Genomic DNA, 144,179 nt, shown 5'->3' on the forward strand with positions numbered 1-144,179 from the left:
TTTTATGACAATGGCATGGAGCATTGTGATGAAAATGGCATGGGGCATTGTTATGAAAAAGGCATGGAGCCTTTTTGTGACAGGGTTCAAGGAGCATTCTGATGACAAGTGTCAGGGAGCATTGTGATGACAAGTGTATTGAGAATTGTGGTGACAAAGGTCATGGAGCATTGTGATGAAAAGTGCATGGAGTATTGTGATGACAGGCATCATGGAGCGTTGTGATGACAAGTGTTATGGAACATTGTGATCACAAGGGTTTGGAGCATTGTGATGACAGAGGTCATGGATCATTTTGATTTCAAGGAGCATGGAGCATTGTGATGACATGCGCATGAAGCAATGTGATCCTAAGGTACATGGAGGATTGTGATGACAATGGAAATGGAGTATTGTGATGACAAGTGCATAGAGCATTGTAATGAAAAGGTCATGTAGCATTTTGCTGACAAAGGCATGGAGCATTGTGATGACATGTGTCATGGAGCACTGTGATGACAAGCGTCAAGGAGCATTGTGAATACAGGGGTCATGGAGCATTGGGATGGCAAGGGCATGGATCACTGTGATGACAAGGGTCATGGAGCACTGGGCTGAAAATGTTCATGGAGAGTTTTGATGACAGGTGTCATGTAGCAATGTGACGACAAGGGAATGGAGCAATGTGATGACCAGAGTCCTGGATCATTGTGTGGTCAGGTGTCATGGAGTGTTGTGATGACAGTGGTCATGGGGCATTGTGATGATATTGGCAATGGAGCATTGTGAGGAGAAGGTCGTGGAGCATTGGGCTGAAAATGTTCATGGATTATTGTGATGACAGGGGTCATGGAGCATTGTGATGACAAGGGAATGGATCATGGTGATGTCAAGGTCCTGGAACATTGTGATGAGAAGACCATGGAGACTTGTGATGGCAAGTCTCATGGAGCATTGTGATGAATAGGAGCATGGAGCATTGTGATTACAGGGGTCTTGGAGCATTGTGATGAAATGGTCATGGATCATTGTGATGAAAAATGCATGGAAACTTGTTATGACAGTGTTGAAGGAGCATACTGATGACAAGGGTCAGGGAGCATTGTGATGACAAGTTTATTGAGCATTGTGATGACAAATGTCATGGAGCTGTGTGATGACAAGGGCATGGAGCAATGTGATGAGAGGGTACATGGAGCATTGTGATGACAATGACATGGAGCATTGTGATGCCAAGAGACTTCGGGCTTTGTGATGACAAGTCATGGAGCATTTTGATGAGAAGGGCAGGGAGCATTTTGATAACCGGGTCCTGCAGCAATTTGATAAAAAGTGTAATGGAACATTTAGATGGCAGGGGTTATAGAACATTGTGATGGCAGGGGACTTGGATCTTTGGGATGGAAAGGGTCATGGAGCATTTTGATGACAGGGCTTATGGAACATTGTGATGGAAGGGGTCATGGAACATTGTGATGACAAGTGGATGTAGCATTGTGATGACAGGGTCATGGATCACTGTGATTCCAGGGGTGAGGGAGTATTGTGATGACTAGTGATGGAACATTGTGATATCTCTGGTGAGAGAGCATTTTGATGAGAAGTGCATGGACCATTGTGATTACAAGGATTATGGAGCATTGCAATGACAAGCTTGTGGACAGTTGTGATTAAATGCACGTGGCACACTGTGATGACAATGGTCATGGAGCATTGTTCAGACAAAGACATGGAGCATTGTGATGACAAGGGTCACAGAGAATTGTGATGAAAAATACATGGAGCATTGTGGATACAAAGGTCACAGAGCCTTGTGATGACGCGGGCATGGACCATAGTGATGACAATCTTTATGAAGCATTGTGATGACTGGAGGCACAGAGCCTTGTGATGACAGGGGTCATGGAGCACTGTGATGACAAGGGCATGGTGCATTGTGATGACAGGGGCTTGGTGCATTGGTCTGACAAGTTTCATAGATTATTGTGATGAGAGTGGGCATGGTGCATTGTGATGACAAGGGCATGGAGCATTGTGATGATAAGGTCATGGAGTATTGTGAAGACAGGTGTCAGGGAGCATTGTGATGACATATGTCATGGTCCATTGCGATGACAATGGCATGGAGCATTGTGATGCCAAAGATAATGGAGGTTTCTGATGACAAATATAATGGAGCATTGTGATGATTAGGGCTTGGAGCATTATGATGACAAGGGCCATTGAAAATTTTCATGACAAGGTCATGAAGCATTGTGATGACAAGGTCCTGGAGCATTGTGATGACAAAACCATGGAGCCTTTTGATGACAAGTCTCATGGAGCATACTGATGAAAAGGGGCATGGAGCATTGTGATTACAGGGGTCTTGGAACATTTTGATGACAAGGGCATGGAGCATGGTGAGGAGAAGACCAAGGAGCATTCTGATGGCATGCGTCATTGAGCTTTGTGATGACAATGGCATGGAGCATTGTGATAACATTTGTCTTGGAGCACCGTGATGAAAAGTGCATGGATCATTTTGATGAAAAAGGCATGGAGACTTGTCTTGACAGAGTTCAAGGAGCATACAGACAACAAGTGTCAGGGAGCATTTTGATGACAAGTGTATTGAGCATTGTGATGATGAAGGTCATGGAGCATTGTGATGAGAAGACCATGGATAATTGTGATGAAGAGCGTCATGGGGCTTTGTGATGACAAGTGTTATGGAATATTGTGATCACAAGGGTTTGGAGCATTTTTATGACAGAGGTCATGGAGCATTTTTATTTCTTTGTGATGACAATAGCATGAATCATTATGATGATGGGCATGGTGCATTGTGATGACAGGGTTCATGGATCATTGAGATGAAAAGGGGCATAGAGCATTGTGATTACAGTGTTCTTGGAGCATTGTGATGAGAAGGGTCATGGAGCCTTGTGATGACAAGGCCATGGAACATCGTGATGGCAGGGGTTATGGAGCATTGTTATGACAGGGGTAATGCAGCATTGTGATGACAAGGGCATGGAGCTTTTTGTGGAGAAGGCCATGGAACATTCTGATGACATGCGTCATGGAGCTTTGTAATGACAAGTGCATGGACCATTGTGATTACATGGGTCTTGGATCATTGTGATGACAAGGGTCATGGGGCCTTGTGATGACAAGGCCATGGATCATTGTGATGGCAGGGGTCATGGAGCATTGTTATGACAGAGGTAATGGAGCATTGTGATGAGAAGGGCATTGAGCATTGGTCGGATATATTTCATGGATTATTGTGATGAGAGTGGGCGTGGCGCTTTGTGATGTCAAGGGCACGGTACACTGTGATACATGGGTCATGGAGGATTGTAATGACAAGGGCATGGAGCATTCTGATGAGAAGGGCATCGAGCATTGTGATGACAAGTGTCATGGAGCTTTGTGATGACAAGGGCATGGAGCAATGTGATGAGAGGGTTCATGGAGCATTGTGATGACAATGAAATGGAGCATTGTAATGCCAAGGGTCATGGATCTTAGTGATGACAATGGTCATGGAGCATTTTGATGACAAGTGTGTGGTACATTGTGATGAGAAGGGCAGGGAGCATTTTGATGACTGGGTCATGCAGCAATTTGAAGAAAAGTGTAATGGAACATTTTGATGACAGGGTTATGGAATATTTTGATGTCAGGGGTCATGGAACATTGTGATAACAGGGGTGAGGGAGGATTGTGATGACTAGTGATGGAACATTGTGATATCTAATGTGAGAGAGCATTTGGATGAGAAGTGAATGGAGCATTGTGATTACAAGGTTTATGGAGCATAGTGATGACAATGTTGTGGATCATTGTGATGAAAAGCGCATGGCACATTGTGATGACAAGTGTCATGGAGCATTGTTCTTACAAAGACATGGAGTATTGTGAGGACAAGGGTCACTGAGGATTGTGAGGAAAAGTTTATGGAGCATTGTGTTTACAAACGTCACAGAGCCTTGTGATGACGTGGGCATGGACCGTTGTGATGACAAACTTTATGAAGCATTGTGATGACTGGAGTCACGGAGCACTCTGATGACAGGGGACATGGAGCATTGTGATGACAAAGGCATGGAGCATTGTGATGACAGGTTCATGGAGATTTGGTCTGACAATTTCATAGATTATTGTGATGACACTGGACATGGTGCATTGTGATGACAAGGGCATGGAACATTGTGATGACAAGGACATGGAGTATTGTGAAGAGAGGTGTCAGGTCATTGTGATGACATATGTCATGGTCCATTGCGATGACAATGGCATGGAGCATTGTGATGCCAAATGTAAGGGAGGATTGTGATGACAAATATAATGGAGCATTGTGATGAATAGGGCATGGAGCATTATGATGACAAGGGCCATTGAAAATTTTCATGACAATGTCGTGAAGCATTGTGATGACAAGGTCCTGGAGCATTGTGATGAGAAAACCATGGAGACTTGTGATGACAAGTCTCATGGAGCACCCTGATTAAAAGGGGCATGGAGGATTCTGATTACAGGGGTCTTGGAACATTGTGATAACAAGGGCATGGAGAAATGTGACGACAAAGGCATGGAGCATTGGTCTAATAAGTTTCATGGATTATTGTGATGACAGTTGGAATGGCTCATTGTGATGACAAGGGCATGGAGGATTGTGATGACCAGGTCATGCAGTATTGTCAAGAGAGGTGTCAGGGAGCATTGTGATGACATATGTAATGGCCCATTGTGATGAAAATGGTATGGAGTATTGTGATGCCAAGTGTCAAGGAGGATTCTGATGCCAAAGGTAATGGAGCATTTTGGTGACAATGGCTTGGAGCATTGTGATGACAAGGGTCAGGGAGCATTGTGCTGACAAGTGCATGGAGAATTGTGATGACAAGTGTCATGGAGCATTCTGATGACAAGCTTGTGGAGTATTTTTATGACAGTGGCATGGAGCATTAGGAGGAAAACGGCATGGGGCAATGTGATGAAAAAGGCATGGAGACTTTTCGTGACAGGGTTCAAGGAGCATTATGTTGACAAGTGTCAGGGAGCATTGTGATGACAAGTGTATTGAGAATTGTGATGACAAATTTCATGGAGCACTGTGATGAAAAGGGCATGGAGTATTGTGATGACAGACATCATGGATCATAGTGATGACAAGTGTTATGGAACATTGTGATCACAAGGGTTTGGAGCATTGTGATGACAGAGGTCATGGATCATTTTCATTTCAAGGAGCATGGAGCATTGTGATGACAAGGGCATGAAGCAATGTGATCCCAAGGTTCATTGAGGATTGTGATGACAATGGTAATGGAGTATTGTGATGATAAGCACATAGAGCATTGTAATGACAAGGTCATGTAGCATTTTGCTGACAAAGGCATGGAGCATTGTGATGACAGGTGTCATGGAGCACTGTGATGACAAGCGTCATGGAGCATTGTGAATACAGGGGTCATGGAGCATTGGGATGAGAAGGGCATATATCATTGTGATGACAAGGGTCATGGAGCATTGGGCTGAAAATGTTCATGAAGTGTTGTGATGACAGGGGTCATGGAGCATTGTCATTAGAGCGGTCTTGGAGCATTGTGATGACAAGAGTCCCGGATCATTGTGTTGTCTGGTGTGATGGAGTGTTGTGATGACAGTGGTCTTGGAGCATTGTGATGATATTGGTCATGGAGCATTGTGATGAGAATGTCATGGAGCATTGGGCTGAAAATTTTCATGGAGTATTGTGATGACAGGGGTCATGGAGCATTGTGATGACAAGGGAATGGAGCATGGTGATGACAAGGTCCTGGAGCATTGTTATGAGATGACCAAGGAGACTTGTGATGACAAGTCTCATGGAGCATTCTGATGAAAAGGGGCATGGAGCATTGTGATTACTGGGGTCTTCGAGCATTGTGATGACAAGGGCATGGAGCATTTTGAGGAGAAGGCCATGGAACTTTCTGATGACATGCGTCATCGAGCTTTGTTATGACTAGGGCATTGAGCATTGTGATTACAGGGGTCTTGGGCTATTTTGATGACAAGGGTCATGGAGCCTTGTGATAACAAGGCCGTGGAACATTGTGATGGCAGGGGTATTGGAGCATTGTTATGACAGAAGTAATGGAGCATTGTGATGAGAAGGGCATTGAGCATTGGTCTGAAATGTTTCATGGATTATTTTGATGAGAGTGGGCATGGAGCATTGTGATGACAAGGGCACGGAACACTGTGATACATGGGTCATGGAGGATTGTAATGACAAGGGCATGGAGCATTGTGATGAGAAAGGCATCGAGCATTGTGATGACAAGTGTTATTGAGCTTTGTGATGACAAGGGCATGGAGCAATGTGATGACTGGGTTCATGGAGCATTGTGATGACAATGACATGGAGCATTGTGATGCCAAGTGTCATGGAGCTTTGGGATGACAAAGGTCATGCAGCATTTTGATGACAAGGGTGTGGTGCATTGTGATGAGAAAGGCAGGCAGCATTTTGATGACAGGGTCATGCAGCAATTTGATGAAAAGTGTAATGGAATATTTTGATGACAGGGGTTATTGAACATTGTGTGGCCAGGGATCATGGAGCTTTGGGATGAAAAGGGTCATGGAGCATTTTGATGACAGTGGTTATGGAACATTGTGATGTCAGGTGTCATGGAATATTGTGTTGATAAGGGGATGTAGCATTGTGATGACAGGGGTCATGGTACATTGTGATAACTGGGGTGAGGGAGGATTGTGATGACTAGTGATGGAACATTGTGATATCTCATGTGAGAGAGCATTTGGAGGAAAAGTGCATGGAGCATTGTGATTACAAGGTTTATTGAGCATAGTGGTGACAAGGTTGTGGATCATTGTGATGAAAAGCGCATGGCACATTGTGATGACAAGGGTCATGGAGAATTGTTCTGACAAAGGCATGGAGCATTGTGAGGACAAGGGTCATGGAGCATTGTGATGAAAAGTTCATGGAGCATTGTGGTTACAAAGGTCACAGAGCCTTGTGATGACGTGGGCATGGACCGCTGTGATGACAAACTTTATGAAGCATTGTGATGACTGGAGTCACCGAGCATTGTGATGACAGGGGACATGGAGCATTGTGATGACAAGGGCATGGAGAATTGTGATGACAGGGTCATGGAGCTTTGGTCTGACAATTTTCATAGATTATTGTGATGACAGTGGACATGGTGCATTGTGAAGACAAGGGCATGGAGCTTTGTGATGATAAGGGCATGGAGTATTGTGAAGAGAGGTATCAGGGTATTGTGATGACATATATCCTGGTCCATTGCGATGACAATGGCATGGAGCATTGTGATACCAAATGTAAGGGAGGATTGTGATGACCAATATCATGGAGCATTGTGATGACTAGGGCTTGGAGCATTATGATGACAAGTGCCATTGAGAATTTTCATGACAATGTTGTGAAGCATTGTGATGACAAGTTCCTGGAGCATTATGATGAGAAAACCATGGAACCATGTGATGAAAAGTCTCATGGAGCATACTGATGAAAAGGGGCATGGAGCATTCTGATTACAGGGGTCTTGGAACATTGTGATAACAAGGTCATGGAGCATTGTGATGACAAGGGCATGGAGCATTGGTCTAATAAGTTTCATGGATTATTGTGATGACAGTTTGAATGGCGCATTGTTAAGACAAGGGCATGAAGTATGGTGAAGAGATGTGTCAGGGAGCATTGTGATGACATATGTAATGGCCCATTTTGATGACAATGGCATGGAGCATTGTGATGCCAAGTGTCATGGAGGATTCTGATGACAAAGGTAATGGAGCATTGTGATGATAATGGCTTGGAGCATTGTGATGACAAGTGTCAGTGAGCATTCTGATGACAAGCTTGTGGAGTATTTTGATGACAATGGCTTGGAGCATTGTGATGACAAGGGTCAGGGTGCATTGTGCTGACAAGTGCATGGAGAATTGTGATGACAAGGGTCACGGAGCATTCTGATGACAAGCTTGTGGAGTATTTTGATGACAATGGCATGGAGCATTGGGATGAAAATGGCATGGGGCTTTGTGATGAAAAAGGCATGGAGCCTTTTCGTGACACGGTTCAAGTAGCATTCTGACGACAAGAGTCAGGGAGCATTGTGATGACAAGTGTATTGATAATTGTGATGACAAAGGTCATGGAGCATTGTGATGAAAAGGGCATGGAGTATTGTGATGACAGGCATCATGGAGCATTGTGAGGACAAGTGTTGTGGAACATTGTGATCACAAGGGTTTGGAGCATTGTGATGATAGAGGTTATGGATCATGTTGATTTCAAGGAGCATGGAGCATTGTGATGACAAGGGCATGAAGCAATGTGATCCCAATGTTCATGGCGGATAGTGATGACAATGGTATTGGAGTACTGTGATGACAAGCGCATAGAGCATTGTAATGAAAAGGTCATGTAGCATTTTGCTGACAAATTCATGGAGCATTGTGATGACAGGTGTCATGGAGCACTGTGATGACAAGCGTCAAGGAGCATTGTGAATACAGTGGTTATGGAACATTGGGATGACAAGGGCATGGATCAATTTGATGACAAGGGTCATGGAGCATTAGGCTGAAAATGTTCATGGAGTATTGTGATGACAGGGGTCATGGAGCATTGTGATTACAGGGGTCTTGGAGCATTGTGATGACAGGAGTCCCTGATCATTGTGTTGTCAGGTGTCATGGAGTGTTGTGATGACAGTGGTCATGGAGCATTGTGATGATATTGGTCATGGAGCATTGTGATGAGAAGTTAATGGAGCATTGGGCTGAAAATTTTCATGGAGTATTGTGATGACAGGGGTCATGAAGCATTGTGATGACAAGGGAATGGAGAATGGAGATGACAAGGTCCTGGAGCATTGTGATGAGATGACCATGGAGAATTGTGATGACAAGTCTAATGGAGCATTCTGATGAAAAGGGGCATGGAAACTTGTGATTACGAGGGTCTTGGAGCATTGTGATGACAAGGGCATGGAGCATTGTCATGTCAGGTGTCATGGAGCATTGTTATGACAGAGGTAATGGAGCATTGTGATGAGAAGGGCATTGAGCATTAGTCTGAAATGTTTCATGGATTATTGTGATGAGAGTGGGCATGGAGCATTGTGATGACAAGTGCACGGTACACTGTGATACATGGGTGATGGAGGATTGTAATGACAAGGGCATGGAGCATTGTGATGAAAAGGGCATCGAGCATTGTGATGACAAGAGTCATGGAGCTTTGTGATGACAAGGGCATGGAGCAATGTGATGAGAAGGTTCATGGAGCATTGTGATGACAATGACATGGAGCATTGTGATGCCAAGGGTCATGGAGCTTAGTGAGGGCAATGGTCATGGAGCTTTTTGGTGACAAGGGTGTGGTGCATTGTGATGAGAAGGGCAGGGAGCATTTTGATGACATGTTCATGCAGCAATTTGATGAAGAGTGTAATGGAACATTTTGATGACAGGCCTTATAGAACATTGTGATGCCAGCGGTCATGGAGCTTTGGGATGAAATGGGTCATGGAGCATTTTGATGACAGGGGATATAGAACATTGTGATGTCAGGGGTCATGGAACATTGTGCTGATAAGGGGATGTAGCATGGTGATGACAAGGGTTATTGAACATTGTGATAACAGGGGTGAGGGAGGATTTTGATGACTAGTGATGGAACATTGTGATATCTCATGTGAGAGAGCATTTGGATGAGAAGTGCATGGAGCATTGTGATTACAAGGTTTATGGAGCATAGCGATGACAAGGTTGTGGATCATTGTGATGAAAAGCGCATGGCACATTGTGATGACAAGTGTCATGGAGCATTGTTCTGACAAAGGCATGTAGCTTTGTGATGACAAGGGTCACGGAGCATTGTGATGAAAAGTTCATGGAGCGTTGGGATTAAAAATGTCACAGAGACTGTTGATGGTGAGGGCATGGACCACTGTGATGACAAAGTCATGAAGCATTGTGATGATTGGAGTAACGGAGCATTGTGATGACAGGGGTCATGGAGCATTGTGATAACAAGGGCATGGAGCATTGTGATGACAAGGGCATGGAACATTGGTCTAATAACTTTCATGGTTCGTTGCGATGACAGTTGGAATGGCCTATTGTGATGACAAGGGCATGGAGCATTGTGATGACCAGGTCATGCAGTATTGTGAAGATAAGTGTCAGGGAGCATTGTGATGACATATGTAATGGCCCATTGTGATGACAATGGCATGTAGCACTGTGATGCCAAGTGTCATGGAGGATTCTGATGAGAAAGGTAATGGAGCATTGTGATGACAAGGGTCCGGGAGCATTCTGATGACAAGCTTGTGCAGTATTTTGATGACAAAGGTATGGAACATTGTGATGAAAATGGCATGGGGCATTGTGAAGAAAAAGGCATGGAGCCTTTTCGTGACGGGTTTCAAGGAGCATTCTGATGACAAGTGTCAGGGAGCATTGTGATCACAAGTGTATTGAGAATTGTGATGACAAAGGTCATGGAGCATTGTGATGAAAAGGGCATGGAGTATTGTGATGACAGGCATCATTGAGCGTTGTGATGACAAGTGTTATGGAACAATGTGATCACAAGGGTTTGGAGCATTGTGATGACAGAGGTCATGGATCATTTTGATTTCAAGGAGCATGGAGCATTGTGATGACAAGGGCATGAAGCAATGTGATCCCAAGGTTGATGGAGGATTGTGATGACAATGGAAATGGAGTATTGTGATGACAAGCGCATAGAGGATTGTAATGACAAGGTCATTTAGCATTTTGCTGACAAAGACATGGAGCATTGTGATGACAATGGCATGGAGCATTGTGATGCCAAGTGTCATGGAGGATTCTGATGACAATGGTAATGGAGCATTGTGATGACAATGGCTTGGAGCATTGTGATGACAAGGGTCAGGGAGCATTGTGCTGACAATTGCATGGAGAATTGTGATGACAAGGGTCATGGAGCATTCTGATGACAAGCCTGTGGTGTATTTGGATGACAATGGCATGCAGCATTGGGATGAAAACGGCATGGGGCTTTTTGATGAAAACGACATGGAGCCTTTTTGTGACATGGTTCAAGGAGCATTCTGACGACAAGTGTCAGCGAGCATTGTGATGACAAGTTTATTGAGAATTTTGATGACAAAGGTCATGGAGCCTTGTGATGAGACGACCATGGATCATTGTGATGATGAGCGTCATGGGGTGTTGTGATGATAAGTGTTATTCAACATTGTGATCACCAGGATTTTGAGCATTGTGATGACAGAGGTCATGGAGCATTTTGATTTGATTGTGATGACAATTGCCTGAATCATTATGATGATGGGCATTGTTCATTGTGCTGACAGGGTTCCTAGGAGCATTGAGATGAAAAGGGGCATGGAGCATTGTGATTACAGGGGTCTTAGTGCTTTGTGATGACAAGAGCAGGGAGCATTGTGATGAGAAGTCCATGGAACATTCTGATGACATGCGTCATGGAGCTTTGGATGGCAAGGGCATGGAGCATTGTGATTACAGGGGTCTTGGAGCATTTTGATGAAAAGGGCATGGATCATTGTGATGAAAAAGGCATGGAGCCTTGTCATGATAGGTTTCATGGAGCATACTGACGACAAGTGTCAGGGAGCACTGTGATGAAAAGTGTATTGAGAATTGTGATGACAAAGGTCATGGAGAATTGTGATGAAAAGTGTATGGAGTATTGTGATGACAGGCATCTTGGAGCGTTGTGAGGACAATTGTTATGGAACATTGTGATCACAAGGGTTTGGAGCATTGTGATGACAGAGGTCATGGATCATTTTGATTTCAAGGAGTATGTAGCATTGTGATGACAAGGGCATGAAGCAATGTGATCCCAAGGTTCATGGAGGATTGTGATGACAATGGTAATCGAGTATTGTGATGACAAGCACATAGAGCATTGTAATGACAAGGCCATGTAGCATTTTGCTGACAAAGGCATGGAGCATTGTGATGACAGGTGTCATGGAGCACTGTGATGACAAGCGTCACGGAGCACTGTGAATACAGGGGTCATGGAACATTGGGATGACAAGGGCATGGATCATTGTGATGACAAGGGTCATGGAGCATTGGGCTGAAAATGTTCATGGAGTATTGTGATGACAGGGGTCATGGAGCATTGTGATTGCATGGTCTTGGAGCATTGTGATGACAAGAGTCCCGGTTCGTTGTGTTGTCAGGTGTCATGGAGTGTTGTGATGACAGTGGTCATGGAGCATTGTGATGATATTGGTCATGGAGCATTGTGATGAGAAGGTCATGGAGCATTGGGCTGAAAATGTTCATGGAGTATTGTGATGACAGGAGTCATGGAGCATTGTGATGACAAGGGAATGGAGCATGGTGATGACAAGGTCTTGGAGCATTGTGATGAGTTGACCATGGAGACTTGTGATGACAAATATCATGGAGCCTTCTGATGAAAAGGGGCATGGAGCATTGTGATTACGAGTGTCTTGGAGCATTGTGATGACAAGGGCATGGAGCATTGTGTGGAGAAGGCCATGGAACATTCTGATGACATGCGTCATAGAGCTCTGTGATGACAAGGGCATGGAGCATTGTGATTACATGGGTTTTGGAGCATTTTGATGACAATGGTCATTTAGTCTTGTGATCACAAGGCCGTGGAACATTGTGATGGCAGGGTTCATGGAGCATTGTTGACAGTGGTAATGGAGCATTGTGATGAGAAGTGCATTGAGCATTGGTCTGAAATGTTTCATGGATTATTGTGATGACAGTGGGCATGGCGCATTGTGATGACAAGGGCACGGTACACTGTGATACATGGGTGATGGAGGATTGTAATGACAAGGACATGGAGCATTGTGATGAGAAGGGCATCGAGCATTGTGATGACAAGTGTCATGGAGCTTTGTGATGACAAGTGCAGGGAGCAATGTGATGAGAGGGTTCATGGAGCATTGTGATGTCCATGGCATGGAGCATTGTGATGCCAAGGTTCATGGAGCTTAGTGATGACCATGGTCATGGAGCATTTTGATGACAAGTGTGTGGTGCATTGTGATGAGAAGGGCAGGGAGCATTTTGATGACAGGGTCATGCAGCAATTTGATGAAAAATGTAATGTAATATTTTGATGACAGGGGTTATAGAACATTGTGATGCCAGGGGTCATAGAGCTTTGGGATGAAAATGGTCATGGAGCATTTTGATGACAGGGGTTATGGAACATTGTGATGTCAGGATCATGGAAAATTGTGCTGATAAGGGGATGTAGCATTGTGATGACAGGGGTCATGGAACATTGTGATAACAGGGGTGAGGGAGGATTGTGATGACTAGTGATGGAACATTGTGATATCTCATGTGAGAAAGTATTTGGATGAGAAGTTCATGGAGCATTGTGATTACAAGGTTTATGGAGCATAGCGATGACAAGGTTGTGGATCATTGTGGTGTAAAGCACATGGCACATTGTGATGACAAGGGTCATGGAGCATTGTTCTGAAAAAGGCATGGAGCATTGTGATGACAAGGGTCACGAGAATTGTGATGAAAAGTTCATGGAGCATTGTGGTCACAAAGGTCACAGAGCCTTGCGATGACGCAGGCATGGACCGTTGTGATGACAAACGTTATGAAGCATTGTGATGACTGGAGTCACGGAGCATTGTGATGACAAGGGTCATGGAGCATTCTGATGACAAGCTTGTGGAGTATTTTTATGACAATGGCATGGAGCATTGGGATGAAAATGGCATGGGGCTTTGTGATGAAAAAGGCATGGAGCCTTTTCGTGACACGGTTCAAGGAGCATTCTGACGACAAGAGTCAGGGAGCATTGTGATGACAAGTGTATTGATAATTGTGATGACAAAGGTCATGGAGCATTGTGATGAAAAGGGCATGGAGTATTGTGATGCCAAGGGTCATGGAGCTTAGTGAGGGCAATGGTCATGGAGCTTTTTGGTGACAAGGGTGTGGTGCATTGTGATGAGAAGGGCAGGGAGCATTTTGATGACATGTTCATGCAGCAATTTGATGAAAAGTGTAATGGAACATTTTGATGACAGGCCTTATAGAACATTGTGATGCCAGCGGTCATGGAGCTTTGGGATGAAATGGGTCATGGAGCATTATGATGACAGGGGATATAGAACATTGTGATGTCGGGGGTCATGGAACATTGTGCTGATAAGGGGATGTAGCATGGTGATGACAAGGGTTATTGAACATTGTGATAACAGGGGTGAGGGAGGATTTTGATGACTAGTGATGGAACATTGTGATATCTCATGTGAGAGAGCATTTGGATGAGAAGTGCATGGAGCATTGTGATTACAAGGTTTATGGAGCATAGCGATGACAAGGTTGTGGATCATTGTGATGAAAAGCGCATGGCACATTGTGATGACAAGTGTCATGGAGCATTTTTCTGACAAAGGCATGTAGCTTTGTGATGACAAGGGTCACGGAGCATTGTGATGAAAAGTTCATGGAGCGTTGGGGTTAAAAATGTCACAGAGACTGTTGATGGTGAGGGCATGGACCACTGTGATGACAAAGTCATGAAGCATTGTGATGATTGGAGTAACGGAGCATTGTGATGACAGGGGTCATGGAGCATTGTGATAACAAGGGCATGGAGCATTGTGATGACAAGGGCATGGAACATTGGTCTAATAACTTTCATGGTTCGTTGCAATGACAGTTGGAATGGCCTATTGTGATGACAAGGGCATGGAGCATTGTGATGACCAGGTCATGCAGTATTGTGAAGATAAGTGTCAGGGAGCATTGTGATGACATATGTAATGGCCCATTGTGATGACAATGGCATGTAGCACTGTGATGCCAAGTGTCATGGAGGATTCTGATGAGAAAGGTAATGGAGCATTGTGATGACAAGGGTCCGGGAGCATTCTGATGACAAGCTTGTGCAGTATTTTGATGACAATGGTATGGAACATTGTGATGAAAATGGCATGGGGCATTGTGAAGAAAAAGGCATGGAGCCTTTTCGTGACGGGTTTCAAGGAGCATTCTGATGACAAGTGTCAGGGAGCATTGTGATCACAAGTGTATTGAGAATTGTGATGACAAAGGTCATGGAGCATTGTGATGAAAAGGGCATGGAGTATTGTGATGACAGGCATCATTGAGCGTTGTGATGACAAGTGTTATGGAACAATGTGATCACAAGGGTTTGGAGCATTGTGATGACAGAGGTCATGGATCATTTTGATTTCAAGGAGCATGGAGCATTGTGATGACAAGGGCATGAAGCAATGTGATCCCAAGGTTGATGGAGGATTGTGATGACAATGGAAATGGAGTATTGTGATGACAAGCGCATAGAGGATTGTAATGACAAGGTCATTTAGCATTTTGCTGACAAAGACATGGAGCATTGTGATGACAATGGCATGGAGCATTGTGATGCCAAGTGTCATGGAGGATTCTGATGACAATGGTAATGGAGCATTGTGATGACAATGGCTTGGAGCATTGTGATGACAAGGGTCAGGGAGCATTGTGCTGACAAGTGCATGGAGAATTGTGATGACAAGGGTCATGGAGCATTCTGATGACAAGCCTGTGGTGTATTTGGATGACAATGGCATGCAGCATTGGGATGAAAACGGCATGGGGCTTTTTGATGAAAACGACATGGAGCCTTTTTGTGACATGGTTCAAGGAGCATTCTGACGACAAGTGTCAGCGAGCATTGTGATGACAAGTTTATTGAGAATTTTGATGACAAAGGTCATGGAGCCTTGTGATGAGACGACCATGGATCATTGTGATGATGAGCGTCATGGGGTGTTGTGATGATAAGTGTTATTCAACATTGTGATCACCAGGATTTTGAGCATTGTGATGACAGAGGTCATGGAGCATTTTGATTTGATTGTGATGACAATTGCCTGAATCATTATGATGATGGGCATTGTTCATTGTGCTGACAGGGTTCCTAGGAGCATTGAGATGAAAAGGGGCATGGAGCATTGTGATTACAGGGGTCTTAGTGCTTTGTGATGACAAGAGCAGGGAGCATTGTGATGAGAAGTCCATGGAACATTCTGATGACATGCGTCATGGAGCTTTGGATGGCAAGGGCATGGAGCATTGTGATTACAGGGGTCTTGGAGCATTTTGATGAAAAGGGCATGGATCATTGTGATGAAAAAGGCATGGAGCCTTGTCATGATAGGTTTTATGGAGCATACTGACGACAAGTGTCAGGGAGCACTGTGATGAAAAGTGTATTGAGAATTGTGATGACAAAGGTCATGGAGAATTGTGATGAAAAGTGTATGGAGTATTGTGATGACAGGCATCTTGGAGCGTTGTGAGGACAATTGTTATGGAACATTGTGATCACAAGGGTTTGGAGCATTGTGATGACAGAGGTCATGGATCATTTTGATTTCAAGGAGTATGTAGCATTGTGATGACAAGGGCATGAAGCAATGTGATCCCAAGGTTCATGGAGGATTGTGATGACAATGGTAATCGAGTATTGTGATGACAAGCGCATAGAGCATTGTAATGACAAGGCCATGTAGCATTTTGCTGACAAAGGCATGGAGCATTGTGATGACAGGTGTCATGGAGCACTGTGATGACAAGCGTCACGGAGCACTGTGAATACAGGGGTCATGGAAGATTGGGATGACAAGGGCATGGATCATTGTGATGACAAGAGTCATGGAGCATTGGGCTGAAAATGTTCATGGAGTATTGTGATGACAGGGGTCATGGAGCATTGTGATTGCATGGTCTTGGAGCATTGTGATGACAAGAGTCCCGGATCGTTGTGTTGTCAGGTGTCATGGAGTGTTGTGATGACAGTGGTCATGGAGCATTGTGATGATATTGGTCATGGAGCATTGTGATGAGAAGGTCATGGAGCATTGGGCTGAAAATGTTCATGGAGTATTGTGATGACAGGAGTCATGGAGCATTGTGATGACAAGGGAATGGAGCATGGTGATGACAAGGTCTTGGAGCATTGTGATGAGTTGACCATGGAGACTTGTGATGACAAATATCATGGAGCCTTCTGATGAAAAGGGGCATGGAGCATTGTGATTACGAGTGTCTTGGAGCATTGTGATGACAAGGGCATGGAGCTTAGTGATGACCATGGTCATGGAGCATTTTGATGACAAGTGTGTGGTGCATTGTGATGAGAAGGGCAGGGAGCATTTTGATGACAGGGTCATGCAGCAATTTGATGAAAAATGTAATGTAATATTTTTATGACAGGGGTTATAGAACATTGTGATGCCAGGGGTCATAGAGCTTTGGGATGAAAATGGTCATGGAGCATTTTGATGACAGGGGTTATGGAACATTGTGATGTCAGGGGTCATGGAAAATTGTGCTGATAAGGGGATGTAGCATTGTGATGACAGGGGTCATGGAACATTGTGATAACAGGGGTGAGGGAGGATTGTGATGACTAGTGATGGAACATTGTGATATCTCATGTGAGAGAGTATTTGGATGAGAAGTTCATGGAGCATTGTGATTACAAGATTTATGGAGCATAGCGATGACAAGGTTGTGGATCATTGTGGTGTAAAGCACATGGCACATTGTGATGACAAGGGTCATGGAGCATTGTTCTGAAAAAGGCATGGAGCATTGTGATGACAAGGCTCACGAGAATTGTGACGAAAAGTTCATGGAGCATTGTGGTCACAAAGGTCACAGAGCCTTGCGATGACGCAGGCATGGACCGTTGTGATGACAAACGTTATGAAGCATTGTGATGACTGGAGTCACGGAGCATTGTGATGACAAGGGTCATGGAGCATTGTGATGACAAGGGCATGGAACATTGTGATGACAGGGGCATGGAGCATTGGTCTGACAAGTTTAATAGATTATTGTGATGACATTGGACATGGTGCATTGTGATGACAAGGGCATGGAGCATTGTGATGACAAGGGCATGGAGTATTGTGAAAACTGGTGTAAGGGGGCATTGTGATGACATATGTCATGGTCAATTTCAAAGACAATGCCATGGAGTATTGTGATGCCAAATGTCATGGTCCATTGCGATGACAGGGGCATGAAGCATTGTGATTACATGGGTCTTGGAGCATTGTGATGACAAAGGTCATGGAGCATTGTGATGAGAAATCCATGGAGCCTTCTGATGACATGTCATATGGAGCATTCTGATGAAAAGGGGCATGGAGCATTCTGATTACAGTGGACTTGGAACATTGTGATAACAAGGGCAAGGAGCATTGGTCTAATAATTTTCATGGATTATTGTGATGAGAGTTGGAATGGCACATTGTGATGACAAGGGCATGTAGCATTGTGATGACCAGGTTATGCAGTATTGTGAAGAGAGGTGTCAGGGAGCATTGTGATGACATATGTAATGGCCCATTGTGATGACAATGGCATGGAGCATTGTGATGCCAAGTGTCATGGAGGATTCTGATGACAAAGGTAATGGAGCATTGTGATGACAATGGCTTGGAGCATTGTGATGATAAGGGTCAGGGAGCATTTTGCTGACAAGTGCATGGAGAATTGTGATGACAAGCGTCATGGAGCATTCTGATGACAAACTTGTGGAGTATTTTGATGACAATGGCATGGAGCACTGGGATGAAAACGGCATGTGGATTTGTGATGAAAATGGCATGGAGCCTTTTCGTGACACGGTTCAAGGAGCATTCTGACGACAAGTGTCAGGGAGCATTGTGATGACAAGTGTATTGAGAATTGTGATGACAAATTTCATGGAGCACTGTGATGAAAAGGGCATGGAGTATTGTGATGACAGACATCATGGATCATAGTGATGACAAGTGTTATGGAACATTGTGATCACAAGGGTTTGGAGCATTGTGATGACAGAGGTCATGGATCATTTTCATTTCAAGGAGCATGGAGCATTGTGATGACAAGGGCATGAAGCAATGTGATCCCAAGGTTCATTGAGGATTGTGATGACAATGGTAATGGAGTATTGTGATGATAAGCACATAGAGCATTGTAATGACAAGGTCATGTAGCATTTTGCTGACAAAGGCATGGAGCATTGTGATGACAGGTGTCATGGAGCACTGTGATGACAAGCGTCATGGAGCATTGTGAATACAGGGGTCATGGAGCATTGGGATGAGAAGGGCATATATCATTGTGATGACAAGGGTCATGGAGCATTGGGCTGAAAATGTTCATGAAGTGTTGTGATGACAGGGGTCATGGAGCATTGTCATTAGAGCGGTCTTGGAGCATTGTGATGACAAGAGTCCCGGATCATTGTGTTGTCTGGTGTGATGGAGTGTTGTGATGACTGTGGTCTTGGAGCATTGTGATGATATTGGTCATGGAGCATTGTGATGAGAATGTCATGGAGCATTGGGCTGAAAATTTTCATGGAGTATTGTGATGACAGGGGTCATGCAGCATTGTGATGACAAGGGAATGGAGCATGGTGATGACAAGGTCCTGGAGTATTGTTATGAGATGACCAAGGAGACTTGTGATGACAAGTCTCATGGAGCATTCTGATGAAAAGGGGCATGGAGCATTGTGATTACAGGGGTCTTGGAGCATTGTGATGACAAGGGCATGGAGCATTTTTAGGAGAAGGCCATGGAACTTTCTGATGACATGCGTCATCGAGCTTTGTTATGACTAGGGCATTGAGCATTGTGATTACAGGGGTCTTGGGCTATTTTGATGACAAGGGTCATGGAGCCTTGTGATAACAAGGCCGTGGAACATTGTGATGGCAGGGGTATTGGAGCATTGTTATGACAGAAGTAATGGAGCATTGTGATGAGAAGGGCATTGAGCATTGGTCTGAAATGTTTCATGGATTATTGTGATGAGATGGGGCATGGAGCATTGTGATGACAAGGGCACGGAACACTGTGATACATGGGTCATGGAGGATTGTAATGACAAGGGCATGGAGCATTGTGATGAGAAAGGCATCGAGCATTGTGATGACAAGTGTTATTGAGCTTTGTGATGACAAGGGCATGGAGCAATGTGATGACTGGGTTCATGGAGCATTGTGATGACAATGACATGGAGCATTGTGATGCCAAGTGTCATGGAGCTTTGGGATGACAAAGGTCATGCAGCATTTTGATGACAAGGGTGTGGTGCATTGTGATGAGAAAGGCAGGCAGCATTTTGATGACAGGGTCATGCAGCAATTTGATGAAAAGTGTAATGGAATATTTTGATGACAGGCGTTATTGAACATTGTGTGGCCAGGGATCATGGAGCTTTGGGATGAAAAGGGTCATGGAGCATTTTGATGACAGTGGTTATGGAACATTGTGATGTCAGGTGTCATGGAATATTGTGTTGATAAGTGGATGTAGCATTGTGATGACAGGGGTCATGGTACATTGTGATAACTGGGGTGAGGGAGGATTGTGATGACTAGTGATGGAACATTGTGATATCTCATGTGAGAGAGCATTTGGAGGAAAAGTGCATGGAGCATTGTGATTACAAGGTTTATTGAGCATAGTGATGACAAGGTTGTGGATCATTGTGATGAAAAGCGCATGGCACATTGTGATGACAAGGGTCATGGAGAATTGTTCTGACAAAGGCATGGAGCATTGTGAGGACAAGGGTCATGGAGCATTGTGATGAAAAGTTCATGGAGCATTGTGGTTACAAAGGTCACAGAGCCTTGTGATGACGTGGGCATGGACCGCTGTGATGACAAACTTTATGAAGCATTGTGATGACTGGAGTCACCGAGCATTGTGATGACAGGGGACATGGAGCATTGTGATGACAAGGACATGGAGAATTGTGATGACAGGGTCATGGAGCTTTGGTCTGACAATTTTCATAGATTATTGTGATGACAGTGGACATGGTGCATTGTGAAGACAAGGGCATGGAGCTTTGTGATGATAAGGGCATGGAGTATTGTGAAGAGAGGTGTCAGGGTATTGTGATGACATATATCCTGGTCCATTGCGATGACAATGGCATGGAGCATTGTGATGCCAAATGTAACGGAGGATTGTGATGACCAATATCATGGAGCATTGTGATGACTAGGGCTTGGAGCATTATGATGACAAGTGCCATTGAGAATTTTCATGACAATGTTGTGAAGCATTGTGATGACAAGTTCCTGGAGCATTATGATGAGAAAACCATGGAACCATGTGATGAAAAGTCTCATGGAGCATACTGATGAAAAGGGGCATGGAGCATTCTGATTACAGGGGTCTTGGAACATTGTGATAACAAGGTCATGGAGCATTGTGATGACAAGGGCATGGAGCATTGGTCTAATAAGTTTCATGGATTATTGTGATGACAGTTTGAATGGCGCATTGTTAAGACAAGGGCATGAAGTATGGTGAAGAGATGTGTCAGGGAGCATTGTGATGACATATGTAATGGCCCATTTTGATGACAATGGCATGGAGCATTGTGATGCCAAGTGTCATGGAGGATTCTGATGACAAAGGTAATGGAGCATTGTGATGATAATGGCTTGGAGCATTGTGATGACAAGTGTCAGTGAGCATTCTGATGACAAGCTTGTGGAGTATTTTGATGACAATGGCTTGGAGCATTGTGATGACAAGGGTCAGGGTGCATTGTGCTGACAAGTGCATGGAGAATTGTGATGACAAGGGTCACGGAGCATTCTGATGACAAGCTTGTGGAGTATTTTGATGACAATGGCATGGAGCATTGGGATGAAAATGGCATGGGGCTTTGTGATGAAAAAGGCATGGAGCCTTTTCGTGACACGGTTCAAGGAGCATTCTGACGACAAGAGTCAGGGAGCATTGTGATGACAAGTGTATTGATAATTGTGATGACAAAGGTCATGGAGCATTGTGATGAAAAGGGCATGGAGTATTGTGATGACAGGCATCATGGAGCATTGTGAGGACAAGTGTTGTGGAACATTGTGATCACAAGGGTTTGGAGCATTGTGATGATAGAGGTTATGGATCATGTTGATTTCAAGGAGCATGGAGCATTGTGATGACAAGGGCATGAAGCAATGTGATCCCAATGTTCATGGCGGATAGTGATGACAATGGTAATGGAGTACTGTGATGACAAGTGCATAGAGCATTGTAATGAAAAGGTCATGTAGCATTTTGCTGACAAATTCATGGAGCATTGTGATGACAGGTGTCATGGAGCACTGTGATGACAAGCGTCAAGGAGCATTGTGAATACAGTGGTTATGGAACATTGGGATGACAAGGGCATGGATCAATTTGATGACAAGGGTCATGGAGCATTAGGCTGAAAATGTTCATGGAGTATTGTGATGACAGGGGTCATGGAGCATTGTGATTACAGGGGTCTTGGAGCATTGTGATGACAGGAGTCCCTGATCATTGTGTTGTCAGGTGTCATGGAGTGTTGTGATGACAGTGGTCATGGAGCATTGTGATGATATTGGTCATGGAGCATTGTGACGAGAAGGTAATGGAGCATTGGGCTGAAAATTTTCATGGAGTATTGTGATGACAGGGGTCATGAAGCATTGTGATGACAAGGGAATGGAGAATGGAGATGACAAGGTCCTGGAGCATTGTGATGAGATGACCATGGAGAATTGTGATGACAAGTCTAATGGAGCATTCTGATGAAAAGGGGCATGGAAACTTGTGATTACGAGGGTCTTGGAGCATTGTGATGACAAGGGCATGGAGCATTGTCATGTCAGGTGTCATGGAGCATTGTTATGACAGAGGTAATGGAGCATTGTGATGAGAAGGGCATTGAGCATTAGTCTGAAATGTTTCATGGATTATTGTGATGAGAGTGGGCATGGAGCATTGTGATGACAAGTGCACGGTACACTGTGATACATGGGTGATGGAGGATTGTAATGACAAGGGCATGGAGCATTGTGATGAAAAGGGCATCGAGCATTGTGATGACAAGAGTCATGGAGCTTTGTGATGACAAGGGCATGGAGCAATGTGATGAGAAGGTTCATGGAGCATTGTGATGACAATGACATGGAGCATTGTGATGCCAAGGGTCATGGAGCTTAGTGAGGGCAATGGTCATGGAGCTTTTTGGTGACAAGGGTGTGGTGCATTGTGATGAGAAGGGCAGGGAGCATTTTGATGACATGTTCATGCAGCAATTTGATGAAAAGTGTAATGGAACATTTTGATGACAGGCCTTATAGAACATTGTGATGCCAGCGGTCATGGAGCTTTGGGATGAAATGGGTCATGGAGCATTTTGATGACAGGGGATATAGAACATTGTGATGTCAGGGGTCATGGAACATTGTGCTGATAAGGGGATGTAGCATGGTGATGACAAGGGTTATTGAACATTGTGATAACAGGGGTGAGGGAGGATTTTGATGACTAGTGATGGAACATTGTGATATCTCATGTGAGAGAGCATTTGGATGAGAAGTGCATGGAGCATTGTGATTACAAGGTTTATGGAGCATAGCGATGACAAGGTTGTGGATCATTGTGATGAAAAGCGCATGGCACATTGTGATGACAAGTGTCATGGAGCATTGTTCTAACAAAGGCATGTAGCATTGTGATGACAAGGGTCACGGAGCATTGTGATGAAAAGTTCATGGAGCGTTGGGGTTAAAAATGTCACAGAGACTGTTGATGGTGAGGGCATGGACCACTGTGATGACAAAGTCATGAAGCATTGTGATGATTGGAGTAACGGAGCATTGTGATGACAGGGGTCATGGAGCATAGTGATAACAAGGGCATGGAGCATTGTGATGACAAGGGCATGGAACATTGGTCTAATAACTTTCATGGTTCGTTGCGATGACAGTTGGAATGGCCTATTGTGATGACAAGGGCATGGAGCATTGTGATGACCAGGTCATGCAGTATTGTGAAGATAAGTGTCAGGGAGCATTGTGATGACATATGTAATGGCCCATTGTGATGACAATGGCATGTAGCACTGTGATGCCAAGTGTCATGGAGGATTCTGATGAGAAAGGTAATGGAGCATTGTGATGACAAGGGTCCGGGAGCATTCTGATGACAAGCTTGTGCAGTATATTGATGACAATGGTATGGAACATTGTGATGAAAATGGCATGGGGCATTGTGAAGAAAAAGGCATGGAGCCTTTTCGTGACGGGTTTCAAGGAGCATTCTGATGACAAGTGTCAGGGAGCATTGTGATCACAAGTGTATTGAGAATTGTGATGACAAAGGTCATGGAGCATTGTGATGAAAAGGGCATGGAGTATTGTGATGACAGGCATCATTGAGCGTTGTGATGACAAGTGTTATGGAACAATGTGATCACAAGGGTTTGGAGCATTGTGATGACAGAGGTCATGGATCATTTTGATTTCAAGGAGCATGGAGCATTGTGATGACAAGGGCATGAAGCAATGTGATCCCAAGGTTGATGGAGGATTGTGATGACAATGGAAATGGAGTATTGTGATGACAAGCGCATAGAGGATTGTAATGACAAGGTCATTTAGCATTTTGCTGACAAAGACATGGAGCATTGTGATGACAATGGCATGGAGCATTGTGATGCCAAGTGTCATGGAGGATTCTGATGACAATGGTAATGGAGCATTGTGATGACAATGGCTTGGAGCATTGTGATGACAAGGGTCAGGGAGCATTGTGCTGACAAGTGCATGGAGAATTGTGATGACAAGGGTCATGGAGCATTCTGATGACAAGCCTGTGGTGTATTTGGATGACAATGGCATGCAGCATTGGGATGAAAACGGCATGGGGCTTTTTGATGCAAACGACATGGAGCCTTTTTGTGACATGGTTCAAGGAGCATTCTGACGACAAGTGTCAGCGAGCATTGTGATGACAAGTTTATTGAGAATTTTGATGACAAAGGTCATGGAGCCTTGTGATGAGACGACCATGGATCATTGTGATGATGAGCGTCATGGGGTGTTGTGATGATAAGTGTTATTCAACATTGTGATCACCAGGATTTTGAGCATTGTGATGACAGAGGTCATGGAGCATTTTGATTTGATTGTGATGACAATTGCCTGAATCATTATGATGATGGGCATTGTTCATTGTGCTGACAGGGTTCCTAGGAGCATTGAGATGAAAAGGGGCATGGAGCATTGTGATTACAGGGGTCTTAGTGCTTTGTGATGACAAGAGCAGGGAGCATTGTGATGAGAAGTCCATGGAACATTCTGATGACATGCGTCATGGAGCTTTGGATGGCAAGGGCATGGAGCATTGTGATTACAGGGGTCTTGGAGCATTTTGATGAAAAGGGCATGGATCATTGTGATGAAAAAGGCATGGAGCCTTGTCATGATAGGTTTCATGGAGCATACTGACGACAAGTGTCAGGGAGCACTGTGATGAAAAGTGTATTGAGAATTGTGATGACAAAGGTCATGGAGAATTGTGATGAAAAGTGTATGGAGTATTGTGATGACAGGCATCTTGGAGCGTTGTGAGGACAATTGTTATGGAACATTGTGATCACAAGGGTTTGGAGCATTGTGATGACAGAGGTCATGGATCATTTTGATTTCAAGGAGTATGTAGCATTGTGATGACAAGGGCATGAAGCAATGTGATCCCAAGGTTCATGGAGGATTGTGATGACAATGGTAATCGAGTATTGTGATGACAAGCGCATAGAGAATTGTAATGACAAGGCCATGTAGCATTTTGCTGACAAAGGCATGGAGCATTGTGATGACAGGTGTCATGGAGCACTGTGATGACAAGCGTCACGGAGCACTGTGAATACAGGGGTCATGGAACATTGGGATGACAAGGGCATGGATCATTGTGATGACAAGGGTCATGGAGCATTGGGCTGAAAATGTTCATGGAGTATTGTGATGACAGGGGTCATGGAGCATTGTGATTGCATGGTCTTGGAGCATTGTGATGACAAGAGTCCCGGATCGTTGTGTTGTCAGGTGTCATGGAGTGTTGTGATGACAGTGGTCATGGAGCATTGTGATGATATTGGTCATGGAGCATTGTGATGAGAAGGTCATGGAGCATTGGGCTGAAAATGTTCATGGAGTATTGTGATGACAGGAGTCATGGAGCATTGTGATGACAAGGGAATGGAGCATGGTGATGACAAGGTCTTGGAGCATTGTGATGAGTTGACCATGGAGACTTGTGATGACAAATATCATGGAGCCTTCTGATGAAAAGGGGCATGGAGCATTGTGATTACGAGTGTCTTGGAGCATTGTGATGACAAGGGCATGGAGCATTGTGTGGAGAAGGCCATGGAACATTCTGATGACATGCGTCATGGAGCTCTGTGATGACAAGGGCATGGAGCATTGTGATTACATGGGTTTTGGAGCATTTTGATGACAATGGTCATTTAGTCTTGTGATCACAAGGCCGTGGAACATTGTGATGGCAGGGGTCATGGAGCATTGTTGAGAGTGGTAATGGAGCATTGTGATGAGAAGTGCATTGAGCATTGGTCTGAAATGTTTCATGGATTATTGTGATGACAGTGGGCATGGCGCATTGTGATGACAAGGGCACGGTACACTGTGATACATGGGTGATGGAGGATTGTAATGACAAGGACATGGAGCATTGTGATGAGAAGGGCATCGAGCATTGTGATGACAAGTGTCATGGAGCTTTGTGATGACAAGGGCATGGAGCAATGTGATGAGAGGGTTCATGGAGCATTGTGATGTCCATGGCATGGAGCATTGTGACGCCAAGGTTCATGGAGCTTAGTGATGACCATGGTCATGGAGCATTTTGATGACAAGTGTGTGGTGCATTGTGATGAGAAGGGCAGGGAGCATTTTGATGACAGGGTCATGCAGCAATTTGATGAAAAATGTAATGTAATATTTTTATGACAGGGGTTATAGAACATTGTGATGCCAGGGGTCATAGAGCTTTGGGATGAAAATGGTCATGGAGCATTTTGATGACAGGGGTTATGGAACATTGTGATGTCAGGGGTCATGGAAAATTGTGCTGATAAGGGGATGTAGCATTGTGATGACAGGGGTCATGGAACATTGTGATAACAGGGGTGAGGGAGGATTGTGATGACTAGTGATGGAACATTGTGATATCTCATGTGAGAGAGTATTTGGATGAGAAGTTCATGGAGCATTGTGATTACAAGGTTTATGGAGCATAGCGATGACAAGGTTGTGGATCATTGTGGTGTAAAGCACATGGCACATTGTGATGACAAGGGTCATGGAGCATTGTTCTGAAAAAGGCATGGAGCATTGTGATGACAAGGGTCACGGAGAATTGTGATGAAAAGTTCATGGAGCATTGTGGTCACAAAGGTCACAGAGCCTTGCGATGATGCAGGCATGGACCGTTGTGATGACAAACGTTATGAAGCATTGTGATGACTGGAGTCACGGAGCATTGTGATGACAAGGGTCATGGAGCATTGTGATGACAAGGGCATGGAACATTGTGATGACAGGGGCATGGAGCATTGGTCTGACAAGTTTAATAGATTATTGTGATGACATTGGACATGGTGCATTGTGATGACAAGGGCATGGAGCATTGTGATGACAAGGGCATGGAGTATTGTGAAAACTGGTGTAAGGGGGCATTGTGATGACATATGTCATGGTCAATTTCAAAGACAATGCCATGGAGTATTGTGATGCCAAATGTCATGGTCCATTGCGATGACAGGGGCATGAAGCATTGTGATTACATGGGTCTTGGAGCATTGTGATGACAAAGGTCATGGAGCATTGTGATGAGAAATCCATGGAGCCTTCTGATGACATGTCATATGGAGCATTCTGATGAAAAGGGGCATGGAGCATTCTGATTACAGTGGACTAGGAACATTGTGATAACAAGGGCAAGGAGCATTGGTCTAATAAGTTTCATGGATTATTGTGATGAGAGTTGGAATGGCACATTGTGATGACAAGGGCATGGAGCATTGTGATGACCAGGTTATGCAGTATTGTGAAGAGAGGTGTCAGGGAGCATTGTGATGACATATGTAATGGCCCATTGTGATGACAATGGCATGGAGCATTGTGATGCCAAGTGTCATGGAGGATTCTGATGACAAAGGTAATGGAGCATTGTGATGACAATGGCTTGGAGCATTGTGATGATAAGGGTCAGGGAGCATTTTGCTGACAAGTGCATGGAGAATTGTGATGACAAGCGTCATGGAGCATTCTGATGACAAACTTGTGGAGTATTTTGATGACAATGGCATGGAGCACTGGGATGCAAACGGCATGTGGATTTGTGATGAAAATGGCATGGAGCCTTTTCGTGACACAGTTCAAGGAGCATTCTGACGACAAGTGTCAGGGAGCATTTTGATGACAAGTGTATGGAGAATTGTGATGACAAAGTTCATGGAGCATTGTGATGAAAAGGACATGGAGTATTGTGATGACAGGCATCATGGAGCGTTGTGAGGACAAGTGTTATTGAACATTTTGATCACAGGGGTTTGGAGCATTGTGATGACAGAGGTCATGGATCATTTTGATTTCAAGGAGCATGGAGCATTTTGATGACAAGGGCCTGAAGCAATGTGATCCCAAGGTTCCTGGAGGATTGTGATGACAATGGTAATGGAGTATTGTGATGACATGCACATAGAGCATTGTAATGACAAGGTCATATAGCATTTTGCTGACAAAGGCATGGAGCATTGTGATGACAGATGTCATGGAGCACTGTGATTACAAGCGTCATGGAACATTGGGATGACAAGTGCATGGATCATTGTGATGAAAAGGGTCATGGAGCACTGGGCTGAAAATGTTCATGGAGTATTGTGATGACAGGGGTCATGGAGCATTGTGATGACAAGGTCATGGAGCATTGTGATGACAGGGGCATGGAGCATTGGTCTGACAAGTTTCATAGATTATTGTGATGACAGTGTACATGGTGCATTGTGATGACAAGGGCATGGAGCATTGTGATGACAAGGGCATGGAGTATTGTAAAGACAGGTGTCAGGGGGCATTGTGATGAAATATGTCATTGTCCATTGCGATGACAATAGCATGGAGCATATTGATGCCAAATGCAAGGGAGGATTGTGATGACAAATATAATGGAGCACTGTGATGACTAGGGCATGGAGCATTATGAAGACAAGGGCCATTGAGAATTGTCATGACAATGTCGTGAACCTTTGTGATGACAAGGTCCTGGAGCATTGTGATGAGAAAACCATGGAGCTTTGCGATGACAAGTCTCATGGAGCATACTGATGAAAAGGGGCATGGGGCATTCTGATTACAGGGGTCTTGGAACATTGTGATAACAAGAGCATGGAGCAATGTGATGACAAGGGCATGGATCATTGGTCTAATAAGTTTCATGGATTATTGTGATGACAGTTGGAATGGCGCATTATGAAGACAAGAGCATGGAGCATTGTGATAACCAGTTCATGCAGTATTGTGAATAGAGGTGTCAGGGAGCATTGTGATTACATATGTAATGGCCCATTGTGATGACAATGGCTTGGAGCTTTGTGATTAAAAGTGTCATGGAGGATTCTAATGACAAAGGTAATGGAGCATTGTGATGACCATGGCTTGGATCATTGTGATGACAAGGGTTAGGAAGCATTGTGCTGACAAGTGCATGGAGAATTGTGATGACAAGGGTCATGGAGCATTCTGATGACAAGCTTGTGTAGTATTTTGATGACAATGGCATGGAGCTTTGGGATGAAAACAGCATGGGGCTTTGTGATGAAAATGGCATGGAGCCTTTTCGTCACAGGGTTCAAGGTGCATTCTGACGACAAGTGTCAGGGAGCATTGTGATGACAAGTGTATTGAGAATTGTGATGACAAAGGTCATGGAGCATTGTGATGAGAAGACCATGGATAATTGTGATGATGAGCGTCATGGGGTGTTGTGATGATAAGTGTTTTGCAACATTGTGATCACCAGGGTTTGGAGCATTTTGATTTCACTGTGATGACAATAGCCTGAAGCATTATGATGATGGGCATGGTGCATTGTTATGACAGTGTTCATGGAGCATTGAGATGAAAAGGGGCATGGAGCATTGTGATTACAGGGGTCTTGGAGCATTGTGATGACAAGGGCATGGAGCATTGTGATGAGAAGTGCATGGAACATTCTGATGATATGCATCATGGAGCTTTGTGATGACAAGGGCAAGGAGCATTATGATTACAGTGGTCTTAGTGCACTGTGATGAAAAGGGCATGGATCATTGTGATGAAAAAGGCATGGAGCCTTGTCATGACAGAGTTCATGGAGCATACTGACGACAAGTGTCAGGGAGCATTGTGATGAAAAGAGTATTGAGAATTGTGATGACAAAGGTCATGGAGCCTTGTGATGAGAAGACCATGGATAATAGTGATGATTAGCGTCATGGGGTTTTGTGATGATAAGTGTTATGCAACATTGTGATCACCAGGGTTTGGAGCATTGTGATGACAGAGGTCATGGAGCATTTTGATTTCATTGTGATGACAATAGCCTGAAGCATTATGATGATGGGCATGGTTCATTGTGATGACAGGGTTCATGGAGCACTGTGATGAAAAGGGGCATGGAGCATTGTGATTACAGGAGTTTGGAGCATTGTGATGAGAAGGGTCATGGAGCCTTGTGATGACAGGGGTCATGGAGCATTGTGATGACCAGGGAATGGAGCATGGTGATGACAAGGTCTTGGAGCATTGTGATGAGATGACCATGGAGACTTGTGATGACAAGTCTCATGGAGCATTCTGATGAAAAGGGGCATGGAGCATTGTGATTACGAGGGTATGGAGCATTGTGATGACAAGGGCATGGAGCATTGTGAGGAGAAGGCCATGGAACATTCTGATGACATGTGTCATGGAGCTTTGTGATGACAAGGGCATTGAGCATTGTGATTACATGGCTCTTGGAGCATTGTGATGACAATGGTCATGGAGCCTTGTGATCACAAGGCCGTGGAACATTGTGATGGCAGGGGTCATGGAGCATTGTTGATAGAGGTAATGGAGCATTGTGATGAGAAGGGCATTGAGCATTGGTCTGAAATGTTTCATGGATTATTGTGATGAGAGTGGGCATGGAGCATTGTGATGACAAGGGCACGGTACACTGTGATACATGGGTCATGGAGGATTGTAATGACAAGGACATGGAGCATTATGATGAGAAGGGCATCGAGCATTGTGATGACAAGTGTCATGGAGATTTATGATGACAAGAGCATGGAGCATTTTGATGACAAGCGTGTGGTGCATTGTTATGAGTTGGCTAGGGAGCATTTTGATGACAGGGTCATGCAGCAATTTGATGAAAAGTGCAATGGAACATTTTGATGACAGGGGTTATAGAACACTGTGATTCCAGGGGTCATGGAGCTTTGGGATGAAAAGGGTCATGGAGCATTTTGATGACAGTGGTTATGGAACATTGTGATGTCAGGGGTCATGGAACATTGTGCTGATAAGGGGATATAGCATTGTGATGACAGGGGTCATGGAACATTGTGATAACAGGGTTGAGGGAGGAATGTGATGACTAGTGATGGAACATTGTGATATCTCATGTGAGAGAGCATTTGGATGAGAAGTGAATGGAGCATTGTGATTACAGGGGTCTTGGAGCATTGCGATGAAAAGGCATGGATCATTGTGATGATAAAGGCATGGAGCCATGTCATGACAGGGTTCATGGAGCATCCTGACGACAAGTGTCAGGGAGCATTGTGAAGAAAAGTGTATTGAGCATCGTGATGACAAAGTTCATGGAGCATTGTGATGATAAGACCATGGATAATTGTGATGATGAGCGTCATGGGGTGCTGTGATGATAAGTTTTATGGAACATTGTGATCACAAGGGTTTGTAGCATTATGATGTCAGAGGTCATGGAGAATATTAATTTCATTGTGATGACAATAGACTGAAGTATTATGATGATGGGCATCGTGCACTGTGATGACAGGGTTCAGGGAGCATTGAGATGAAAAGGGGCATGGAGCATTGTGGTTACAAGGGTCTTGGAGCATTGTGATGACAAGGGCATGGAGTATTGTGATGAGATGGCCATGGAACATTCTGATGACATGCGTCATGGAGCTTTGTGATGAGAAGGGCATGGAGCATTGTGATTACAGTGGTTTTCAGCATTGTGATGACAAGTGTCATGGAACCTTGTGAAGACTAGGCCGTGGAACACTGTGATGGCAGGGGTCATGGTGCATTGTTATGACAGAGGTAATGCAGCATTGTGATGAGAAGGGCATGGAACATTGGTGTGAAATATTTCATGTATTATTTTGATGAGAGTGGTCATGGAGCATTTTGATGACAAGTGTACGGAACACTATGATACATTCATCATGCAGGATTGTAATGACAAAGGCATGGAGCATTGTGATGAGAAGGGCATCGAGCATTGTTATGACACGTGTCATGGAGCTTTGTGATGACAAGGGCATTGAGCAATGTTATGAGAGGGTTCATGGAGCATTGTGATGACAATCACATTTAGCATTGTGATGCCAGGGCTCATGTAGATATCTGCTGACCAGTCATGGAGCATTTTGATGACAAGGACATGGTGCTTTGTGATGAGAAGTGCAGGGAGCATTTTGATGACCGGGTCATGCAGCAATTTGATGAAAAGTGTAATGGAACATTTTGATGGGAGGGGTTATAGAACATTGTGAGGTCAGGGGTCTTGGAGCTTTGGGATGAAATGGGTCATGGAGCATTTTGATGACATGCGTTATGGAACATTGTGATGTCAGGTGTCTTGGAACATTGTGCTGATAAGGGGATGTAGCATTGTGATGACAGGGTCATGGATCATTGTGATTACAGGGTTGAGGGAGTATTGTGATGACTAGGGATGGAATACTGTGATATCTCTGGTAACAGCGCATTTTGATGAGAAGTGCATGGAGCATTGTGATTACAAGTTTTATGGAGCATTGCAATGACAAGGTTTGGAACGTTGTGATGAAATGCACGTGGCACCTTGTGATGACAATGGTCATGGAGCATTGTTCTGACAAAGACATGTAGCATTGTGATGACGAGGGTCACAGAGAATTGTGATGAAAAGTTCATGGAGCAGTGTGGTAACAAATGTCACAGAGCCTTGTGATGACGCGGTTGGAACATTTTGAGGAAAAACGTTATGAAGCATTGTGATGACTGGAGTCACTGAGCATTATGATGACAGGGGTCATGGAGCACTGTGATGACATGTGTCATGGAACATTGTGCTGACAAGTGCATGGAGCATTGTGATGACCAGGGTCATGGAGCATTGTGCTGAGAAAGGCATAGATCATTGTGATGACAAGGGTCAAAGAGCATTGTGATGAAAAGTTCATGGAGCATTGGGGTTAAAAACGTCACAGAGACTGTTGATGGTGAGGGCATGGACCACTGTGATGACAAAGGTCATGAAGCATTGTGATGACTGGAGTAACGGAGCATTGTGATGACAGGGGTCATGGAGCATTGTGATAACAAGGGCATGGAGCATTGTGATGACAAGGGCATGGAACATTGGTCTAATAACTTTCATGGTTTGTTGCGATGACAGTTGGAATGGCCTATTGTGATGACAAGGGCATGGAGCATTGTGATGACCAGGTCATGCAGTATTGTGAAGATAAGTGTCAGGGAGCATTGTGATGACATATGTAATGGCCCATTGTGATGACAATGGCATGTAGCACTGTGATGCCAAGTGTCATGGAGGATTCTGATGAGAAAGGTAATGGAGCATTGTGATGACAAGGGTCCGGGAGCATTCTGATGACAAGCTTGTGGAGTATTTTGATGACAATGGTATGGAACATTGTGATGAAAATGGCATGGGGCATTGTGATGAAAAAGCCATGGAGCTTTTTCGTGATGGGTTTCAAGGAGCATTCTGATGACAAGTGTCAGGGAGCATTGTGATCACAAGTGTATTGAGAATTGTGATGACAAAGGTCATGGAGCATTGTGATGAAAAGGGCATGGAGTATTGTGATGACAGGCATCATGGAGCGTTGTGATGACAAATGTTATGGCACAATGTGATCACAAGGGTTTGGAGCATTGTGATGACAGAGGTCATGGATCATTTTGATTTCAAGGAGCATGGAGCATTGTGATGACAAGGGCATGAAGCAATGTGATCCCAAGGTTGATGGAGGATTGTGATGACAATGGAAATGGAGTATTGTGATGACAAGCGCATAGAGGATTGTAATGACAAAGTCATTTAGTATTTTGCTGACAAAGACATGGAGCATTGTGATGACAATGGCATGGAGCATTGTGATGCCAAGTGTCATGGAGGATTCTGATGACAATGGTAATGGAGCATTGTGATGACAATGGCTTGGAGCATTGTGATGACAAGGGTCAGGGAGCATTGTGCTGACAAGTGCATGGAGAATTGTGATGACAAGGGTCATGGAGCATTCTGATGACAAGCCTGTGGTGTATTTTCATGACAATGACATGCAGCATTGGGATGAAAACGGCATGTGGCTTTGTGATGAAAAAGACATGGAGCCTTTTTGTGACAGGGTTCAAGGAGCATTCTGACGACAAGTTTCAGCGAGCATTGTGATGACAAGTTTATTGAGAATTTTGATGACAAAGGTCATGGAGCCTTGTGATGAGACGACCATGGATCATTGTGATGATGAGAGTCATGGGGTGTTGTGATGATAAGTGTTATTCAACATTGTTATCACCAGGATTTTGAGCATTGTGATGACAGAGGTCATGGAGCATTTTGATTTGATTGTGATGACAATTGCCTGAAGCATTATGATGATGGGCATTGTTCATTGTGCTGACAGGGTTCATAGGAGCATTGAGATGAAAAGGGGCATGGAGCATTGTGATTACAGGGGTCTTAGTGCTTTGTGATGACAAGAGCAGGGAGCATTGTGATGAGAAGTCCATGGAACATTCTGATGTCATGCGTCATGGAGCTTTGGATGGCAAGGGCATGGATCATTGTGACTACAGGGGTCTTGGAGCATTGTGATGAAAAGGGCATGGATCATTGTGATGAAAAAGGCATGGAGCCTTGTCATGACAGGGTTCATGGAGCCTACTGACGTCATGTGTCAGGGAGCACTGTGATGAAAAGTGTATTCAGAATTGTGATGACAAAGGTCATGGAGAATTGTGATGAAAAGTGTATGGAGTATTGTGATGACAGCATCATGGAGCGTTGTGAGGACAAGTGTTATGGAACATTGTGATCACATGGGTTTGGAGCATTGTGATGACAGAGGTCATGGATCATTTTGATTTCAAGGAGCATGTAGCATTGTGATGACAAGGGCATGAAGCAATGTGATCCCAAGGTTCATGGAGGATTGTGATGACAATGGTAATCGAGTATTGTGATGACAATCGCATAGAGCATTGTAATGACAAGGTCATGTAGCATTTTGCTGACAAAGGCATGGAGCATTGTGATGACAGGTGTCATGGAGCACTGTGATGACGAGCGTCATGGATCACTGTGAATACAGGGGTCATGGAACATTGGGATGACAAGGGCATGGATCATTGTGATGACAAGGGTCATGGAGGATTGGGCTGAAAATGTTCATGGAGTATTGTGATGACAGGGGTCATGGAGCATTGTGATTACCGGGGACTTGGAGCATTGTGATGACAAGAGTCCCGGATCATTGTGTTGTCAGGTGTCATGGAGTGTTGTGATGACAGTGGTCATGGAGCATTGTGATGAGAAGGTCATGGAGCATTGGGCTGAAAATGTTCATGGAGTATTGTGATGACAGGAGTCATGGAGCATTGTGATGACAAGGGAATGGAGCATGGTGATGACAAGGTCTTGGAGCATTGTGATGAGTTGACCATGGAGACTTGTGATGACAAATATCATGGAGCCTTCTGATGAAAAGGGGCATGGAGCATTGTGATTACGAGTGTCTTGGAGCATTGTGATGACAAGGGCATGGAGCATTGTGAGGAGAAGGCCATGGAACATTCTGATGACATGCGTCATGGAGCTCTGTGATGACAAGGGCATGGAGCATTGTGATTACATGGGTCTTGGAGCATTGTGATGACAATGGTCATGGAGTCTTGTGATCACAAGGCCGTGGAACATTGTGATGGCAGGGGTCATGGAGCATTGTTGACAGTGGTAATGGAGCATTGTGATGAGAAGTGCATTGAGCATTGGTCTGAAATGTTTCATGGATTATTGTGATGACAGTGGGCATGGCGCATTGTGATGACAAGGGCACGGTACACTGTGATACATGGGTGATGGAGGATTGTAATGACAAGGACATGGAGCATTGTGATGAGAAGGGCATCGAGCATTGTGATGACAAGTGTCATGGAGCTTTGTGATGACAAGTGCATGGAGCAATGTGATGAGAGGGTTCATGGAGCATTGTGATGTCCATGGCATGGAGCATTGTGATGCCAAGGGTCATGGAGCTTAGTGATGGCCATGGTCATGGAGCATTTTGATGACAAGTGTGTGGTGCATTGTGATGAGAAGGGCAGGGCGCATTTTGATGACAGGGTCATGCAGCAATTTGATGAAAAGTGTAATGTAATATTTTGATGACAGGGGTTATAGAACATTGTGATGCCAGGGGTCATAGAGCTTTGGGATGAAAATGGTCATGGAGCATTTTGTTGACAGGGGTTATGGAACATTGTGATGTCAGGGGTCATGGAAAATTGTGCTGATAAGGGGATGTAGCATTGTGATGACAGGGGTCATGGAACATTGTGATAACAGGGGTGAGGGAGGATTGTGATGACAAGTGATGGAACATTGTGATATCTCATGTGAGAGAGCATTTGGATGAGAAGTGAATGGAGCATTGTGATTACAGGGGTCTTGGAGCATTGCGATGAAAAGGCATGGATCATTGTGATGATAAAGGCATGGAGCCTTGTCATGACAGGGTTCATGGAGCATCCTGACGACAAGTGTCAGGGAGCATTGTGAAGAAAAGTGTATTGAGCATCGTGATGACAAAGATCATGGAGCATTGTGATGATAAGACCATGGATAATTGTGATGATGAGCGTCATGGGGTGCTGTGATGATAAGTTTTATGTAACATTGTGATCACAAGGGTTTGTAGCATTATGATGTCAGAGGTCATGGAGAATATTAATTTCATTGTGATGACAATAGACTGAAGTATTATGATGATGGGCATCGTGCACTGTGATGACAGGGTTCAGGGAGCATTGAGATGAAAAGGGGCATGGAGCATTGTGGTTACAAGGGTCTTGGAGCATTGTGATGACAAGGGCATGGAGTATTGTGATGAGATGGCCATGGAACATTCTGATGACATGCGTCATGGAGCTTTGTGATGAGAAGGGCATGGAGCATTGTGATTACAGTGGTTTTCAGCATTGTGATGACAAGTGTCATGGACCCTTGTGAAGACTAGGCCGTGGAACACTGTGATGGCAGGGGTCATGGTGCATTGTTATGACAGAGGTAATGGAGCATTGTGATGAGAAGGGCATGGAACATTGGTGTGAAATATTTCATGTATTATTTTGATGAGAGTGGTCATGGAGCATTTTGATGACAAGTGTACGGAACACTATGATACATTCATCATGCAGGATTGTAATGACAAAGGCATGGAGCATTGTGATGAGAAGGGCATCGAGCATTGTTATGACACGTGTCATGGAGCTTTGTGATGACAAGGGCATTGAGCAATGTTATGAGAGGGTTCATGGAGCATTGTGATGACAATCACATTTAGCATTGTGATGCCAGGGGTCATGTAGATATCTGCTGACCAGTCATGGAGCATTGTGATGACAAGGGCATGGAGCATTGTGATGACCAGGTCATGCAGTATTGTGAAGATAAGTGTCAGGGAGCATTGTGATGACATATGTAATGGCCCATTGTGATGACAATGGCATGTAGCACTGTGATGCCAAGTGTCATGGAGGATTCTGATGAGAAAGGTAATGGAGCATTGTGATGACAAGGGTCCGGGAGCATTCTGATGACAAGCTTGTGGAGTATTTTGATGACAATGGTATGGAACATTGTGATGAAAATGGCATGGGGCATTGTGATGAAAAAGCCATGGAGCCTTTTCGTGATGGGTTTCAAGGAGCATTCTGATGACAAGTGTCAGGGAGCATTGTGATCACAAGTGTATTGAGAATTGTGATGACAAAGGTCATGGAGCATTGTGATGAAAAGGGCATGGAGTATTGTGATGACAGGCATCATGGAGCGTTGTGATGACAAATGTTATGGAACAATGTGATCACAAGGGTTTGGAGCATTGTGATGACAGAGGTCATGGATCATTTTGATTTCAAGGAGCATGGAGCATTGTGATGACAAGGGCATGAAGCAATGTGATCCTAAGGTACATGGAGGATTGTGATGACAATGGAAATGGAGTATTGTGATGACAAGCGCATAGAGGATTGTAATGACAAAGTCATTTAGCATTTTGCTGACAAAGACATGGAGCATTGTGATGACAATGGCATGGAGCATTGTGATGCCAAGTGTCATGGAGGATTCTGATGACAATGGTAATGGAGCATTGTGATGACAATGGCTTGGAGCATTGTGATGACAAGGGTCAGGGAGCATTGTGCTGACAAGTGCATGGAGAATTGTGATGACAAGGGTCATGGAGCATTCTGATGAGAAGCCTGTGGTGTATTTTCATGACAATGACATGCAGCATTGGGATGAAAACGGCATGTGGCTTTGTGATGAAAAAGACATGGAGCCTTTTTGTGACAGGGTTCAAGGAGCATTCTGACGACAAGTTTCAGCGAGCATTGTGATGACAAGTTTATTGAGAATTTTGATGACAAAGGTCATGGAGCCTTGTGATGAGACGACCATGGATCATTGTGATGATGAGAGTCATGGGGTGTTGTGATGATAAGTGTTATTCAACATTGTTATCACCAGGATTTTGAGCATTGTGATGACAGAGGTCATGGAGCATTTTGATTTGATTGTGATGACAATTGCCTGAAGCATTATGATGATGGGCATTGTTCATTGTGCTGACAGGGTTCATAGGAGCATTGAGATGAAAAGGGGCATGGAGCATTGTGATTACAGGGGTCTTAGTGCTTTGTGATGACAAGAGCAGGGAGCATTGTGATGAGAAGTCCATGGAACATTCTGATGTCATGCGTCATGGAGCTTTGGATGGCAAGGGCATGGATCATTGTGACTACAGGGGTCTTGGAGCATTGTGATGAAAAGGGCATGGATCATTGTGATGAAAAAGGCATGGAGCCTTGTCATGACAGGGTTCATGGAGCCTACTGACGTCATGTGTCAGGGAGCACTGTGATGAAAAGTGTATTCAGAATTGTGATGACAAAGGTCATGGAGAATTGTGATGAAAAGTGTATGGAGTATTGTGATGACAGCATCATGGAGCGTTGTGAGGACAAGTGTTATGGAACATTGTGATCACATGGGTTTGGAGCATTGTGATGACAGAGGTCATGGATCATTTTGATTTCAAGGAGCATGTAGCATTGTGATGACAAGGGCATGAAGCAATGTGATCCCAAGGTTCATGGAGGATTGTGATGACAATGGTAATCGAGTATTGTGATGACAATCGCATAGAGCATTGTAATGACAAGGTCATGTAGCATTTTGCTGACAAAGGCATGGAGCATTGTGATGACAGGTGTCATGGAGCACTGTGATGACGAGCGTCATGGATCACTGTGAATACAGGGGTCATGGAACATTGGGATGACAAGGGCATGGATCATTGTGATGACAAGGGTCATGGAGGATTGGGCTGAAAATGTTCATGGAGTATTGTGATGACAGGGGTCATGGAGCATTGTGATTACCGGGGACTTGGAGCATTGTGATGACAAGAGTCCCGGATCATTGTGTTGTCAGGTGTCATGGAGTGTTGTGATGACAGTGGTCATGGAGCATTGTGATGATATTGGTCATGGAGCATTGTGATGAGAAGGTCATGGAGCATTGGGCTGAAAATGTTCATGGAGTATTGTGATGACAGGAGTCATGGAGCATTGTGATGACAAGGGAATGGAGCATGGTGATGACAAGGTCTTGGAGCATTGTGATGAGTTGACCATGGAGACTTGTGATGACAAATATCATGGAGCCTTCTGATGAAAAGGGGCATGGAGCATTGTGATTACGAGTGTCTTGGAGCATTGTGATGACAAGGGCATGGAGCATTGTGAGGAGAAGGCCATGTAACATACTGATGACATGTGTCATGGAGCTCTGTGATGACAAGGGCATGGAGCATTGTGATTACATGGGTCTTGGAGCATTGTGATGACAATGGTCATGGAGTCTTGTGTTCACAAGGCCGTGGAACATTGTGATGGCAGGGGTCATGGAGCATTTTTGACAGTGGTAATGGAGCATTGTGATGAGAAGTGCATTGAGCATTGGTCTGAAATGTTTCATGGATTATTGTGATGACAGTGGGCATGGCGCATTGTGATGACAAGGGCACGGTACACTGTGATACATGCGTGATGGAGGATTGTAATGACAAGGACATGGAGCATTGTGATGAGAAGGGCATCGAGCATTGTGATGACAAGTGTCATGGAGCTTTGTGATGACAAGTGCATGGAGCAATGTGATGAGAGGGTTCATGGAGCATTGTGATGTCCATGGCATGGAGCATTGTGATGCCAAGGGTCATGGAGCTTAGTGATGGCCATGGTCATGGAGCATTTTGATGACAAATGTGTGGTGCATTGTGATGAGAAGGGCAGGGCGCATTTTGATGACAGGGTCATGCAGCAATTTGATGAAAAGTGTAATGTAATATTTTGATGACAGGGGTTATAGAACATTGTGATGCCAGGGGTCATAGAGCTTTGGGATGAAAATGGTCATGGAGCATTTTGTTGACAGGGGTTATGGAACATTGTGATGTCAGGGGTCATGGAAAATTGTGCTGATAAGGGGATGTAGCATTGTGATGACAGGGGTCATGGAACATTGTGATAACAGGGGTGAGGGAGGATTGTGATGACAAGTGATGGAACATTGTGATATCTCATGTGAGAGAGCATTTGGATGAGAAGTGCATGGAGCATTGTGATTACAAGGTTTATGGAGCATAGCGATTACAATGTTGTTGATCAGTGTGATGAAAAGCACATGGCACATTTTGATGACAAGGGTCATGGAGCATTGTTCTGACAAAGGCATGGAGCATTGTGATGACAAGGGTCACGGAGAATTGTGATGAAAAGTTCATGGAGCATTGTGGTCACAAAGGTCACAGAGCCTTGCGATGACGCAGGCATGGACCGTTGTGATGACAAACGTTATGAAGCATTGTGATGACTGGAGTCACGGAGCATTGTGATGACAAGGGTCATGGAGCATTGTGATGACAAGGGCATGGAACATTGTGATGACAGGGGCATGGAGCATTGGTCTGACAAGTTTAATAGATTATTGTGATGACATTGGACCTGGTGCATTGTGATGACAAGGGCATGGAGCATTGTGATGACAAGGGCATGGAGTATTGTGAAAACAGGTGTAAGGGCGCATTGTGATGACATATGTCATGGTCAATTTCAAAGACAATGGCATGGAGCATTGTGATGCCAAATGTCATGGTCCATTGCGATGAATGGGGCATGAAGCATTGTGATTACATGGGTCTTGGAGCATTGTGATGACAAAGGTCATGGAGCATTGTGATGAGAAATCCATGGAGCCTTCTGATGACATGTCATATGGAGCATTCTGATGAAAAGGGGCATGGAGCATTCTGATTACAGGGGTCTTGGAACATTGTGATAACAAGGGCAAGGAGCATCGGTCTAATAAGTTTCATGGATTATTGTGATGAGAGTTGGAATGGCACATTGTGATGACAACGGAATGGAGCATTGTGATGACCAGGTTATGCAGTATTGTGAAGAGAGGTGTCAGGGAGCATTGTGATGACATATGTAATGGCCCATTGTGATGACAATGGCATGGAGCATTGTGATGCCAAGTGTCATGGAGGATTCTGATGACAAAGGTAATGGAGCATTGTTATGACAATGGCTTGGAGCATTGTGATGATAAGGGTCAGGGAGCATTTTGCTGACAAGTGGACGGAGAATTGTGATGACAAGCGTCATGGAGCATTCTGATGACAAGCTTGTGGAGTATTTTGATGACAATGGCATGGAGCACTGGGATGAAAATGGCATGTGGATTTGTGATGAAAATGGCATGGAGCCTTTTCGTGACACAGTTCAAGGAGCATTCTGACGACAAGTGTCAGGGAGCATTTTGATGACAAGTGTATGGAGAATTGTGATGACAAAGTTCATGGAGCATTGTGATGAAAAGGGCATGGAGTATTGTGATGACAGGCATCATGGAGTTTTGTGAGGACAAGTGTTATTGAACATTTTGATCACAAGTGTTTGGAGCATTGTGATGACAGAGGTCATGGATCATTTTGATTTCAAGGATCATGGAGCATTTTGATGACAAGGGCCTGAAGCAATGTGATCCCAAGGTTCCTGGAGGATTGTGATGACAATGGTAATGGAGTATTGTGATGACATTCGCATAGAGAATTGTAATGACAAGTTCATGTAGCATTTTGCTGACAAAGGCATGGAGCATTGTGATAACACATGTCATGGAGCACTGTGATTACAAGCGTCAGGGAACATTGGGATGACAAGTGCGTGGATCATTGTGATGACAAGGGTCATGGAGCACTGGGCTGAATATGTTCATGGAGTATTGTGATGACAGGGGTCATGGAGCATTGTGATGACAAGGTCATGGAGCATTGTTATGACAGGGGCATGGAGCATTGGTCTGACAAGTTTCATAGATTATTGTGATGACAGTGGACATGGTGCATTGTGATGACAAGGGCATGGAGCATTGTGATGACAAGGGCATGGAGTATTGTTAAAACAGGTGTAAGGGGGCATTGTGATGACATATGTCATGGTCAATTTCAAAGACAATGGCATGGAGCATTGTGATGCCAAATGTCATTGTCCATTGCGATGACAGGGGCATGAAGCATTGTGATTACATGGGTCTTGGAGCATTGTGATGACAGGTGTCATGGAGCACTGTGATGACAAGCGTCAAGGAGCATTCTGAATACAGTGGTTATGGAACATCGGGATGACAAGGGCATGGATCAATTTGATGACAAGGGTCATGGAGCATTCGGCTGAAAATGTTCATGGAGTATTGTGATGACAGGGGTCATGGAGCATTGTGATTACAGGGGTCTTGGAGCATTGTAATGACAGGAGTCCCTGATCATTGTGTTGTCAGGTGTCATGGAGCATTGTGATGATATTGGTCATGGAGCATTGTGATGAGAAGTTAATGGAGCATTGGGCTGAAAATTTTCATGGAGTATTGTGATGACAGGGGTCATGAAGCATTGTGATGACAAGGGAATGGAGAATGGAGATGACAAGGTCCTGGAGCATTGTGATGAGATGACCATGGAGAATTGTGATGACAAGTCTAATGGAGCATTCTGATGAAAAGGGGCATGGAAACTTGTGATTACGAGGGTCTTGGAGCATTGTGATGACAAGGGCATGGAGCATTGTCATGTCAGGTGTCATGGAGCATTGTTATGACAGAGGTAATGGAGCATTGTGATGAGAAGGGCATTGAGCATTAGTCTGAAATGTTTCATGGATTATTGTGATGAGAGTGGGCATGGAGCATTGTGATGACAAGTGCACGGTACACTGTGATACATGGGTGATGGAGGATTGTAATGACAAGGGCATGGAGCATTGTGATGAAAAGGGCATCGAGCATTGTGATGACAAGAGTCATGGAGCTTTGTGATGACAAGGGCATGGAGCAATGTGATGAGAAGGTTCATGGAGCATTGTGATGACAATGACATGGAGCATTGTGATGCCAAGGGTCATGGAGCTTAGTGAGGGCAATGGTCATGGAGCTTTTTGGTGACAAGGGTGTGGTGCATTGTGATGAGAAGGGCAGGGAGCATTTTGATGACATGTTCATGCAGCAATTTGATGAAAAGTGTAATGGAACATTTTGATGACAGGCCTTATAGAACATTGTGATGCCAGCGGTCATGGAGCTTTGGGATGAAATGGGTCATGGAGCATTTTGATGACAGGGGATATAGAACATTGTGATGTCAGGGGTCATGGAACATTGTGCTGATAAGGGGATGTAGCATGGTGATGACAAGGGTTATTGAACATTGTGATAACAGGGGTGAGGGAGGATTTTGATGACTAGTGATGGAACATTGTGATATCTCATGTGAGAGAGCATTTGGATGAGAAGTGCATGGAGCATTGTGATTACAAGGTTTATGGAGCATAGCGATGACAAGGTTGTGGATCATTGTGATGAAAAGCGCATGGCACATTGTGATGACAAGTGTCATGGAGCATTGTTCTGACAAAGGCATGTAGCTTTGTGATGACAAGGGTCACGGAGCATTGTGATGAAAAGTTCATGGAGCGTTGGGATTAAAAATGTCACAGAGACTGTTGATGGTGAGGGCATGGACCACTGTGATGACAAAGTCATGAAGCATTGTGATGATTGGAGTAACGGAGCATTGTGATGACAGGGGTCATGGAGCATTGTGATAACAAGGGCATGGAGCATTGTGATGACAAGGGCATGGAACATTGGTCTAATAACTTTCATGGTTCGTTGCGATAACAGTTGGAATGGCCTATTGTGATGACAAGGGCATGGAGCATTGTGATGACCAGGTCATGCAGTATTGTGAAGATAAGTGTCAGGGAGCATTGTGATGACATATGTAATGGCCCATTGTGATGACAATGGCATGTAGCACTGTGATGCCAAGTGTCATGGAGGATTCTGATGAGAAAGGTAATGGAGCATTGTGATGACAAGGGTCCGGGAGCATTCTGATGACAAGCTTGTGGAGTATTTTGATGACAATGGTATGGAACATTGTGATGAAAATGGCATGGGGCATTGTGAAGAAAAAGGCATGGAGCCTTTTCGTGACGGGTTTCAAGGAGCATTCTGATGACAAGTGTCAGGGAGCATTGTGATCACAAGTGTATTGAGAATTGTGATGACAAAGGTCATGGAGCATTGTGATGAAAAGGGCATGGAGTATTGTGATGACAGGCATCATTGAGCGTTGTGATGACAAGTGTTATGGAACAATGTGATCACAAGGGTTTGGAGCATTGTGATGACAGAGGTCATGGATCATTTTGATTTCAAGGAGCATGGAGCATTGTGATGACAAGGGCATGAAGCAATGTGATCCCAAGGTTGATGGAGGATTGTGATGACAATGGAAATGGAGTATTGTGATGACAAGCGCATAGAGGATTGTAATGACAAGGTCATTTAGCATTGTGATGACAATGGCATGGAGCATTGTGATGACAATTGTAATGGAGCATTGTGATGACAATGGCTTGGAGCATTGTGATGGCAAGGGTCAGGGAGCATTGTGCTGACAAGTGCATGGAGAATTGTGATGACAAGGGTCATGGAGCATTCTGATGACAAGCCTGTGGTGTATTTGGATGACAATGGCATGCAGCATTGGGATGAAAACGGCATGGGGCTTTTTGATGAAAACGACATGGAGCCTTTTTGTGACATGGTTCAAGGAGCATTCTGACGACAAGTGTCAGCGAGCATTGTGATGACAAGTTTATTGAGAATTTTGATGACAAAGGTCATGGAGCCTTGTGATGAGACGACCATGGATCATTGTGATGATGAGCGTCATGGGGTGTTGTGATGATAAGTGTTATTCAACATTGTGATCACCAGGATTTTGAGCATTGTGATGACAGAGGTCATGGAGCATTTTGATTTGATTGTGATGACAATTGCCTGAATCATTATGATGATGGGCATTGTTCATTGTGCTGACAGGGTTCCTAGGAGCATTGAGATGAAAAGGGGCATGGAGCATTGTGATTACAGGGGTCTTAGTGCTTTGTGATGACAAGAGCAGGGAGCATTGTGATGAGAAGTCCATGGAACATTCTGATGACATGCGTCATGGAGCTTTGGATGGCAAGGGCATGGAGCATTGTGATTACAGGGGTCTTGGAGCATTTTGATGAAAAGGGCATGGATCATTGTGATGAAAAAGGCATGGAGCCTTGTCATGATAGGTTTCATGGAGCATACTGACGACAAGTGTCAGGGAGCACTGTGATGAAAAGTGTATTGAGAATTGTGATGACAAAGGTCATGGAGAATTGTGATGAAAAGTGTATGGAGTATTGTGATGACAGGCATCTTGGAGCGTTGTGAGGACAATTGTTATGGAACATTGTGATCACAAGGGTTTGGAGCATTGTGATGACAGAGGTCATGGATCATTTTGATTTCAAGGAGTATGTAGCATTGTGATGACAAGGGCATGAAGCAATGTGATTCCAAGGTTCATGGAGGATTGTGATGACAATGGTAATCGAGTATTGTGATGACAAGCGCATAGAGCATTGTAATGACAAGGCCATGTAGCATTTTGCTGACAAAGGCATGGAGCATTGTGATGACAGGTGTCATGGAGCACTGTGATGACAAGCGTCACGGAGCACTGTGAATACAGGGGTCATGGAACATTGGGATGACAAGGGCATGGATCATTGTGATGACAAGGGTCATGGAGCATTGGGCTGAAAATGTTCATGGAGTATTGTGATGACAGGGGTCATGGAGCATTGTGATTGCATGGTCTTGGAGCATTGTGATGACAAGAGTCCCGGATCGTTGTGTTGTCAGGTGTCATGGAGTGTTGTGATGACAGTGGTCATGGAGCATTGTGATGATATTGGTCATGGAGCATTGTGATGAGAAGGTCATGGAGCATTGGGCTGAAAATGTTCATGGAGTATTGTGATGACAGGAGTCATGGAGCATTGTGATGACAAGGGAATGGAGCATGGTGATGACAAGGTCTTGGAGCATTGTGATGAGTTGACCATGGAGACTTGTGATGACAAATATCATGGAGCCTTCTGATGAAAAGGGGCATGGAGCATTGTGATTACGAGTGTCTTGGAGCATTGTGATGACAAGGGCATGGAGCATTGTGTGGAGAAGGCCATGGAACATTCTGATGACATGCGTCATAGAGCTCTGTGATGACAAGGGCATGGAGCATTGTGATTACATGGGTTTTGGAGCATTTTGATGACAATGGTCATTTAGTCTTGTGATCACAAGGCCGTGGAACATTGTGATGGCAGGGGTCATGGAGCATTGTTGACAGTGGTAATGGAGCATTGTGATGAGAAGTGCATTGAGCATTGGTCTGAAATGTTTCATGGATTATTGTGATGACAGTGGGCATGGCACATTGTGATGACAAGGGAACGGTACACTGTGATACATGGGTGATGGAGGATTGTAATGACAAGGACATGGAGCATTGTGATGAGAAGGGCATCGAGCATTGTGATGACAAGTGTCATGGAGCTTTGTGATGACAAGTGCAGGGAGCAATGTGATGAGAGGGTTCATGGAGCATTGTGATGTCCATGGCATGGAGCATTGTGATGCCAAGGTTCATGGAGCTTAGTGATGACCATGGTCATGGAGCATTTTGATGACAAGTGTGTGGTGCATTGTGATGAGAAGGGCAGGGAGCATTTTGATGACAGGGTCATGCAGCAATTTGATGAAAAATGTAATGTAATATTTTGATGACAGGGGTTATAGAACATTGTGATGCCAGGGGTCATAGAGCTTTGGGATGAAAATGGTCATGGAGCATTTTGATGACAGGGGTTATGGAACATTGTGATGTCAGGGGTCATGGAAAATTGTGCTGATAAGGGGATGTAGCATTGTGATGACAGGGGTCATGGAACATTGTGATAACAGGGGTGAGGGAGGATTGTGATGACTAGTGATGGAACATTGTGATATCTCATGTGAGAGAGTATTTGGATGAGAAGTTCATGGAGCATTGTGATTACAAGGTTTATGGAGCATAGCGATGACAAGGTTGTGGATCATTGTGGTGTAAAGCACATGGCACATTGTGATGACAAGGGTCATGGAGCATTGTTCTGAAAAAGGCATGGAGCATTGTGATGACAAGGGTCACGAGAATTGTGATGAAAAGTTCATGGAGCATTGTGGTCACAAAGGTCACAGAGCCTTGCGATGACGCAGGCATGGACCGTTGTGATGACAAACGTTATGAAGCATTGTGATGACTGGAGTCACGGAGCATTGTGATGACAAGGGTCATGGAGCATTCTGTTGACAAGGGCATGGAACAATGTGATGACAGGGGCATGGAGCATTGGTCTGACAAGTTTAATAGATTATTGTGATGACATTGGACATGGTGCATTGTGATGACAAGGGCATGGAGCATTGTGATGACAAGGGCATGGAGTATTGTGAAAACTGGTGTAAGGGGGCATTGTGATGACATATGTCATGGTCAATTTCAAAGACAATGCCATGGAGTATTGTGATGCCAAATGTCATGGTCCATTGCGATGACAGGGGCATGAAGCATTGTGATTACATGGGTCTTGGAGCATTGTGATGACAAAGGTCATGGAGCATTGTGATGAGAAATCCATGGAGCCTTCTGATGACATGTCACATGGAGCATTCTGATGAAAAGGGGCATGGAGCATTCTGATTACAGTGGACTTGGAACATTGTGATAACAAGGGAAAGGAGCATTGGTCTAATAATTTTCATGGATTATTGTGATGAGAGTTGGAATGGCACATTGTGATGACAAGGGCATGTAGCATTGTGCTGACCAGGTTATGCAGTATTGTGAAGAGAGGTGTCAGGGAGCATTGTGATGACATATGTAATGGCCCATTGTGATGACAATGGCATGGAGCATTGTGATGCCAAGTGTCATGGAGGATTCTGATGACAAAGGTAATGGAGCATTGTGATGACAATGGCTTGGAGCATTGTGATGATAAGGGTCAGGGAGCATTTTGCTGACAAGTGCATGGAGAATTGTGATGACAAGCGTCATGGAGCATTCTGATGACAAACTTGTGGAGTATTTTGATGACAATGGCATGGAGCACTGGGATGAAAACGGCATGTGGATTTGTGATGAAAACGGCATGGAGCCTTTTCGTGACACGGTTCAAGGAGCATTCTGACGACAAGTGTCAGGGAGCATTGTGATGACAAGTGTATTGAGAATTGTGATGACAAATTTCATGGAGCACTGTGATGAAAAGGGCATGGAGTATTGTGATGACAGACATCATGGATCATAGTGATGACAAGTGTTATGGAACATTGTGATCACAAGGGTTTGGAGCATTGTGATGACAGAGGTCATGGATCATTTTCATTTCAAGGAGCATGGAGCATTGTGATGACAAGGGCATGAAGCAATGTGATCCCAAGGTTCATTGAGGATTGTGATGACAATGGTAATGGAGTATTGTGATGATAAGCACATAGAGCATTGTAATGACAAGGTCATGTAGCATTTTGCTGACAAAGGCATGGAGCATTGTGATGACAGGTGTCATGGAGCACTGTGATGACAAGCGTCATGGAGCATTGTGAATACAGGGGTCATGGAGCATTGGGATGAGAAGGGCATATATCATTGTGATGACAAGGGTCATGGAGCATTGGGCTGAAAATGTTCATGAAGTGTTGTGATGACAGGGGTCATGAATCATTGTCATTAGAGCGGTCTTGGAGCATTGTGATGACAAGAGTCCCGGATCATTGTGTTGTCTGGTGTGATGGAGTGTTGTGATGACTGTGGTCTTGGAGCATTGTGATGATATTGGTCATGGAGCATTGTGATGAGAATGTCATGGAGCATTGGGCTGAAAATTTTCATGGAGTATTGTGATGACAGGGGTCATGGAGCATTGTGATGACAAGGGAATGGAGCATGGTGATGACAAGGTCCTGGAGCATTGTTATGAGATGACCAAGGAGACTTGTGATGACAAGTCTCATGGAGCATTCTGATGAAAAGGGGCATGGAGCATTGTGATTACTGGGGTCTTCGAGCATTGTGATGACAAGGGCATGGAGCATTTTTAGGAGAAGGCCATGGAACTTTCTGATGACATGCGTCATCGAGCTTTGTTATGACTAGGGCATTGAGCATTGTGATTACAGGGGTCTTGGGCTATTTTGATGACAAGGGTCATGGAGCCTTGTGATAACAAGGCCGTGGAACATTGTGATGGCAGGGGTATTGGAGCATTGTTATGACAGAAGTAATGGAGCATTGTGATGAGAAGGGCATTGAGCATTGGTCTGAAATGTTTCATGGATTATTGTGATGAGATGGGGCATGGAGCATTGTGATGACAAGGGCACGGAACACTGTGATACATGGGTCATGGAGGATTGTAATGACAAGGGCATGGAGCATTGTGATGAGAAAGGCATCGAGCATTGTGATGACAAGTGTTATTGAGCTTTGTGATGACAAGGGCATGGAGCAATGTGATGACTGGGTTCATGGAGCATTGTGATGACAATGACATGGAGCATTGTGATGCCAAGTGTCATGGAGCTTTGGGATGACAAAGGTCATGGAGCATTTTGATGACAAGGGTGTGGTGCATTGTGATGAGAAAGGCAGGCAGCATTTTGATGACAGGGTCATGCAGCAATTTGATGAAAAGTGTAATGGAATATTTTGATGACAGGGGTTATTGAACATTGTGTGGCCAGGGATCATGGAGCTTTGGGATGAAAAGGGTCATGGAGCATTTTGATGACAGTGGTTATGGAACATTGTGATGTCAGGTGTCATGGAATATTGTGTTGATAAGGGGATGTAGCATTGTGATGACAGGGGTCATGGTACATTGTGATAACTGGGGTGAGGGAGGATTGTGATGACTAGTGATGGAACATTGTGATATCTCATGTGAGAGAGCATTTGGAGGAAAAGTGCATGGAGCATTGTGATTACAAGGTTTATTGAGCATAGTGATGACAAGGTTGTGGATCATTGTGATGAAAAGCGCATGGCACATTGTGATGACAAGGGTCATGGAGAATTGTTCTGACAAAGGCATGGAGCATTGTGAGGACAAGGGTCATGGAGCATTGTGATGAAAAGTTCATGGAGCATTGTGGTTACAAAGGTCACAGAGCCTTGTGATGACGTGGGCATGGACTGCTGTGATGACAAACTTTATGAAGCATTGTTATGACTGGAGTCACCGAGCATTGTGATGACAGGGGACATGGAGCATTGTGATGACAAGGGCATGGAGAATTGTGATGACTGGGTCATGGAGCTTTGGTCTGACAATTTTCATAGATTATTGTGATGACAGTGGACATGGTGCATTGTGAAGACAAGGGCATGGAGCTTTGTGATGATAAGGGCATGGAGTATTGTGAAGAGAGGTGTCAGGGTATTGTGATGACATATATCCTGGTCCATTGCGATGACAATGGCATGGAGCATTGTGATGCCAAATGTAAGGGAGGATTGTGATGACCAATATCATGGAGCATTGTGATGACTAGGGCTTGGAGCATTATGATGACAAGTGCCATTGAGAATTTTCATGACAATGTTGTGAAGCATTGTGATGACAAGTTCCTGGAGCATTATGATGAGAAAACCATGGAACCATGTGATGAAAAGTCTCATGGAGCATAGTGATGAAAAGGGGCATGGAGCATTCTGATTACAGGGGTCTTGGAACATTGTGATAACAAGGTCATGGAGCATTGTGATGACAAGGGCATGGAGCATTGGTCTAATAAGTTTCATGGATTATTGTGATGACAGTTTGAATGGCGCATTGTTAAGACAAGGGCATGAAGTATGGTGAAGAGATGTGTCAGGGAGCATTGTGATGACATATGTAATGGCCCATTTTGATGACAATGGCATGGAGCATTGTGATGCCAAGTGTCATGGAGGATTCTGATGACAAAGGTAATGGAGCATTGTGATGATAATGGTTTGGAGCATTGTGATGACAAGTGTCAGTGAGCATTCTGATGACAAGCTTGTGGAGTATTTTGATGACAATGGCTTGGAGCATTGTGATGACAAGGGTCAGGGTGCATTGTGCTGACAAGTGCATGGAGAATTGTGATGACAAGGGTCACGGAGCATTCTGATGACAAGCTTGTGGAGTATTTTGATGACAATGGCATGGAGCATTGGGATGAAAATGGCATGGGGCTTTGTGATGAAAAAGGCATGGAGCCTTTTCGTGACACGGTTCAAGGAGCATTCTGACGACAAGAGTCAGGGAGCATTGTGATGACAAGTGTATTGATAATTGTGATGACAAAGGTCATGGAGCATTGTGATGAAAAGGGCATGGAGTATTGTGATGACAGGCATCATGGAGCATTGTGAGGACAAGTGTTGTGGAACATTGTGATCACAAGGGTTTGGAGCATTGTGATGATAGAGGTTATGGATCATGTTGATTTCAAGGAGCATGGAGCATTGTGATGACAAGGGCATGAAGCAATGTGATCCCAATGTTCATGGCGGATAGTGATGACAATGGTAATGGAGTACTGTGATGACAAGCGCATAGAGCATTGTAATGAAAAGGTCATGTAGCATTTTGCTGACAAATTCATGGAGCATTGTGATGACAGGTGTCATGGAGCACTGTGATGACAAGCGTCAAGGAGCATTGTGAATACAGTGGTTATGGAACATTGGGATGACAAGGGCATGGATCAATTTGATGACAAGTGTCATGGAGCATTAGGCTGAAAATGTTCATGGAGTATTGTGATGACAGGGGTCATGGAGCATTGTGATTACAGGGGTCTTGGAGCATTGTGATGACAGGAGTCCCTGATCATTGTGTTGTCAGGTGTCATGGAGTGTTGTGATGACAGTGGTCATGGAGCATTGTGATGATATTGGTCATGGAGCATTGTGATGAGAAGGTAATGGAGCATTGGGCTGAAAATTTTCATGGAGTATTGTGATGACAGGGGTCATGAAGCATTGTGATGACAAGGGAATGGAGAATGGAGATGACAAGGTCCTGGAGCATTGTGATGAGATGACCATGGAGAATTGTGATGACAAGTCTAATGGAGCATTCTGATGAAAAGGGGCATGGAAACTTGTGATTATGAGGGTCTTGGAGCATTGTGATGACAAGGGCATGGAGCATTGTCATGTCAGGTGTCATGGAGCATTGTTATGACAGAGGTAATGGAGCATTGTGATGAGAAGGGCATTGAGCATTAGTCTGAAATGTTTCATGGATTATTGTGATGAGAGTGGGCATGGAGCATTGTGATGACAAGTGCACGGTACACTGTGATACATGGGTGATGGAGGATTGTAATGACAAGGGCATGGAGCATTGTGATGAAAAGGGCATCGAGCATTGTGATGACAAGAGTCATGGAGCTTTGTGATGACAAGGGCATGGAGCAATGTGATGAGAAGGTTCATGGAGCATTGTGATGACAATGACATGGAGCATTGTGATGCCAAGGGTCATGGAGCTTAGTGAGGGCAATGGTCATGGAGCTTTTTGGTGACAAGGGTGTGGTGCATTGTGATGAGAAGGGCAGGGAGCATTTTGATGACATGTTCATGCAGCAATTTGATGAAAAGTGTAATGGAACATTTTGATGACAGGCCTTATAGAACATTGTGATGCCAGCGGTCATGGAGCTTTGGGATGAAATGGGTCATGGAGCATTTTGATGACAGGGGATATAGAACATTGTGATGTCAGGGGTCATGGAACATTGTGCTGATAAGGGGATGTAGCATGGTGATGACAAGGGTTATTGAACATTGTGATAACAGGGGTGAGGGAGGATTTTGATGACTAGTGATGTAACATTGTGATATCTCATGTGAGAGAGCATTTGGATGAGAAGTGCATGGAGCATTGTGATTACAAGGTTTATGGAGCATAGCGATGACAAGGTTGTGGATCATTGTGATGAAAAGCGCATGGCACATTGTGATGACAAGTGTCATGGAGCATTGTTCTAACAAAGGCATGTAGCATTGTGATGACAAGGGTCACGGAGCATTGTGATGAAAAGTTCATGGATCGTTGGGGTTAAAAATGTCACAGAGACTGTTGATGGTGAGGGCATGGACCACTGTGATGACAAAGTCATGAAGCATTGTGATGATTGGAGTAACGGAGCATTGTGATGACAGGGGTCATGGAGCATTGTGATAACAAGGGCATGGAGCATTGTGATGACAAGGGAATGGAACATTGGTCTAATAACTTTCATGGTTCATTGCGATGACAGTTGGAATGGCCTATTGTGATGACAAGGGCATGGAGCATTGTGATGACCAGGTCATGCAGTATTGTGAAGATAAGTGTCAGGGAGCATTGTGATGACATATGTAATGGCCCATTGTGATGACAATGGCATGTAGCACTGTGATGCCAAGTGTCATGGAGGATTCTGATGAGAAAGGTAATGGAGCATTGTGATGACAAGGCTCCGTGAGCATTCTGATGACAAGCTTGTGCAGTATTTTGATGACAATGGTATGGAACATTGTGATGAAAATGGCATGGGGCATTGTGAAGAAAAAGGCATGGAGCCTTTTCGTGACGGGTTTCAAGGAGCATTCTGATGACAAGTGTCAGGGAGCATTGTGATCACAAGTGTATTGAGAATTGTGATGACAAAGGTCATGGAGCATTGTGATGAAAAGGGCATGGAGTATTGTGATGACAGGCATCATTGAGCGTTGTGATGACAAGTGTTATGGAACAATGTGATCACAAGGGTTTGGAGCATTGTGATGACAGAGGTCATGGATCATTTTGATTTCAAGGAGCATGGAGCATTGTGATGACAAGGGCATGAAGCAATGTGATCCCAAGGTTGATGGAGGATTGTGATGACAATGGAAATGGAGTATTGTGATGACAAGCGCATAGAGGATTGTAATGACAAGGTCATTTAGCATTGTGATGACAATGGCATGGAGCATTGTGATGCCAAGTGTCATGGAGGATTCTGATGACAATGGTAATGGAGCATTGTGATGACAATGGCTTGGAGCATTGTGATGGCAAGGGTCAGGGAGCATTGTGCTGACAAGTGCATGGAGAATTGTGATGACAAAGGTCATGGAGCATTCTGATGACAAGCCTGTGGTGTATTTGGATGACAATGGCATGCAGCATTGGGATGAAAACGGCATGGGGCTTTTTGATGAAAACGACATGGAGCCTTTTTGTGACATGGTTCAAGGAGCATTCTGACGACAAGTGTCAGCGAGCATTGTGATGACAAGTTTATTGAGAATTTTGATGACAAAGGTCATGGAGCCTTGTGATGAGACGACCATGGATCATTGTGATGATGCTCGTCATGGGGTGTTGTGATGATAAGTGTTATTCAACATTGTGATCACCAGGATTTTGAGCATTGTGATGACAGAGGTCATGGAGCATTTTGATTTGATTGTGATGACAATTGCCTGAATCATTATGATGATGGGCATTGTTCATTGTGCTGACAGGGTTCCTAGGAGCATTGAGATGAAAAGGGGCATGGAGCATTGTGATTACAGGGGTCTTAGTGCTTTGTGATGACAAGAGCAGGGAGCATTGTGATGAGAAGTCCATGGAACATTCTGATGACATGCGTCATGGAGCTTTGGATGGCAAGGGCATGGAGCATTGTGATTACAGGGGTCTTGGAGCATTTTGATGAAAAGGGCATGGATCATTGTGATGAAAAAGGCATGGAGCCTTGTCATGATAGGTTTCATGGAGCATACTGACGACAAGTGTCAGCGAGCACTGTGATGAAAAGTGTATTGAGAATTGTGATGACAAAGGTCATGGAGAATTGTGATGAAAAGTGTATGGAGTATTGTGATGACAGGCATCTTGGAGCGTTGTGAGGACAACTGTTATGGAACATTGTGATCACAAGTGTTTGGAGCATTGTGATGACAGAGGTCATGGATCATTTTGATTTCAAGGAGTATGTAGCATTGTGATGACAAGGGCATGAAGCAATGTGATCCCAAGGTTCATGGAGGATTGTGATGACAATGGTAATCGAGTATTGTGATGACAAGCGCATAGAGCATTGTAATGACAAGGCCATGTAGCATTTTGCTGACAAAGGCATGGAGCATTGTGATGACAGGTGTCATGGAGCACTGTGATGACAAGCGTCACGGAGCACTGTGAATACAGGGGTCATGGAACATTGGGATGACAAGGGCATGGATCATTGTGATGACAAGGGTCATGGAGAATTGGGCTGAAAATGTTCATGGAGTATTGTGATGACAGGGGTCATGGAGCATTGTGATTGCATGGTCTTGGAGCATTGTGATGACAAGAGTCCCGGATCGTTGTGTTGTCAGGTGTCATGGAGTGTTGTGATGACAGTGGTCATGGAGCATTGTGATGATATTGGTCATGGAGCATTGTGATGAGAAGGTAATGGAGCATTGGGCTGAAAATGTTCATGGAGTATTGTGATGACAAGAGTCATGGAGCATTGTGATGACAAGGGAATGGAGCATGGTGATGACAAGGTCTTGGAGCATTGTGATGAGTTGACCATGGAGACTTGTGATGACAAATATCATGGAGCCTTCTGATGAAAAGGGGCATGGAGCATTGTGATTACGAGTGTCTTGGAGCATTGTGATGACAAGGGCATGGAGCATTGTGTGGAGAAGGCCATGGAACATTCTGATGACATGCGTCATGGAGCTCTGTGATGACAAGGGCATGGAGCATTGTGATTACATGGGTTTTGGAGCATTTTGATGACAATGGTCATTTAGTCTTGTGATCACAAGGCCGTGGAACATTGTGATGGCAGGGGTCATGGAGCATTGTTGAGAGTGGTAATGGAGCATTGTGATGAGAAGTGCATTGAGCATTGGTCTGAAATGTTTCATGGATTATTGTGATGACAGTGGGCATGGCGCATTGTGATGACAAGGGCACGGTACACTGTGATACATGGGTGATGGAGGATTGTAATGACAAGGACATGGAGCATTGTGATGAGAAGGGCATCGAGCACTGTGATGACAAGTGTCATGGAGCTTTGTGATGACAAGTGCAGGGAGCAATGTGATGAGAGGGTTCATGGAGCATTGTGATGTCCATGGCATGGAGCATTGTGACGCCAAGGTTCATGGAGCTTAGTGATGACCATGGTCATGGAGCATTTTGATGACAAGTGTGTGGTGCATTGTGATGAGAAGGGCAGGGAGCATTTTGATGACAGGGTCATGCAGCAATTTGATGAAAAATGTAATGTAATATTTTGATGACAGGGGTTATAGAACATTGTGATGCCAGGGGTCATAGAGCTTTGGGATGAAAATGGTCATGGAGCATTTTGATGACAGGGGTTATGGAACATTGTGATGTCAGGGGTCATGGAAAATTGTGCTGATAAGGGGATGTAGCATTGTGATGACAGGGGTCATGGAACATTGTGATAACAGGGGTGAGGGAGGATTGTGATGACTAGTGATGGAACATTGTGATATCTCATGTGAGAGAGTATTTGGATGAGAAGTTCATGGAGCATTGTGATTACAAGGTTTATGGAGCATAGCGATGACAAGGTTGTGGATCATTGTGGTGTAAAGCACATGGCACATTGTGATGACAAGGGTCATGGAGCATTGTTCTGAAAAAGGCATGGAGCATTGTGATGACAAGGGTCACGGAGAATTGTGATGAAAAGTTCATGGAGCATTGTGGTCACAAAGGTCACAGAGCCTTGCGATGACGCAGGCATGGACAGTTGTGATGACAAACGTTATGAAGCATTGTGATGACTGGAGTCACGGAGCATTGTGATGACAAGGGTCATGGAGCATTGTGATGACAAGGGCATGGAACATTGTGATGACAGGGGCATGGAGCATTGGTCTGACAAGTTTAATAGATTATTGTGATGACATTGGACATGGTGCATTGTGATGACAAGGGCATGGAGCATTGTGATGACAAGGGCATGGAGTATTGTGAAAACAGGTGTAAGGGGGCATTGTGATGACATATGTCATGGTCAATTTCAAAGACAATGCCATGGAGTATTGTGATGCCAAATGTCATGGTCCATTGCGATGACAGGGGCATGAAGCATTGTGATTACATGGGTCTTGGAGCATTGTGATGACAAAGGTTATGGAGCATTGTGATGAGAAATCCATGGAGCCTTCTGATGACATGTCATATGGAGCATTCTGATGAAAAGGGGCATGGAGCATTCTGATTACAGTGGACTTGGAACATTGTGATAACAAGGGCAAGGAGCATTGGTTTAATAAGTTTCATGGATTATTGTGATGAGAGTTGGAATGGCACATTGTGATGACAAGGGCATGGAGCATTGTGATGACCAGGTTATGCAGTATTGTGAAGAGAGGTGTCAGGGAGCATTGTGATGACATATGTAATGGCCCATTGTGATGACAATGGCATGGAGCATTGTGATGCCAAGTGTCATGGAGGATTCTGATGACAAAGGTAATGGAGCATTGTGATGACAATGGCTTGGAGCATTGTGATGATAAGGGTCAGGGAGCATTTTGCTGACAAGTGCATGGAGAATTGTGATGACAAGCGTCATGGAGCATTCTGATGACAAACTTGTGGAGTATTTTGATGACAATGGCATGGAGCACTGGGATGCAAACGGCATGTGGATTTGTGATGAAAATGGCATGGAGACTTTTCGTGACACAGTTCAAGGAGCACTCTGACGACAAGTGTCAGGGAGCATTTTGATGACAAGTGTATGGAGAATTGTGATGACAAAGTTCATGGAGCATTGTGATGAAAAGGACATGGAGTATTGTGATGACAGGCATCATGGAGCGTTGTGAGGACAAGTGTTATTGAACATTTTGATCACAGGGGTTTTGAGCATTGTGATGACAGAGGTCATGGATCATTTTGATTTCAAGGAGCATGGAGCATTTTGATGACAAGGGCCTGAAGCAATGTGATCCCAAGGTTCCTGGAGGATTGTGATGACAATGGTAATGGAGTATTGTGATGACATGCACATAGAGCATTGTAATGACAAGGTCATATAGCATTTTGCTGACAAAGGCATGGAGCATTGTGATGACAGATGTCATGGAGCACTGTGATTACAAGCGTCATGGAACATTGGGATGACAAGTGCATGGATCATTGTGATGACAAGGGTCATGGAGCACTGGGCTGAAAATGTTCATGGAGTATTGTGATGACAGGGGTCATGGAGCATTGTGATGACAAGGTCATGGAGCATTGTTATGACAGGGGCATGGAGCATTGGTCTGACAAGTTTCATAGATTATTGTGATGACAGTGGACATGGTGCATTGTGATGACAAGGGCATGGAGCATTGTGATGACAAGGGCATGGAGTATTGTAAAGACAGGTGTCAGGGGGCATTGTGATGAAATATGTCATGGTCCATTGCGATGACAATAGCATGGAGCATATTGATGCCAAATGCAAGGGAGGATTGTGATGACAAATATAATGGAGCACTGTGATGACTAGGGCATGGAGCATTATGAAGACAAGGGCCATTGAGAATTTTCATGACAATGTCGTGAACCTTTGTGATGACAAGGTCCTGGAGCATTGTGATGAGAAAACCATGGAGCCTTGCGATGACAAGTCTCATGGAGCATACTGATGAAAAGGGGCATGGGGCATTCTGATTACAGGGGTCTTGGAACATTGTGATAACAAGAGCATGGAGCAATGTGATGACAAGGGCATGGATCATTGGTCTAATAAGTTTCATGGATTATTGTGATGACAGTTGGAATGGCGCATTATGAAGACAAGAGCATGGAGCATTGTGATAACCAGTTCATGCAGTATTGTGAATAGAGGTGTCAGGGAGCATTGTGATTACATATGTAATGGCCCATTGTGATGACAATGGCTTGGAGCTTTGTGATTAAATGTGTCATGGAGGATTCTAATGACAAAGGTAATGGAGCATTGTGATGACCATGGCTTGGATCATTGTGATGACAAGGGTCAGGGAGCATTGTGCTGACAAGTGCATGGAGAATTGTGATGACAAGGGTCATGGAGCATTCTGATGACAAGCTTGTGTAGTATTTTGATGACAATGGCATGGAGCTTTGGGATGAAAACAGCATGGGGCTTTGTGATGAAAATGGCATGGAGCCTTTTCGTCACAGGGTTCAAGGTGCATTCTGATGACAAGTGTCAGGGAGCATTGTGATGACAAGTGTATTGAGAATTGTGATGACAAAGGTCATGGAGCATTGTGATGAGAAGACCATGGATAATTGTGATGATGAGCGTCATGGGGTGTTGTGATGATAAGTGTTTTGCAACATTGTGATCACCAGGGTTTGGAGCATTTTGATTTCACTGTGATGACAATAGCCTGAAGCATTATGATGATGGGCATGGTGCATTGTTATGACAGTGTTCATGGAGCATTGAGATGAAAAGGGGCATGGAGCATTGTGATTACAGGGGTCTTGGAGCATTGTGATGACAAGGGCATGGAGCATTGTGATGAGAAGTGCATGGAACATTCTGATGATATGCATCATGGAGCTTTGTGATGACAAGGGCAAGGAGCATTATGATTACAGTGGTCTTAGTGCACTGTGATGAAAAGGGCATGGATCATTGTGATGAAAAAGGCATGGAGCCTTGTCATGACAGAGTTCATGGAGCATACTGACGACAAGTGTCAGGGAGCATTGTGATGAAAAGAGTATTGAGAATTGTGATGACAAAGGTCATGGAGCCTTGTGATGAGAAGACCATGGATAATAGTGATGATTAGCGTCATGGGGTTTTGTGATGATAAGTGTTATGCAACATTGTGATCACCAGGGTTTGGAGCATTGTGATGACAGAGGTCATGGAGCATTTTGATTTCATTGTGATGACAATAGCCTGAAGCATTATGATGATGGGCATGGTTCATTGTGATGACAGGGTTCATGGAGCAATGTGATGAAAAGGGGCATGGAGCATTGTGATTACAGGAGTTTGGAGCATTGTGATGAGAAGGGTCATGGAGCCTTGTGATGACAGGGGTCATGGAGCATTGTGATGACCAGGGAATGGAGCATGGTGATGACAAGGTCTTGGAGCATTGTGATGAGATGACCATGGAGACTTGTGATGACAAGTCTCATGGAGCATTCTGATGAAAAGGGGCATGGAGCATTGTGATTACGAGGGTATGGAGCATTGTGATGACAAGGGCATGGAGCATTGTGAGGAGAAGGCCATGGAACATTCTGATGACATGTGTCATGGAGCTTTGTGATGACAAGGGCATGGAGCATTGTGATTACATGGCTCTTGGAGCATTGTGATGACAATGGTCATGGAGCCTTGTGATCACAAGGCCGTGGAACATTGTGATGGCAGGGGTCATGGAGCATTGTTGATAGAGGTAATGGAGCATTGTGATGAGAAGGGCATTGAGCATTGGTCTGAAATGTTTCATGGATTATTGTGATGAGAGTGGGCATGGAGCATTGTGATGACAAGGGCACGGTACACTGTGATACATGGGTCATGGAGGATTGTAATGACAAGGACATGGAGCATTATGATGAGAAGGGCATCGAGCATTGTGATGACAAGTGTCATGGAGATTTATGATGACAAGGGCATGGAGCATTTTGATGACAAGCGTGTGGTGCATTGTTATGAGTTGGCTAGGGAGCATTTTGATGACAGGGTCATGCAGCAATTTGATGAAAAGTGCAATGGAACATTTTGATGACAGGGGTTATAGAACACTGTGATTCCAGGGGTCATGGAGCTTTGGGATGAAAAGGGTCATGGAGCATTTTGATGACAGTGGTTATGGAACATTGTGATGTCAGGGGTCATGGAACATTGTGCTGATAAGGGGATATAGCATTGTGATGACAGGGGTCATGGAACATTGTGATAACAGGGTTGAGGGAGGAATGTGATGACTAGTGATGGAACATTGTGATATCTCATGTGAGAGAGCATTTGGATGAGAAGTGAATGGAGCATTGTGATTACAGGGGTCTTGGAGCATTGCGATGAAAAGGCATGGATCATTGTGATGATAAAGGCATGGAGCCTTGTCATGACAGGGTTCATGGAGCATCCTGACGACAAGTGTCAGGGAGCATTGTGAAGAAAAGTGTATTGAGCATCGTGATGACAAAGATCATGGAGCATTGTGATGATAAGACCATGGATAATTGTGATGATGAGCGTCATGGGGTGCTGTGATGATAAGTTTTATGTAACATTGTGATCACAAGGGTTTGTAGCATTATGATGTCAGAGGTCATGGAGAATATTAATTTCATTGTGATGACAATAGACTGAAGTATTATGATGATGGGCATCGTGCACTGTGATGACAGGGTTCAGGGAGCATTGAGATGAAAAGGGGCATGGAGCATTGTGGTTACAAGGGTCTTGGAGCATTGTGATGACAAGGGCATGGAGTATTGTGATGAGATGGCCATGGAACATTCTGATGACATGCGTCATGGAGCTTTGTGATGAGAAGGGCATGGAGCATTGTGATTACAGTGGTTTTCAGCATTGTGATGACAAGTGTCATGGACCCTTGTGAAGACTAGGCCGTGGAACACTGTGATGGCAGGGGTCATGGTGCATTGTTATGACAGAGGTAATGGAGCATTGTGATGAGAAGGGCATGGAACATTGGTGTGAAATATTTCATGTATTATTTTGATGAGAGTGGTCATGGAGCATTTTGATGACAAGTGTACGGAACACTATGATACATTCATCATGCAGGATTGTAATGACAAAGGCATGGAGCATTGTGATGAGAAGGGCATCGAGCATTGTTATGACACGTGTCATGGAGCTTTGTGATGACAAGGGCATTGAGCAATGTTATGAGAGGGTTCATGGAGCATTGTGATGACAATCACATTTAGCATTGTGATGCCAGGGGTCATGTAGATATCTGCTGACCAGTCATGGAGCATTGTGATGACAAGGGCATGGAGCATTGTGATGACCAGGTCATGCAGTATTGTGAAGATAAGTGTCAGGGAGCATTGTGATGACATATGTAATGGCCCATTGTGATGACAATGGCATGTAGCACTGTGATGCCAAGTGTCATGGAGGATTCTGATGAGAAAGGTAATGGAGCATTGTGATGACAAGGGTCCGGGAGCATTCTGATGACAAGCTTGTGGAGTATTTTGATGACAATGGTATGGAACATTGTGATGAAAATGGCATGGGGCATTGTGATGAAAAAGCCATGGAGCCTTTTCGTGATGGGTTTCAAGGAGCATTCTGATGACAAGTGTCAGGGAGCATTGTGATCACAAGTGTATTGAGAATTGTGATGACAAAGGTCATGGAGCATTGTGATGAAAAGGGCATGGAGTATTGTGATGACAGGCATCATGGAGCGTTGTGATGACAAATGTTATGGAACAATGTGATCACAAGGGTTTGGAGCATTGTGATGACAGAGGTCATGGATCATTTTGATTTCAAGGAGCATGGAGCATTGTGATGACAAGGGCATGAAGCAATGTGATCCAAGGTTGATGGAAGATTGTGATGACAATGGAAATGGAGTATTGTGATGACAAGCGCATAGAGGATTGTAATGACAAAGTCATTTAGCATTTTGCTGACAAAGACATGGAGCATTGTGATGACAATGGCATGGAGCATTGTGATGCCAAGTGTCATGGAGGATTCTGATGACAATGGTAATGGAGCATTGTGATGACAATGGCTTGGAGCATTGTGATGACAAGGGTCAGGGAGCATTGTGCTGACAAGTGCATGGAGAATTGTGATGACAAGGGTCATGGAGCATTCTGATGAGAAGCCTGTGGTGTATTTTCATGACAATGACATGCAGCATTGGGATGAAAACGGCATGTGGCTTTGTGATGAAAAAGACATGGAGCCTTTTTGTGACAGGGTTCAAGGAGCATTCTGACGACAAGTTTCAGCGAGCATTGTGATGACAAGTTTATTGAGAATTTTGATGACAAAGGTCATGGAGCCTTGTGATGAGACGACCATGGATCATTGTGATGATGAGAGTCATGGGGTGTTGTGATGATAAGTGTTATTCAACATTGTTATCACCAGGATTTTGAGCATTGTGATGACAGAGGTCATGGAGCATTTTGATTTGATTGTGATGACAATTGCCTGAAGCATTATGATGATGGGCATTGTTCATTGTGCTGACAGGGTTCATAGGAGCATTGAGATGAAAAGGGGCATGGAGCATTGTGATTACAGGGGTCTTAGTGCTTTGTGATGACAAGAGCAGGGAGCATTGTGATGAGAAGTCCATGGAACATTCTGATGTCATGCGTCATGGAGCTTTGGATGGCAAGGGCATGGATCATTGTGACTACAGGGGTCTTGGAGCATTGTGATGAAAAGGGCATGGATCATTGTGATGAAAAAGGCATGGAGCCTTGTCATGACAGGGTTCATGGAGCCTACTGACGTCATGTGTCAGGGAGCACTGTGATGAAAAGTGTATTCAGAATTGTGATGACAAAGGTCATGGAGAATTGTGATGAAAAGTGTATGGAGTATTGTGATGACAGCATCATGGAGCGTTGTGAGGACAAGTGTTATGGAACATTGTGATCACATGGGTTTGGAGCATTGTGATGACAGAGGTCATGGATCATTTTGATTTCAAGGAGCATGTAGCATTGTGATGACAAGGGCATGAAGCAATGTGATCCCAAGGTTCATGGAGGATTGTGATGACAATGGTAATCGAGTATTGTGATGACAATCGCATAGAGCATTGTAATGACAAGGTCATGTAGCATTTTGCTGACAAAGGCATGGAGCATTGTGATGACAGGTGTCATGGAGCACTGTGATGACGAGCGTCATGGATCACTGTGAATACAGGGGTCATGGAACATTGGGATGACAAGGGCATGGATCATTGTGATGACAAGGGTCATGGAGCATTGGGCTGAAAATGTTCATGGAGTATTGTGATGACAGGGGTCATGGAGCATTGTGATTACCGGGGACTTGGAGCATTGTGATGACAAGAGTCCCGGATCATTGTGTTGTCAGGTGTCATGGAGTGTTGTGATGACAGTGGTCATGGAGCATTGTGATGATATTGGTCATGGAGCATTGTGATGAGAAGGTCATGGAGCATTGGGCTGAAAATGTTCATGGAGTATTGTGATGACAGGAGTCATGGAGCATTGTGATGACAAGGGAATGGAGCATGGTGATGACAAGGTCTTGGAGCATTGTGATGAGTTGACCATGGAGACTTGTGATGACAAATATCATGGAGCCTTCTGATGAAAAGGGGCATGGAGCATTGTGATTACGAGTGTCTTGGAGCATTGTGATGACAAGGGCATGGAGCATTGTGAGGAGAAGGCCATGTAACATACTGATGACATGTGTCATGGAGCTCTGTGATGACAAGGGCATGGAGCATTGTGATTACATGGGTCTTGGAGCATTGTGATGACAATGGTCATGGAGTCTTGTGTTCACAAGGCCGTGGAACATTGTGATGGCAGGGGTCATGGAGCATTTTTGACAGTGGTAATGGAGCATTGTGATGAGAAGTGCATTGAGCATTGGTCTGAAATGTTTCGTGGATTATTGTGATGACAGTGGGCATGGCGCATTGTGATGACAAGGGCACGGTACACTGTGATACATGCGTGATGGAGGATTGTAATGACAAGGACATGGAGCATTGTGATGAGAAGGGCATCGAGCATTGTGATGACAAGTGTCATGGAGCTTTGTGATGACAAGTGCATGGAGCAATGTGATGAGAGGGTTCATGGAGCATTGTGATGTCCATGGCATGGAGCATTGTGATGCCAAGGGTCATGGAGCTTAGTGATGGCCATGGTCATGGAGCATTTTGATGACAAATGTGTGGTGCATTGTGATGAGAAGGGCAGGGCGCATTTTGATGACAGGGTCATGCAGCAATTTGATGAAAAGTGTAATGTAATATTTTGATGACAGGGGTTATAGAACATTGTGATGCCAGGGGTCATAGAGCTTTGGGATGAAAATGGTCATGGAGCATTTTGTTGACAGGGGTTATGGAACATTGTGATGTCAGGGGTCATGGAAAATTGTGCTGATAAGGGGATGTAGCATTGTGATGACAGGGGTCATGGAACATTGTGATAACAGGGGTGAGGGAGGATTGTGATGACAAGTGATGGAACATTGTGATATCTCATGTGAGAGAGCATTTGGATGAGAAGTGCATGGAGCATTGTGATTACAAGTTTTATGGAGCATAGCGATTACAATGTTGTTGATCAGTGTGATGAAAAGCACATGGCACATTTTGATGACAAGGGTCATGTAGCATTGTTCTGACAAAGGCATGGAGCATTGTGATGACAAGGGTCACGGAGAATTGTGATGAAACGTTCATGGAGCATTGTGGTCACAAAGGTCACAGAGCCTTGCGATGACGCAGGCATGGACCGTTGTGATGACAAACGTTATGAAGCATTGTGATGACTGGAGTCACGGAGCATTGTGATGACAAGGGTCATGGAGCATTGTGATGACAAGGGCATGGAACATTGTGATGACAGGGGCATGGAGCATTGGTCTGACAAGTTTAATAGATTATTGTGATGACATTGGACCTGGTGCATTGTGATGACAAGGGCATGGAGCATTGTGATGACAAGGGCATGGAGTATTGTGAAAACAGGTGTAAGGGCGCATTGTGATGACATATGTCATGGTCAATTTCAAAGACAATGGCATGGAGCATTGTGATGCCAAATGTCATGGTCCATTGCGATGAATGGGGCATGAAGCATTGTGATTACATGGGTCTTGGAGCATTGTGATGACAAAGGTCATGGAGCATTGTGATGAGAAATCCATGGAGCCTTCTGATGACATGTCATATGGAGCATTCTGATGAAAAGGGGCATGGAGCATTCTGATTACAGGGGTCTTGGAACATTGTGATAACAAGGGCAAGGAGCATCGGTCTAATAAGTTTCATGGATTATTGTGATGAGAGTTGGAATGGCACATTGTGATGACAACGGAATGGAGCATTGTGATGACCAGGTTATGCAGTATTGTGAAGAGAGGTGTCAGGGAGCATTGTGATGACATATGTAATGGCCCATTGTGATGACAATGGCATGGAGCATTGTGATGCCAAGTGTCATGGAGGATTCTGATGACAAAGGTAATGGAGCATTGTTATGACAATGGCTTGGAGCATTGTGATGATAAGGGTCAGGGAGCATTTTGCTGACAAGTGCACGGAGAATTGTGATGACAAGCGTCATGGAGCATTCTGATGACAAGCTTGTGGAGTATTTTGATGACAATGGCATGGAGCACTGGGATGAAAATGGCATGTGGATTTGTGATGAAAATGGCATGGAGCCTTTTCGTGACACAGTTCAAGGAGCATTCTGACGACAAGTGTCAGGGAGCATTTTGATGACAAGTGTATGGAGAATTGTGATGACAAAGTTCATGGAGCATTGTGATGAAAAGGGCATGGAGTATTGTGATGACAGGCATCATGGAGTTTTGTGAGGACAAGTGTTATTGAACATTTTGATCACAAGTGTTTGGAGCATTGTGATGACAGAGGTCATGGATCATTTTGATTTCAAGGATCATGGAGCATTTTGATGACAAGGGCCTGAAGCAATGTGATCCCAAGGTTCCTGGAGGATTGTGATGACAATGGTAATGGAGTATTGTGATGACATTCGCATAGAGAATTGTAATGACAAGTTCATGTAGCATTTTGCTGACAAAGGCATGGAGCATTGTGATAACACATGTCATGGAGCACTGTGATTACAAGCGTCAGGGAACATTGGGATGACAAGTGCGTGGATCATTGTGATGACAAGGGTCATGGAGCACTGGGCTGAATATGTTCATGGAGTATTGTGATGACAGGGGTCATGGAGCATTGTGATGACAAGGTCATGGAGCATTGTTATGACAGGGGCATGGAGCATTGGTCTGACAAGTTTCATAGATTATTGTGATGACAGTGGACATGGTGCATTGTGATGACAAGGGCATGGAGCATTGTGATGACAAGGGCATGGAGTATTGTGAAAACAGGTGTAAGGGGGCATTGTGATGACATATGTCATGGTCAATTTCAAAGACAATGGCATGGAGCATTGTGATGCCAAATGTCATTGTCCATTGCGATGACAGGGGCATGAAGCATTGTGATTACATGGGTCTTGGAGCATTGTGATGACAAAGGTCATGGAGCATTGTGATGAGAAATCCATGGAGCCTACTGATGACATGTCATATGGAGCATTCTGATGAAAAGGGGCATGGAGCATTCTGATTACAGGGGTCTAGGAACATTGTGATAACAAGGGCAAGGAGCATCGGTCTAATAAGTTTCATGGATTATTGTGATGAGAGTTGGAATGGCACATTGTGATGACAAGGGCATGGAGCATTGTGATGACCAGGTTATGCAGTATTGTGAAGAGAGGTGTCAGGGAGCATTGTGATGACATATGTAATGGCCCATTGTGATGACAATGGCATGGAGCATTGTGATGCCAAGTGTCTTGGAGGATTCTGATGACAAAGTTAATGGAGCATTGTGATGACAATGGCTTGGAGCATTGTGATGATAAGGGTCAGGGAGCATTTTGCTGACAAGTGCACGGAGAATTGTGATGACAAGCGTCATGGAGCATTCTGATGACAAGCTTGTGGAGTATTTTGATGACAATGGCATGGAGCACTGGGATGAAAACGGCATGTGGATTTGTGATGAAAATGGCATGGAGCCTTTTCGTGACACAGTTCAAGGAGCATTCTGACGACAAGTGTCAGGGAGCATTTTGATGACAAGTGTATGGAGAATTGTGATGACAAAGTTCATGGAGCATTGTGATGAAAAGGGCATGGAGTATTGTGATGACAGGCATCATGGAGCGTTGTGAGGACAAGTGTTATTGAACATTTTGATCACAAGGGTTTGGAGCATTGTGATGACAGAGGTCATGGATCATTTTGATTTCAAGGATCATGGAGCATTTTGATGACAAGGGCCTGAAGCAATGTGATCCCAAGGTTCCTGGAGGATTGTGATGACAATGGTAATGGAGTATTGTGATGACATGCACATAGAGCATTGTAATGACAAGGTCATGTAGCATTTTGCTGACAAAGGCATGGAGCATTGTGATGACAGATGTCATGGAGCACTGTGATTACAAGCGTCATGGAACATTGGGATGACAAGTGCATGGATCATTGTGATGACAAGGGTCATGGAGCACTGGGCTGAAAATATTCATGGAATATTGTGATGACAGGGGACATGGAGCATTGTGTTGACAAGGTCATGGAACATTGTTATGACAGGGGCATGGAGCATTGGTCTGACAAGTTTCATAGATTATTGTGATGACAGTGGACATGGTGCATTGTGAAGACAAGGGCATGGAACATTGTGATGACAAGGGTATGGAGTATTGTGAAGACAGGTGTCAGGGGGCATTGTGATGAAATATGTCATGGTCCATTGCGATGACTATAGCATGGAGCATAGTGATGCCAAATGCAAGGGAGGATTGTGATGACAAATATAATGGAGCACTGTGATGACTAGGGCTTGGAGCATTATGAAGACAAGGGCCATTGAGAATTTTCATGACAATGTCGTGAACCATTGTGATGACAAGGTCCTGGAGCATTGTGATGAGAAAACCATGGAGCCTTGCGATGACAAGTCACATGGAGCATACTGATGAAAAGGGGCATGGGGCATTCTGATTACAGGGGTCTTGGAACATTGTGAAAACAAGAGCATGGTGCAATGTGATGACAAGGGCATGGACCATTGGTCTAATAAGTTTCATGGATTATTGTGATGACAGTTGGAATGGTGCATTATGAAGACAAGAGCATGGAGCATTGTGATGACCAGGTCATGCAGTATTGTGAAGAGAGTTGTCAGGGAGCATTGTGATTACATATGTAATGGCCCATTGTGATGACAATTGCTTGGAGCATTGTGATTCCAAGTGTCATGGAGGATTCTAATGACAAAGGTAATGGAGCATTGTGATGACAATGGCTTGGATCATTGTGATGACAAGGGTCAGGGAGCATTGTGCTGACAAGTGCATGGAGAATTGTGATGACAAGGGTCATGGAGCATTCTGATGACAAGCTTGTGTAGTATTTTGATGACAATGGCATGGAGCTTTGGGATGAAAACTGCATGGGGCTTTGTGATGAAAAAGACATGGAGCCTTTTCGTCACAGGGTTCAAGGTGCATTCTGATGACAAGTGTCAGGGAGCATTGTGATGACAAGTGTATTGAGAATTGTGATGACAAAGTTTATGGAGCATTGTGATGAGAAGACAATGGATAATTGTGATGATGAGCGTCATGGGGTGTTGTGATGATAAGTGTTTTGCAACATTGTGATCACCAGGGTTTGGAGCATTGTGATGACAGAGGTCATGGAGCATTTTGATTTCACTGTGATGACAATAGCCTGAAGCATTATGATGATGGGCATGGTGCATTGTTATGACAGTGTTCATGGAGCACTGAGATGAAAAGGGGCATGGAGCATTGTGATTACAGGGGTCTTGGAGCATTGTGATGACAAGGGCATGGAGCATTGTGATGAGAAGTGCATGGAACATTCTGATGATATGCATCATGGAGCTTTGTGATGACAAGGGCAAGGAGCATTATGATTACAGTGGTCTTGGAGAACTGTGATGAAAAGGGCATGGATCATTGTGATGAAAAAGGCATGGAGCCTTGTCATGACAGAGTTCATGGAGCATACTGACGACAAGTGTCAGGGAGCATTGTGATGAAAAGAGTATTGAGAATTGTGATGACAAAGGTCATGGAGCCTTGTGATGAGAAGACCATGGATAATAGTGATGATTAGCGTCATGGGGTTTTGTGATGATAAGGGTTATGCAACATTGTGATCACCAGGGTTTGGAGCATTGTGATGACAGAGGTCATGGAGCATTTTGATTTCATTGTGATGACAATAGCCTGAAGCATTATGATGATGGTCATGGTTCAATGTGATGACAGGGTTCATGGAGCATTGTGATGAAAAGGGGCATGGAGCATTGTGATTACAGGGGTTTGGAGCATTGTGATGAGAAGGGTCATGGAGCCTTGTGATGACAGGGGTCATGGAGCATTGTGATGACCAGGGAATGGAGCATGGTGATGACAAGGTCTTGGAGCATTGTGATGAGATGACCATGGAGACTTGTGATGACAAGTCTCATGGAACATTCTGATGAAAAGGGGCATGGAGCATTGTGATTACGAGGGTATGGAGCATTGTGATGACAAGGGCATGGAGCATTGTGAGGAGAAGGCCATGGAACAATCTGATGACATGTGTCATGGAGCTTTGTGATGACAAAGGCATGGAGCATTGTGATTACATGGCTCTTGGAGCATTGTGATGACAATGGTCATGGAGCCTTGTGATCACAAGGCCGTGGAACATTGTGATGGCAGGGGTCATGGAGCATTGTTGATAGAGGTAATGGAGCATTGTGATGAGAAGGGCATTGAGCATTGGTCTGAAATGTTTCATGGATTATTGTGATGAGAGTGGGCATGGAGCATTGTGATGACAAGGGCACGGTACACTGTGATACATGGGTCATGGAGGATTGTAATGACAAGGACATGGAGCATTATGATGAGAAGGGCATCGAGCATTGTGATGAAAAGTGTCATGGAGATTTGTGATGACAAGGGCATGGAGCAATGTGAAGAGAGGTTTCATGGAGCATTGTGATGACAATGACATGGAGCATTGTGATGCCAAGGGTCATGGAGCTTTGTGATGACAAAGGTCATGGAGCATTTTGATGACCAGCGTGTGGTGCATTGTTATGAGTAGGGCAGGGAGCATTCTGATGACAGGGTCATGGAGCAATTTGATGAAAAGTGTCATGGAACATTTTGATGACAGGTGTTATGGAACATTGTGATTTCAGGGGTCATCGAACATTGTGATGATAAGTGCATGTAGCATTGTGATGACAGCTGTCATGGAACTTTGTGATGACAGGGGTGAGGGAGTATTGTGACAAATAGTGATGTAGCATTGTGATATCAGTGGTGAGAGAGCATTTTGATGAGAAGTGCATGGAGCATTGTGATGACAAATTTTATGGAGCATTGTGATGACAATGTTGTGGAGCACTGTGATGACAAGCACATGGTGCATTGTGATGACATGTGTCATGGAGCATTGGGCTGACAAGCGCATGGAGCATTGTGGTGACAAGGGTCATGGATCACTGTGCTGAGTAAGGCATAAAGCATTGTGATGACAAGGGTCAAAGAGCATTGTGATGAAAAGTTCATGGAGCATTGTGGTTAAAAACGTCACAGAGACTGTTGATGACAAGGGCATGGACCATTGGGATGACAAAGGTCATGAAGCATTGTGATGACTGGAGTCACGGAGCATTGTGATGACAGGGGTCATGGAGCATTGTGATAACAAGGGCATGGAGCATTGTGATGACAAGGGCATGGAACATTGGACTAATAACTTTCATGGAGTATTGCGATGACAGTTGGAATAGCACACTGTGATGACAAGGGCATGGAGCATTGTGATGACCAGGTCATGCCGTATTGTGAAGACAGGTGTCAGGGAGCATTGTGATCACATATGTAATGGCCCATTGTGATGAGGATGGCATGGAGCATTGTGATGCCAAGTGTCAGGGAGGATTCTGATGACAAAGGTAATGGAGCATTGTGATGACAATGGCTTGGAGCATTGTGAGAACAAGGGTCAGGGAGCATTGTGCTGACAAGTGCATGGAGAATTGTGATGACAAGGGTCATGGAGCATTCTGATGACAAGCTTGTGGAGTATTTTGATGACAATGGCATGGAGCATTGTGATGAAAATGGCATGGGACATTGTGATGAAAAAGGCATGGAGCCTTTTCGTGACAGGGTTCAAGGAGCATTCTGATGACAAGTGTCAGGGAGCATTGTGATGACAAGTGTATTGAGAATTGTGGTGACAAAGGTCATGGAGCATTGTGATGAAAAGGGCATGGAGTATTGTGATGACAGGCATCATGGAGCGTTGTGATGACAAGTGTTATGGAACATTGTGATCACAAGGGTATGGAGCATTGTGATGACAGAGGTCATGGATCATTTTGATTTCAAGGAGCATGGAGCTTTGTGATGACAAGGGCATGGAGCAATGTGATGAGAGCGTTCATGGAGCATTGTGATGACAATGACATGGAGCATTGTGATGCCAAGTGTCTTGGAGCTTTGTGATGACAAGTCACGGAGCATTTTGATGAGAAGGGCAGGGAGCATTTTGATGACCGAGTCATGCAGCAATTTGATAAAAAGTGTAATGGAACATTTAGATGGCAGGGGTTATAGAACATTGTGATGGCAGGGGTCTTGGAGTTTTGGGATGCAAAGGGTCATGGAGCATTTTGATGACAGGGCTTATGGAACATTGTTATGGCAGGGGTCATAGAACATTGTGATGATAAGTGGATGTAGCATTGTGATGACAGGGTCATGGATCATTGTGATTCCAGGGGTGAGGGAGTATTGTGAAGACTAGTGATGGAACATTGTGATATCTCTGGTGAGAGAGCATTTTGATGAGAAGTGCATGGACCATTGTGATTACAAGGTTTATGGAGCATTGCAATGACAAGGTTGTGGACAGTTGTGATGAAATGCATGTGGCATACTGTGATGACAATGGTCATGGAGCATTGTTCTGACAAAGACATGGAGAATTGTGATGACAAGGGTCACAGAGAATTGTGATGAAAAATTCATGGAGCATTGTGGTTACAAAGGTCACAGAGCCTTGTGATGACGCGGGCATTGACCATTGTGATGACAATCTTTATGAAGCATTGTGATGACTGGAGTCACAGAGCATTGTGATGACAGGGGTCATGGAGCACTGTGATGAAAAGGGCATGGTGCATTGTGATGAGAAGGGTATGGAACTTTGGTCTGAAATGTTTCATGGATTATTGTGATGAGAGTCGGCATGGAGCACTGTGATGACAAGGGCACGGTACACTGTGATACATGTGTCATGCAGGACTGTAATGACAAGGGCATGGAGCATTGTGATGAGAAGGGCATCGAGCATTGTGATGACAAGTGTCATGGAGCTGTGTGATGACAAGGGCATGGAGCAATGTGATGAGAGGGTTCATGGAGCATTGTGATGACAATGACATGGAGCATTGTGATGCCAAGGGTCTTGGAGCTTTGTGATGACAAGTCATGGAGCATGTTGATGAGAAGGGCATGGAGCATTTTGATGACCGCGTCATGCAGCAATTTGATAAAAATTGTAATGGAACATTTTGATGGCAGGGGTTATAGAACATTGTGATGTCAGGGGTCTTGGAGCTTTGGGATGGAAAGGGTCATGGAGCATTTTGATGACAGGGCTTATGGAACATTGTGCTGGCAGGGGTCATGGAACATTGTGATGATAAGGGGATGTAGCATTGTGATGACAGGGTCATGGAACATTGTGATTACAAGGATGAGGGTGTATTGTGATGACTAGTAATGGAACATTGTGACATCTCTGGTGAGAGAGCATTTTGATGAGAAGTGCATGGACCATTGTGATTACAAGGTTTATGGAGCATTGCAATGACAAGGTTTGGAACGTTGTGATGAAATGTGCGTGGCACATTGTGATGACAATGGTCATGGAGCATTGTTCTGACAAAGACATGGAGCATTGTGATGACAAGTTTCTCAGAGAATTGTGATGAAAAGTTCATGGAGCATTGTGGTTACAAAGGTCACAGAGCCTTGTGATGACGCCGGCATGGACCATTGTGATGACAAACGTTATGAAGCATTGTGATGACTGGAGTCACGGAGCATTGTGATGACAGGGTTCATGGAGCATTGTGATGACAAGGGCATGGAGCATTGTGATGTCAGTGGCATGGAGCATTGGTCTGACAAGTTTCATAGGTTATTGTGATGAGAGTGGGCATGGTGCATTGTGATGACAAGGGCATGGAGCATTGTGATCATAAGGTCATGGAGTATTGTGAAGACAGGTGTCAGGGAGCATTGTGATGACTTATGTCATGGTCCATGGCGATGACAATGGCATGGAGCTTTGTGATACCAAATGTAATGGAGGATTGTGATGACAAATATAATGGAGCATTGTGATGATTAAGGTTTCGAGCATTATGATGACAAGGGCCATTGAAAATTTTGATGACAATGTCGTGAAGCATTGTGATGACAAAGTCCTGGAGCATTGTGATGACAAAACCATGGAGCCTTGAGATGACAAGTCTCATGGAGCATACTGATTAAAAGGGGAATGGAACATTGTGATTACAGGGGTCTTGGAACATTGTGAAGACAAGGGCATGGAGCATTGTGAGGAGAAGACCAAGGAGCATTCTGATGGCATGCGTCATTGAGCTTTGTGATGACAATGGCATGGACCACTGTGATTACATGGGACTTGGAGCACTGTGATGAAAAGGGCATGGATCACTGTGATGAAAAAGGCATGCAGCCTTGTCATGACAGGGTTCAAGGAGCATACAGACAACAAATGTCAGGGAGCATGTTGATGACATGTGTATTGAGCATTGTGATGACGAAGGTCATGGAGCATTGTGATGAGAAGACCGTGGATAATTGTGGTGACGAGCCTCATGGGGCATTGTGATGACAAGTGTTATGGAATATTGTGATCACAAGGGTTTGGAGCATTGTTATGACAGAGGTCATGGAACAATTTGATTTCGTTGTTATGACAATAGCATGAAGCATTATGATGATGGGCATGGTGCATTTTGATGACAGGGTTCATGGATCATTGAGAGGAAAAGGGGCATAGAGCATTGTGATTACAGTGTTACTGGAGCATTGTGATGAGAAGGGTCATAGAGCCTTGTGATGACAAGGCCATGGAACATCGTGATGGCATGGGTCATGGTGCATTGTTATGACAGGGGTAATGGAGCATTGTGATGGCAAGGGCATGGAGCATTGTGATGAGAAGGCCATGGAGCATTCTGATGACATGTGTCATGGAGCTATGTGAAGACAAGGGCATGGAGCAATGTGATGAGAGTGTTCATGGAGCATTGTGATGACAATGACATGGAGCATTGTGATGCCAAGGGTCATGGATCTTTGTGATGACAAAGGTCATGGAGCATTTTGATGGCAAGGACGTTGTGCATTGTGATGAGAAGGGCAGGGAGCATTCTGATGACAGGGTCATGGAGCAATTTGATGAAAAGTGCCATGGAACATTTTGATGACAGGTGTTATGGAACATTGTGATTTCAGGGGTCATCGAACATTGTGATGATAAGTGCATGTAGCATTGTGATGACAGGAGCCATGGAACATTGTGATGACAGGGGTGAGGGAGTATTGTGACAAATAGTGATGTAGCATTGTGATATCAGTGGTGAGAGAGCATTTTGATGAGAAGTGCATGGAGCATTGTGATGACAAATTTTATGGAGCATTGTGATGACAATGTTGTGGAGCACTGTGATGACAAGCGCATGGTGCATTGTGATGACATGTGTCATGGAGCATTGGGCTGACAAGCGCATGGAGCATTGTGGTGACAAGCGTCATGGAGCACTGTGCTGAGTAAGGCATAAAGCATTGTGATGACAAGGGTCAAAGAGCATTGTGATGAAAAGTTCATGGAGCATTGTGGTTTAAAACGTCACAGAGACTGTTGATGACAAGGGCATGGACCATTGGGATGACAAAGGTCATGAAGCATTGTGATGACTGGAGTCACGGAGGATTGTGATGACAGGGGTCATGGAGCATTGTGATAACAAGGGCATGGAGCATTGTGATGACAAGGGCATGGAACATTGGACTAATAACTTTCATGGAGTATTGCGATGACAGTTGGAATAGCACACTGTGATGACAAGGGCATGGAGCATTGTGATGACCAGGTCATGCCATATTGTGAAGACAGGTGTCAGGGAGCATTGTGATCACATATGTAATGGCCCATTGTGATGAGGATGGCATGGAGCATTGTGATGCCAAGTGTCAGGGAGGATTCTGATGACAAATGTAATGGAGCATTGTGATGACAATGGCTTGGAGCATTGTGAGAACAAGGGTCAGGGAGCATTGTGCTGACAAGTGCATGGAGAATTGTGATGACAAGGGTCATGGAGCATTCTGATGACAAGCTTGTGGAGTATTTTGATGACAATGGCATGGAGCATTGTGATGAAAATGGCATGGGACATTGTGATGAAAAAGGCATGGAGCCTTTTCGTGACAGGGTTCAAGGAGCATTCTGATGACAAGTGTCAGGGAGCATTGTGATGACAAGTGTATTGAGAATTGTGGTGACTAAGGTCATGGAGCATTGTGATGAAAAGGGCATGGAGTATTGTGATGACAGGCATCATGGAGCGTTGTGATGACAAGTGTTATGGAACATTGTGATCACAAGGGTATGGAGCATTGTGATGACAGAGGTCATGGATCATTTTGATTTCAAGGAGCATGGAGCTTTGTGATGACAAGGGCATGGAGCAATGTGATGAGAGCGTTCATGGAGCATTGTGATGACAATGACATGGAGCATTGTGATGCCAAGTGTCTTGGAGCTTTGTGATGACAAGTCACGGAGCATTTTGATGAGAAGGGCAGGGAGCATTTTGATGACCGAGTCATGCAGCAATTTGATAAAAAGTGTAATGGAACATTTAGATGGCAGGGGTTATAGAACATTGTGATGGCAGGGGTCTTGGAGTTTTGGGATGCAAAGGGTCATGGAGCATTTTGATGACAGGGCTTATGGAACATTGTTATGGCAGGGGTCATAGAACATTGTGATGATAAGTGGATGTAGCATTGTGATGACAGGGTCATGGATCATTGTGATTCCAGGGGTGAGGGAGTATTGTGATGACTAGTGATGGAACATTGTGATATCTCTGGTGAGAGAGCATTTTGATGAGAAGTGCATGGACCATTGTGATTACAAGGTTTATGGAGCATTGCAATGACAAGGTTGTGGACAGTTGTGATGAAATGCATGTGGCATACTGTGATGACAATGGTCATGGAGCATTGTTCTGACAAAGACATGGAGCATTGTGATGATAAGGGTCACAGAGAATTGTGATGAAAAATTCATGGAGCATTGTGGTTACAAAGGTCACAGAGCCTTGTGATGACGCGGGCATTGACCATTGTGATGACAATCTTTATGAAGCATTGTGATGACTGGAGTCAGAGAGCATTGTGATGACAGGGGTCATGGAGCACTGTGATGAAAAGGGCATGGTGCATTGTGATGACAGGGGCATGGTGCATTGGTCTGACAAGTTTCATAGATTATTGTGATGAGAGTGGGCATGGTGCATTGTGATGACAAGGGCATGGAGCATTGTGATGATAAGGTCATGGAGTATTGTGAAGACAGGTGTCAGGGAGCATTGTGATGACATATGTCATGGTCCATTGCGATAACAATGGCATGGAGCATTGTGATGCCAAATTTAATGGAGGATTGTGATGACAAATATAATGGAGCATTGTGATGATTATGGCTTGGAGCATTATGATGACAAGGGCCATTGAAAATTTTCATGACAAGGTCATGAAGCATTGTGATGACAAGGTCCTGGAGCATTGTGATGACAAAACCATGGAGCCTTTTGATGACAAGTCTCATGGAGCATACTGAAGAAAAGGGGCATGGAGCATTGTGATTACAGGGGTCTTGGAACATTGTGATGACAAGGGCATGGAGCATGGTGAGGAGAAGACCAAGGAGCATTCTGATGGCATGCGTCATTGAGCTTTGTGATGACAAGTGCATGGAGCTTTGTGATTACATTGGTCTTGGAGCACTGTGATGAAAAGTGCATGGATCATTGTGATGAAAAAGGCATGGAGCCTTGTCATGACAGAGTTCAAGGAGCATACAGACAACAAGTGTCAGGGAGCAATTTGATGACAAATGTATTGAGCATTGTGATGACGAAGGTCATGGAGCATTGTGATGAGAAGACCATGGATAATTGTGATGAAGAGCGTCATGGGGCTTTGTGATGACAAGTGTTATGGAATATTGTGATCACAAGGATTTGGAGCATTTTTATGACAGAGGTCATGGAGCATTTTTATTTCTTTGTGATGACAATAGCATGAAGCATTATAATGATGGGCATGGTGCATTGTGATGACAGGGTTCATGGATCACTGAGATGAAAAGGGGCATAGAGCATTGTGATTACAGTGTTCTTGGAGCATTGTGATGATAGGGGTCATGGAGCATTGTGATAACAAGGGCATGGAGCATTGTGATGACAAGGGCATGGAACATTGGACTAATAACTTTCATGGAGTATTGCGATGACAGTTGGAATAGCACACTGTGATGACAAGGGCATGGAGCATTGTGATGACCAGGTCATGCCATATTGTGAAGACAGGTGTCAGGGAGCATTGTGATCACATATGTAATGGCCCATTGTGATGAGGATGGCATGGAGCATTGTGATGCCAAGTGTCAGGGAGGATTCTGATGACAAATGTAATGGAGCATTGTGATGACAATGGCTTGGAGCATTGTGAGAACAAGGGTCAGGGAGCATTGTGCTGACAAGTGCATGGAGAATTGTGATGACAAGGGTCATGGAGCATTCTGATGACAAGCTTGTGGAGTATTTTGATGACAATGGCATGGAGCATTGTGATGAAAATGGCATGGGACATTGTGATGAAAAAGGCATGGAGCCTTTTCGTGACAGGGTTCAAGGAGCATTCTGATGACAAGTGTCAGGGAGCATTGTGATGACAAGTGTATTGAGAATTGTGGTGACTAAGGTCATGGAGCATTGTGATGAAAAGGGCATGGAGTATTGTGATGACAGGCATCATGGAGCGTTGTGATGACAAGTGTTATGGAACATTGTGATCACAAGGGTATGGAGCATTGTGATGACAGAGGTCATGGATCATTTTGATTTCAAGGAGCATGGAGCTTTGTGATGACAAGGGCATGGAGCAATGTGATGAGAGCGTTCATGGAGCATTGTGATGACAATGACATGGAGCATTGTGATGCCAAGTGTCTTGGAGCTTTGTGATGACAAGTCACGGAGCATTTTGATGAGAAGGGCAGGGAGCATTTTGATGACCGAGTCATGCAGCAATTTGATAAAAAGTGTAATGGAACATTTAGATGGCAGGGGTTATAGAACATTGTGATGGCAGGGGTCTTGGAGTTTTGGGATGCAAAGGGTCATGGAGCATTTTGATGACAGGGCTTATGGAACATTGTTATGGCAGGGGTCATAGAACATTGTGATGATAAGTGGATGTAGCATTGTGATGACAGGGTCATGGATCATTGTGATTCCAGGGGTGAGGGAGTATTGTGATGACTAGTGATGGAACATTGTGATATCTCTGGTGAGAGAGCATTTTGATGAGAAGTGCATGGACCATTGTGATTACAAGGTTTATGGAGCATTGCAATGACAAGGTTGTGGACAGTTGTGATGAAATGCATGTGGCATACTGTGATGACAATGGTCATGGAGCATTGTTCTGACAAAGACATGGAGCATTGTGATGATAAGGGTCACAGAGAATTGTGATGAAAAATTCATGGAGCATTGTGGTTACAAAGGTCACAGAGCCTTGTGATGACGCGGGCATTGACCATTGTGATGACAATCTTTATGAAGCATTGTGATGACTGGAGTCAGAGAGCATTGTGATGACAGGGGTCATGGAGCACTGTGATGAAAAGGGCATGGTGCATTGTGATGACAGGGGCATGGTGCATTGGTCTGACAAGTTTCATAGATTATTGTGATGAGAGTGGGCATGGTGCATTGTGATGACAAGGGCATGGAGCATTGTGATGATAAGGTCATGGAGTATTGTGAAGACAGGTGTCAGGGAGCATTGTGATGACATATGTCATGGTCCATTGCGATAACAATGGCATGGAGCATTGTGATGCCAAATTTAATGGAGGATTGTGATGACAAATATAATGGAGCATTGTGATGATTATGGCTTGGAGCATTATGATGACAAGGGCCATTGAAAATTTTCATGACAAGGTCATGAAGCATTGTGATGACAAGGTCCTGGAGCATTGTGATGACAAAACCATGGAGCCTTTTGATGACAAGTCTCATGGAGCATACTGAAGAAAAGGGGCATGGAGCATTGTGATTACAGGGGTCTTGGAACATTGTGATGACAAGGGCATGGAGCATGGTGAGGAGAAGACCAAGGAGCATTCTGATGGCATGCGTCATTGAGCTTTGTGATGACAAGTGCATGGAGCTTTGTGATTACATTGGTCTTGGAGCACTGTGATGAAAAGTGCATGGATCATTGTGATGAAAAAGGCATGGAGCCTTGTCATGACAGAGTTCAAGGAGCATACAGACAACAAGTGTCAGGGAGCAATTTGATGACAAATGTATTGAGCATTGTGATGACGAAGGTCATGGAGCATTGTGATGAGAAGACCATGGATAATTGTGATGAAGAGCGTCATGGGGCTTTGTGATGACAAGTGTTATGGAATATTGTGATCACAAGGATTTGGAGCATTTTTATGACAGAGGTCATGGAGCATTTTTATTTCTTTGTGATGACAATAGCATGAAGCATTATAATGATGGGCATGGTGCATTGTGATGACAGGGTTCATGGATCACTGAGATGAAAAGGGGCATAGAGCATTGTGATTACAGTGTTCTTGGAGCATTGTGATGATAGGGGTCATGGAGCATTGTGATAACAAGGGCATGGAGCATTGTGATGACAAGGGCATGGAACATTGGTCTAATAACTTTCATGGAGTATTGCGATGAGAGTTGGAATGGCACACTGTGATGACAAGGGCATGGAGCATTGTGATGACCAGGTCATGCCGTATTGTGAAGACAGGTGTCAGGGAGCATTGTGATCACATATGTAATGGCCCATTGTGATGAGGATGGCATGGAGCATTGTGATGCCAAGTGTCAGGGAGGATTCTGATGACAAAGGTATTGGAGCATTGTGATGACAATGGCTTGCATCATTGTGATGAAAAGGGTCAGGGAGCATTGTGCTGACAAGTGCATGGAGAATTGTGATGACAAGGGTCATGGAGCATTCTGATAACAAGCTTGTGGAGTATTTTGATGACAATGGCATGGAGCATTGTGATGAAAATGGCATGGGGCATTGTGATGAAAATGGCATGGAGCCTTTTCGTGACAGGGTTCAAGGAGCATTCTGATGACAAGTGTCAGGGAGCATTGTGATGACAAGTGTATTGAGAATTGTGGTGACAAAGTTCATGGAGCATTGTGATGAAAAAGGCATGGAGTATTGTGATGACAGGCATCATGGAGCGTTGTGAGGACAAGTGTTATGGAACATTGTGATCACAAGGGTTTGGAGCACTGTGATGACAGAGGTCATGGATCATTGTGTGTTCAGGTGTCATGGATTGTTGTGATGACAGTGGTCATGGAGCATTGTGATGATATTGGCAATGGAGCATTGTGATGAGAAGGTCGTGGAGCATTGGGCTGAAAATGTTCATGGATTATTGTGATGACAATGGTCATGGAGCATTGTTCTGACAAAGACATGGAGCATTGTGATGACAAGTTTCTCAGAGAATTGTGATGAAAAGTTCATGGAGCATTGTGGTTACAAAGGTCACAGAGCCTTGTGATGACGCGGGCATGGACCATTGTGATGACAAACGTTATGAAGCATTGTGATGACTGGAGTCACGGAGCATTGTGATGACAGGGGTCATGGAGCCTTGTGATGACAAGGGCATGGAGCATTGTGATGACAGTGGCATGGAGCATTGGTCTGACAAGTTTCATAGATTATTGTGATGAGAGTGGGCATGGTGCATTGTGATGACAAGGGCATGGAGCATTGTGATGATAAGGTCATGGAGTATTGTGAAGACAGGTGTCAGGGAGCATTGTGATGATTTTTGTCATGATCCATGGCCATGACAATGGCATGGATCTTTGTGATACCAAATGTAATGGAGGATTGTGATGACAAATATAATGGAGCATTGTGATGATTAAGGTTTGGAGCATTATGATGACAAGGGCCATTGAAAATTTTGATGACAATGTCGTGAATCATTGTGATGACAAGGTCCTGGAGCATTGTGATGACAAAACCATGGAGCCTTGAGATGACAAGTCTCATGGAGCATACTGATTAAAAGGGGAATGGAGCATTGTGATTACAGGGGTCTTGGAACATTGTGAAGACAAGGGCCTGGAGCATTGTGAGGAGAAGACCAAGTAGCATTCTGATGGCATGCGTCATTGAGCTTTGTGATGACAATGGCATGGACCACTGTGATTACATGGGACTTGGAGCACTGTGATGAAAAGGGCATGGATCACTGTGATGAAAAAGGCATGCAGCCTTGTCATGACAGGGTTCAAAGAGCTTACAGACAACAAGTGTCAGGGAGCATGTTGATGACATGTGTATTGAGCATTGTGATGACGAAGGTCATGGAGTATTGTGATGAGAAGACCATGGATAATTGTGATGACGAGCCTCATGGGGCATTGTGATGACAAGTGTTATGGAATATTGTGATCACAAGGGTTTGGAGCATTGTTATGACAGAGGTCATGGAACAATTTGATTTCGTTGTTATGACAATAGCATGAAGCATTATGATGATTGGCATGGTGCATTTTGATGACAGGGTTCATGGATCATTGAGAGGAAAAGGGGCATAGAGCATTGTGATTACAGTGTTACTGGAGCATTGTGATGAGAAGGGTCATAGAGCCTTGTGATGACAAGGCCATGGAACATCGTGATGGCAGGGGTCATGGTGCATTGTTATGAAAGGGGTAATGGAGCATTGTGATGGCAAGGGCATGGAGCATTGTGATGAGAAGGCCATGGAGCATTCTGATGACATGTGTCATGGAGCTATGTGAAGACAAGGGCATGGAGCAATGTGATGAGAGCGTTCATGGAGCATTGTGATGACAATGACATGGAGCATTGTGATGCCAAGGGTCATGGATCTTTGTGATGACAAAGGTCATGGAGCATTTTGATGGCAAGGGCGTTGTGCATTGTGATGAGTAGGTCAGGGAGCATTCTGATGACAGGGTCATGGAGCAATTTGATGAAAAGTGTCATGGAATATTTTGATGACAGTTGTTATGGAACATTGTGATGTCAGGCGTCATCAAACATTGTGATGATAAGTGCATGTAGCATTGTGATGACAGGAGTCATGGAACATTGTGATGACAGGGGTGAGGGAGTATTTTGACAAATAGTGATGTAGCATTGTGATATCAGTGGTGAGAGAGCATTTTGATGAGAAGTGCATGGAGCACTGTGATGACAAATTTTATGAAGCATTGTGATGACAATGTTGTGTAGCACTGTGATGACAAGCGCATGGTGCATTGTGATGACATGTGTCATGGAGCATTGGGCTGACAAGCGCATGGAGCATTGTGGTGACAAGCGTCATGGAGCACTGTGCTGAGTAAGGCATAGAGCATTGTGATGACAAGGGTCAAAGAGCATTGTGATGAAAAGTTCATGCAGCATTGTGGTTAAAAACGTCACAGAGACTGTTGATGACAAGGGCATGGACCATTGGGATGACAAAGGTCATGAAGCATTGTGATGACTGGAGTCACGGAGCATTGTGATGACAGGGGTCATGGAGCATTGTGATAACAAGGGCATGGAGCATTGTGATGACAAGGGCATGGAACATTGGAGTAATAACTTTCATGGAGTATTGCGATGAGAGTTGGAATGGCACACTGTGATGACAAGGGCATGGAGCATTGTGATGACCATGTCATGCCCTATTGTTAAGAAAGGTGTCAGGGAGCATTGTGATCACATATGTAATGGCCCATTGTGATGAGGATGGCATGGAGCATTGTGATGCCAAGTGTCAGGGAGGATTTTGATGACGAAGGTAATGGAGCATTGTGATGACAATGGCTTGGAGTATTGTGATGACAAGGGTCAGGGAGCATTGTGCTGACAAGTGCATGGAGAATTGTGATGACAAGGGTCATGGAGCATTCTGATGACAAGCTTGTGGAGTATTTTTATGACAATGGCATGGAGCATTGTGATGAAAATGGCATGGGGCATTGTTATGAAAAAGGCATGGAGCCTTTTTGTGACAGGGTTCAAGGAGCATTCTGATGACAAGTGTCAGGGAGCATTGTGATGACAAGTGTATTGAGAATTGTGGTGACAAAGGTCATGGAGCATTGTGATGAAAAGTGCATGGAGTATTGTGATGACAGGCATCATGGAGCGTTGTGATGACAAGTGTTATGGAACATTGTGATCACAAGGGTTTGGAGCATTGTGATGACAGAGGTCATGGATCATTTTGATTTCAAGGAGCATGGAGCATTGTGATGACATGCGCATGAAGCAATGTGATCCTAAGGTACATGGAGGATTGTGATGACAATGGAAATGGAGTATTGTGATGACAAGTGCATAGAGCATTGTAATGAAAAGGTCATGTAGCATTTTGCTGACAAAGGCATGGAGCATTGTGATGACATGTGTCATGGAGCACTGTGATGACAAGCGTCAAGGAGCATTGTGAATACAGGGGTCATGGAGCATTGGGATGGCAAGGGCATGGATCACTGTGATGACAAGGGTCATGGAGCACTGCGCTGAAAATGTTCATGGAGAGTTTTGATGACAGGTGTCATGTAGCAATGTGACGACAAGGGAATGGAGCATTGTGATGACCAGAGTCCTGGATCATTGTGTGGTCAGGTGTCATGGAGTGTTGTGATGACAGTGGTCATGGGGCATTGTGATGATATTGGCAATGGAGCATTGTGAGGAGAAGGTCGTGGAGCATTGGGCTGAAAATGTTCATGGATTATTGTGATGACAGGGGTCATGGAGCATTGTGATGACAAGGGAATGGATCATGGTGATGTCAAGGTCCTGGAACATTGTGATGAGAAGACCATGGAGACTTGTGATGGCAAGTCTCATGGAGCATTGTGATGAATAGGAGCATGGAGCATTGTGATTACAGGGGTCTTGGAGCATTGTGATGAAATGGTCATGGATCATTGTGATGAAAAATGCATGGAAACTTGTTATGACAGTGTTGAAGGAGCATACTGATGACAAGGGTCAGGGAGCATTGTGATGACAAGTTTATTGAGCATTGTGATGACAAATGTCATGGAGCTGTGTGATGACAAGGGCATGGAGCAATGTGATGAGAGGGTACATGGAGCATTGTGATGACAATGACATGGAGCATTGTGATGCCAAGAGTCTACGGGCTTTGTGATGACAAGTCATGGAGCATTTTGATGAGAAGGGCAGGGAGCATTTTGCTGACAAGTGCACGGAGAATTGTGATGACAAGCGTCATGGAGCATTCTGATGACAAGCTTGTGGAGTATTTTGATGACAATGGCATGGAGCACTGGGATGAAAACGGCATGTGGATTTGTGATGAAAATGGCATGGAGCCTTTTCGTGACACAGTTCAAGGAGCATTCTGACGACAAGTGTCAGGGAGCATTTTGATGACAAGTGTATGGAGAATTGTGATGACAAAGTTCATGGAGCATTGTGATGAAAAGGGCATGGAGTATTGTGATGACAGGCATCATGGAGCGTTGTGAGGACAAGTGTTATTGAACATTTTGATCACAAGGGTTTGGAGCATTGTGATGACAGAGGTCATGGATCATTTTGATTTCAAGGATCATGGAGCATTTTGATGACAAGGGCCTGAAGCAATGTGATCCCAAGGTTCCTGGAGGATTGTGATGACAATGGTAATGGAGTATTGTGATGACATGCACATAGAGCATTGTAATGACAAGGTCATGTAGCATTTTGCTGACAAAGGCATGGAGCATTGTGATGACAGATGTCATGGAGCACTGTGATTACAAGCGTCATGGAACATTGGGATGACAAGTGCATGGATCATTGTGATGACAAGGGTCATGGAGCACTGGGCTGAAAATATTCATGGAATATTGTGATGACAGGGGACATGGAGCATTGTGTTGACAAGGTCATGGAACATTGTTATGACAGGGGCATGGAGCATTGGTCTGACAAGTTTCATAGATTATTGTGATGACAGTGGACATGGTGCATTGTGAAGACAAGGGCATGGAACATTGTGATGACAAGGGTATGGAGTATTGTGAAGACAGGTGTCAGGGGGCATTGTGATGAAATATGTCATGGTCCATTGCGATGACTATAGCATGGAGCATAGTGATGCCAAATGCAAGGGAGGATTGTGATGACAAATATAATGGAGCACTGTGATGACTAGGGCTTGGAGCATTATGAAGACAAGGGCCATTGAGAATTTTCATGACAATGTCGTGAACCATTGTGATGACAAGGTCCTGGAGCATTGTGATGAGAAAACCATGGAGCCTTGCGATGACAAGTCACATGGAGCATACTGATGAAAAGGGGCATGGGGCATTCTGATTACAGGGGTCTTGGAACATTGTGAAAACAAGAGCATGGTGCAATGTGATGACAAGGGCATGGACCATTGGTCTAATAAGTTTCATGGATTATTGTGATGACAGTTGGAATGGTGCATTATGAAGACAAGAGCATGGAGCATTGTGATGACCAGGTCATGCAGTATTGTGAAGAGAGTTGTCAGGGAGCATTGTGATTACATATGTAATGGCCCATTGTGATGACAATTGCTTGGAGCATTGTGATTCCAAGTGTCATGGAGGATTCTAATGACAAAGGTAATGGAGCATTGTGATGACAATGGCTTGGATCATTGTGATGACAAGGGTCAGGGAGCATTGTGCTGACAAGTGCATGGAGAATTGTGATGACAAGGGTCATGGAGCATTCTGATGACAAGCTTGTGTAGTATTTTGATGACAATGGCATGGAGCTTTGGGATGAAAACTGCATGGGGCTTTGTGATGAAAAAGACATGGAGCCTTTTCGTCACAGGGTTCAAGGTGCATTCTGACGACAAGTGTCAGGGAGCATTGTGATGACAAGTGTATTGAGAATTGTGATGACAAAGGTTATGGAGCATTGTGATGAGAAGACAATGGATAATTGTGATGATGAGCGTCATGGGGTGTTGTGATGATAAGTGTTTTGCAACATTGTGATCACCAGGGTTTGGAGCATTGTGATGACAGAGGTCATGGAGCATTTTGATTTCACTGTGATGACAATAGCCTGAAGCATTATGATGATGGGCATGGTGCATTGTTATGACAGTGTTCATGGAGCACTGAGATGAAAAGGGGCATGGAGCATTGTGATTACAGGGGTCTTGGAGCATTGTGATGACAAGGGCATGGAGCATTGTGATGAGAAGTGCATGGAACATTCTGATGATATGCATCATGGAGCTTTGTGATGACAAGGGCAAGGAGCATTATGATTACAGTGGTCTTGGAGAACTGTGATGAAAAGGGCATGGATCATTGTGATGAAAAAGGCATGGAGCCTTGTCATGACAGAGTTCATGGAGCATACTGACGACAAGTGTCAGGGAGCATTGTGATGAAAAGAGTATTGAGAATTGTGATGACAAAGGTCATGGAGCCTTGTGATGAGAAGACCATGGATAATAGTGATGATTAGCGTCATGGGGTTTTGTGATGATAAGTGTTATGCAACATTGTGATCACCAGGGTTTGGAGCATTGTGATGACAGAGGTCATGGAGCATTTTGATTTCATTGTGATGACAATAGCCTGAAGCATTATGATGATGGTCATGGTTCATTGTGATGACAGGGTTCATGGAGCATTGTGATGAAAAGGGGCATGGAGCATTGTGATTACAGGGGTTTGGAGCATTGTGATGAGAAGGGTCATGGAGCCTTGTGATGACAGGGGTCATGGAGCATTGTGATGACCAGGGAATGGAGCATGGTGATGACAAGGTCTTGGAGCATTGTGATGAGATGACCATGGAGACTTGTGATGACAAGTCTCATGGAACATTCTGATGAAAAGGGGCATGGAGCATTGTGATTACGAGGGTATGGAGCATTGTGATGACAAGGGCATGGAGCATTGTGAGGAGAAGGCCATGGAACAATCTGATGACATGTGTCATGGAGCTTTGTGATGACAAAGGCATTGAGCATTGTGATTACATGGCTCTTGGAGCATTGTGATGACAATGGTCATGGAGCCTTGTGATCACAAGGCCGTGGAACATTGTGATGGCAGGGGTCATGGAGCATTGTTGATAGAGGTAATGGAGCATTGTGATGAGAAGGGCATTGAGCATTGGTCTGAAATGTTTCATGGATTATTGTGATGAGAGTGGGCATGGAGCATTGTGATGACAAGGGCACGGTACACTGTGATACATGGGTCATGGAGGATTGTAATGACAAGGACATGGAGCATTATGATGAGAAGGGCATCGAGCATTGTGATGACAAGTGTCATGGAGATTTGTGATGACAAGGGCATGGAGCAATGTGAAGAGAGGTTTCATGGAGCATTGTGATGACAATGACATGGAGCATTGTGATGCCAAGGGTCATGGAGCTTTGTGATGACAAAGGTCATGGAGCATTTTGATGACCAGCGTGTGGTGCATTGTTATGAGTAGGGCAGGGAGCATTCTGATGACAGGGTCATGGAGCAATTTGATGAAAAGTGTCATGGAACATTTTGATGACAGGTGTTATGGAACATTGTGATTTCAGGGGTCATCGAACATTGTGATGATAAGTGCATGTAGCATTGTGATGACAGCTGTCATGGAACTTTGTGATGACAGGGGTGAGGGAGTATTGTGACAAATAGTGATGTAGCATTGTGATATCAGTGGTGAGAGAGCATTTTGATGAGAAGTGCATGGAGCATTGTGATGACAAATTTTATGGAGCATTGTGATGACAATGTTGTGGAGCACTGTGATGACAAGCACATGGTGCATTGTGATGACATGTGTCATGGAGCATTGGGCTGACAAGCGCATGGAGCATTGTGGTGACAAGGGTCATGGATCACTGTGCTGAGTAAGGCATAAAGCATTGTGATGACAAGGGTCAAAGAGCATTGTGATGAAAAGTTCATGGAGCATTGTGGTTAAAAACGTCACAGAGACTGTTGATGACAAGGGCATGGACCATTGGGATGACAAAGGTCATGAAGCATTGTGATGACTGGAGTCACGGAGCATTGTGATGACAGGGGTCATGGAGCATTGTGATAACAAGGGCATGGAGCATTGTGATGACAAGGGCATGGAACATTGGACTAATAACTTTCATGGAGTATTGCGATGACAGTTGGAATAGCACACTGTGATGACAAGGGCATGGAGCATTGTGATGACCAGGTCATGCCGTATTGTGAAGACAGGTGTCAGGGAGCATTGTGATCACATATGTAATGGCCCATTGTGATGAGGATGGCATGGAGCATTGTGATGCCAAGTGTCAGGGAGGATTCTGATGACAAAGGTAATGGAGCATTGTGATGACAATGGCTTGGAGCATTGTGAGAACAAGGGTCAGGGAGCATTGTGCTGACAAGTGCATGGAGAATTGTGATGACAAGGGTCATGGAGCATTCTGATGACAAGCTTGTGGAGTATTTTGATGACAATGGCATGGAGCATTGTGATGAAAATGGCATGGGACATTGTGATGAAAAAGGCATGGAGCCTTTTCGTGACAGGGTTCAAGGAGCATTCTGATGACAAGTGTCAGGGAGCATTGTGATAACAAGTGTATTGAGAATTGTGGTGACAAAGGTCATGGAGCATTGTGATGAAAAGGGCATGGAGTATTGTGATGACAGGCATCATGGAGCGTTGTGATGACAAGTGTTATGGAACATTGTGATCACAAGGGTATGGAGCATTGTGATGACAGAGGTCATGGATCATTTTGATTTCAAGGAGCATGGAGCTTTGTGATGACAAGGGCATGGAGCAATGTGATGAGAGCGTTCATGGAGCATTGTGATGACAATGACATGGAGCATTGTGATGCCAAGTGTCTTGGAGCTTTGTGATGACAAGTCACGGAGCATTTTGATGAGAAGGGCAGGGAGCATTTTGATGACCGAGTCATGCAGCAATTTGATAAAAAGTGTAATGGAACATTTAGATGGCAGGGGTTATAGAACATTGTGATGGCAGGGGTCTTGGAGTTTTGGGATGCAAAGGGTCATGGAGCATTTTGATGACAGGGCTTATGGAACATTGTTATGGCAGGGGTCATAGAACATTGTGATGATAAGTGGATGTAGCATTGTGATGACAGGGTCATGGATCATTGTGATTCCAGGGGTGAGGGAGTATTGTGAAGACTAGTGATGGAACATTGTGATATCTCTGGTGAGAGAGCATTTTGATGAGAAGTGCATGGACCATTGTGATTACAAGGTTTATGGAGCATTGCAATGACAAGGTTGTGGACAGTTGTGATGAAATGCATGTGGCATACTGTGATGACAATGGTCATGGAGCATTGTTCTGACAAAGACATGGAGAATTGTGATGACAAGGGTCACAGAGAATTGTGATGAAAAATTCATGGAGCATTGTGGTTACAAAGGTCACAGAGCCTTGTGATGACGCGGGCATTGACCATTGTGATGACAATCTTTATGAAGCATTGTGATGACTGGAGTCACAGAGCATTGTGATGACAGGGGTCATGGAGCACTGTGATGAAAAGGGCATGGTGCATTGTGATGAGAAGGGTATGGAACTTTGGTCTGAAATGTTTCATGGATTATTGTGATGAGAGTCGGCATGGAGCACTGTGATGACAAGGGCACGGTACACTGTGATACATGTGTCATGCAGGACTGTAATGACAAGGGCATGGAGCATTGTGATGAGAAGGGCATCGAGCATTGTGATGACAAGTGTCATGGAGCTGTGTGATGACAAGGGCATGGAGCAATGTGATGAGAGGGTTCATGGAGCATTGTGATGACAATGACATGGAGCATTGTGATGCCAAGGGTCTTGGAGCTTTGTGATGACAAGTCATGGAGCATGTTGATGAGAAGGGCAGGGAGCATTTTGATGACCGCGTCATGCAGCAATTTGATAAAAAGTGTAATGGAACATTTTGATGGCAGGGGTTATAGAACATTGTGATGTCAGGGGTCTTGGAGCTTTGGGATGGAAAGGGTCATGGAGCATTTTGATGACAGGGCTTATGGAACATTGTGCTGGCAGGGGTCATGGAACATTGTGATGATAAGGGGATGTAGCATTGTGATGACAGGGTCATGGAACATTGTGATTACAAGGATGAGGGTGTATTGTGATGACTAGTAATGGAACATTGTGACATCTCTGGTGAGAGAGCATTTTGATGAGAAGTGCATGGACCATTGTGATTACAAGGTTTATGGAGCATTGCAATGACAAGGTTTGGAACGTTGTGATGAAATGTGCGTGGCACATTGTGATGACAATGGTCATGGAGCATTGTTCTGACAAAGACATGGAGCATTGTGATGACAAGTTTCTCAGAGAATTGTGATGAAAAGTTCATGGAGCATTGTGGTTACAAAGGTCACAGAGCCTTGTGATGACGCCGGCATGGACCATTGTGATGACAAACGTTATGAAGCATTGTGATGACTGGAGTCACGGAGCATTGTGATGACAGGGTTCATGGAGCATTGTGATGACAAGGGCATGGAGCATTGTGATGTCAGTGGCATGGAGCATTGGTCTGACAAGTTTCATAGGTTATTGTGATGAGAGTGGGCATGGTGCATTGTGATGACAAGGGCATGGAGCATTGTGATCATAAGGTCATGGAGTATTGTGAAGACAGGTGTCAGGGAGCATTGTGATGACTTATGTCATGGTCCATGGCGATGACAATGGCATGGAGCTTTGTGATACCAAATGTAATGGAGGATTGTGATGACAAATATAATGGAGCATTGTGATGATTAAGGTTTCGAGCATTATGATGACAAGGGCCATTGAAAATTTTGATGACAATGTCGTGAAGCATTGTGATGACAAAGTCCTGGAGCATTGTGATGACAAAACCATGGAGCCTTGAGATGACAAGTCTCATGGAGCATACTGATTAAAAGGGGAATGGAACATTGTGATTACAGGGGTCTTGGAACATTGTGAAGACAAGGGCATGGAGCATTGTGAGGAGAAGACCAAGGAGCATTCTGATGGCATGCGTCATTGAGCTTTGTGATGACAATGGCATGGACCACTGTGATTACATGGGACTTGGAGCACTGTGATGAAAAGGGCATGGATCACTGTGATGAAAAAGGCATGCAGCCTTGTCATGACAGGGTTCAAGGAGCATACAGACAACAAATGTCAGGGAGCATGTTGATGACATGTGTATTGAGCATTGTGATGACGAAGGTCATGGAGCATTGTGATGAGAAGACCGTGGATAATTGTGGTGACGAGCCTCATGGGGCATTGTGATGACAAGTGTTATGGAATATTGTGATCACAAGGGTTTGGAGCATTGTTATGACAGAGGTCATGGAACAATTTGATTTCGTTGTTATGACAATAGCATGAAGCATTATGATGATGGGCATGGTGCATTTTGATGACAGGGTTCATGGATCATTGAGAGGAAAAGGGGCATAGAGCATTGTGATTACAGTGTTACTGGAGCATTGTGATGAGAAGGGTCATAGAGCCTTGTGATGACAAGGCCATGGAACATCGTGATGGCATGGGTCATGGTGCATTGTTATGACAGGGGTAATGGAGCATTGTGATGGCAAGGGCATGGAGCATTGTGATGAGAAGGCCATGGAGCATTCTGATGACATGTGTCATGGAGCTATGTGAAGACAAGGGCATGGAGCAATGTGATGAGAGTGTTCATGGAGCATTGTGATGACAATGACATGGAGCATTGTGATGCCAAGGGTCATGGATCTTTGTGATGACAAAGGTCATGGAGCATTTTGATGGCAAGGACGTTGTGCATTGTGATGAGAAGGGCAGGGAGCATTCTGATGACAGGGTCATGGAGCAATTTGATGAAAAGTGCCATGGAACATTTTGATGACAGGTGTTATGGAACATTGTGATTTCAGGGGTCATCGAACATTGTGATGATAAGTGCATGTAGCATTGTGATGACAGGAGCCATGGAACATTGTGATGACAGGGGTGAGGGAGTATTGTGACAAATAGTGATGTAGCATTGTGATATCAGTGGTGAGAGAGCATTTTGATGAGAAGTGCATGGAGCATTGTGATGACAAATTTTATGGAGCATTGTGATGACAATGTTGTGGAGCACTGTGATGACAAGCGCATGGTGCATTGTGATGACATGTGTCATGGAGCATTGGGCTGACAAGCGCATGGAGCATTGTGGTGACAAGCGTCATGGAGCACTGTGCTGAGTAAGGCATAAAGCATTGTGATGACAAGGGTCAAAGAGCATTGTGATGAAAAGTTCATGGAGCATTGTGGTTTAAAACGTCACAGAGACTGTTGATGACAAGGGCATGGACCATTGGGATGACAAAGGTCATGAAGCATTGTGATGACTGGAGTCACGGAGGATTGTGATGACAGGGGTCATGGAGCATTGTGATAACAAGGGCATGGAGCATTGTGATGACAAGGGCATGGAACATTGGACTAATAACTTTCATGGAGTATTGCGATGACAGTTGGAATAGCACACTGTGATGACAAGGGCATGGAGCATTGTGATGACCAGGTCATGCCATATTGTGAAGACAGGTGTCAGGGAGCATTGTGATCACATATGTAATGGCCCATTGTGATGAGGATGGCATGGAGCATTGTGATGCCAAGTGTCAGGGAGGATTCTGATGACAAATGTAATGGAGCATTGTGATGACAATGGCTTGGAGCATTGTGAGAACAAGGGTCAGGGAGCATTGTGCTGACAAGTGCATGGAGAATTGTGATGACAAGGGTCATGGAGCATTCTGATGACAAGCTTGTGGAGTATTTTGATGACAATGGCATGGAGCATTGTGATGAAAATGGCATGGGACATTGTGATGAAAAAGGCATGGAGCCTTTTCGTGACAGGGTTCAAGGAGCATTCTGATGACAAGTGTCAGGGAGCATTGTGATGACAAGTGTATTGAGAATTGTGGTGACAAAGGTCATGGAGCATTGTGATGAAAAGGGCATGGAGTATTGTGATGACAGGCATCATGGAGCGTTGTGATGACAAGTGTTATGGAACATTGTGATCACAAGGGTATGGAGCATTGTGATGACAGAGGTCATGGATCATTTTGATTTCAAGGAGCATGGAGCTTTGTGATGACAAGGGCATGGAGCAATGTGATGAGAGCGTTCATGGAGCATTGTGATGACAATGACATGGAGCATTGTGATGCCAAGTGTCTTGGAGCTTTGTGATGACAAGTCACGGAGCATTTTGATGAGAAGGGCAGGGAGCATTTTGATGACCGAGTCATGCAGCAATTTGATAAAAAGTGTAATGGAACATTTAGATGGCAGGGGTTATAGAACATTGTGATGGCAGGGGTCTTGGAGTTTTGGGATGCAAAGGGTCATGGAGCATTTTGATGACAGGGCTTATGGAACATTGTTATGGCAGGGGTCATAGAACATTGTGATGATAAGTGGATGTAGCATTGTGATGACAGGGTCATGGATCATTGTGATTCCAGGGGTGAGGGAGTATTGTGAAGACTAGTGATGGAACATTGTGATATCTCTGGTGAGAGAGCATTTTGATGAGAAGTGCATGGACCATTGTGATTACAAGGTTTATGGAGCATTGCAATGACAAGGTTGTGGACAGTTGTGATGAAATGCATGTGGCATACTGTGATGACAATGGTCATGGAGCATTGTTCTGACAAAGACATGGAGAATTGTGATGACAAGGGTCACAGAGAATTGTGATGAAAAATTCATGGAGCATTGTGGTTACAAAGGTCACAGAGCCTTGTGATGACGCGGGCATTGACCATTGTGATGACAATCTTTATGAAGCATTGTGATGACTGGAGTCACAGAGCATTGTGATGACAGGGGTCATGGAGCACTGTGATGAAAAGGGCATGGTGCATTGTGATGACAGGGGCATGGTGCATTGGTCTGACAAGTTTCATAGATTATTGTGATGAGAGTGGGCATGGTGCATTGTGATGACAAGGGCATGGAGCATTGTGATGATAAGGTCATGGAGTATTGTGAAGACAGGTGTCAGGGAGCATTGTGATGACATATGTCATGGTCCATTGCGATAACAATGGCATGGAGCATTGTGATGCCAAATTTAATGGAGGATTGTGATGACAAATATAATGGAGCATTGTGATGATTATGGCTTGGAGCATTATGATGACAAGGGCCATTGAAAATTTTCATGACAAGGTCATGAAGCATTGTGATGACAACGTCCTGGAGCATTGTGATGACAAAACCATGGAGCCTTTTGATGACAAGTCTCATGGAGCATACTGAAGAAAAGGGGCATGGAGCATTGTGATTACAGGGGTCTTGGAACATTGTGATGACAAGGGCATGGAGCATGGTGAGGAGAAGACCAAGGAGCATTCTGATGGCATGCGTCATTGAGCTTTGTGATGACAAGTGCATGGAGCTTTGTGATTACATTGGTCTTGGAGCACTGTGATGAAAAGTGCATGGATCATTGTGATGAAAAAGGCATGGAGCCTTGTCATGACAGAGTTCAAGGAGCATACAGACAACAAGTGTCAGGGAGCAATTTGATGACAAATGTATTGAGCATTGTGATGACGAAGGTCATGGAGCATTGTGATGAGAAGACCATGGATAATTGTGATGAAGAGCGTCATGGGGCTTTGTGATGACAAGTGTTATGGAATATTGTGATCACAAGGATTTGGAGCATTTTTATGACAGAGGTCATGGAGCATTTTTATTTCTTTGTGATGACAATAGCATGAAGCATTATAATGATGGGCATGGTGCATTGTGATGACAGGGTTCATGGATCACTGAGATGAAAAGGGGCATAGAGCATTGTGATTACAGTGTTCTTGGAGCATTGTGATGATAGGGGTCATGGAGCATTGTGATAACAAGGGCATGGAGCATTGTGATGACAAGGGCATGGAACATTGGTCTAATAACTTTCATGGAGTATTGCGATGAGAGTTGGAATGGCACACTGTGATGACAAGGGCATGGAGCATTGTGATGACCAGGTCATGCCGTATTGTGAAGACAGGTGTCAGGGAGCATTGTGATCACATATGTAATGGCCCATTGTGATGAGGATGGCATGGAGCATTGTGATGCCAAGTGTCAGGGAGGATTCTGATGACAAAGGTATTGGAGCATTGTGATGACAATGGCTTGCATCATTGTGATGAAAAGGGTCAGGGAGCATTGTGCTGACAAGTGCATGGAGAATTGTGATGACAAGGGTCATGGAGCATTCTGATAACAAGCTTGTGGAGTATTTTGATGACAATGGCATGGAGCATTGTGATGAAAATGGCATGGGGCATTGTGATGAAAATGGCATGGAGCCTTTTCGTGACAGGGTTCAAGGAGCATTCTGATGACAAGTGTCAGGGAGCATTGTGATGACAAGTGTATTGAGAATTGTGGTGACAAAGTTCATGGAGCATTGTGATGAAAAAGGCATGGAGTATTGTGATGACAGGCATCATGGAGCGTTGTGAGGACAAGTGTTATGGAACATTGTGATCACAAGGGTTTGGAGCACTGTGATGACAGAGGTCATGGATCATTGTGTGTTCAGGTGTCATGGATTGTTGTGATGACAGTGGTCATGGAGCATTGTGATGATATTGGCAATGGAGCATTGTGATGAGAAGGTCGTGGAGCATTGGGCTGAAAATGTTCATGGATTATTGTGATGACAATGGTCATGGAGCATTGTTCTGACAAAGACATGGAGCATTGTGATGACAAGTTTCTCAGAGAATTGTGATGAAAAGTTCATGGAGCATTGTGGTTACAAAGGTCACAGAGCCTTGTGATGACGCGGGCATGGACCATTGTGATGACAAACGTTATGAAGCATTGTGATGACTGGAGTCACGGAGCATTGTGATGACAGGGGTCATGGAGCCTTGTGATGACAAGGGCATGGAGCATTGTGATGACAGTGGCATGGAGCATTGGTCTGACAAGTTTCATAGATTATTGTGATGAGAGTGGGCATGGTGCATTGTGATGACAAGGGCATGGAGCATTGTGATGATAAGGTCATGGAGTATTGTGAAGACAGGTGTCAGGGAGCATTGTGATGATTTTTGTCATGATCCATGGCCATGACAATGGCATGGATCTTTGTGATACCAAATGTAATGGAGGATTGTGATGACAAATATAATGGAGCATTGTGATGATTAAGGTTTGGAGCATTATGATGACAAGGGCCATTGAAAATTTTGATGACAATGTCGTGAATCATTGTGATGACACGGTCCTGGAGCATTGTGATGAAAAAACCATGGAGCCTTGAGATGACAAGTCTCATGGAGCATACTGATTAAAAGGGGAATGGAGCATTGTGATTACAGGGGTCTTGGAACATTGTGAAGCCAAGGGCCTGGAGCATTGTGAGGAGAAGACCAAGTAGCATTCTGATGGCATGCGTCATTGAGCTTTGTGATGACAATGGCATGGACCACTGTGATTACATGGGACTTGGAGCACTGTGATGAAAAGGGCATGGATCACTGTGATGAAAAAGGAATGCAGCCTTGTCATGACAGGGTTCAAAGAGCTTACAGACAACAAGTGTCAGGGAGCATGTTGATGACATGTGTATTGAGCATTGTGATGACGAAGGTCATGGAGTATTGTGATGAGAAGACCATGGATAATTGTGATGACGAGCCTCATGGGGCATTGTGATGACAAGTGTTATGGAATATTGTGATCACAAGGGTTTGGAGCATTGTTATGACAGAGGTCATGGAACAATTTGATTTCGTTGTTATGACAATAGCATGAAGCATTATGATGATTGGCATGGTGCATTTTGATGACAGGGTTCATGGATCATTGAGAGGAAAAGGGGCATAGAGCATTGTGATTACAGTGTTACTGGAGCATTGTGATGAGAAGGGTCATAGAGCCTTGTGATGACAAGGCCATGGAACATCGTGATGGCAGGGGTCATGGTGCATTGTTATGAAAGGGGTAATGGAGCATTGTGATGGCAAGCGCATGGAGCATTGTGATGAGAAGGCCATGGAGCATTTTGATGACATGTGTCATGGAGCTATGTGAAGACAAGGGCATGGAGCAATGTGATGAGAGCGTTCATGGAGCATTGTGATGACAATGACATGGAGCATTGTGATGCCAAGGGTCATGGATCTTTGTGATGACAAAGGTCATGGAGCATTTTGATGGCAAGGGCGTTGTGCATTGTGATGAGTAGGTCAGGGAGCATTCTGATGACAGGGTCATGGAGCAATTTGATGAAAAGTGTCATGGAATATTTTGATGACAGTTGTTATGGAACATTGTGATGTCAGGCGTCATCAAACATTGTGATGATAAGTGCATGTAGCATTGTGATGACAGGAGTCATGGAACATTGTGATGACAGGGGTGAGGGAGTATTTTGACAAATAGTGATGTAGCATTGTGATATCAGTGGTGAGAGAGCATTTTGATGAGAAGTGCATGGAGCATTGTGATGACAAATTTTATTGAGCATTGTGATGACAATGTTGTGTAGCACTGTGATGACAAGCGCATGGTGCATTGTGATGACATGTGTCATGGAGCATTGGGCTGACAAGCGCATGGAGCATTGTGGTGACAAGCGTCATGGAGCACTGTGCTGAGTAAGGCATAGAGCATTGTGATGACAAGGGTCAAAGAGCATTGTGATGAAAAGTTCATGCAGCATTGTGGTTAAAAACGTCACAGAGACTGTTGATGACAAGGGCATGGACCATTGGGATGACAAAGGTCATGAAGCATTGTGATGACTGGAGTCACGGAGCATTGTGATGACAGGGGTCATGGAGCATTGTGATAACAAGGGCATGGAGCATTGTGATGACAAGGGCATGGAACATTGGAGTAATAACTTTCATGGAGTATTGCGATGAGAGTTGGAATGGCACACTGTGATGACAAGGGCATGGAGCATTGTGATGACCATGTCATGCCCTATTGTTAAGAAAGGTGTCAGGGAGCATTGTGATCACATATGTAATGGCCCATTGTGATGAGGATGGCATGGAGCATTGTGATGCCAAGTGTCAGGGAGGATTTTGATGACAAAGGTAATGGAGCATTGTGATGACAATGGCTTGGAGTATTGTGATGACAAGGGTCAGGGAGCATTGTGCTGACAAGTGCATGGAGAATTGTGATGACAAGGGTCATGGAGCATTCTGATGACAAGCTTGTGGAGTATTTTTATGACAATGGCATGGAGCATTGTGATGAAAATGGCATGGGGCATTGTTATGAAAAAGGCATGGAGCCTTTTTGTGACAGGGTTCAAGGAGCATTCTGATGACAAGTGTCAGGGAGCATTGTGATGACAAGTGTATTGAGAATTGTGGTGACAAAGGTCATGGAGCATTGTGATGAAAAGTGCATGGAGTATTGTGATGACAGGCATCATGGAGCGTTGTGATGACAAGTGTTATGGAACATTGTGATCACAAGGGTTTGGAGCATTGTGATGACAGAGGTCATGGATCATTTTGATTTCAAGGAGCATGGAGCATTGTGATGACATGCGCATGAAGCAATGTGATCCTAAGGTACATGGAGGATTGTGATGACAATGGAAATGGAGTATTGTGATGACAAGTGCATAGAGCATTGTAATGAAAAGGTCATGTAGCATTTTGCTGACAAAGGCATGGAGCATTGTGATGACATGTGTCATGGAGCACTGTGATGACAAGCGTCAAGGAGCATTGTGAATACAGGGGTCATGGAGCATTGGGATGGCAAGGGCATGGATCACTGTGATGACAAGGGTCATGGAGCACTGGGCTGAAAATGTTCATGGAGAGTTTTGATGACAGGTGTCATGTAGCAATGTGACGACAAGGGAATGGAGCAATGTGATGACCAGAGTCCTGGATCATTGTGTGGTCAGGTGTCATGGAGTGTTGTGATGACAGTGGTCATGGGGCATTGTGATGATATTGGCAATGGAGCATTGTGAGGAGAAGGTCGTGGAGCATTGGGCTGAAAATGTTCATGGATTATTGTGATGACAGGGGTCATGGAGCATTGTGATGACAAGGGAATGGATCATGGTGATGTCAAGGTCCTGGAACATTGTGATGAGAAGACCATGGAGACTTGTGATGGCAAGTCTCATGGAGCATTGTGATGAATAGGAGCATGGAGCATTGTGATTACAGGGGTCTTGGAGCATTGTGATGAAATGGTCATGGATCATTGTGATGAAAAATGCATGGAAACTTGTTATGACAGTGTTGAAGGAGCATACTGATGACAAGGGTCAGGGAGCATTGTGATGACAAGTTTATTGAGCATTGTGATGACAAATGTCATGGAGCTGTGTGATGACAAGGGCATGGAGCAATGTGATGAGAGGGTACATGGAGCATTGTGATGACAATGACATGGAGCATTGTGATGCCAAGAGACTTCGGGCTTTGTGATGACAAGTCATGGAGCATTTTGATGAGAAGGGCAGGGAGCATTTTGATAACCGGGTCCTGCAGCAATTTGATAAAAAGTGTAATGGAACATTTAGATGGCAGGGGTTATAGAACATTGTGATGGCAGGGGACTTGGATCTTTGGGATGGAAAGGGTCATGGAGCATTTTGATGACAGGGCTTATGGAACATTGTGATGGAAGGGGTCATGGAACATTGTGATGACAAGTGGATGTAGCATTGTGATGACAGGGTCATGGATCACTGTGATTCCAGGGGTGAGGGAGTATTGTGATGACTAGTGATGGAACATTGTGATATCTCTGGTGAGAGAGCATTTTGATGAGAAGTGCATGGACCATTGTGATTACAAGGATTATGGAGCATTGCAATGACAAGCTTGTGGACAGTTGTGATTAAATGCACGTGGCACACTGTGATGACAATGGTCATGGAGCATTGTTCAGACAAAGACATGGAGCATTGTGATGACAAGGGTCACAGAGAATTGTGATGAAAAATACATGGAGCATTGTGGATACAAAGGTCACAGAGCCTTGTGATGACGCGGGCATGGACCATAGTGATGACAATCTTTATGAAGCATTGTGATGACTGGAGGCACAGAGCCTTGTGATGACAGGGGTCATGGAGCACTGTGATGACAAGGGCATGGTGCATTGTGATGACAGGGGCTTGGTGCATTGGTCTGACAAGTTTCATAGATTATTGTGATGAGAGTGGGCATGGTGCATTGTGATGACAAGGGCATGGAGCATTGTGATGATAAGGTCATGGAGTATTGTGAAGACAGGTGTCAGGGAGCATTGTGATGACATATGTCATGGTCCATTGCGATGACAATGGCATGGAGCATTGTGATGCCAAAGATAATGGAGGTTTCTGATGACAAATATAATGGAGCATTGTGATGATTAGGGCTTGGAGCATTATGATGACAAGGGCCATTGAAAATTTTCATGACAAGGTCATGAAGCATTGTGATGACAAGGTCCTGGAGCATTGTGATGACAAAACCATGGAGCCTTTTGATGACAAGTCTCATGGAGCATACTGATGAAAAGGGGCATGGAGCATTGTGATTACAGGGGTCTTGGAACATTTTGATGACAAGGGCATGGAGCATGGTGAGGAGAAGACCAAGGAGCATTCTGATGGCATGCGTCATTGAGCTTTGTGATGACAATGGCATGGAGCATTGTGATAACATTTGTCTTGGAGCACCGTGATGAAAAGTGCATGGATCATTTTGATGAAAAAGGCATGGAGACTTGTCTTGACAGAGTTCAAGGAGCATACAGACAACAAGTGTCAGGGAGCATTTTGATGACAAGTGTATTGAGCATTGTGATGACGAAGGTCATGGAGCATTGTGATGAGAAGACCATGGATAATTGTGATGAAGAGCGTCATGGGGCTTTGTGATGACAAGTGTTATGGAATATTGTGATCACAAGGGTTTGGAGCATTTTTATGACAGAGGTCATGGAGCATTTTTATTTCTTTGTGATGACAATAGCATGAATCATTATGATGATGGGCATGGTGCATTGTGATGACAGGGTTCATGGATCATTGAGATGAAAAGGGGCATAGAGCATTGTGATTACAGTGTTCTTGGAGCATTGTGATGAGAAGGGTCATGGAGCCTTGTGATGACAAGGCCATGGAACATCGTGATGGCAGGGGTTATGGAGCATTGTTATGACAGGGGTAATGCAGCATTGTGATGACAAGGGCATGGAGCTTTTTGTGGAGAAGGCCATGGAACATTCTGATGACATGCGTCATGGAGCTTTGTAATGACAAGTGCATGGACCATTGTGATTACATGGGTCTTGGATCATTGTGATGACAAGGGTCATGGGGCCTTGTGATGACAAGGCCATGGATCATTGTGATGGCAGGGGTCATGGAGCATTGTTATGACAGAGGTAATGGAGCATTGTGATGAGAAGGGCATTGAGCATTGGTCGGATATATTTCATGGATTATTGTGATGAGAGTGGGCGTGGCGCTTTGTGATGTCAAGGGCACGGTACACTGTGATACATGGGTCATGGAGGATTGTAATGACAAGGGCATGGAGCATTCTGATGAGAAGGGCATCGAGCATTGTGATGACAAGTGTCATGGAGCTTTGTGATGACAAGGGCATGGAGCAATGTGATGAGAGGGTTCATGGAGCATTGTGATGACAATGAAATGGAGCATTGTAATGCCAAGGGTCATGGATCTTAGTGATGACAATGGTCATGGAGCATTTTGATGACAAGTGTGTGGTACATTGTGATGAGAAGGGCAGGGAGCATTTTGATGACTGGGTCATGCAGCAATTTGAAGAAAAGTGTAATGGAACATTTTGATGACAGGGTTATGGAATATTTTGATGTCAGGGGTCATGGAACATTGTGATAACAGGGGTGAGGGAGGATTGTGATGACTAGTGATGGAACATTGTGATATCTAATGTGAGAGAGCATTTGGATGAGAAGTGAATGGAGCATTGTGATTACAAGGTTTATGGAGCATAGTGATGACAATGTTGTGGATCATTGTGATGAAAAGCGCATGGCACATTGTGATGACAAGTGTCATGGAGCATTGTTCTTACAAAGACATGGAGTATTGTGAGGACAAGGGTCACTGAGGATTGTGAGGAAAAGTTTATGGAGCATTGTGTTTACAAACGTCACAGAGCCTTGTGATGACGTGGGCATGGACCGTTGTGATGACAAACTTTATGAAGCATTGTGATGACTGGAGTCACGGAGCACTCTGATGACAGGGGACATGGAGCATTGTGATGACAAAGGCATGGAGCATTGTGATGACAGGTTCATGGAGATTTGGTCTGACAATTTCATAGATTATTGTGATGACACTGGACATGGTGCATTGTGATGACAAGGGCATGGAACATTGTGATGACAAGGACATGGAGTATTGTGAAGAGAGGTGTCAGGTCATTGTGATGACATATGTCATGGTCCATTGCGATGACAATGGCATGGAGCATTGTGATGCCAAATGTAAGGGAGGATTGTGATGACAAATATAATGGAGCATTGTGATGAATAGGGCATGGAGCATTATGATGACAAGGGCCATTGAAAATTTTCATGACAATGTCGTGAAGCATTGTGATGACAAGGTCCTGGAGCATTGTGATGAGAAAACCATGGAGACTTGTGATGACAAGTCTCATGGAGCACCCTGATTAAAAGGGGCATGGAGGATTCTGATTACAGGGGTCTTGGAACATTGTGATAACAAGGGCATGGAGAAATGTGACGACAAAGGCATGGAGCATTGGTCTAATAAGTTTCATGGATTATTGTGATGACAGTTGGAATGGCTCATTGTGATGACAAGGGCATGGAGGATTGTGATGACCAGGTCATGCAGTATTGTCAAGAGAGGTGTCAGGGAGCATTGTGATGACATATGTAATGGCCCATTGTGATGAAAATGGTATGGAGTATTGTGATGCCAAGTGTCAAGGAGGATTCTGATGCCAAAGGTAATGGAGCATTTTGGTGACAATGGCTTGGAGCATTGTGATGACAAGGGTCAGGGAGCATTGTGCTGACAAGTGCATGGAGAATTGTGATGACAAGTGTCATGGAGCATTCTGATGACAAGCTTGTGGAGTATTTTTATGACAGTGGCATGGAGCATTAGGAGGAAAACGGCATGGGGCAATGTGATGAAAAAGGCATGGAGACTTTTCGTGACAGGGTTCAAGGAGCATTATGTTGACAAGTGTCAGGGAGCATTGTGATGACAAGTGTATTGAGAATTGTGATGACAAATTTCATGGAGCACTGTGATGAAAAGGGCATGGAGTATTGTGATGACAGACATCATGGATCATAGTGATGACAAGTGTTATGGAACATTGTGATCACAAGGGTTTGGAGCATTGTGATGACAGAGGTCATGGATCATTTTCATTTCAAGGAGCATGGAGCATTGTGATGACAAGGGCATGAAGCAATGTGATCCCAAGGTTCATTGAGGATTGTGATGACAATGGTAATGGATCATTGTGATGATAAGCACATAGAGCATTGTAATGACAAGGTCATGTAGCATTTTGCTGACAAAGGCATGGAGCATTGTGATGACAGGTGTCATGGAGCACTGTGATGACAAGCGTCATGGAGCATTGTGAATACAGGGGTCATGGAGCATTGGGATGAGAAGGGCATATATCATTGTGATGACAAGGGTCATGGAGCATTGGGCTGAAAATGTTCATGAAGTGTTGTGATGACAGGGGTCATGGAGCATTGTCATTAGAGCGGTCTTGGAGCATTGTGATGACAAGAGTCCCGGATCATTGTGTTGTCTGGTGTGATGGAGTGTTGTGATGACAGTGGTCTTGGAGCATTGTGATGATATTGGTCATGGAGCATTGTGATGAGAATGTCATGGAGCATTGGGCTGAAAATTTTCATGGAGTATTGTGATGACAGGGGTCATGGAGCATTGTGATGACAAGGGAATGGAGCATGGTGATGACAAGGTCCTGGAGCATTGTTATGAGATGACCAAGGAGACTTGTGATGACAAGTCTCATGGAGCATTCTGATGAAAAGGGGCATGGAGCATTGTGATTACTGGGGTCTTCGAGCATTGTGATGACAAGGGCATGGAGCATTTTGAGGAGAAGGCCATGGAACTTTCTGATGACATGCGTCATCGAGCTTTGTTATGACTAGGGCATTGAGCATTGTGATTACAGGGGTCTTGGGCTATTTTGATGACAAGGGTCATGGAGCCTTGTGATAACAAGGCCGTGGAACATTGTGATGGCAGGGGTATTGGAGCATTGTTATGACAGAAGTAATGGAGCATTGTGATGAGAAGGGCATTGAGCATTGGTCTGAAATGTTTCATGGATTATTTTGATGAGAGTGGGCATGGAGCATTGTGATGACAAGGGCACGGAACACTGTGATACATGGGTCATGGAGGATTGTAATGACAAGGGCATGGAGCATTGTGATGAGAAAGGCATCGAGCATTGTGATGACAAGTGTTATTGAGCTTTGTGATGACAAGGGCATGGAGCAATGTGATGACTGGGTTCATGGAGCATTGTGATGACAATGACATGGAGCATTGTGATGCCAAGTGTCATGGAGCTTTGGGATGACAAAGGTCATGCAGCATTTTGATGACAAGGGTGTGGTGCATTGTGATGAGAAAGGCAGGCAGCATTTTGATGACAGGGTCATGCAGCAATTTGATGAAAAGTGTAATGGAATATTTTGATGACAGGGGTTATTGAACATTGTGTGGCCAGGGATCATGGAGCTTTGGGATGAAAAGGGTCATGGAGCATTTTGATGACAGTGGTTATGGAACATTGTGATGTCAGGTGTCATGGAATATTGTGTTGATAAGGGGATGTAGCATTGTGATGACAGGGGTCATGGTACATTGTGATAACTGGGGTGAGGGAGGATTGTGATGACTAGTGATGGAACATTGTGATATCTCATGTGAGAGAGCATTTGGAGGAAAAGTGCATGGAGCATTGTGATTACAAGGTTTATTGAGCATAGTGGTGACAAGGTTGTGGATCATTGTGATGAAAAGCGCATGGCACATTGTGATGACAAGGGTCATGGAGAATTGTTCTGACAAAGGCATGGAGCATTGTGAGGACAAGGGTCATGGAGCATTGTGATGAAAAGTTCATGGAGCATTGTGGTTACAAAGGTCACAGAGCCTTGTGATGACGTGGGCATGGACCGCTGTGATGACAAACTTTATGAAGCATTGTGATGACTGGAGTCACCGAGCATTGTGATGACAGGGGACATGGAGCATTGTGATGACAAGGGCATGGAGAATTGTGATGACAGGGTCATGGAGCTTTGGTCTGACAATTTTCATAGATTATTGTGATGACAGTGGACATGGTGCATTGTGAAGACAAGGGCATGGAGCTTTGTGATGATAAGGGCATGGAGTATTGTGAAGAGAGGTATCAGGGTATTGTGATGACATATATCCTGGTCCATTGCGATGACAATGGCATGGAGCATTGTGATACCAAATGTAAGGGAGGATTGTGATGACCAATATCATGGAGCATTGTGATGACTAGGGCTTGGAGCATTATGATGACAAGTGCCATTGAGAATTTTCATGACAATGTTGTGAAGCATTGTGATGACAAGTTCCTGGAGCATTATGATGAGAAAACCATGGAACCATGTGATGAAAAGTCTCATGGAGCATACTGATGAAAAGGGGCATGGAGCATTCTGATTACAGGGGTCTTGGAACATTGTGATAACAAGGTCATGGAGCATTGTGATGACAAGGGCATGGAGCATTGGTCTAATAAGTTTCATGGATTATTGTGATGACAGTTTGAATGGCGCATTGTTAAGACAAGGGCATGAAGTATGGTGAAGAGATGTGTCAGGGAGCATTGTGATGACATATGTAATGGCCCATTTTGATGACAATGGCATGGAGCATTGTGATGCCAAGTGTCATGGAGGATTCTGATGACAAAGGTAATGGAGCATTGTGATGATAATGGCTTGGAGCATTGTGATGACAAGTGTCAGTGAGCATTCTGATGACAAGCTTGTGGAGTATTTTGATGACAATGGCTTGGAGCATTGTGATGACAAGGGTCAGGGTGCATTGTGCTGACAAGTGCATGGAGAATTGTGATGACAAGGGTCACGGAGCATTCTGATGACAAGCTTGTGGAGTATTTTGATGACAATGGCATGGAGCATTGGGATGAAAATGGCATGGGGCTTTGTGATGAAAAAGGCATGGAGCCTTTTCGTGACACGGTTCAAGTAGCATTCTGACGACAAGAGTCAGGGAGCATTGTGATGACAAGTGTATTGATAATTGTGATGACAAAGGTCATGGAGCATTGTGATGAAAAGGGCATGGAGTATTGTGATGACAGGCATCATGGAGCATTGTGAGGACAAGTGTTGTGGAACATTGTGATCACAAGGGTTTGGAGCATTGTGATGATAGAGGTTATGGATCATGTTGATTTCAAGGAGCATGGAGCATTGTGATGACAAGGGCATGAAGCAATGTGATTCCAATGTTCATGGCGGATAGTGATGACAATGGTATTGGAGTACTGTGATGACAAGCGCATAGAGCATTGTAATGAAAAGGTCATGTAGCATTTTGCTGACAAATTCATGGAGCATTGTGATGACAGGTGTCATGGAGCACTGTGATGACAAGCGTCAAGGAGCATTGTGAATACAGTGGTTATGGAACATTGGGATGACAAGGGCATGGATCAATTTGATGACAAGGGTCATGGAGCATTAGGCTGAAAATGTTCATGGAGTATTGTGATGACAGGGGTCATGGAGCATTGTGATTACAGGGGTCTTGGAGCATTGTGATGACAGGAGTCCCTGATCATTGTGTTGTCAGGTGTCATGGAGTGTTGTGATGACAGTGGTCATGGAGCATTGTGATGATATTGGTCATGGAGCATTGTGATGAGAAGTTAATGGAGCATTGGGCTGAAAATTTTCATGGAGTATTGTGATGACAGGGGTCATGAAGCATTGTGATGACAAGGGAATGGAGAATGGAGATGACAAGGTCCTGGAGCATTGTGATGAGATGACCATGGAGAATTGTGATGACAAGTCTAATGGAGCATTCTGATGAAAAGGGGCATGGAAACTTGTGATTACGAGGGTCTTGGAGCATTGTGATGACAAGGGCATGGAGCATTGTCATGTCAGGTGTCATGGAGCATTGTTATGACAGAGGTAATGGAGCATTGTGATGAGAAGGGCATTGAGCATTAGTCTGAAATGTTTCATGGATTATTGTGATGAGAGTGGGCATGGAGCATTGTGATGACAAGTGCACGGTACACTGTGATACATGGGTGATGGAGGATTGTCATGACAAGGGCATGGAGCATTGTGATGAAAAGGGCATCGAGCATTGTGATGACAAGAGTCATGGAGCTTTGTGATGACAAGGGCATGGAGCAATGTGATGAGAAGGTTCATGGAGCATTGTGATGACAATGACATGGAGCATTGTGATGCCAAGGGTCATGGAGCTTAGTGAGGGCAATGGTCATGGAGCTTTTTGGTGACAAGGGTGTGGTGCATTGTGATGAGAAGGGCAGGGAGCATTTTGATGACATGTTCATGCAGCAATTTGATGAAGAGTGTAATGGAACATTTTGATGACAGGCCTTATAGAACATTGTGATGCCAGCGGTCATGGAGCTTTGGGATGAAATGGGTCATGGAGCATTTTGATGACAGGGGATATAGAACATTGTGATGTCAGGGGTCATGGAACATTGTGCTGATAAGGGGATGTAGCATGGTGATGACAAGGGTTATTGAACATTGTGATAACAGGGGTGAGGGAGGATTTTGATGACTAGTGATGGAACATTGTGATATCTCATGTGAGAGAGCATTTGGATGAGAAGTGCATGGAGCATTGTGATTACAAGGTTTATGGAGCATAGCGATGACAAGGTTGTGGATCATTGTGATGAAAAGCGCATGGCACATTGTGATGACAAGTGTCATGGAGCATTGTTCTGACAAAGGCATGTAGCTTTGTGATGACAAGGGTCACGGAGCATTGTGATGAAAAGTTCATGGAGCGTTGGGATTAAAAATGTCACAGAGACTGTTGATGGTGAGGGCATGGACCACTGTGATGACAAAGTCATGAAGCATTGTGATGATTGGAGTAACGGAGCATTGTGATGACAGGGGTCATGGAGCATTGTGATAACAAGGGCATGGAGCATTGTGATGACAAGGGCATGGAACATTGGTCTAATAACTTTCATGGTTCGTTGCGATGACAGTTGGAATGGCCTATTGTGATGACAAGGGCATGGAGCATTGTGATGACCAGGTCATGCAGTATTGTGAAGATAAGTGTCAGGGAGCATTGTGATGACATATGTAATGGCCCATTGTGATGACAATGGCATGTAGCACTGTGATGCCAAGTGTCATGGAGGATTCTGATGAGAAAGGTAATGGAGCATTGTGATGACAAGGGTCCGGGAGCATTCTGATGACAAGCTTGTGCAGTATTTTGATGACAAAGGTATGGAACATTGTGATGAAAATGGCATGGGGCATTGTGAAGAAAAAGGCATGGAGCCTTTTCGTGACGGGTTTCAAGGAGCATTCTGATGACAAGTGTCAGGGAGCATTGTGATCACAAGTGTATTGAGAATTGTGATGACAAAGGTCATGGAGCATTGTGATGAAAAGGGCATGGAGTATTGTGATGACAGGCATCATTGAGCGTTGTGATGACAAGTGTTATGGAACAATGTGATCACAAGGGTTTGGAGCATTGTGATGACAGAGGTCATGGATCATTTTGATTTCAAGGAGCATGGAGCATTGTGATGACAAGGGCATGAAGCAATGTGATCCCAAGGTTGATGGAGGATTGTGATGACAATGGAAATGGAGTATTGTGATGACAAGCGCATAGAGGATTGTAATGACAAGGTCATTTAGCATTTTGCTGACAAAGACATGGAGCATTGTGATGACAATGGCATGGAGCATTGTGATGCCAAGTGTCATGGAGGATTCTGATGACAATGGTAATGGAGCATTGTGATGACAATGGCTTGGAGCATTGTGATGACAAGGGTCAGGGAGCATTGTGCTGACAATTGCATGGAGAATTGTGATGACAAGGGTCATGGAGCATTCTGATGACAAGCCTGTGGTGTATTTGGATGACAATGGCATGCAGCATTGGGATGAAAACGGCATGGGGCTTTTTGATGAAAACGACATGGAGCCTTTTTGTGACATGGTTCAAGGAGCATTCTGACGACAAGTGTCAGCGAGCATTGTGATGACAAGTTTATTGAGAATTTTGATGACAAAGGTCATGGAGCCTTGTGATGAGACGACCATGGATCATTGTGATGATGAGCGTCATGGGGTGTTGTGATGATAAGTGTTATTCAACATTGTGATCACCAGGATTTTGAGCATTGTGATGACAGAGGTCATGGAGCATTTTGATTTGATTGTGATGACAATTGCCTGAATCATTATGATGATGGGCATTGTTCATTGTGCTGACAGGGTTCCTAGGAGCATTGAGATGAAAAGGGGCATGGAGCATTGTGATTACAGGGGTCTTAGTGCTTTGTGATGACAAGAGCAGGGAGCATTGTGATGAGAAGTCCATGGAACATTCTGATGACATGCGTCATGGAGCTTTGGATGGCAAGGGCATGGAGCATTGTGATTACAGGGGTCTTGGAGCATTTTGATGAAAAGGGCATGGATCATTGTGATGAAAAAGGCATGGAGCCTTGTCATGATAGGTTTCATGGAGCATACTGACGACAAGTGTCAGGGAGCACTGTGATGAAAAGTGTATTGAGAATTGTGATGACAAAGGTCATGGAGAATTGTGATGAAAAGTGTATGGAGTATTGTGATGACAGGCATCTTGGAGCGTTGTGAGGACAATTGTTATGGAACATTGTGATCACAAGGGTTTGGAGCATTGTGATGACAGAGGTCATGGATCATTTTGATTTCAAGGAGTATGTAGCATTGTGATGACAAGGGCATGAAGCAATGTGATCCCAAGGTTCATGGAGGATTGTGATGACAATGGTAATCGAGTATTGTGATGACAAGCACATAGAGCATTGTAATGACAAGGCCATGTAGCATTTTGCTGACAAAGGCATGGAGCATTGTGATGACAGGTGTCATGGAGCACTGTGATGACAAGCGTCACGGAGCACTGTGAATACAGGGGTCATGGAACATTGGGATGACAAGGGCATGGATCATTGTGATGACAAGGGTCATGGAGCATTGGGCTGAAAATGTTCATGGAGTATTGTGATGACAGGGGTCATGGAGCATTGTGATTGCATGGTCTTGGAGCATTGTGATGACAAGAGTCCCGGTTCGTTGTGTTGTCAGGTGTCATGGAGTGTTGTGATGACAGTGGTTATGGAGCATTGTGATGATATTGGTCATGGAGCATTGTGATGAGAAGGTCATGGAGCATTGGGCTGAAAATGTTCATGGAGTATTGTGATGACAGGAGTCATGGAGCATTGTGATGACAAGGGAATGGAGCATGGTGATGACAAGGTCTTGGAGCATTGTGATGAGTTGACCATGGAGACTTGTGATGACAAATATCATGGAGCCTTCTGATGAAAAGGGGCATGGAGCATTGTGATTACGAGTGTCTTGGAGCATTGTGATGACAAGGGCATGGAGCATTGTGTGGAGAAGGCCATGGAACATTCTGATGACATGCGTCATAGAGCTCTGTGATGACAAGGGCATGGAGCATTGTGATTACATGGGTTTTGGAGCATTTTGATGACAATGGTCATTTAGTCTTGTGATCACAAGGCCGTGGAACATTGTGATGGCAGGGTTCATGGAGCATTGTTGACAGTGGTAATGGAGCATTGTGATGAGAAGTGCATTGAGCATTGGTCTGAAATGTTTCATGGATTATTGTGATGACAGTGGGCATGGCGCATTGTGATGACAAGGGCACGGTACACTGTGATACATGGGTGATGGAGGATTGTAATGACAAGGACATGGAGCATTGTGATGAGAAGGGCATCGAGCATTGTGATGACAAGTGTCATGGAGCTTTGTGATGACAAGTGCAGGGAGCAATGTGATGAGAGGGTTCATGGAGCATTGTGATGTCCATGGCATGGAGCATTGTGATGCCAAGGTTCATGGAGCTTAGTGATGACCATGGTCATGGAGCATTTTGATGACAAGTGTGTGGTGCATTGTGATGAGAAGGGCAGGGAGCATTTTGATGACAGGGTCATGCAGCAATTTGATGAAAAATGTAATGTAATATTTTGATGACAGGGGTTATAGAACATTGTGATGCCAGGGGTCATAGAGCTTTGGGATGAAAATGGTCATGGAGCATTTTGATGACAGGGGTTATGGAACATTGTGATGTCAGGATCATGGAAAATTGTGCTGATAAGGGGATGTAGCATTGTGATGACAGGGGTCATGGAACATTGTGATAACAGGGGTGAGGGAGGATTGTGATGACTAGTGATGGAACATTGTGATATCTCATGTGAGAAAGTATTTGGATGAGAAGTTCATGGAGCATTGTGATTACAAGGTTTATGGAGCATAGCGATGACAAGGTTGTGGATCATTGTGGTGTAAAGCACATGGCACATTGTGATGACAAGGGTCATGGAGCATTGTTCTGAAAAAGGCATGGAGCATTGTGATGACAAGGGTCACGAGAATTGTGATGAAAAGTTCATGGAGCATTGTGGTCACAAAGGTCACAGAGCCTTGCGATGACGCAGGCATGGACCGTTGTGATGACAAACGTTATGAAGCATTGTGATGACTGGAGTCACGGAGCATTGTGATGACAAGGGTCATGGAGCATTCTGATGACAAGCTTGTGGAGTATTTTTATGACAATGGCATGGAGCATTGGGATGAAAATGGCATGGGGCTTTGTGATGAAAAAGGCATGGAGCCTTTTCGTGACACGGTTCAAGGAGCATTCTGACGACAAGAGTCAGGGAGCATTGTGATGACAAGTGTATTGATAATTGTGATGACAAAGGTCATGGAGCATTGTGATGAAAAGGGCATGGAGTATTGTGATGCCAAGGGTCATGGAGCTTAGTGAGGGCAATGGTCATGGAGCTTTTTGGTGACAAGGGTGTGGTGCATTGTGATGAGAAGGGCAGGGAGCATTTTGATGACATGTTCATGCAGCAATTTGATGAAAAGTGTAATGGAACATTTTGATGACAGGCCTTATAGAACATTGTGATGCCAGCGGTCATGGAGCTTTGGGATGAAATGGGTCATGGAGCATTATGATGACAGGGGATATAGAACATTGTGATGTCGGGGGTCATGGAAAATTGTGCTGATAAGGGGATGTAGCATGGTGATGACAAGGGTTATTGAACATTGTGATAACAGGGGTGAGGGAGGATTTTGATGACTAGTGATGGAACATTGTGATATCTCATGTGAGAGAGCATTTGGATGAGAAGTGCATGGAGCATTGTGATTACAAGGTTTATGGAGCATAGCGATGACAAGGTTGTGGATCATTGTGATGAAAAGCGCATGGCACATTGTGATGACAAGTGTCATGGAGCATTTTTCTGACAAAGGCATGTAGCTTTGTGATGACAAGGGTCACGGAGCATTGTGATGAAAAGTTCATGGAGCGTTGGGGTTAAAAATGTCACAGAGACTGTTGATGGTGAGGGCATGGACCACTGTGATGACAAAGTCATGAAGCATTGTGATGATTGGAGTAACGGAGCATTGTGATGACAGGGGTCATGGAGCATTGTGATAACAAGGGCATGGAGCATTGTGATGACAAGGGCATGGAACATTGGTCTAATAACTTTCATGGTTCGTTGCGATGACAGTTGGAATGGCCTATTGTGATGACAAGGGCATGGAGCATTGTGATGACCAGGTCATGCAGTATTGTGAAGATAAGTGTCAGGGAGCATTGTGATGACATATGTAATGGCCCATTGTGATGACAATGGCATGTAGCACTGTGATGCCAAGTGTCATGGAGGATTCTGATGAGAAAGGTAATGGAGCATTGTGATGACAAGGGTCCGGGAGCATTCTGATGACAAGCTTGTGCAGTATTTTGATGACAATGGTATGGAACATTGTGATGAAAATGGCATGGGGCATTGTGAAGAAAAAGGCATGGAGCCTTTTCGTGACGGGTTTCAAGGAGCATTCTGATGACAAGTGTCAGGGAGCATTGTGATCACAAGTGTATTGAGAATTGTGATGACAAAGGTCATGGAGCATTGTGATGAAAAGGGCATGGAGTATTGTGATGACAGGCATCATTGAGCGTTGTGATGACAAGTGTTATGGAACAATGTGATCACAAGGGTTTGGAGCATTGTGATGACAGAGGTCATGGATCATTTTGATTTCAAGGAGCATGGAGCATTGTGATGACAAGGGCATGAAGCAATGTGATCCCAAGGTTGATGGAGGATTGTGATGACAATGGAAATGGAGTATTGTGATGACAAGCGCATAGAGGATTGTAATGACAAGGTCATTTAGCATTTTGCTGACAAAGACATGGAGCATTGTGATGACAATGGCATGGAGCATTGTGATGCCAAGTGTCATGGAGGATTCTGATGACAATGGTAATGGAGCATTGTGATGACAATGGCTTGGAGCATTGTGATGACAAGGGTCAGGGAGCATTGTGCTGACAAGTGCATGGAGAATTGTGATGACAAGGGTCATGGAGCATTCTGATGACAAGCCTGTGGTGTATTTGGATGACAATGGCATGCAGCATTGGGATGAAAACGGCATGGGGCTTTTTGATGAAAACGACATGGAGCCTTTTTGTGACATGGTTCAAGGAGCATTCTGACGACAAGTGTCAGCGAGCATTGTGATGACAAGTTTATTGAGAATTTTGATGACAAAGGTCATGGAGCCTTGTGATGAGACGACCATGGATCATTGTGATGATGAGCGTCATGGGGTGTTGTGATGATAAGTGTTATTCAACATTGTGATCACCAGGATTTTGAGCATTGTGATGACAGAGGTCATGGAGCATTTTGATTTGATTGTGATGACAATTGCCTGAATCATTATGATGATGGGCATTGTTCATTGTGCTGACAGGGTTCCTAGGAGCATTGAGATGAAAAGGGGCATGGAGCATTGTGATTACAGGGGTCTTAGTGCTTTGTGATGACAAGAGCAGGGAGCATTGTGATGAGAAGTCCATGGAACATTCTGATGACATGCGTCATGGAGCTTTGGATGGCAAGGGCATGGAGCATTGTGATTACAGGGGTCTTGGAGCATTTTGATGAAAAGGGCATGGATCATTGTGATGAAAACGGCATGGAGCCTTGTCATGATAGGTTTTATGGAGCATACTGACGACAAGTGTCAGGGAGCACTGTGATGAAAAGTGTATTGAGAATTGTGATGACAAAGGTCATGGAGAATTGTGATGAAAAGTGTATGGAGTATTGTGATGACAGGCATCTTGGAGCGTTGTGAGGACAATTGTTATGGAACATTGTGATCACAAGGGTTTGGAGCATTGTGATGACAGAGGTCATGGATCATTTTGATTTCAAGGAGTATGTAGCATTGTGATGACAAGGGCATGAAGCAATGTGATCCCAAGGTTCATGGAGGATTGTGATGACAATGGTAATCGAGTATTGTGATGACAAGCGCATAGAGCATTGTAATGACAAGGCCATGTAGCATTTTGCTGACAAAGGCATGGAGCATTGTGATGACAGGTGTCATGGAGCACTGTGATGACAAGCGTCACGGAGCACTGTGAATACAGGGGTCATGGAAGATTGGGATGACAAGGGCATGGATCATTGTGATGACAAGAGTCATGGAGCATTGGGCTGAAAATGTTCATGGAGTATTGTGATGACAGGGGTCATGGAGCATTGTGATTGCATGGTCTTGGAGCATTGTGATGACAAGAGTCCCGGATCGTTGTGTTGTCAGGTGTCATGGAGTGTTGTGATGACAGTGGTCATGGAGCATTGTGATGATATTGGTCATGGAGCATTGTGATGAGAAGGTCATGGAGCATTGGGCTGAAAATGTTCATGGAGTATTGTGATGACAGGAGTCATGGAGCATTGTGATGACAAGGGAATGGAGCATGGTGATGACAAGGTCTTGGAGCATTGTGATGAGTTGACCATGGAGACTTGTGATGACAAATATCATGGAGCCTTCTGATGAAAAGGGGCATGGAGCATTGTGATTACGAGTGTCTTGGAGCATTGTGATGACAAGGGCATGGAGCTTAGTGATGACCATGGTCATGGAGCATTTTGATGACAAGTGTGTGGTGCATTGTGATGAGAAGGGCAGGGAGCATTTTGATGACAGGGTCATGCAGCAATTTGATGAAAAATGTAATGTAATATTTTTATGACAGGGGTTATAGAACATTGTGATGCCAGGGGTCATAGAGCTTTGGGATGAAAATGGTCATGGAGCATTTTGATGACAGGGGTTATGGAACATTGTGATGTCAGGGGTCATGGAAAATTGTGCTGATAAGGGGATGTAGCATTGTGATGACAGGGGTCATGGAACATTGTGATAACAGGGGTGAGGGAGGATTGTGATGACTAGTGATGGAACATTGTGATATCTCATGTGAGAGAGTATTTGGATGAGAAGTTCATGGAGCATTGTGATTACAAGATTTATGGAGCATAGCGATGACAAGGTTGTGGATCATTGTGGTGTAAAGCACATGGCACATTGTGATGACAAGGGTCATGGAGCATTGTTCTGAAAAAGGCATGGAGCATTGTGATGACAAGGCTCACGAGAATTGTGACGAAAAGTTCATGGAGCATTGTGGTCACAAAGGTCACAGAGCCTTGCGATGACGCAGGCATGGACCGTTGTGATGACAAACGTTATGAAGCATTGTGATGACTGGAGTCACGGAGCATTGTGATGACAAGGGTCATGGAGCATTGTGATGACAAGGGCATGGAACATTGTGATGACAGGGGCATGGAGCATTGGTCTGACAAGTTTAATAGATTATTGTGATGACATTGGACATGGTGCATTGTGATGACAAGGGCATGGGGCATTGTGATGACAAGGGCATGGAGTATTGTGAAAACTGGTGTAAGGGGGCATTGTGATGACATATGTCATGGTCAATTTCAAAGACAATGCCATGGAGTATTGTGATGCCAAATGTCATGGTCCATTGCGATGACAGGGGCATGAAGCATTGTGATTACATGGGTCTTGGAGCATTGTGATGACAAAGGTCATGGAGCATTGTGATGAGAAATCCATGGAGCCTTCTGATGACATGTCATATGGAGCATTCTGATGAAAAGGGGCATGGAGCATTCTGATTACAGTGGACTTGGAACATTGTGATAACAAGGGCAAGGAGCATTGGTCTAATAATTTTCATGGATTATTGTGATGAGAGTTGGAATGGCACATTGTGATGACAAGGGCATGTAGCATTGTGATGACCAGGTTATGCAGTATTGTGAAGAGAGGTGTCAGGGAGCATTGTGATGACATATGTAATGGCCCATTGTGATGACAATGGCATGGAGCATTGTGATGCCAAGTGTCATGGAGGATTCTGATGACAAAGGTAATGGAGCATTGTGATGACAATGGCTTGGAGCATTGTGATGATAAGGGTCAGGGAGCATTTTGCTGACAAGTGCATGGAGAATTGTGATGACAAGCGTCATGGAGCATTCTGATGACAAACTTGTGGAGTATTTTGATGACAATGGCATGGAGCACTGGGATGAAAACGGCATGTGGATTTGTGATGAAAATGGCATGGAGCCTTTTCGTGACACGGTTCAAGGAGCATTCTGACGACAAGTGTCAGGGAGCATTGTGATGACAAGTGTATTGAGAATTGTGATGACAAATTTCATGGAGCACTGTGATGAAAAGGGCATGGAGTATTGTGATGACAGACATCATGGATCATAGTGATGACAAGTGTTATGGAACATTGTGATCACAAGGGTTTGGAGCATTGTGATGACAGAGGTCATGGATCATTTTCATTTCAAGGAGCATGGAGCATTGTGATGACAAGGGCATGAAGCAATGTGATCCCAAGGTTCATTGAGGATTGTGATGACAATGGTAATGGAGTATTGTGATGATAAGCACATAGAGCATTGTAATGACAAGGTCATGTAGCATTTTGCTGACAAAGGCATGGAGCATTGTGATGACAGGTGTCATGGAGCACTGTGATGACAAGCGTCATGGAGCATTGTGAATACAGGGGTCATGGAGCATTGGGATGAGAAGGGCATATATCATTGTGATGACAAGGGTCATGGAGCATTGGGCTGAAAATGTTCATGAAGTGTTGTGATGACAGGGGTCATGGAGCATTGTCATTAGAGCGGTCTTGGAGCATTGTGATGACAAGAGTCCCGGATCATTGTGTTGTCTGGTGTGATGGAGTGTTGTGATGACTGTGGTCTTGGAGCATTGTGATGATATTGGTCATGGAGCATTGTGATGAGAATGTCATGGAGCATTGGGCTGAAAATTTTCATGGAGTATTGTGATGACAGGGGTCATGCAGCATTGTGATGACAAGGGAATGGAGCATGGTGATGACAAGGTCCTGGAGTATTGTTATGAGATGACCAAGGAGACTTGTGATGACAAGTCTCATGGAGCATTCTGATGAAAAGGGGCATGGAGCATTGTGATTACAGGGGTCTTGGAGCATTGTGATGACAAGGGCATGGAGCATTTTTAGGAGAAGGCCATGGAACTTTCTGATGACATGCGTCATCGAGCTTTGTTATGACTAGGGCATTGAGCATTGTGATTACAGGGGTCTTGGGCTATTTTGATGACAAGGGTCATGGAGCCTTGTGATAACAAGGCCGTGGAACATTGTGATGGCAGGGGTATTGGAGCATTGTTATGACAGAAGTAATGGAGCATTGTGATGAGAAGGGCATTGAGCATTGGTCTGAAATGTTTCATGGATTATTGTGATGAGATGGGGCATGGAGCATTGTGATGACAAGGGCACGGAACACTGTGATACATGGGTCATGGAGGATTGTAATGACAAGGGCATGGAGCATTGTGATGAGAAAGGCATCGAGCATTGTGATGACAAGTGTTATTGAGCTTTGTGATGACAAGGGCATGGAGCAATGTGATGACTGGGTTCATGGAGCATTGTGATGACAATGACATGGAGCATTGTGATGCCAAGTGTCATGGAGCTTTGGGATGACAAAGGTCATGCAGCATTTTGATGACAAGGGTGTGGTGCATTGTGATGAGAAAGGCAGGCAGCATTTTGATGACAGGGTCATGCAGCAATTTGATGAAAAGTGTAATGGAATATTTTGATGACAGGCGTTATTGAACATTGTGTGGCCAGGGATCATGGAGCTTTGGGATGAAAAGGGTCATGGAGCATTTTGATGACAGTGGTTATGGAACATTGTGATGTCAGGTGTCATGGAATATTGTGTTGATAAGTGGATGTAGCATTGTGATGACAGGGGTCATGGTACATTGTGATAACTGGGGTGAGGGAGGATTGTGATGACTAGTGATGGAACATTGTGATATCTCATGTGAGAGAGCATTTGGAGGAAAAGTGCATGGAGCATTGTGATTACAAGGTTTATTGAGCATAGTGATGACAAGGTTGTGGATCATTGTGATGAAAAGCGCATGGCACATTGTGATGACAAGGGTCATGGAGAATTGTTCTGACAAAGGCATGGAGCATTGTGAGGACAAGGGTCATGGAGCATTGTGATGAAAAGTTCATGGAGCATTGTGGTTACAAAGGTCACAGAGCCTTGTGATGACGTGGGCATGGACCGCTGTGATGACAAACTTTATGAAGCATTGTGATGACTGGAGTCACCGAGCATTGTGATGACAGGGGACATGGAGCATTGTGATGACAAGGGCATGGAGAATTGTGATGACAGGGTCATGGAGCTTTGGTCTGACAATTTTCATAGATTATTGTGATGACAGTGGACATGGTGCATTGTGAAGACAAGGGCATGGAGCTTTGTGATGATAAGGGCATGGAGTATTGTGAAGAGAGGTGTCAGGGTATTGTGATGACATATATCCTGGTCCATTGCGATGACAATGGCATGGAGCATTGTGATGCCAAATGTAACGGAGGATTGTGATGACCAATATCATGGAGCATTGTGATGACTAGGGCTTGGAGCATTATGATGACAAGTGCCATTGAGAATTTTCATGACAATGTTGTGAAGCATTGTGATGACAAGTTCCTGGAGCATTATGATGAGAAAACCATGGAACCATGTGATGAAAAGTCTCATGGAGCATACTGATGAAAAGGGGCATGGAGCATTCTGATTACAGGGGTCTTGGAACATTGTGATAACAAGGTCATGGAGCATTGTGATGACAAGGGCATGGAGCATTGGTCTAATAAGTTTCATGGATTATTGTGATGACAGTTTGAATGGCGCATTGTTAAGACAAGGGCATGAAGTATGGTGAAGAGATGTGTCAGGGAGCATTGTGATGACATATGTAATGGCCCATTTTGATGACAATGGCATGGAGCATTGTGATGCCAAGTGTCATGGAGGATTCTGATGACAAAGGTAATGGAGCATTGTGATGATAATGGCTTGGAGCATTGTGATGACAAGTGTCAGTGAGCATTCTGATGACAAGCTTGTGGAGTATTTTGATGACAATGGCTTGGAGCATTGTGATGACAAGGGTCAGGGTGCATTGTGCTGACAAGTGCATGGAGAATTGTGATGACAAGGGTCACGGAGCATTCTGATGACAAGCTTGTGGAGTATTTTGATGACAATGGCATGGAGCATTGGGATGAAAATGGCATGGGGCTTTGTGATGAAAAAGGCATGGAGCCTTTTCGTGACACGGTTCAAGGAGCATTCTGACGACAAGAGTCAGGGAGCATTGTGATGACAAGTGTATTGATAATTGTGATGACAAAGGTCATGGAGCATTGTGATGAAAAGGGCATGGAGTATTGTGATGACAGGCATCATGGAGCATTGTGAGGACAAGTGTTGTGGAACATTGTGATCACAAGGGTTTGGAGCATTGTGATGATAGAGGTTATGGATCATGTTGATTTCAAGGAGCATGGAGCATTGTGATGACAAGGGCATGAAGCAATGTGATCCCAATGTTCATGGCGGATAGTGATGACAATGGTAATGGAGTACTGTGATGACAAGTGCATAGAGCATTGTAATGAAAAGGTCATGTAGCATTTTGCTGACAAATTCATGGAGCATTGTGATGACAGGTGTCATGGAGCACTGTGATGACAAGCGTCAAGGAGCATTGTGAATACAGTGGTTATGGAACATTGGGATGACAAGGGCATGGATCAATTTGATGACAAGGGTCATGGAGCATTAGGCTGAAAATGTTCATGGAGTATTGTGATGACAGGGGTCATGGAGCATTGTGATTACAGGGGTCTTGGAGCATTGTGATGACAGGAGTCCCTGATCATTGTGTTGTCAGGTGTCATGGAGTGTTGTGATGACAGTGGTCATGGAGCATTGTGATGATATTGGTCATGGAGCATTGTGACGAGAAGGTAATGGAGCATTGGGCTGAAAATTTTCATGGAGTATTGTGATGACAGGGGTCATGAAGCATTGTGATGACAAGGGAATGGAGAATGGAGATGACAAGGTCCTGGAGCATTGTGATGAGATGACCATGGAGAATTGTGATGACAAGTCTAATGGAGCATTCTGATGAAAAGGGGCATGGAAACTTGTGATTACGAGGGTCTTGGAGCATTGTGATGACAAGGGCATGGAGCATTGTCATGTCAGGTGTCATGGAGCATTGTTATGACAGAGGTAATGGAGCATTGTGATGAGAAGGGCATTGAGCATTAGTCTGAAATGTTTCATGGATTATTGTGATGAGAGTGGGCATGGAGCATTGTGATGACAAGTGCACGGTACACTGTGATACATGGGTGATGGAGGATTGTAATGACAAGGGCATGGAGCATTGTGATGAAAAGGGCATCGAGCATTGTGATGACAAGAGTCATGGAGCTTTGTGATGACAAGGGCATGGAGCAATGTGATGAGAAGGTTCATGGAGCATTGTGATGACAATGACATGGAGCATTGTGATGCCAAGGGTCATGGAGCTTAGTGAGGGCAATGGTCATGGAGCTTTTTGGTGACAAGGGTGTGGTGCATTGTGATGAGAAGGGCAGGGAGCATTTTGATGACATGTTCATGCAGCAATTTGATGAAAAGTGTAATGGAACATTTTGATGACAGGCCTTATAGAACATTGTGATGCCAGCGGTCATGGAGCTTTGGGATGAAATGGGTCATGGAGCATTTTGATGACAGGGGATATAGAACATTGTGATGTCAGGGGTCATGGAACATTGTGCTGATAAGGGGATGTAGCATGGTGATGACAAGGGTTATTGAACATTGTGATAACAGGGGTGAGGGAGGATTTTGATGACTAGTGATGGAACATTGTGATATCTCATGTGAGAGAGCATTTGGATGAGAAGTGCATGGAGCATTGTGATTACAAGGTTTATGGAGCATAGCGATGACAAGGTTGTGGATCATTGTGATGAAAAGCGCATGGCACATTGTGATGACAAGTGTCATGGAGCATTGTTCTAACAAAGGCATGTAGCATTGTGATGACAAGGGTCACGGAGCATTGTGATGAAAAGTTCATGGAGCGTTGGGGTTAAAAATGTCACAGAGACTGTTGATGGTGAGGGCATGGACCACTGTGATGACAAAGTCATGAAGCATTGTGATGATTGGAGTAACGGAGCATTGTGATGACAGGGGTCATGGAGCATAGTGATAACAAGGGCATGGAGCATTGTGATGACAAGGGCATGGAACATTGGTCTAATAACTTTCATGGTTCGTTGCGATGACAGTTGGAATGGCCTATTGTGATGACAAGGGCATGGAGCATTGTGATGACCAGGTCATGCAGTATTGTGAAGATAAGTGTCAGGGAGCATTGTGATGACATATGTAATGGCCCATTGTGATGACAATGGCATGTAGCACTGTGATGCCAAGTGTCATGGAGGATTCTGATGAGAAAGGTAATGGAGCATTGTGATGACAAGGGTCCGGGAGCATTCTGATGACAAGCTTGTGCAGTATATTGATGACAATGGTATGGAACATTGTGATGAAAATGGCATGGGGCATTGTGAAGAAAAAGGCATGGAGCCTTTTCGTGACGGGTTTCAAGGAGCATTCTGATGACAAGTGTCAGGGAGCATTGTGATCACAAGTGTATTGAGAATTGTGATGACAAAGGTCATGGAGCATTGTGATGAAAAGGGCATGGAGTATTGTGATGACAGGCATCATTGAGCGTTGTGATGACAAGTGTTATGGAACAATGTGATCACAAGGGTTTGGAGCATTGTGATGACAGAGGTCATGGATCATTTTGATTTCAAGGAGCATGGAGCATTGTGATGACAAGGGCATGAAGCAATGTGATCCCAAGGTTGATGGAGGATTGTGATGACAATGGAAATGGAGTATTGTGATGACAAGCGCATAGAGGATTGTAATGACAAGGTCATTTAGCATTTTGCTGACAAAGACATGGAGCATTGTGATGACAATGGCATGGAGCATTGTGATGCCAAGTGTCATGGAGGATTCTGATGACAATGGTAATGGAGCATTGTGATGACAATGGCTTGGAGCATTGTGATGACAAGGGTCAGGGAGCATTGTGCTGACAAGTGCATGGAGAATTGTGATGACAAGGGTCATGGAGCATTCTGATGACAAGCCTGTGGTGTATTTGGATGACAATGGCATGCAGCATTGGGATGAAAACGGCATGGGGCTTTTTGATGCAAACGACATGGAGCCTTTTTGTGACATGGTTCAAGGAGCATTCTGACGACAAGTGTCAGCGAGCATTGTGATGACAAGTTTATTGAGAATTTTGATGACAAAGGTCATGGAGCCTTGTGATGAGACGACCATGGATCATTGTGATGATGAGCGTCATGGGGTGTTGTGATGATAAGTGTTATTCAACATTGTGATCACCAGGATTTTGAGCATTGTGATGACAGAGGTCATGGAGCATTTTGATTTGATTGTGATGACAATTGCCTGAATCATTATGATGATGGGCATTGTTCATTGTGCTGACAGGGTTCCTAGGAGCATTGAGATGAAAAGGGGCATGGAGCATTGTGATTACAGGGGTCTTAGTGCTTTGTGATGACAAGAGCAGGGAGCATTGTGATGAGAAGTCCATGGAACATTCTGATGACATGCGTCATGGAGCTTTGGATGGCAAGGGCATGGAGCATTGTGATTACAGGGGTCTTGGAGCATTTTGATGAAAAGGGCATGGATCATTGTGATGAAAAAGGCATGGAGCCTTGTCATGATAGGTTTCATGGAGCATACTGACGACAAGTGTCAGGGAGCACTGTGATGAAAAGTGTATTGAGAATTGTGATGACAAAGGTCATGGAGAATTGTGATGAAAAGTGTATGGAGTATTGTGATGACAGGCATCTTGGAGCGTTGTGAGGACAATTGTTATGGAACATTGTGATCACAAGGGTTTGGAGCATTGTGATGACAGAGGTCATGGATCATTTTGATTTCAAGGAGTATGTAGCATTGTGATGACAAGGGCATGAAGCAATGTGATCCCAAGGTTCATGGAGGATTGTGATGACAATGGTAATCGAGTATTGTGATGACAAGCGCATAGAGAATTGTAATGACAAGGCCATGTAGCATTTTGCTGACAAAGGCATGGAGCATTGTGATGACAGGTGTCATGGAGCACTGTGATGACAAGCGTCACGGAGCACTGTGAATACAGGGGTCATGGAACATTGGGATGACAAGGGCATGGATCATTGTGATGACAAGGGTCATGGAGCATTGGGCTGAAAATGTTCATGGAGTATTGTGATGACAGGGGTCATGGAGCATTGTGATTGCATGGTCTTGGAGCATTGTGATGACAAGAGTCCCGGATCGTTGTGTTGTCAGGTGTCATGGAGTGTTGTGATGACAGTGGTCATGGAGCATTGTGATGATATTGGTCATGGAGCATTGTGATGAGAAGGTCATGGAGCATTGGGCTGAAAATGTTCATGGAGTATTGTGATGACAGGAGTCATGGAGCATTGTGATGACAAGGGAATGGAGCATGGTGATGACAAGGTCTTGGAGCATTGTGATGAGTTGACCATGGAGACTTGTGATGACAAATATCATGGAGCCTTCTGATGAAAAGGGGCATGGAGCATTGTGATTACGAGTGTCTTGGAGCATTGTGATGACAAGGGCATGGAGCATTGTGTGGAGAAGGCCATGGAACATTCTGATGACATGCGTCATGGAGCTCTGTGATGACAAGGGCATGGAGCATTGTGATTACATGGGTTTTGGAGCATTTTGATGACAATGGTCATTTAGTCTTGTGATCACAAGGCCGTGGAACATTGTGATGGCAGGGGTCATGGAGCATTGTTGAGAGTGGTAATGGAGCATTGTGATGAGAAGTGCATTGAGCATTGGTCTGAAATGTTTCATGGATTATTGTGATGACAGTGGGCATGGCGCATTGTGATGACAAGGGCACGGTACACTGTGATACATGGGTGATGGAGGATTGTAATGACAAGGACATGGAGCATTGTGATGAGAAGGGCATCGAGCATTGTGATGACAAGTGTCATGGAGCTTTGTGATGACAAGGGCATGGAGCAATGTGATGAGAGGGTTCATGGAGCATTGTGATGTCCATGGCATGGAGCATTGTGACGCCAAGGTTCATGGAGCTTAGTGATGACCATGGTCATGGAGCATTTTGATGACAAGTGTGTGGTGCATTGTGATGAGAAGGGCAGGGAGCATTTTGATGACAGGGTCATGCAGCAATTTGATGAAAAATGTAATGTAATATTTTTATGACAGGGGTTATAGAACATTGTGATGCCAGGGGTCATAGAGCTTTGGGATGAAAATGGTCATGGAGCATTTTGATGACAGGGGTTATGGAACATTGTGATGTCAGGGGTCATGGAAAATTGTGCTGATAAGGGGATGTAGCATTGTGATGACAGGGGTCATGGAACATTGTGATAACAGGGGTGAGGGAGGATTGTGATGACTAGTGATGGAACATTGTGATATCTCATGTGAGAGAGTATTTGGATGAGAAGTTCATGGAGCATTGTGATTACAAGGTTTATGGAGCATAGCGATGACAAGGTTGTGGATCATTGTGGTGTAAAGCACATGGCACATTGTGATGACAAGGGTCATGGAGCATTGTTCTGAAAAAGGCATGGAGCATTGTGATGACAAGGGTCACGGAGAATTGTGATGAAAAGTTCATGGAGCATTGTGGTCACAAAGGTCACAGAGCCTTGCGATGATGCAGGCATGGACCGTTGTGATGACAAACGTTATGAAGCATTGTGATGACTGGAGTCACGGAGCATTGTGATGACAAGGGTCATGGAGCATTGTGATGACAAGGGCATGGAACATTGTGATGACAGGGGCATGGAGCATTGGTCTGACAAGTTTAATAGATTATTGTGATGACATTGGACATGGTGCATTGTGATGACAAGGGCATGGAGCATTGTGATGACAAGGGCATGGAGTATTGTGAAAACTGGTGTAAGGGGGCATTGTGATGACATATGTCATGGTCAATTTCAAAGACAATGCCATGGAGTATTGTGATGCCAAATGTCATGGTCCATTGCGATGACAGGGGCATGAAGCATTGTGATTACATGGGTCTTGGAGCATTGTGATGACAAAGGTCATGGAGCATTGTGATGAGAAATCCATGGAGCCTTCTGATGACATGTCATATGGAGCATTCTGATGAAAAGGGGCATGGAGCATTCTGATTACAGTGGACTTGGAACATTGTGATAACAAGGGCAAGGAGCATTGGTCTAATAAGTTTCATGGATTATTGTGATGAGAGTTGGAATGGCACATTGTGATGACAAGGGCATGGAGCATTGTGATGACCAGGTTATGCAGTATTGTGAAGAGAGGTGTCAGGGAGCATTGTGATGACATATGTAATGGCCCATTGTGATGACAATGGCATGGAGCATTGTGATGCCAAGTGTCATGGAGGATTCTGATGACAAAGGTAATGGAGCATTGTGATGACAATGGCTTGGAGCATTGTGATGATAAGGGTCAGGGAGCATTTTGCTGACAAGTGCATGGAGAATTGTGATGACAAGCGTCATGGAGCATTCTGATGACAAACTTGTGGAGTATTTTGATGACAATGGCATGGAGCACTGGGATGCAAACGGCATGTGGATTTGTGATCAAAATGGCATGGAGCCTTTTCGTGACACAGTTCAAGGAGCATTCTGACGACAAGTGTCAGGGAGCATTTTGATGACAAGTGTATGGAGAATTGTGATGACAAAGTTCATGGAGCATTGTGATGAAAAGGACATGGAGTATTGTGATGACAGGCATCATGGAGCGTTGTGAGGACAAGTGTTATTGAACATTTTGATCACAGGGGTTTGGAGCATTGTGATGACAGAGGTCATGGATCATTTTGATTTCAAGGAGCATGGAGCATTTTGATGACAAGGGCCTGAAGCAATGTGATCCCAAGGTTCCTGGAGGATTGTGATGACAATGGTAATGGAGTATTGTGATGACATGCACATAGAGCATTGTAATGACAAGGTCATATAGCATTTTGCTGACAAAGGCATGGAGCATTGTGATGACAGATGTCATGGAGCACTGTGATTACAAGCGTCATGGAACATTGGGATGACAAGTGCATGGATCATTGTGATGAAAAGGGTCATGGAGCACTGGGCTGAAAATGTTCATGGAGTATTGTGATGACAGGGGTCATGGAGCATTGTGATGACAAGGTCATGGAGCATTGTGATGACAGGGGCATGGAGCATTGGTCTGACAAGTTTCATAGATTATTGTGATGACAGTGTACATGGTGCATTGTGATGACAAGGGCATGGAGCATTGTGATGACAAGGGCATGGAGTATTGTAAAGACAGGTGTCAGGGGGCATTGTGATGAAATATGTCATTGTCCATTGCGATGACAATAGCATGGAGCATATTGATGCCAAATGCAAGGGAGGATTGTGATGACAAATATAATGGAGCACTGTGATGACTAGGGCATGGAGCATTATGAAGACAAGGGCCATTGAGAATTGTCATGACAATGTCGTGAACCTTTGTGATGACAAGGTCCTGGAGCATTGTGATGAGAAAACCATGGAGCTTTGCGATGACAAGTCTCATGGAGCATACTGATGAAAAGGGGCATGGGGCATTCTGATTACAGGGGTCTTGGAACATTGTGATAACAAGAGCATGGAGCAATGTGATGACAAGGGCATGGATCATTGGTCTAATAAGTTTCATGGATTATTGTGATGACAGTTGGAATGGCGCATTATGAAGACAAGAGCATGGAGCATTGTGATAACCAGTTCATGCAGTATTGTGAATAGAGGTGTCAGGGAGCATTGTGATTACATATGTAATGGCCCATTGTGATGACAATGGCTTGGAGCTTTGTGATTAAAAGTGTCATGGAGGATTCTAATGACAAAGGTAATGGAGCATTGTGATGACCATGGCTTGGATCATTGTGATGACAAGGGTTAGGAAGCATTGTGCTGACAAGTGCATGGAGAATTGTGATGACAAGGGTCATGGAGCATTCTGATGACAAGCTTGTGTAGTATTTTGATGACAATGGCATGGAGCTTTGGGATGAAAACAGCATGGGGCTTTGTGATGAAAATGGCATGGAGCCTTTTCGTCACAGGGTTCAAGGTGCATTCTGACGACAAGTGTCAGGGAGCATTGTGATGACAAGTGTATTGAGAATTGTGATGACAAAGGTCATGGAGCATTGTGATGAGAAGACCATGGATAATTGTGATGATGAGCGTCATGGGGTGTTGTGATGATAAGTGTTTTGCAACATTGTGATCACCAGGGTTTGGAGCATTTTGATTTCACTGTGATGACAATAGCCTGAAGCATTATGATGATGGGCATGGTGCATTGTTATGACAGTGTTCATGGAGCATTGAGATGAAAAGGGGCATGGAGCATTGTGATTACAGGGGTCTTGGAGCATTGTGATGACAAGGGCATGGAGCATTGTGATGAGAAGTGCATGGAACATTCTGATGATATGCATCATGGAGCTTTGTGATGACAAGGGCAAGGAGCATTATGATTACAGTGGTCTTAGTGCACTGTGATGAAAAGGGCATGGATCATTGTGATGAAAAAGGCATGGAGCCTTGTCATGACAGAGTTCATGGAGCATACTGACGACAAGTGTCAGGGAGCATTGTGATGAAAAGAGTATTGAGAATTGTGATGACAAAGGTCATGGAGCCTTGTGATGAGAAGACCATGGATAATAGTGATGATTAGCGTCATGGGGTTTTGTGATGATAAGTGTTATGCAACATTGTGATCACCAGGGTTTGGAGCATTGTGATGACAGAGGTCATGGAGCATTTTGATTTCATTGTGATGACAATAGCCTGAAGCATTATGATGATGGGCATGGTTCATTGTGATGACAGGGTTCATGGAGCACTGTGATGAAAAGGGGCATGGAGCATTGTGATTACAGGAGTTTGGAGCATTGTGATGAGAAGGGTCATGGAGCCTTGTGATGACAGGGGTCATGGAGCATTGTGATGACCAGGGAATGGAGCATGGTGATGACAAGGTCTTGGAGCATTGTGATGAGATGACCATGGAGACTTGTGATGACAAGTCTCATGGAGCATTCTGATGAAAAGGGGCATGGAGCATTGTGATTACGAGGGTATGGAGCATTGTGATGACAAGGGCATGGAGCATTGTGAGGAGAAGGCCATGGAACATTCTGATGACATGTGTCATGGAGCTTTGTGATGACAAGGGCATTGAGCATTGTGATTACATGGCTCTTGGAGCATTGTGATGACAATGGTCATGGAGCCTTGTGATCACAAGGCCGTGGAACATTGTGATGGCAGGGGTCATGGAGCATTGTTGATAGAGGTAATGGAGCATTGTGATGAGAAGGGCATTGAGCATTGGTCTGAAATGTTTCATGGATTATTGTGATGAGAGTGGGCATGGAGCATTGTGATGACAAGGGCACGGTACACTGTGATACATGGGTCATGGAGGATTGTAATGACAAGGACATGGAGCATTATGATGAGAAGGGCATCGAGCATTGTGATGACAAGTGTCATGGAGATTTATGATGACAAGAGCATGGAGCATTTTGATGACAAGCGTGTGGTGCATTGTTATGAGTTGGCTAGGGAGCATTTTGATGACAGGGTCATGCAGCAATTTGATGAAAAGTGCAATGGAACATTTTGATGACAGGGGTTATAGAACACTGTGATTCCAGGGGTCATGGAGCTTTGGGATGAAAAGGGTCATGGAGCATTTTGATGACAGTGGTTATGGAACATTGTGATGTCAGGGGTCATGGAACATTGTGCTGATAAGGGGATATAGCATTGTGATGACAGGGGTCATGGAACATTGTGATAACAGGGTTGAGGGAGGAATGTGATGACTAGTGATGGAACATTGTGATATCTCATGTGAGAGAGCATTTGGATGAGAAGTGAATGGAGCATTGTGATTACAGGGGTCTTGGAGCATTGCGATGAAAAGGCATGGATCATTGTGATGATAAAGGCATGGAGCCTTGTCATGACAGGGTTCATGGAGCATCCTGACGACAAGTGTCAGGGAGCATTGTGAAGAAAAGTGTATTGAGCATCGTGATGACAAAGTTCATGGAGCATTGTGATGATAAGACCATGGATAATTGTGATGATGAGCGTCATGGGGTGCTGTGATGATAAGTTTTATGGAACATTGTGATCACAAGGGTTTGTAGCATTATGATGTCAGAGGTCATGGAGAATATTAATTTCATTGTGATGACAATAGACTGAAGTATTATGATGATGGGCATCGTGCACTGTGATGACAGGGTTCAGGGAGCATTGAGATGAAAAGGGGCATGGAGCATTGTGGTTACAAGGGTCTTGGAGCATTGTGATGACAAGGGCATGGAGTATTGTGATGAGATGGCCATGGAACATTCTGATGACATGCGTCATGGAGCTTTGTGATGAGAAGGGCATGGAGCATTGTGATTACAGTGGTTTTCAGCATTGTGATGACAAGTGTCATGGAACCTTGTGAAGACTAGGCCGTGGAACACTGTGATGGCAGGGGTCATGGTGCATTGTTATGACAGAGGTAATGCAGCATTGTGATGAGAAGGGCATGGAACATTGGTGTGAAATATTTCATGTATTATTTTGATGAGAGTGGTCATGGAGCATTTTGATGACAAGTGTACGGAACACTATGATACATTCATCATGCAGGATTGTAATGACAAAGGCATGGAACATTGTGATGAGAAGGGCATCGAGCATTGTTATGACACGTGTCATGGAGCTTTGTGATGACAAGGGCATTGAGCAATGTTATGAGAGGGTTCATGGAGCATTGTGATGACAATCACATTTAGCATTGTGATGCCAGGGCTCATGTAGATATCTGCTGACCAGTCATGGAGCATTTTGATGACAAGGACATGGTGCTTTGTGATGAGAAGTGCAGGGAGCATTTTGATGACCGGGTCATGCAGCAATTTGATGAAAAGTGTAATGGAACATTTTGATGGGAGGGGTTATAGAACATTGTGAGGTCAGGGGTCTTGGAGCTTTGGGATGAAATGGGTCATGGAGCATTTTGATGACATGCGTTATGGAACATTGTGATGTCAGGTGTCTTGGAACATTGTGCTGATAAGGGGATGTAGCATTGTGATGACAGGGTCATGGATCATTGTGATTACAGGGTTGAGGGAGTATTGTGATGACTAGGGATGGAATACTGTGATATCTCTGGTAACAGCGCATTTTGATGAGAAGTGCATGGAGCATTGTGATTACAAGTTTTATGGAGCATTGCAATGACAAGGTTTGGAACGTTGTGATGAAATGCACGTGGCACCTTGTGATGACAATGGTCATGGAGCATTGTTCTGACAAAGACATGTAGCATTGTGATGACGAGGGTCACAGAGAATTGTGATGAAAAGTTCATGGAGCAGTGTGGTAACAAATGTCACAGAGCCTTGTGATGACGCGGTTGGAACATTTTGAGGAAAAACGTTATGAAGCATTGTGATGACTGGAGTCACTGAGCATTATGATGACAGGGGTCATGGAGCACTGTGATGACATGTGTCATGGAACATTGTGCTGACAAGTGCATGGAGCATTGTGATGACCAGGGTCATGGAGCATTGTGCTGAGAAAGGCATAGATCATTGTGATGACAAGGGTCAAAGAGCATTGTGATGAAAAGTTCATGGAGCATTGGGGTTAAAAACGTCACAGAGACTGTTGATGGTGAGGGCATGGACCACTGTGATGACAAAGGTCATGAAGCATTGTGATGACTGGAGTAACGGAGCATTGTGATGACAGGGGTCATGGAGCATTGTGATAACAAGGGCATGGAGCATTGTGATGACAAGGGCATGGAACATTGGTCTAATAACTTTCATGGTTTGTTGCGATGACAGTTGGAATGGCCTATTGTGATGACAAGGGCATGGAGCATTGTGATGACCAGGTCATGCAGTATTGTGAAGATAAGTGTCAGGGAGCATTGTGATGACATATGTAATGGCCCATTGTGATGACAATGGCATGTAGCACTGTGATGCCAAGTGTCATGGAGGATTCTGATGAGAAAGGTAATGGAGCATTGTGATGACAAGGGTCCGGGAGCATTCTGATGACAAGCTTGTGGAGTATTTTGATGACAATGGTATGGAACATTGTGATGAAAATGGCATGGGGCATTGTGATGAAAAAGCCATGGAGCTTTTTCGTGATTGGTTTCAAGGAGCATTCTGATGACAAGTGTCAGGGAGCATTGTGATCACAAGTGTATTGAGAATTGTGATGACAAAGGTCATGGAGCATTGTGATGAAAAGGGCATGGAGTATTGTGATGACAGGCATCATGGAGCGTTGTGATGACAAATGTTATGGCACAATGTGATCACAGGGGTTTGGAGCATTGTGATGACAGAGGTCATGGATCATTTTGATTTCAAGGAGCATGGAGCATTGTGATGACAAGGGCATGAAGCAATGTGATCCCAAGGTTGATGGAGGATTGTGATGACAATGGAAATGGAGTATTGTGATGACAAGCGCATAGAGGATTGTAATGACAAAGTCATTTAGTATTTTGCTGACAAAGACATGGAGCATTGTGATGACAATGGCATGGAGCATTGTGATGCCAAGTGTCATGGAGGATTCTGATGACAATGGTAATGGAGCATTGTGATGACAATGGCTTGGAGCATTGTGATGACAAGGGTCAGGGAGCATTGTGCTGACAAGTGCATGGAGAATTGTGATGACAAGGGTCATGGAGCATTCTGATGACAAGCCTGTGGTGTATTTTCATGACAATGACATGCAGCATTGGGATGAAAACGGCATGTGGCTTTGTGATGAAAAAGACATGGAGCCTTTTTGTGACAGGGTTCAAGGAGCATTCTGACGACAAGTTTCAGCGAGCATTGTGATGACAAGTTTATTGAGAATTTTGATGACAAAGGTCATGGAGCCTTGTGATGAGACGACCATGGATCATTGTGATGATGAGAGTCATGGGGTGTTGTGATGATAAGTGTTATTCAACATTGTTATCACCAGGATTTTGAGCATTGTGATGACAGAGGTCATGGAGCATTTTGATTTGATTGTGATGACAATTGCCTGAAGCATTATGATGATGGGCATTGTTCATTGTGCTGACAGGGTTCATAGGAGCATTGAGATGAAAAGGGGCATGGAGCATTGTGATTACAGGGGTCTTAGTGCTTTGTGATGACAAGAGCAGGGAGCATTGTGATGAGAAGTCCATGGAACATTCTGATGTCATGCGTCATGGAGCTTTGGATGGCAAGGGCATGGATCATTGTGACTACAGGGGTCTTGGAGCATTGTGATGAAAAGGGCATGGATCATTGTGATGAAAAAGGCATGGAGCCTTGTCATGACAGGGTTCATGGAGCCTACTGACGTCATGTGTCAGGGAGCACTGTGATGAAAAGTGTATTCAGAATTGTGATGACAAAGGTCATGGAGAATTGTGATGAAAAGTGTATGGAGTATTGTGATGACAGCATCATGGAGCGTTGTGAGGACAAGTGTTATGGAACATTGTGATCACATGGGTTTGGAGCATTGTGATGACAGAGGTCATGGATCATTTTGATTTCAAGGAGCATGTAGCATTGTGATGACAAGGGCATGAAGCAATGTGATCCCAAGGTTCATGGAGGATTGTGATGACAATGGTAATCGAGTATTGTGATGACAATCGCATAGAGCATTGTAATGACAAGGTCATGTAGCATTTTGCTGACAAAGGCATGGAGCATTGTGATGACAGGTGTCATGGAGCACTGTGATGACGAGCGTCATGGATCACTGTGAATACAGGGGTCATGGAACATTGGGATGACAAGGGCATGGATCATTGTGATGACAAGGGTCATGGAGGATTGGGCTGAAAATGTTCATGGAGTATTGTGATGACAGGGGTCATGGAGCATTGTGATTACCGGGGACTTGGAGCATTGTGATGACAAGAGTCCCGGATCATTGTGTTGTCAGGTGTCATGGAGTGTTGTGATGACAGTGGTCATGGAGCATTGTGATGAGAAGGTCATGGAGCATTGGGCTGAAAATGTTCATGGAGTATTGTGATGACAGGAGTCATGGAGCATTGTGATGACAAGGGAATGGAGCATGGTGATGACAAGGTCTTGGAGCATTGTGATGAGTTGACCATGGAGACTTGTGATGACAAATATCATGGAGCCTTCTGATGAAAAGGGGCATGGAGCATTGTGATTACGAGTGTCTTGGAGCATTGTGATGACAAGGGCATGGAGCATTGTGAGGAGAAGGCCATGGAACATTCTGATGACATGCGTCATGGAGCTCTGTGATGACAAGGGCATGGAGCATTGTGATTACATGGGTCTTGGAGCATTGTGATGACAATGGTCATGGAGTCTTGTGATCACAAGGCCGTGGAACATTGTGATGGCAGGGGTCATGGAGCATTGTTGACAGTGGTAATGGAGCATTGTGATGAGAAGTGCATTGAGCATTGGTCTGAAATGTTTCATGGATTATTGTGATGACAGTGGGCATGGCGCATTGTGATGACAAGGGCACGGTACACTGTGATACATGGGTGATGGAGGATTGTAATGACAAGGACATGGAGCATTGTGATGAGAAGGGCATCGAGCATTGTGATGACAAGTGTCATGGAGCTTTGTGATGACAAGTGCATGGAGCAATGTGATGAGAGGGTTCATGGAGCATTGTGATGTCCATGGCATGGAGCATTGTGATGCCAAGGGTCATGGAGCTTAGTGATGGCCATGGTCATGGAGCATTTTGATGACAAGTGTGTGGTGCATTGTGATGAGAAGGGCAGGGCGCATTTTGATGACAGGGTCATGCAGCAATTTGATGAAAAGTGTAATGTAATATTTTGATGACAGGGGTTATAGAACATTGTGATGCCAGGGGTCATAGAGCTTTGGGATGAAAATGGTCATGGAGCATTTTGTTGACAGGGGTTATGGAACATTGTGATGTCAGGGGTCATGGAAAATTGTGCTGATAAGGGGATGTAGCATTGTGATGACAGGGGTCATGGAACATTGTGATAACAGGGGTGAGGGAGGATTGTGATGACAAGTGATGGAACATTGTGATATCTCATGTGAGAGAGCATTTGGATGAGAAGTGCATGGAGCATTGTGATTACAAGGTTTATGGAGCATAGCGATTACAATGTTGTTGATCAGTGTGATGAAAAGCACATGGCACATTTTGATGACAAGGGTCATGGAGCATTGTTCTGACAAAGGCATGGAGCATTGTGATGACAAGGGTCACGGAGAATTGTGATGAAAAGTTCATGGAGCATTGTGGTCACAAAGGTCACAGTGCCTTGCGATGACGCAGGCATGGACCGTTGTGATGACAAACGTTATGAAGCATTGTGATGACTGGAGTCACGGAGCATTGTGATGACAAGGGTCATGGAGCATTGTGATGACAAGGGCATGGAACATTGTGATGACAGGGGCATGGAGCATTGGTCTGACAAGTTTAATAGATTATTGTGATGACATTGGACCTGGTGCATTGTGATGACAAGGGCATGGAGCATTGTGATGACAAGGGCATGGAGTATTGTGAAAACAGGTGTAAGGGCGCATTGTGATGACATATGTCATGGTCAATTTCAAATACAATGGCATGGAGCATTGTGATGCCAAATGTCATGGTCCATTGCGATGAATGGGGCATGAAGCATTGTGATTACATGGGTCTTGGAGCATTGTGATGACAAAGGTCATGGAGCATTGTGATGAGAAATCCATGGAGCCTTCTGATGACATGTCATATGGAGCATTCTGATGAAAAGGGGCATGGAGCATTCTGATGACAGGGGTCTTGGAACATTGTGATAACAAGGGCAAGGAGCATCGGTCTAATAAGTTTCATGGATTATTGTGATGAGAGTTGGAATGGCACATTGTGATGACAACGGAATGGAGCATTGTGATGACCAGGTTATGCAGTATTGTGAAGAGAGGTGTCAGGGAGCATTGTGATGACATATGTAATGGCCCATTGTGATGACAATGGCATGGAGCATTGTGATGCCAAGTGTCATGGAGGATTCTGATGACAAAGGTAATGGAGCATTGTTATGACAATGGTTTGGAGCATTGTGATGATAAGGGTCAGGGAGCATTTTGCTGACAAGTGCACGGAGAATTGTGATGACAAGCGTCATGGAGCATTCTGATGACAAGCTTGTGGAGTATTTTGATGACAATGGCATGGAGCACTGGGATGAAAATGGCATGTGGATTTGTGATGAAAATGGCATGGAGCCTTTTCGTGACACAGTTCAAGGAGCATTCTGACGACAAGTGTCAGGAGCATTTTGATGACAAGTGTATGGAGAATTGTGATGACAAAGTTCATGGAGCATTGTGATGAAAAGGGCATGGAGTATTGTGATGACAGGCATCATGGAGTTTTGTGAGGACAAGTGTTATTGAACATTTTGATCACAAGTGTTTGGAGCATTGTGATGACAGAGGTCATGGATCATTTTGATTTCAAGGATCATGGAGCATTTTGATGACAAGGGCCTGAAGCAATGTGATCCCAAGGTTCCTGGAGGATTGTGATGACAATGGTAATGGAGTATTGTGATGACATTCGCATAGAGAATTGTAATGACAAGTTCATGTAGCATTTTGCTGACAAAGGCATGGAGCATTGTGATAACACATGTCATGGAGCACTGTGATTACAAGCGTCAGGGAACATTGGGATGACAAGTGCGTGGATCATTGTGATGACAAGGGTCATGGAGCACTGGGCTGAATATGTTCATGGAGTATTGTGATGACAGGGGTCATGGAGCATTGTGATGACAAGGTCATGGAGCGTTGTTATGACAGGGGCATGGAGCATTGGTCTGACAAGTTTCATAGATTATTGTGATGACAGTGGACATGGTGCATTTTGATGACAAGGGCATGGAGCATTGTGATGACAAGGGCATGGAGTATTGTTAAAACAGGTGTAAGGGGGCATTGTGATGACATATGTCATGGTCAATTTCAAAGACAATGGCATGGAGCATTGTTATGCCAAATGTCATGGTCCATTGCGATGACAGGGGCATGAAGCATTGTGATTACATGGGTCTTGGAGCATTGTGATGACAAAGGTCATGGAGCATTGTGATGAGAAATCCATGGAGCCTACTGATGACATGTCATATGGAGCATTCTGATGAAAAGGGGCATGGAGCATTCTGATTACAGGGGTCTAGGAACATTGTGATAACAAGGGCAAGGAGCATCGGTCTAATAAGTTTCATGGATTATTGTGATGAGAGTTGGAATGGCACATTGTGATGACAAGGGCATGGAGCATTGTGATGACCAGGTTATGCAGTATTGTGAAGAGAGGTGTCAGGGAGCATTGTGATGACATATGTAATGGCCCATTGTGATGACAATGGCATGGAGCATTGTGATGCCAAGTGTCTTGGAGGATTCTGATGACAAAGTTAATGGAGCATTGTGATGACAATGGCTTGGAGCATTGTGATGATAAGGGTCAGGGAGCATTTTGCTGACAAGTGCACGGAGAATTGTGATGACAAGCGTCATGGAGCATTCTGATGACAAGCTTGTGGAGTATTTTGATGACAATGGCATGGAGCACTGGGATGAAAACGGCATGTGGATTTGTGATGAAAATGGCATGGAGCCTTTTCGTGACACAGTTCAAGGAGCATTCTGACGACAAGTGTCAGGGAGCATTTTGATGACAAGTGTATGGAGAATTGTGATGACAAAGTTCATGGAGCATTGTGATGAAAAGGGCATGGAGTATTGTGATGACAGGCATCATGGAGCGTTGTGAGGACAAGTGTTATTGAACATTTTGATCACAAGGGTTTGGAGCATTGTGATGACAGAGGTCATGGATCATTTTGATTTCAAGGATCATGGAGCATTTTGATGACAAGGGCCTGAAGCAATGTGATCCCAAGGTTCCCGGAGGATTGTGATGACAATGGTAATGGAGTATTGTGATGACATGCACATAGAGCATTGTAATGACAAGGTCATGTAGCATTTTGCTGACAAAGGCATGGAGCATTGTGATGACAGATGTCATGGAGCACTGTGATTACAAGCGTCATGGAACATTGGGATGACAAGTGCATGGATCATTGTGATGACAAGGGTCATGGAGCACTGGGCTGAAAATATTCATGGAATATTGTGATGACAGGGGACATGGAGCATTGTGTTGACAAGGTCATGGAACATTGTTATGACAGGGGCATGGAGAATTGGTCTGACAAGTTTCATAGATTATTGTGATGACAGTGGACATGGTGCATTGTGAAGACAAGGGCATGGAACATTGTGATGACAAGGGTATGGAGTATTGTGAAGACAGGTGTCAGGGGGCATTGTGATGAAATATGTCATGGTCCATTGCGATGACAATAGCATGGAGCATAGTGATGCCAAATGCAAGGGAGGATTGTGATGACAAATATAATGGAGCACTGTGATGACTAGGGCTTGGAGCATTATGAAGACAAGGGCCATTGAGAATTTTCATGACAATGTCGTGAACCATTGTGATGACAAGGTCCTGGAGCATTGTGATGAGAAAACCATGGAGCCTTGCGATGACAAGTCACATGGAGCATACTGATGAAAAGGGGCATGGGGCATTCTGATTACAGGGGTCTTGGAACACTGTGAAAACAAGAGCATGGTGCAATGTGATGACAAGGACATGGACCATTGGTCTAATAAGTTTCATGGATTATTGTGATGACAGTTGGAATGGTGCATTATGAAGACAAGGGCATGGAGCATTGTGATGACCAGGTCATGCAGTATTGTGAAGAGAGTTGTCAGGGAGCATTGTGATTACATATGTAATGGCCCATTGTGATGACAATTGCTTGGAGCATTGTGATTCCAAGTGTCATGGAGGATTCTAATGACAAAGGTAATGGAGCATTGTGATGACAATGGCTTGGATCATTGTGATGACAAGGGTCAGGGAGCATTGTGCTGACAAGTGCATGGAGAATTGTGATGACAAGGGTCATGGAGCATTCTGATGACAAGCTTGTGTAGTATTTTGATGACAATGGCATGGAGCTTTGGGATGAAAACTGCATGGGGCTTTGTGATGAAAAAGACATGGAGCCTTTCGTCACAGGGTTCAAGGTGCATTCTGACGACAAGTGTCAGGGAGCATTGTGATGACAAATGTATTGAGAATTGTGATGACAAAGGTTATGGAGCATTGTGATGAGAAGACAATGGATAATTGTGATGATGAGCGTCATGGGGTGTTGTGATGATAAGTGTTTTGCAACATTGTGATCACCAGGGTTTGGAGCATTGTGATGACAGAGGTCATGGAGCATTTTGATTTCACTATGATGACAATAGCCTGAAGCATTATGATGATGGGCATGGTGCATTGTTATGACAGTGTTCATGGAGCACTGAGATGAAAAGGGGCATGGAGCATTGTGATTACAGGGGTCTTGGAGCATTGTGATGACAAGGGCATGGAGCATTGTGATGAGAAGTGCATGGAACATTCTGATGATATGCATCATGGAGCTTTGTGATGACAAGGGCAAGGAGCATTATGATTACAGTGGTCTTGGAGAACTGTGATGAAAAGGGCATGGATCATTGTGATGAAAAAGGCATGGAGCCTTGTCATGACAGAGTTCATGGAGCATACTGACGACAAGTGTCAGGGAGCATTGTGATGAAAAGAGTATTGAGAATTGTGATGACAAAGGTCATGGAGCCTTGTGATGAGAAGACCATGGATAATAGTGATGATTAGCGTCGTGGGGTTTTGTGATGATAAGTGTTATGCAACATTGTGATCACCAGGGTTTGGAGCATTGTGATGACAGAGGTCATGGAGCATTTTGATTTCATTGTGATGACAATAGCCTGAAGCATTATGATGATGGGCATGGTTCATTGTGATGACAGGGTTCATGGAGCATTGTGATGAAAAGGGGCAAGGAGCATTGTGATTACAGGGGTTTGGAGCATTGTGATGAGAAGGGTCATGGAGCCTTGTGATGACAGGGGTCATGGAGCATTGTGATGACCAGGGAATGGAGCATGGTGATGACAAGGTCTTGGAGCATTGTGATGAGATGACCATGGAGACTTGTGATGACAAGTCTCATGGAACATTCTGATGAAAAGGGGCATGGAGCATTGTGATTACGAGGGTATGGAGCATTGTGATGACAAGGGCATGGAGCATTGTGAGGAGAAGGCCATGGAACAATCTGATGACATGTGTCATGGAGCTTTGTGATGACAAGGGCATGGAGCATTGTGATTACATGGCTCTTGGAGCATTGTGATGACAATGGTCATGGAGCCTTGTGATCACAAGGCCGTGGAACATTGTGATGGCAGGGGTCATGGAGCATTGTTGATAGAGGTAATGGAGCATTGTGATGAGAAGGGCATTGAGCATTGGTCTGAAATGTTTCATGGATTATTGTGATGAGAGTGGGCATGGAGCATTGTGATGACAAGGGCACGGTACACTGTGATACATGGGTCATGGAGGATTGTAATGACAAGGACATGGAGCATTATGATGAGAAGGGCATCGAGCATTGTGATGACAAGTGTCATGGAGATTTGTGATGACAAGGGCATGGAGCAATGTGAAGAGAGGTTTCATGGAGCATTGTGATGACAATGACATGGAGCATTGTGATGCCAAGGGTCATGGAGCTTTGTGATGACAAAGGTCATGGAGCATTTTGATGACCAGCGTGTGGTGCATTGTTATGAGTAGGGCAGGGAGCATTTTGATGAGAGTGTCATGCAGCAATTTGATGAAAAGTGCAATGGAACATTTTGATGACAGGGGTTATAGAACACTGTGATTCCAGGGGTCATGGAGCTTTGGGATGAAAAAGGTCATGGAGCATTTTGATGACAGTGGTTATGGAACATTGTGATGTCAGGGGTCATGGAACATTGTGCTGATAAGGGGATGTAGCCTTGTGATAACAGGGGTCATGGAACATTGTGATAACAGGGTTGAGGGAGGAATGTGATGACTAGTGATGGAACATTGTGATATCTAATGTGAGAGAGCATTTGGATGACAAGTGCATGGAGCATTGTGATTGCAATGGTCTTGGAGCATTGCGATGAAAAGGCATGGATCATTGTGATGATAAAGGCATGGAGCCTTGTCATGACAGTGTTCATGGAGCATACTGACGACAAGTGTCAGGGAGCATTGTGATGAAAAGTGTATTGAGCATCGTGATGACAAAGATCATGGAGCATTGTGATGATAAGACCATGGATAATTGTGATGATGAGCGTCATGGGGTGCTGTGATGATAAGTTTTATGGAACATTGTGATCACAAGGGTTTGTAGCATTATGATGTCAGAGGTCATGGAGAATATTAATTTCATTGTGATGACAATAGACTGAAGTATTATGATGATGGGCATCGTGCACTGTGATGACAGGGTTCAGGGAGCATTGAGATGAAAAGGGGCATGGAGCATTGTGGTTACAAGGGTCTTGGAGCATTGTTATGACAAGAGCATGGAGCATTGTGATGAGATGGCCATGGAACATTCTGATGACATGCGTCATGGAGCTTTGTGATGAGAAGGGCATGGAGCATTGTGATTACAGTGGTTTTCAGCATTGTGATGAAAAGTGTCATGGAACCTTGTGAAGACTAGGCCGTGGAACATTGTGATGGCAGGGGTCA

Source organism: Mesoplodon densirostris, unplaced genomic scaffold, assembly GCF_025265405.1.
Source record: "Mesoplodon densirostris isolate mMesDen1 unplaced genomic scaffold, mMesDen1 primary haplotype scaffold_41, whole genome shotgun sequence".
NCBI classification, from domain to species: Eukaryota; Metazoa; Chordata; class Mammalia; order Artiodactyla; family Ziphiidae; genus Mesoplodon; species Mesoplodon densirostris.